This window comes from Cibotium barometz, chromosome 20 (genome assembly GCF_041138505.1).
Source record: "Cibotium barometz isolate CiBa-2024 chromosome 20, ASM4113850v1, whole genome shotgun sequence".
Lineage (NCBI taxonomy): Eukaryota > Viridiplantae > Streptophyta > Polypodiopsida > Cyatheales > Cibotiaceae > Cibotium > Cibotium barometz.
This window is the reverse complement of record NC_141065.1, coordinates 31,718,448-31,862,626: the sequence shown is the minus strand read 5'-3', so window position 1 is coordinate 31,862,626 and position 144,179 is coordinate 31,718,448. Positions and strand designations below refer to the sequence as shown.

The following is a 144,179-nucleotide window of genomic DNA, read 5'->3' as shown; positions in this document are numbered from 1 at the left end:
CACACCATTTAATGATTTTAACTTGAGTGTGCCAATATTAAATTTTATGAAAATTGGATAAGGTCCGATCCACCTCAGCTTAACCTTACCTAGATGTGGACCCATCCTTGAGTTGAGTAGTAAAACTAGATCACTCACCTCAAAAATCTTGAAATTTCTATTTAGATCCACAAAGAGCTATCGATGCATTTGGATGGCATCAACAATCCAGTTTCTCAAAAGCCTCTTTCCCCCCCTAGTGACAGAAATCAAGCTACTCAAAAGCCTCTTTTTCCCCAACACCAACAAACTGCTTCAGACAAGTGTGACCAATTCATCCAAAGAAAATCTATAGGTTAGTGTCACTCAAAATCTAGGAATAATGAATTCCATCAGCACTACTTCTTCCACACCATATACCAATGAAAAAAGGAGTGTCACCTTGTAAGCTATCCCAAAATGCCCATAGTGCTGAATATAAATTTTAATACCAATCTATCTGATTTCAATTAACAATATTTCGTAAGATTTTCAGTAGTACTGTTGCCACCTTGTAAGCTGTCCCAAAATGCCCAAAATGCTAAATATAACTTTTAATCCCAATCGATCTAATCTTGTAAGATACCTCTCATACCCTTCCTTCCTTCGTGGTAGAGAGGGATATCAATGGTAAGTAACACCACAAGATTTGTTATGAAGATCACCTAATGAGGAGCCAATTCTTGACTATCTGATATACGAATAAATTCATGGTCTTGGGAGTCTTGGAATATTAATTTATATTTTCTACTTTGGAAAGTACCCAACTAATTGGGTCAACCCTACCACCCACTTTTCAGATTTGGGATATGGTAAACTATGAGGTTTTTAATCTAAGCACATTTTTTGGTACAAATGCATCACATAACAAAATTCCTTAGTTTAATTCCCTTCACGGTTTCCTTTATCCCTTAATTCCAACAAATCATTTTAAAAACAATACATATATAATCATAAAATTGAATTACAACACAATCTGGAAAAAAAACATCCCTTGGTTCATTGAGTTACATACAATCATAGGCATTGCCACCATCTTTGGCGATAAATTATCACATATTAGTAAGGTGAAATGTCTCCTCATGCACCTACACTAACATGAAACCTATCAAGCTCAGGTCTACAATCATAGAAGGAAACCTCTCCCTGCTTTGTGGTGGGTTAACCATCATAAGTAGTTGCCTTAACTCTGTAAGTATTGAAGAGTTAGTTGCCATGGGTGGGGGAATACCCAATTTCCCCAAACTGACCACTTGGAAATGGTTATCCTGAAGAGAGCATGTCCCAAGGTTTATTTTACAACAAGTTTAGAATATGTTACCAGTCTTGTAGTAACCTTGCATCCACATTTCAAGTAGTAATCTATGTAACAAACATACTCACATGAGAGGAATAACCTTTTCTATTCTCTTAAAGAAATAATCCCTCGTTAAATGCATCAAAAAATCCATTTTTTGTAATCAAAACCTTCTAGGGCTGGTCCCACTTACATGACGAGGTGGAGGTCCAATATTTATAGTTTTGGGGAGAAGTGTTGGTTCTCCATTTCCTTGGGAAACAATTGGCTACCACTATTTGAGGTTCAATTGTATCGCCGGCACTCAACGGTCAACTACCCTTGGATGCACACGTCCTTTGCATTCTGCACATCCTCCATGAGCCATTATTCTTTATTGTGGTGGTTGAACCTTTACCTATTGCCAAGATGTAACTTACACGGCCTGGGAGTTGAGTGCAAACCCTCTCTTAGGTAGAGTATATATTGAGAACTTCTTGAAGATAGGTCATTCTTCCACCATTAGGCTTTATACATAATATACAACTAATAATTAAGTTGTAGCTATTTTCTTTATCTTAATAGAGAAAAAATGGAGGGAATAGATAAGTTAATTGATTGAATAAGAGCAAGAGATATGGGACCAGGAGAGAGAGAAAGAAGTGGAAATAGTTGGAGAGGAGACCGGGAGAGAGAGAGAGAGAGAGAAGGACTAGAGATTGAGAGAGAGTATGAAGGAGGCTAAGATAGAGAATCTCGAAGCAAGAAGGAAGTATGTAAGTGGTGAGGGGGGTTGGTTAGTGAGGGGTTTGTTAGCAAGAGAGTGTAAGAGCAGTGGGGCGAGGATCAAGAGAGAGGGGTGAGTACTAGCAAGGGTGGTACTTAAGGGTCTATGCATGAGCAAAGCAATGAGAGTGAGGGTTTGATTACTAACGAATGAGTACGAAAGGCCTCTGAGGGAGTGAAGGTGAGGGTGGTGAGAGTGGTGATGAGTAGAGAGAATGAGGGAATTGAAAGGGGAATTTGTGGAGTAGATAGGGAGAGCACATAGGAGCCCGCCGACTTGGGGGTCACTAGAGGGGAGGGAGAGGCTACAAGAGTTGGAGAGGATAGATAGTCGCGCGAGTGATGGTGCAAGGGTGGTTGGGCGCGAGGGGATCATGAGATGGTGCAAGGGTGGTTGGGCGAGGGGATCATGTCTTCTCTTAGAAAAAAAAAAAGTGGCTAGGGCAAACGAGTGGTGACGGGGGTGGCACACTACCAAAAGGTGGCGAAGGGGTACACTAGGCAATGGAGAGGGTGAGAAGAGGGAGTGAGGAGGCTGCTTACTAGAGCGAGTGAATGGAGAGATCTACGAGCGACGAAGTGAAGGGAATGAGAGGGAGTCCCTACCACTAGCGAGACTGGGCACCGAGACCACATAAGAGAAAAAGTCAATACTAATACTAGGCGGGGAGAAGGCGGTGAAAGAATAACAAGAAGGTCTATGTAGCAAATCATCTAGTCATGAGTAGAGCGGAAAACGGAGAGAAAAAGAATAGATTAAAGAAGGTCCACCATTTTGAGAGTCCAAAAAGAGAGAGAGAGAGAGAGAGAGACTAAGGAGGGGGGGCACTCCATAATGCACTGATGAGAAGAACATTGGGGGGGAGGTCAGCGCCATCTCCTTTCTTTTAAAAAAATTAGAATTTAAAAACTAAGCATTTTTTAATAGAATTTTTATCCTTCCCCCTTAAATAAATTGGGATGTCCTCATCTCAAAAGTAGGTATGAAAAATCATGATACACTGCTTAAGCTCATCTTCCCATGGGAAGTCTTTCCATTGAACTAAATGTTCCCTAATGACTCTATTTCTGAGAGTGCTTTCTCTAGAGCTAAGGATTCTATCTAGTTGAATCTCTAAAGTGCTTTGGGATGGCATAAAAATTTTCTCATCATCTAGGATATGGTCAACACTAGATACATAGTCTTTCAAAAGGCTTACATCATGGAATACATTATGGACTTTAGATGACGGAGTAGCAATAGCTCAAAGGATTGATCATTGATTCTTTTGGTGATGACGTAAGGTCCACATTACCAAGGGCTCAACTTTTTATACTTTCCTAAAATGATATAGATCTTCTTTTTGGACGTACCCTTAGGAAGACCATATCCCCTTCTTTGAATAATCGTTGAGTTCTTTTAGCATTAGCATAACACTTTTGTCTTATCATGGTAGCCTTGATCTCCTTTTAGACATCTTTAATTTGTTGATCCATGTCATTTAGCATTTGTTTAGAGGCTTCTACTCTATCCATTGGATCAAACCAATTCAATGGTGTTATACAATGTTGACCATTTAAAGCCTTGAAAGGGGACATACCTATACTCCTATGATGGGATGAATTATAGGCAAATTCTACCAATGGTAGGTAATAAAGCCATAACTTTGGTGCACGATTGCAATAGGCCCTACGTATGTATTCAATGACTTGATTTACCCTTTTGATCTGACCATCTGATTTTGGATGATAGGCTGTGTTGAAGTTTAATTGGAATCCCCTCAAAAAGAGCGGTCCAAAACCAAGAAGTAAAATTTATATCCCTATCAAGTGCTAACAATTCTTCTTTAGCAAACCATGTAGTTTAAATATCTCTTTGCACTGAATATTCTTGCAATGTTCTTTGCCTTGAGGTCTTTTTGACATGAATTTAGTAGGTTACTTTCACCAGCTAGCCTGCCCACCACCATGATTGAGTCATAACCCCCTTGTACATAAGGAAGACATGACAAAATCCATACTGATACATTCCCACTTCATTTGAGGAATGTCTAGTGGGTGCAACTAGGCCTGGCATTTTTACCCTTTCAATCTTGTTTCTGTGAGACAAGCTAAGCAGCGTGTATTATACCTGAGTACATCCTTCTTTAATCTTGGCTAAAAGAAAATCCTTTGTAAAGAATTCAACATCTTCACACATCCTGGCTGTCTAGAAGATTGCGCATCATGACGTAGGATTCAAACTTTCAACTCCTTAATGTTTGGTATGCACATCCTTAGTTGATAGAATAAGCATCCATCATGACGTAGGATTCAAACTTTCAACTCCTTAATGTTTGGTATGCACATCCTTAGTTGATAGAATAAGCATTCATCACTAAGAGTGTAATCTATGATTATCCTACTTTCTATCTTAGAGTTATTTTTTTGGTCCATGAGTTGTAAAATATGCCAAAGTACTCATCCAAGGGTACTTTGTCCTTTACTTCTATAAGTAAAGGGTTACCTGGCATAGAGATTGCAACCACAAAGGACTTCCTACTCAATGCATCTGCGTAAAGGGTTACCTGGCATAGACATTGCAGTCACAAAGGACTTCCTACTAATTTCATCTACAACTCCATTATATTTTTCATGTCTCTATTTGATTTCAAAGTCAAATTTGATAAGATCTCTATCTAGCGCCATTGTCTCATGTTGAGATCTTACTGAGTAAAAATGTACTTTAAGCTCTTATGATCTGTATTAAGCATGAACTTTCTACCTCTATTAGGTAGTGTCGTCCATAACTTAAGAGAGAATGAATTACAACCAAAAGTTCTAGATCATGAGTGGGATAGTTTCCCTCATAATCTTTGAGTTTCCTTGAAGTGTAAGATATTGGTTTCCCTTCTTGTGTGACTACTCCATGGATAGCCAATCCACTAGCATTAGTGACCACTTCAAAATCTCTCTCAAAATTTGGCAAATTAAGGATAGGTGTAGCTTCATATCAATCTTTTTGAAGACTTGGGCTCTATGAAGTTGATCTAGAAGTTGATTACTCCTAGGAATTGGATACTTATTCCTCACGGCCTCTGTAGTCAATGCATAAGAATTAGGTTCCATCCTTCTTCTTTTGTAATAGGACCGGGGCTCCCCAAGGTGATACACTTGGCCTGATGAATCCTTGCTCTAACATCAATCAGAGTTGTTCCTTGATTTCTACCGATTCTGGGAGTAACATTTATATGCCCGTTTTGCCATCAATTGTGCTCCATGAATAAGCTCAATCTCGTGGGTCGATTTCCCTTTTGCAGAGGCATTTGGGTAAGTTCGTCTGGGACGAGATATTTGTAGTCCTATAGCCAATCAAGTTCACTCTCTATAGCCTCTTTCTCTACCTTGTTGAGTTTTACTATAATTACCTTTTGAGTTTTCATGAGACCCTTCAGTAACTTACTACCCTTTGGGTCTACCAGTCCTCCTTGAAGCTATGAATTCTTCGTTTTTGGCATCCTTGAATAAGATTTACCCAGTCTCACAATGGATAGTGTCCTTTTTTTCTTTTAGCCAATCCATTCCAAGAGTACCATCGTAAATTCCCAGGTCTGCACACATGGAAGTGGTTTACAATCGAGATCAAACTCTAGATCCCCTATGGTATGATGGGAAATTACTTCCTTGCCACTAGCTAGCTCAATGACCATTTTCTTGGATGGTCATTCTGTAGGCTCTCTGTGCAAGGTAAGAGTGGTTGTGAATTTTGACCACCACTGATCGGATGATTAAAGGGTAATCTAGAGGGTTGCCCTCAATTGGATGATTTGGGGTAAGGTGTCTTCGTGAAGTTCCTAGTTTTATTTTTTAGTTCTTCTAAAGGTTTAGCTTGAAAAACTCCATCCTAAAGGCTAGTCGGGCGCATGGATTCTAGCAGATGATTGAGGGGAGGGTTTACGCCTTGCACAAATCAGCTAATGGATTGAGCGAAGGTCATAGTTGGAGCATAAGTTTCTTGAGTTTAACAAACTGGGAGTAGTAGGCATCCATTGATGAATTATTTTGGGTCAAGCTATAGAACTCATTCATATTTAGGTTTCAATATCTATAGCCACATCTTTTCCTTCTCTTGAGAAGGAAGAAGGTTGCATTTACTTAAGCAAGAATTTCCTTTCAGCTTCGTCATCCTATTGGTGTGAAGAGAGAGAACACGCTTTAATGCTAATTTAAGGAATCCCAAAGAGGTGAAAAACACAATATTCACTTTTTATTACATTTTGTGAACAAGGTTATGTGTTTATTTACAATACTTTCCTAAAGGTTATTTATCCCTAGGACAAACTTGGGAGGTTGTTGGTAAGATCCACGGCATAGATTTTTGTGGAATTGGTGATCCATAAAAATCTTGGTTGAAATCTACCACAACAATAAACTCTACTCTTAGGGATTAATTGAGTGATCTGATTGTAGATGCGCTGGGATGCGTAATTAGTCTCCCCATTTGCAATGGCAATTTAATATGGAAAAAGAATCCCAAAGAATACGAAGTATTTTAGTACTCTAAGCTTCTCTAAAATCTGAAGGATACATAGCTCAGCATCATCTATAAGTTTGAATATACATTCACAAGTAGAGGGAAACCATAGAAACTTCATTCTCAATGCGTTTGGTTGATAGAAGTCTAAAAAGTGACTTGCCCAAGCTCTCCGTTTGTCAATTACTTTCATCACTAAGTGGTCGAATGTCAATTTATGTATTTCTACTATTCGATCAATTCTCATATAGGATCGTACCTAGAATTCAATTTCCATAATTAAATTCTCTCTCTACTCTTATCATGGCTTTGATACCACCTATAAGATACCTTTCGTACCCTTCCTTCCTTCGTGGTAGAGAGGGATCTCACTGGTAGGTAACACCCCGAGGTTTGTTATGAAGATCGCCTAATCTTGGGAGCCAATTCTTAACTATCCGATATACGAATACATCCATGGTCTTGAGAATCTTACCTAATATTTACTTGTATTTTTTGCTTTAGAAAGTATCCAACTAATTGGGTCCAACCTACCACCCACTTTCCAAATTCAGGATACGGTCAACTATGAGGTTTTTAATTACTAATCATATTTGTTGGTACAGATGCATCACATAATAAATTTCTTAATTTAATTCCCTTCATGGGTTCCTTTATCCCTTAATGCCAACAAATCATTTTAAAAACAATACAACATAATCTTTAAAAAAAAACATCCCTCGGTGCACCAAGTTACATACAATCTAGGCATTGCAACCATCGTGGTGATAAATTATCACATATTAGTAAGGCTAAATGTCCCCTCACTCACGTTACTCACGTACACTAACATGAAACCTATTAAGATCGGGTCGATACTCCTGAAAGGAACCCTCACCCTCCTTTGTGATGATGGGTTAACTATCATAAGCAGTTGCCCCAACTCCATAAATACTCGAGTTAGTTGCCCTGGGTGGAGGAATACCCTATTGCCCCAGACCGATTACTTTAGAATATGTTACCAATCTTGTCATAATATTGCATCCACATTTCACATAGCAATACATGCAACAAACATACTCACATGAGAGGAATAACCTTTTCTATTTTCTTAAAGAAAAATTCCATAGTTATATGCATTAAGCAATCCCTTTTCTTAATAAGAAACTTCTAGGGTGGGTCCCACTTACACGACGAGGTGGAGGTTCGATATTTTTAGTTATGGGGAGATGAGTTGATCCTCCACTTCCTTCGGAAACATTTGCAGTTACCAGTATTTGAGGTTCATTTGTATCCTCATCATGGTCAACTACCCTTAGATGCCCACGTTCTCCGCATTCTACATGTCCCACGAGCCATTATTCTTTGTCATGGTTGAACCTTTAGTTATTTCCAAGAAGTAACTCACAGAGCTTGGGAGTCGAGTGGAAACCCTCTCTTAGGTAGAGTATATTGAGAAATTCTTGAAGATAGAACCTCTAATCTCTCAGTTCATTCTCCCACCATTAGGCTTTATGCATAATATACAACTAATAATTAAGTTATAGCTATTTTATCTATCTTAATAGAGAAAACAAATGAAAGGAATAGAGAAGGACACTGATTGAATGAGAGTGAGAGATATGGGAGTGGGAGAGCAAGAGAGGTGGAAATACTTGGAGAGGAGACCGGGAGAGGGAAAGAAGGACTAGAGGTTGAGAGAGAGTATGAAGGAGACTAAGATAGAAAATCCCAGAGGGAGAAGAAAGTATGTGAGTGGTGAGGGGGGCTAGTTGGTAAGGGGTTTTTTAGCAAGAGAGTGTGAGAACTAGCAAGGGTGGTGACGGACTACGCATGAGCGAAGCACAAGGAAAGTGAGAGTTTGATTACTAATGAATGAGTAGGGGAAGACTTTGAGGGAACAAAGGTGAGGGTGGCGAGAGTGGTGAGTAGAGGGATGAGGGAGTTAAAAGGGGATTGAGCATATGAGATAGGGAGAACAAGTGGGAGCTCGAATTGGAGATCACCAGAGGGGAGGGAGAGGCTACGAGAGTTGGAGAGGATAGAAAACTGCAAGGGGTGGTGTCTGGGCACGTAGGAGAAAAACTCAATAGTGATGGCACAAGAAGATGAGAATGCCAACTAGACTGGCTGATGGGGAGAAGCCAGTGGAAGAATAACAACAAGGTCTACGAGGCAGATCATCCAGCGTCGAGTAGAGGACATTGGAGAGAAAAAGAATACATTGAAGAAGATCCACCATGTTGAGAGTCCAACAAGAGAGAGAGAGAGAGAGAGAGAGAGTAATGAAGGGGGATCCCTGCATAATGCGCTTATATAAACATTGGGGGGGTCAACACTGGTTGCCACCTCCTTTCTTTTGTAAAAAAACAGAATTTAAAAACCAAACATTTTTTAATATAATTTTACAGATCTTGATGAAAAATATTTTCTAGAATACTTCATTTGTGGATTTAGCCTATCCATTCGACCTACTAATAATAAAATGTAGTCTTTTTATGATATTTTGTAAGACTTCTCATGATATTATATGGTAGTCTGTAAGACTCCTAATGACATCATTTAAGAAGTGTTCCACCTTGATCACTTATGAATTCATTTTGAGTTATCATATGATATTTTGTAATACTTTGGACAACATCATGTGAAAAGATCAAGCTTAATCACTAACCAATTTAATTGGACAACCAAATCTGGTCATTATCATCTCATACATGAATTTAGTTATTGAGGTAGCCTTATTTGTTTGTGAAAGCTTTGAATTCCACCCACTTTGTGCAGTAATCAATAGCCATCCGAATGTATTTCTTGCCAGTTCTTTGAGCTAGAGATTTGAAAGGACCCACAAAATCCAAACCCATTTTATACGGCATTATTTGAAATGGGTTTGGATTTTGTGGGTATTTGTTTACTTTTAGTGGCTAATCTCTCCTAGAGCTAATGAAGGAATTTCCTATCAAGTTCTTTTGTTGGAACATTACATGCAAAGTTGGGAATATAGTTAGATAATCTGATTAAGCATTAGATAGTCGAAAGTCCTCATTTCCTTAGGTACAAAGTCAATATATACACCCTATCCCAAATTTGGACTAATTCCATAAAATGCTAATATCTTTTACATATAAACTATATGACATTCCCACTTTGGACCTTAGATCTTTACATAATATAGAGCTTAGCTTGATTTTTTGAGAAAATTTTAAGCTATTTGTGTATTTTCTTTAAATATTTCAAGGTCTTAAAAATGTTATAATACTTGCTACTTTTGGTACACACAATAACTACCACTTAAAATGCTCAATCTTGTAGATCAAAAGAGTGATAGATAGTGAGACATTAGTAGAATGTGGTGGTTAGTCAAAATTGCAAATCCAATGGTTAGATTTTTAATAATCTCTTTTTCTAAAAAAATTCGAGGCTATCAAAAGGCCTGCAAATATTAATAATCTTTTTAGTAAAATTATATTTTTGATGTAAATCATCTAAAACCTATAGGGGCTAGTCTATTTGTAATGGTGCATTTATAGAAAAAAAAATGGATCACTATAATTATGGAAAGATCATTATGTATCATTTCATCAAATTTTTGATTAATTAGACTAATTTATATTAATTTAAGTTATATTTGGCTAATTTGAGTGCATGTGTATTTACTATTAGGTTCTTGATCTCATTTGAAGTATGAGGATGAGAATTTAGAGTATGAACCTTTGAGAATTTAGTTTCTCTCACATAAGTTAATAGGATGAGAATTTAGAGTATGAACCTTTGATTAAGATTGGGTATTTTTATTTATAGGGTAGTTATTAATTAGTTTTTAGAAGGCCCAATTTAGCACCTTGAGTAGACTTTTGCCAAGTTTGGCCCCTCTCTAATTTGGATATTTTTGGGCTATTTCCTAATTAAAACTCAGATCCCATCTGCTTTTGGTGGATTTGGGGATTCATTCTCATGATTTTGTGTGGATTTTCTCTCTCTCTCCATTGGCTGAAAAAATATGCCTATTATAGGGTGATTATGGACCTTAACTACCAACATTAATGGTTTCACTTGGCTTATCTATTATATTGATTCAACCTCATTTATATTATAAAGGCTTATGATTATACACAACTACTGATTCCATTAGTGAGTATTAGTGAGATTTATTCACCCTTCAAGAAGGGGGAGTGCTACAGTTTATGACCTACAATTTTTGCATTCTATTGGAGCTTGGAGAGTGCTATTGCCTTCATCAATTGGAGCTTGGAGAGTGCTATTGCCTTCATCAATTGGAGTGGTGAATTGATTGAAGCAAGGAAGAGAGTGTGCTGATGAAGATTTGTCTTCTACCAAGTTGTTGTAAATCAAGGAATTATCTCTCAAATCATTGGTATTATTAATCTCTATCCCTATTGCTTCCTAGTTGGAATTTTTTTTGTCTTTTGATTGTTCTCTATTCCTAAAATTTAGTGGTTGGTCATATGAAATTTATCTATTGAAATTTAGTGGTTAGGATTATTTTTAATAATAATTTTAAGATGTGGTAATTAGGAGTTAATAATCCTAAATTGACTAGGTTATGTGTGATGATAATTTTATCTTGCAAACTTTATGAAATTGTCTACTTTCTTATGGTGATGGAGCTTAATTCTTATCAATTGAATGAGCCGCATAATCCTAAAATGCCTTAGGAGACCAACCCACAACCTAAAGGTGTACCAACAATTCGAGTAAATGCACTGGGTCACTTCTTTGAAAGTGATGACACCAATCCAGCCCTACCCCTATCCTACAAGGACATGAAATCAAGGCCATCTTGGATGGTGGAGCCGGGGTAAGCATGATCACTAGGGCATGTTGGGAAAAATGGGGAAAACCACTGGTGATCAGGCTAGCAGACGAGACAACCACAAAGCCCTTTGGGCTATTGAAGGACCTCCCAATTAAAGTCCTTGACATGGGCTTCAAGCATACATTTGTGGTTATGCACTTTACTCAACAACCAAGTGCTTATAACGGCATCTTGGGAAGGCCCTTTATGAGGATGACAAGAATGGTCTATGACTGGGACACATATAATGATTACCTCCAAAAATGGGACCAAACGCTCAAAGTGAATATCTATACAAGGAAGGCACATCCAATGAAGAAAGGTCCATTTGTGGAAGATTTTGTGACCATAACCAAGTCTACAAAACTCCTTGTCTACCAAGCTTGTTACAAAATCCTTGAGGAAGAGCGGGAGTGTTTGGCCGGTGTCATTCTCGGTCAAAGGCAAGACATCATTCTGTGGTGACAGACCTGTCAAGCAATGCCATGGGAAGCATGAAGCCACCCGCCAAAGTATCTGGGGTGAAACACCATCGAGGCCAGTGTGTTATGCTAAGAGTTTGTTGTGAGGTGAAAAGAAGAAAGAAAACCCTGCCTCTACAGCTCTTCCACCTCGCAAACTTGGAATCACACACACGAACGGGGGCACCACCAGCCACCGGCTGGAACACTTTCACACTTCACCACCCAACCCACGCCAGACAGACAGCAAAAACAGGGGCACCATAGACAAAGCAAAGACCCAGCAATATATATTTCCAGTTAACACACCATACAAGCTTCTCCCGACACAGAAGCTTTACTCACACAATTTACAAACACTCACTCAGGCCAGTCTCTGCCGAGGATACACCACATCCCCAATCACCACACGATCCACTCGCCTGCCTGCTGTACCAATCACATCAGAATGAACCCGGCCACTCACTTCAGAAGGCGCCCACACCAGCTAACCCTCAACTCTCTGTAGCCCATCACTTCCGCATGTGTCGTCAGCAGCAGTAGCTCGACCATCTCTCTCTCTCTGTGCTGATCCTCTGCCAGCCTCACAACAAACCCAAGCAGCTTATCTGCCCTACTACCGGCCCACCACCAAGCAGCAACACTTTATCTCACTCGGCACCCTCTCTGCCTCGCTGTTCCCTTCACCTATCTTCAGCATCCTCTTGTGCTTCCATATCCAGCTTTACCTAGCGGCCCACACGTCGGCACTCTTCTCTTCTCACGGGAGGCCCCACCACCTCTGCTCCTTCGGCTTCGCCCTTCGTTGCTTACACCAGCTACCACATCGCTCCAGCCTCTGCGCTGTCAGCCACTCTGACGGGTCCCTTGCCTTCACGCCACGTTACCACCACAAGGCGGCCTCCTCACACATGCTTGCGGCTGCACCCTTCGCACTTGCAGCCCATCAACCAGTCGACCAGCCTATCCTGCACACCTTGACGCCTCCAGTCACAGCTGCGCCCTCTGCTCTCTCTTCTTTTGTGCAGTCGACACTCACGTCCAGCAGTCCATGAGCCCTACCAGTTCCCTTAGGCGGCCTCTGTGCAAGTCGCCAGCTGCTACCCGCTGTTGTGCCAACACCTCAAAGGTGGCCAGTACCTCTGCGCCAACCGTGGCACTCTTCACGCCAGCCCACGGGCCACTGCTTTCGCACCTGCAGAGCAGCCAGGCCACCAACTTCAAGGTAGCCTCCCTGTGGTTTCTCTCTTCAGCTGCGCTAGAGAGTCCCTCTGATCGACCCAAGGCGCCACACCTGCTCCGTTCGCCCTCCCACTCACAAGAGTCTACCCCTTCTATCGCCTCTGCGCCAGCTCGTCTCTTCACGTGCCTTCTGGAGAGAACCCGCTGGCAGCAGCGTTGGCATCAAAAAAAAAAAGCCAAGTGGCCTCCCCATTTTTTTTATTTCTTAAAACTTCAATGATGGCCACCCTCAAGCCTTCATTTCACACCATTTCTCTTATGACCTTGGCCCCATAATTGTTAATTGCTCATGCACCTCTTCAAATGCAATCTTTAATTGCCCCGATGCTTTCACACTCATGTCCTGCTACCTTGGCCACATCAATGGTTGCTTTCCACGCTTTCCACATCTTCAAATGCCACTTAGTGTCCATTGTATTTTGACGTGCCCACACATATCAAGCGGCCGAACAGCTTAAATCAACCCAGCAAACCTCTCACCTGACAGGCCTGCAACCAGTCCAAAACCAAAAGCATCCATCCTGAGCATCCGGCAAGGCATTCCACGGCAAGTTTTCATTCACAACATGCACACGTATGTACACAAGCCAAAAAGACCACTCAAAAAAACGCCTGACATACTTTGCCACCCCCCCATCTGCTAGAGCATTCATGCTCAGCAGCAAAAAGCATCTACACTCATCGCACAATATGTACAACCTTATGTACAAAACTCCAAATCGCTGTCAAAAAACTCAGCCACCTGGATCAAAAGGAAACTGCTTCAATCCATCATCCACCTTCATAACATTCTTCCAAAAAAGTGGCATCAAAGCACACCACACGTCAACCACATGTGCTCCAAAATCATTTTCATCCATCTCTTCATAAGCGTCCATAGTCTCTCTCAATACATCCTCATCCATAGGCGCCTGCTCTCGAGACAGACCTTGATATAGCATTTCTCCTACAATATACATTTTAGTTCTCAACACTCGTGGCATCACAACAGCTAACATCCAATTCAACAACATTTGAGAGGCCCAAGTCTCAATCTTTACATTTTCACACACAAGCATATCATCATTCTCCACCACAGGAGCATCCAAAGGTGCCTCAGTGCTCTGCAAGATAGGCATCACAACATCATCCTCCAATTCAATCTTTTCAGCATCTTTTTCAACCATGGTCTTTGTCTTCAACATCTCAGCCACATGCATAGAAGCCTTTGATACACTCACAACCATGTTTGCATCCATACAGGGAATTCCAAGCTCGCAAGCTAATTGCTCCACAGTTTCATCAACCTTCAAACTCCCAGAACACCCACTCACTTGCTTAGCTTCCAATTCCCCCAAGCATACCAGGTCTTGAAGTAGACCATCTAGGACAGCATCGAGCTTCGCATCATCATCGATCGAACTCACATCTTCACGCTCTTCTAGCTGATAGCCTTCTACGGCATTGTCAACCCCCCAGGTGTCACTGCTGTCCAAAGACTCCTCTTCACATGAAGCATCCCATGACAGAACATCCACCTTTTCCATCACAGGTACTGGATCATCATTCAATTGCCCAAGAAAATCAATGATAACAAGGTCGTCCTCCCTGTTTTGAACATCCACATCACTAACATTCTCAATAACAATCTCACTAGCAATCTCTACCCCATCCTCCTCCCTGCTAGAGTTATCTTCAGGACTTTTTGTGTCCGGCTCATCTTCCCGCTCATCATCTACAAATTCCAAAGTATCATCCAAGTCTTCACTTTCATGTACCTGCATACTATCACTCTCAACACTTGAAGGATCGCCAACCAAGCTTTCCACATCGCTACCTTTCGTAGCCATGACATCCATTACCAAAGGAGAGTCCCTTAACAACTCTTCACCTGCAAAATACTCAGCCTGTGATCCTAAATCTTCATTCGGCTTCCCAACATGCATATCTTTCCTTTCAATAAACCTATCAACATGCGAAACCTGGAATACATCCACATCATGCCCTAAGCATACGTTCTCACTTGGCTTTTCAACTGGCTTCTCATCCACCTGCACATGCTTTAAAGACTTTGGAAAAAAGTCAGAAGGCATATAAAACATCCCCCTTTGCACCTGTATAGGCCTTTGAGGCTCCTGTCTGATCAAACTTTGCATAGAACTCTTATCCACCTCAACCAAATTCACATGCATATCCCTTGCAGACACAACACCCTCATACGGATAAATACACATCTCCATCTGCTTCAAAACCTTGCCTTCCTTTTCCCTAGCAATGCTGACAGCATCATCAAATGACTTGGGACTCTTCAACTCAACCCTAACCTTGAAATGGGGTAGCAAACCATCAATAAACAAGCTTTTTTTCAAAAACATAGGAGGAATTTCCTGCTTCAATGTCACACACCACTTACTCCACAAACATGTAAATACCTTCACAAAATCATCCAGTGATTGCCCATGGACCTGCTTCAAGATGCTCAACTCCTGCCAAAGCACACTAGAATCCTCCGCTTGCTGCTGAAAATGCTCCAAAAGACCTTCTTTCAACCTGTCCAAGGTCAAAACACCAGCATCCTGTGCTTCAAAATCCTTCAGCCAGCTTCGGGCATCTCCCTTCAAAAAAATCTTTATCAACCTCAGAACCTGCCCTTCATCTGTGACATGATTGCTAATGCATGCCAACTCCATCTGCTCCAGAAAGTCAACCACATCTTCTCCCTTCCTACCATGAAACTCCGGATAAGACCACATCATGACAAACCTGTATCAATCCCTGAGCTCTCCTCAGTGGGACACACGCCCTTCTTGGCAAAGAACAATGCCAGAGCAACTCCTCAGTGGGGGCACCAGAAGGATGTGAGGTGAAAAGAAGAAAGAAAACCCTGCCTCTACAGCTCTTGGGTAGTGTTAACATATCTCATGATTCTCCTCACATCCCCAAATGAGGTTTCCTTGGACTCTACATAAACTGACTTACAAGTCCAACTGCATAGCACAAGTCATGTCTAGTAATGGTCAAGTAGATCAAACTTCTAACCATTTTCCTGTACATAGTCACATCATCTATCTCTTCACCCAGATCAACCCTGAGCTTTACATCCTGCTCCAATGGTATATTCATAGGCTTACATCCTATCATACCATACTTTGCAAGCACATCCAAGGCATATTGCCTTTGCACTAGCCATATACCATGTGATGTTCTAATCACTTCAATGCCAAGGAATAATCTCAACTCTCCCAAGTCCTTCATGTCAAACTAGTTGTTCAATGATGCTTCCACCTCGTGAATATCATCTCCTTGATCACCTGTGACTATCAAATCATCCACATAGATGACTATAACAAAAATGCCATTCTTTGCCTTCTTCACATACAATGAAGAATTTGAATTTCCCACATGAAATCCAATGCTCATTAGGTACCTTCTAATCCTGTCACTCCATGCTTGAGGTGCCTTCTTAAGCCCAGGCAAGGCTTTCTTCAATTTGCATACATATGTGGGAAAATATGGATGTACATACCCTTATGGTTTCTCCATAAACACTTCCTCTTGCAACTCACCATTCAAGAAAGCATTCTTGACATCCATTTGATGCAACTCCCATCCTTTAAGTGCAGCCATAGAAATCACGAATCTTACAGTATCCATCTTGGCCACTGGACTAAAATTCTCATCACATAATCAAGGCCATGAGCCTGTGCATAACCCTTTACGACCAGCCTTGCCTTATGTCTATCCACGGATCCATCCAATTGACCTTGTACACACATTTGCAACCTATAACATTCTTGTCTTTTGGTAAGACAAGCAAATCCCATGTATCATTGTTTGATAATGCATCCATTTCTTCGTCCACCATAGCATTGTCCCAAACCTCTTTGCCAATAGCCTCCTCAAAACAAGTAGGCTCAACCTGTTTAACCATAGAGGTCATGTATGCATAATGCATAGCATAGTTCCTATATGTCAACCTTTGAACATGATACTTGACCCTTTGTGACTTCCTCAATGGCTGAGGTTCACTCTATGAGCTTCATGAGCTCTCACGTGGTAGTACATGTTTGTCCTTCTTCACACCTGGAGTCATCACCACACTAGAATACCCAACTCATCATCAAGACTCTCACTTCTAGATGAATCATAACCTGCATTTCCAATTCCAATGTCATCTACCTTTTTCTTTGCCTTTGTCCAATGCACTACTCCAAGTGCTCACATCATGCCACATTTCCACTTGATGTCTCATGTGGTCCAGACATGCTAGTAGACTCCTCATGCATAGGCATGGTCACATCCAAGTTTTCATCAATGTCATCAACCATGACATCCTCACTATCTTTATACCAACTAGCCATCTCAGAAAAGATAACATCCCTGCTAATGTCCCTGCTAATGACCACTTGCTTGGTCATTAGATTATAACATTTATATGCTTTTATGTCATGTGCATACCCAATGAATATACATTTTTCATCCTTTGGATCTAACCTTCTCCTCTTCTCATCTGGCACGTGTACATATGCCACACAACCAAAGACTTTCAAATGACCAATGTCTGGCCTAAAACTTGTCATTCTCATCTCTGGAGTACTCTCATGAATGGCAGCTGTAGGTGTCTTGTTCAACAAGTACACCACAGTAGCACATGCTTCTGCCCAAAAATATTTTGGCATATTCTTCTCATTAAGCATGGCCCTTGCTATCTCACCAATAACTATGTTCTTCCTCTCAGGAACACCATTTTGCTTAGGTGTGTACCTGCAACAAGTAAGCTACCTCCTAATCCCATGTTCTAGTAAGAACACATCAAATGCATGTGAGGTATATTCCCCACCTCCATCTCTCCTTATGCATTTGATCCATTGACCATATTGCTTTTCAACCAAGACTTTGAAATCCATGAACTTTCCAAGTTCTTCACTCTTCTCTTTCAAGAAGTATATTCAGGTCATCTTGCTAAAGTCATCGCATAATACCTACTTCCATTAATAGATGGAGTCAGATCTGGACCCCATATATCACTATGTATGACCTCTAATGGTCTCCTGCTGATTTGACCATCCTTTGGAAATGGCAACCTTGCCTGCTTTTCCCAAACTGACATGCATCACACATGTGATTGCTTCCATTATACTTAAACCTGGGCAAACCACCAACTATTCCCTTAGTTTGCATAGCCTTCAGCTTTTCAATGTTCACATGACCAATCCTCTTATGCCAAATGTCAATGTCAGGCACAACACCTTGACTCTTTGTGAACATGGCAGACTTTAACTCTAGGATCCTTGCATTCAATGTAAACAATCTACCATATTTCTTTCCCTTAAGTCTGCAGCCATTCTTAAAGTCCTCAACAAAACATCCATGTTCATTAAACCTTACTTGCATCCCTTGCTCCACCATTTGACCCAACAGATGCAAGATTTTTTGTAATGGTTGGCACATACAATACATTAGACATTGTTTTGACTCTCCCATCATGCATTTTCAGCGGAAAATTACTAACATGAGTAATGGGATGCTATGTATCATCCCCTGTAGCCACATAACCATGTGTCTGTGTAGGCAACATCATGACTTGTCATGTGCTTTGATGCTCGAGAATCCATGTACCATGTATTATTATTCTCCTTATGTGGCATCATAGTACCCTTCATGGCAAACAAATGCTCCTCATTTCCAACATTGCTAGTTGATGCATAGTTACCACCAGGCTATACTCTACCATCTCGCACATCATTTTTCTTTTTGTAGCAATCTCTCTTCATACGTCCAAGTTTCCCACAATAGTGACAATCAGTGCCACCTCCATATTGTTGTTGGGATTGCTAACAACCTTTGCCACAGGTACAAATCTTCCTCTAGCACGAGGATTATATCCTCTACCACCACGTGCTCCAAATGATATTTGTAAATCCTATTGTTATTTTGGTTGTCTATCATGCCAACCACGTCCACCTATACCGACCTCTAGAAGCAATTCTCCCCCTGCCTCTAGCTCCTCGATGTGAATAAAATGCCTGGTCCCTTACATGCCCACTGCTACTAGATGTAGCTCCAAGTCCAAGTTTATGCTCCTCAACTATGCGTAATGAGACTAGCTCTTCAAAATCTGGGGCATCACCACCTCTAACCCTTACAGAGGTTTCAAAAGCTTTGTAGTCTTTCCCAAGACCATTCAATGTAATGGCAACCACATCATCATCATTCATGGGTGCCCCAATAGATGCAAGTGCATTCGCACATCCCTTTATGTCCGCACATATTCATTTATATTCATGTTGTTGCGAGTCAAGCTATGCATTCTCTGCTTCAATTGCATCTTCTTGGGCTGAGTATTTGCATCATACATCTTTACCAAAGTATCCCATGCTTCTTTGGGAGTTCCAGAATCCTGTATGTGGCATAGCATTGCATCTAACACGCATATACAGAAATAATGTAATACTTTAAATGCCCTCTCAGTCCATGTCTTGTGTGCAGTTCTTTGTGCGAGAGTCACATTCTCAGCTGGGAGTAATGGCTCCTCATCATCACCTGTGATTAAACACCAAAAACCTTTACCTTTCAGAAAGTTCGTCATTTTGTACTTCCAACCTTGGAAGTTGTTGCGGTCTAGCTTCTCACCACAACTATTTGAACGGAACCGTCACCCATTCTGACAAGTAAAATGTCACAAACCACAATCAAATATACCTGCTTAATGCTTAACCACACTTGGTATGCATCCACACATCAACCACCACTAATGAAATCCTTCACTGACAAACACTGCTTTTGGGCATTTGCAAAAAAATTGTAGGTTTCTTATTTTCTCCGAAAACTGCTCCTTTTGCATCAATCACATTCCCAGATGCATTAAATACATCATTGACATCCTATACATGAGTCATACATCAAAACCGTGCTCTCGGGGGGGCTGCTCCCATTTATATAGCTGGAGATAACCCAGATCGGAGTTGTGAGTGAAAAGTTATGATCAATCAAAGATAGGGCAGTTTAATACACAGCTTCTTCAAAGGCAAGCTGTTTGCAAGTCTACACCACAGGGGGGCAGCTACCCTCCTAACTGTGGTGTACAAAGTTTTGGCCAAAACTATTGGAGAAAGGTTGAGTCCCATTATTCTAGATGTGGTTTCCAAAAGACAACATGGGTTTATCAAGGGGAGGGAAATCTATGATAACATATATGCAGCCATGCTTGGGAGGAAGTAGCACAAAAATCTAATAGAAAATGTTTGAAAAAGCTTATGAAAGAGTACGTTGGTCACATTGCTAGGAAAAAATTAGGTTTTGGGATTAGAATAGCCACTACCATCTATTCTTTGTCATCTCGAGCTCACTCTCAATTGTTGATCAGCAAATAGAGTGGCAAGGGGTTTTCAAATACACAAGTGTGTAAGACAAGGGTGTTCTTTAGCATCCTTGCTCTTTGCCATTGCTACTCATGATTTGATCAAGTTTTTAGGAATAGAAGTAGAAGGGGGAGCAATAATCACTAGTGTGTGAAGCTAAAATATAGGGAGCAATCAGTGATACAATGTTTTGTTGATGATTCTTTGTTATTTCTACATGTTGAATGAGAATGCGAGGCATGCTTTGAGGGTTGTATAGTTGTTTGCTAAGGCCTCTAGTTCTAAGTGTAACATTCATAAATCTAGAATCATTAGCCTAACTGAAGAAGAGGATTTTGATTTGTCCATCTGGGGTTGTGAAGTCATTAATAGGGGACAAGTGGTAAGGCACCTTGGGACACCACTAGGGATGGATGTGACTAACAAAGAGTTGGTAGATTGGGTTATTAAGAGAATCATTGGGAAAATAAGAAGGTGTGAAGGGATGGGCTTGCCTCCTTTCAGGATAGAATTACCATTGTGAACTCAGACTTCCTCTAAACATATATCATGTATCTATTTCCAATCATTGACTTCAAAAAGTACGACTGGTCTAAACTACTAGATCCCATCAGAGGATTCCTGTGGAAAAAATATAGAAACACCAAAAGAGCTTATTCCTGGTTGTCCTAGGAGAAGGTATGTATGCCAAAAGAATTGGGAGGATTGAGGATTGTATACATGCCCCTACATGCTAAAGCCATACTGATATCTTTCTTGCCCAAATGTCTAAATAGAGGAGATGCGGTCCAAAATGGTAAGAGAGCTAGTGGAAAGACTAGAGGTAAAAGAAAAGGGAAAGTGGGCAAGCTTGAATTGGCAAGACAAACGCTTCTCATATGCACCATTGAAAGTGGTAGGTGCTCCCTTTTGTAGATTCCTTGTTCCTCTTGGAAAGAGACTTTGGGTTTACAAAAGTGGGAAGGCTGCCAAAGGTATACTAGGAATTCTATGCTAAGCCTTAGACTTTGGTGGACACATAGATTCACCCCCCCTCTAGCTTTACAAGATGTAGCTACAGCAAGAAGGCTAAACAACAAAAGGAACATTTTCATTTACGGACTTGTGGGACGTCTGAGAGGGGATGGAAAGAGGCACTACAAACTAGAAATATATTCAAGGTGCAAAGAAGGGACAGTTGTGGGACGTCTGAGAGGGGATGGAAAGAGGCACTACAAACTAGAAATATATTCAAGGTGCAAAGAAGGGACAGTTGGCTAATAGATAGGAGCCTTGACCTCTTAATAAACTACTATGTATTCATAGCCCTAGTAATAATCTATCTTGGCTCAAGGATTGGCAGTGGAATTATGTTGTCTTTATCTTTCTTTATAATTTAATGAAGGTTTTGTCTTTGTATTCATATTTCATATGTATTATTTATCTTGTTCACATTTTATGTGTACTTATAAATATATTTTTTTTTAATGGGGGGGGCTGAACAGCCCCCCCATTCTGCCCCCATTTTTTTACAAAGGTTTTTGCGTAGCTATTTGTGCGGCTATAAGCGCGGTTATATACATGGCTATAAGCGCGGTTCAGCCACTCATATAACCGCACTTATAGCCGCTCAAATAGCCACACAACCAGACCCGCGCATATAGCCACGTCAATAGCCGCGTCAGAAACTTTTGAACTCCCGCTTTTCCTTTTGTGGGGACGCGGTTATAAATGTGGCTATACCCTCGAACTGTTATAGTGCATTAGCACTATGCATTATGCATTATGCTTGGTTATGCATTAGCACTATATGCATAACTATGCATTAGCATTATGCATAGTTATGCATTAGCACTATGCATACATTATGCATTATGCATGTTTTCAATTCATGCTATGCATTGATGTGGAGTATAAGCCCCTAGGAATGCTTAGACTCTCATTATCCATAAGTATATATTAAAATGCTCTCATGGATAACCTTATGCATATTCCTGTGGCATAAACTTGTGCATATGCCATAAGGCTTAATTTGAGTACTATTCATGCAGGTTTACTTAACACTACATGAGCCTAAGAAGATTAGCTTTTTCATAATGAAAAGATAACCATGGTAGGCTCATGACATTGTAATGTTAAGTTAATGAATGAACTGTGTTTTGGAGTGATATTGACCTAGAGTGAAATGTAGGATGTGTAGAGCTCTATGCATAAAGCTTAATGGTTTAAGCTTTAAGTACCTGTGCTATCAGACGAGACGGAGCCCTCGATCTTTCCATTATGCATAATGCTTATGCACAGTACTTATGCATAATGCTTAGCTCGGGGGGTTCACTATGTATAAACCCTCTATATCAAGTGCGTTCAAGGCCTATTTGTAAAATCCCTTATTTATAACATGTTCATTAATAAAATGTACCCTTTTTCTATACAAATATGTAAAATTTTTCCAAATTTGTCTTAAAAACTCTCTTATGTAAATTAATTTTTATAAATTTTAGAAATTAAAAATATCCTTCTTTTGAACCCACGTGATAGTCACATATTTCTTAGTGAAGCCCCCGAGATGCTTAAGCCCTTATGCATTATGCATTTTATGTCTTTATGCTTTGTGCATTTTAGGGTTGCATTGACAAATGGCCAACATCAACCTTCAAAGAGATCTTACAAAAGAAGGAGGATTAAATATTATTGCGATCTTTGTAAGTAAATTGTCTCTAAATATATAATATGCTATAAGAATGACTACGCAAAACGAATATAATTTCACTTTACAGAGGGGTTTGGAAGCTCTTGCAAGAAGAAGGATGGATTTTAATAACGGTAGGCCCTGCTTGGCAAGCATAGCAAGTAAGTATATAATTCCTAAATTCGTAGGCTCTTTAGTATATTTATAAACCTGTTACATCTTATGCTTTTCAATTCTTCTTTTCACTTGTGCTAGTTTTATTACATTTTAGGCAAAAGTACCTGCAAAGGGAGTCCCAAGAAACAAAGGGCATGGCCAATACCTGCAAAGGGAGTCCCAAGAAACAAAGGGCATGGCCAGTCTGGAAACACTCGACATGTGAGGGCATGAGGAACCACTTTGGACTTTACAAGTCTTTCTTATATACTTGAACTTTGGACCTTGTGTTTTGAGGAGATATGTATATATATTTGAAATTAATCTTGTTCTAATGTATTTAAAATTTAGACCTTATGTAATATGTCTCTAATATAGTCGGTAAAACTATCAAAATAGACGTCTAAAAAAGCATCGAAAAACATTTAGTTGTGACATATTTTTAGACAACTATTCTGTCAATAATTTCGATGATTTTATTGACAAATTTTGCCATAGATTTTTCGACAATTTTTTGGACGCTATTTCAGATGAGCGTACCACAACGAAATGATACCGACACAAGTGTCGACATGAATATGGACGTTTGTGAATTTTTAATGCAATTCACTTTCATTGAAATAAATGACATAATATAGGTGACCTATAATGGTGAGAGCACACACAAAAGGGTGGTCCACAATTGAATCTCTTCTCATGGTGGCTGGCCATCAACTCTTGGGAACAATCTTCTTTTGTATGGGAAGATGAAGTCTGGGACACCATGTGTGGCATATCAAATGAGGGTTGACTTACTCTGTGTACTATAGTTGTAATATTTTCCTAAGTTTATATATATATATATATATATATATATATATATATATCCCAAAAAATAGAAGCTTCAAATTTAATCTTTAAGGGCTAAATTGAGCATTGCTCATTTGGTGATAAGTAGAAGAAGCATCCTTGTCTTCCTTTCATTCATCTCAGTGAATGCTCCTTTTTCCAACTCCTCTTGGAAAAAAATAGATTGGTCCATTTTGTCAAACCTTGGACATTGTATAGCAAACAATAAAAGTAAACATAGCTCTTTTATTAAATGGTTTCTCTTCCTTGGAGAAGAATAGTAAAGAAGTATTCATGAGACTTGATTAGGGCTATAAATACGTACATGTGATCTTACTAACCTATTCATTATAACCCCCTAATTCTAAAAAATTAAGTATTCTTTATTGTTATAAGACACCTAGATGACCAAATATCATTTAAAGGACAATTTCAACATATTATCATGTAGAGCGAGCCGATGCCTTGTTACAACCTCTTTTTTTGGGGCTGTCCCAAAAAAGTCATTGTAAATCATTAAATTGGGGTATTATGTTAAAATACATGGTGTTGTATAAAATCCAATCTTGGATTTGACGACGAGGTAGCACCCCATTTCACATTATTCCAAGCAAAAACGTCTTGGTATTCCTTGAGCAAGGATACCAGTTCTTCTTCCTGACTAGGGGTTAAGTCTTTTTCTATGAATATTGGCTTTGGTTCCTCCCCTGGTTTAGCAAGGTTTATTTCCTTGACCTCGACAGGACCATCATAAGAATTATAAGGTTCTCCGTTAGGTGTTCGTTGTGCTTTTTTGCTACAAATTAGCCTATCCCCAATGTTGTAGGACTTGAAATACCCTGGCACTTGTCTTAAATCTTCTTCATATGAGTCTGCAAGTTCCTTGAGCTTGGCTTCTTTTTCTGCTTCTACTTTAACTTTGTTCAGTTTCTGACGTGTAGAACGACAAAGTTTATCCTATTCCGGTTCTAGGAACTTTTCCTCTTCTTCTGGGACCTTTGCTTTGGTAGCTAAAGCGATCTTGTTTAGATCCGCTTCCCACTTTCGCGTGTAAGCTTCATGTGAACTTACAGCATCAACGTAGCATAACCATATTTCCTTGATTTCTTCCGTGGTTTTCTTTTCCTTCATGGGGGACGAGAACTAGTGATTAATGTAAAATCTGGTTCATCAGATGAGGAACCTTCTCTAGTTGTTTCACTTTCCATCCCTGGCTCAAAGTCATCAGATGCTCCTAGTAAGGATGTTGCACTGAGCATGTTTAGGGATGTGATCTCAGTCCCGTCTATCCGTGCAAATCTTGACCCCAACTTTTGTGGAAGGGTGTCCATTGTTGACAAAACGTGAATCCAATCTTCAGAGTCTTCAAGCTCTATGGAATAAATTCTTCCACGGGCTCTTTACCCTTTCCGATTTCAGTTGTTCCTTATCTGTAGGGATAGGAACTCGTCGTGGGTCGTGCATTTGATGCGGGTCCCTATTGATAAAATGGAAGAGATGGCTCTACTCCCATTGGCAATTGGCTGGCTCCAGATGGAGGGAACCATCTCGGCTGTGCTAAGGTCATACTCCTGCAGGTTGAGGGGGTCTTGAAGGGGCAATGTGAATGTAACCATTGGTGGTTGTGGAGTTGGCTGTGGTTGTGGTTGTGGTTGAGAGAGGCTGCTCGTGGGGGCAATGCCTCCTTGTACCATTCCTCCACCAAGCTCTCTGAAAAGTGTGGCTTCTGATAGTGTTGGCACTCGTTCGCTTTGTGTGAACCTGGAAGTTCCAGCTCCCATGCCTACACTAGCGCTCTTCCCAAAAATAGTGCGTGTAAAAGCTCTCTTTACAAAGTTTACAGCACTGTTCACTGAGTTTGTAGGGGTATTAAGTGCTAATTACACCCTTGCATTCTCAATTTCTGGTTGATCTACTACTCCTCCTTCTAGATCTGAGCTTGGGTGACTCATCTCGTATAACGATTCGTCACTGGAGGTGGACCCTAGTGATGATGATTGCCGTTTCAGAAGAAAGGCGCTTTGTTGGGTGCTAGTAGTAGTTTGTTGGGATCTAGTGCTTTGAGAATCGGATGTTGTGTGATTCGAAGCACTACACCCCTCCGGATTCTCGTATTCTAGGAATCGGAGGTGCATGAAGATGTGCGTTCAGTCGCTCTATGGTAGACTTCCCCCTACTTTTCTGGTTTATATTCCTAGTTTTGGTGTTTTGGTTTCTTTTGTAATTTTCTTGGTATTTTCTTTTCTCCTAATAAATACTCGGATACGAAATTTATACTAATTGAATTAATTATTAAATATATTTATTTAATAATAAATTTAGAGAAAAGGAATAGAAATTAGATTTATCAGAAAAAAGGAAGAATGTAAAATACGGAGTAAAAAGAAATAAGTTCAAATTGAAAGCAGGAGTAGAGGAAAAATAGAGGTTCAAGTGATGGACTATATTTTTTGAATACATGTCTGTGTGTGTGTGTGTGTGTGTGTGTGTGTGTGTGTGTGTGTGTGTGTGTGTGTATGTGTAAATTCAGTTTTTGATTTCAAAATTTTTTACTTTTTTATATTTTTATTAGGATTTTTAATATCAGTGTATTTTATTAAAAATCCTAATAAAAATATAAAAAAGTAATAATATTTAAAAATTAAAAATATCTAATTATATATTAATAGAAAATACTTATATATATATATGATACCAAATCGCTTTTCCTAGTGAATTTTCCTGGCCGGCCCTTTTCGACCTTTTCCGGGCCTCCGGATGCCTGTTTTCAACGCTCTCAATGTGTGTGTGTGTGTGTGTGTGTGTGTGTGTGTGTGTGTGTGTGTGTGTGTGTGTGTGTGTATAAATTCAGTTTTTGATTTCAAAATTTCTTACTTTTATTTATATATATTAGTAATAATATTTATTTTCAGTGTATTTTATAAAAAATTCTAATAATAATATAAAAACTTTTATTTATATATATTAGTAATAATATTTATTTTTAGTGTATTTTATAAAAAAATCCTAATAAGAATATAAAAAAGTAATAATATTTAAAAATTAAAAATATTTAATTATATATTAATAGAAAATACTTATATATATATGTTTATATAATTATCAAAATTTTTAAGTTTTAATATTTTTCTTATATTTTAGTAATTAATTATTATTTAATAAGATTTTCTTTAAAAAAGATTTAATTAATAAGGCGATTTTATATATATATATATATATATATATTTGTGGGGTTTTTAATTTAGATAATTAAATAATATTAATAATAATAATAATAATATAATAATTAAAATTATATATATTTTTGGGGTTTTTTAATAAATAGTTAAATATTACTAATAATAGTAGTAATGTTTAAATAATCATATATATATAAAGGATTGTGCGGAGCCTCGGGGATTGGAAGGTGGTCCCGTGCAAGGGCCACATCAAGGCAGAAGTGCTTCACCACAACCCGTCCCGGCCCATCTCGGTTCACCTATATCTTTCGCGGATGCTGTTTGTCACAACAGAAAACTGGTCGCCCTTTATCAAGTCATGTTCCTCTTTCAGTTCCCCTTATGAAGGATGTTAATCCAAAGGTCAATCTCTCCCATAACCCTGTCTTTGAAGAAGGGTTTTGTGATGGAGAGGTTGATGATGATGGTGCTGTCATCTATGATGATGATGAGCTAGCTGCATGGCAGGAACACCTGTCCTCACACATGCTTATCGCCCTCTGTCTTGGGGCTAGACCCCCTGTTTGACACATTAAAGTATTGGATCAAAGTTAACTGGGAACAGAGGGGTATAAGGGTTGCTTCAGTCCAACATCTACCTAATGCGTACTACATGTTTCATTTTGAGGATTCTGAAAGTGCCACCGCTGTCATCAACAGTGGACAATGGATTATAAGGAATACACCGTTGTCTTTTTTCAGATGGTTTGAAAGTTTTGACCCTAAGGGACCTAAGCCAACAAAAATCCCAGTGTGGGTTGAGTTAAGTGACATGCCGGCTAAGTTCTCCCTCTGGGCCAAAAGGATTGGAGGTGCTGTTGGTAAAGTGTTAGGGCAGAAGCCCTTCCAAGTGGTTAACCCTCAATGGGCTTACTAGATGCTCATTGAGGTGGATATGGCTAAACCTTTAAAGGAAAAAATTCCTCTTAAAAACAGGAAAGGGCAGGTCATATATGAACAGTGTTTAACTTATAAAAATTTGCCCAATGTGTGCTTTAATTGTAATAAACAAGGACACATGATTAGGGATTGCCCTGATCTACAAAAGCCCACTGATAATTCTAAGGCTTCAAACAAGGATGAGAACTTTGTGGTTCCCCAAAAAAAACACGTTTCTAAGAATAAAAATCACAAAGCAAATTGGCATATTCCTGCCAATAGATTTGCTCCTCTCTTGGAAGAAGTCCAAGATGTGTATGTTGGGAAAAGTGAAAGTCATACTTTGGATAATCCCAATCAAGACAAGGAGCCTCAAAATGTAGAAAAGGCAGCTCACTTAGGGGAGGAACAAGATTCTCCTGGAATGAATGCCCAAAAGGATAGAGTTTTCTACAGCCAAGAACAAGACTCTCCTATGGAATCAGATGTATGGAATCAAATGTATGGAATCAGATGTATGGAATCAGATGAGGACTTCATAGATAAAACTCAACACATTGATAATAATGAGATTAAATCTCAGTTTGGAAGCAGAAGATGTAGCAATGATGAAAAGAATGTTCCTTTCCCCGGCTAAACAACCTGAGGAGGGAGGTTTCTCTCCCCTTCCTTTGAGTGCTAAGATGAAGAGGAAAAAGGAAAAGGTCCAGGAGGCTTTGAGAACCTCTATGTCCACTGGAAAACCCTTCAAATCTAGTAAAAAATGAATCATATAAACCTGCTCTCTTTCAATTGTTGTAAGGGGCTCACTGACCCTGAAAGCGCAGTAGCCATTAACCGATGGATTAGGGACATGCCTCATGATTTTGACTTTTTGAATCTTCAAGAGATTAAATTCAGTTTTTGAATACGTGTGCGTGCGCGCGTGTGTGTGTGTGTGTGTGTGTGTGTGTGTGTAAATTCAGTTTTTGATTTCAAATTTTTTACTTTTTTATATTTTAAATCCTAATAAAATATAAAAAAATAATAATATTTAAAAATTAAAAATATCTAATTATATATTAATAAAAAATACTTAGATATATATATATGTTTATATAATTATCAAAATTTTTAAGTTTTAATATTTTTCTTATATTTTAGTAATTAATTATTATTTAATAAGATTTTCTTTAAAAAAGATTTAATTATTCAAGCGATTATATATATATATATATATATATATATATATATATATATATATATATATATATATATATATTTATGGGGTTTTTACTCTAAATAACTAAATAATATTAATAATATTATATAATAATAATAATTAAAATTATATATATTTTTGGGGTTTTTTAAATAAATAGTTAAATATTACTAATAATAATAGTAATATTTAAATAATCATATATATATATATATATATATATTTGGTTTTAATATAAGTAATTAATTATTAATAATTAATATATTTTCATATAAGTTTAGATAGATTTTTTGGTTATTTATTTGAAATCAAGAAAATAATAAGATTAATTATAAATTATAATTATATAAATTTTTAATTAGGTTTTAATAATAATAAATTTATTAAACCAAAATATTTTACTTAATTTTAATTACAAATATATAAAACAAAAAAGGAAAAATGAGCTAGCTAATTTTAAAAAAATGATTAACTATATATATATATACGTGGAGGCGGGTTTTACGTAGGTTGCAACGAGACGTTATTATATATATAGGTTAGTCATATGGGTGAGTAAGCTGCAGGAGCTTGCTTTCACAGTATCAAAGAGCCAACCTTGCAAAACCAACTTGCAGGAGCTTGCTTTCATAGTATCAAAGAGCCAACCTTGCAAAACCAACTTTTGCGAGACTAAGTCATCAAGCGAAAAAACCAGCACAGCGAGAAGACAACGCTCTCGTAGGTGACTGTTGCGATGGAGTGCTGCGCCTAAAAGCATTCGACCATCTCTCTCTCCTCTACGCCTGCTGCCCTGCCCAGAGGCTCGAAACCCTCTGTGTACCCTCTCTACTCTCCACAGCACCCCCCACCCTAAGGTGCATGGGCACCGAGTGGAGGGGAGCCCCTACTCTGCTCAGAGAACAGGGAACCTGCTATCAGAATACTAAGTCCTCTCAGCCTTCTAAGAACACACAAGCTGCTTTTCAACAGTTCCTACAATGGCCCCCGGCCATGGATGGCAACAGAGAAGCCATGCTGAAGTAGGAGTAGGTGTTAGAAGACTTCATGGACACCAAAAAACAGCTGGAAGATTCCAGAGCCCGAGTGGAAGAGCTAAATCTGATGTTGCTGTAGAAACAAGTCGAAGATAAGGTTTAAATCAACAAGCAAGCTCCAACAAAGGTAATGGACACATCAGGTAAACCCTCTTCCATTAATCCTATGGTTTGTCTTCCACCAGAACTAGTTCATTCATTGGAAACTGATTACACAGCCCGTTGTTTAGTTGGGTTAATGTTCGGGCCAAGACCACCAGTAGATTTCCTTAGGGGGTGTGTTAGAGACAACTGGATTTCCTTAGGGGGTGTGTTAGAGACAACTGGATTTCCTTAGGGGGTGTGTTAAAGACAACTGGATTTCCTTAGGGGGTGTGTTAGAGACAACTAGATTTCCATAGGTATCGAGGTAGAGATCATCCAAGCCCTCCCAAATGGGTACTACCTCTTTCTATTCAAGGACCCAAATATGGCTCTCAAGGTCCTAGGTTCAGAGCAATGGATGTACAGGAACATCCATTGCTCTCAAGGTCCTAGGTTTAGAGCAATGGATGTACAGGAACATCCCCTTCTGTTTCTTCAGTTGGTCCAAGAACTTTAACCCTCAAGGTCCAAAACCCTCAGCCTGCACTGTGTGGGTTGAGCTTCCTAACCTGCCCTTTTACTTGTACCCTTGGCTCAAAAAAATTGTTTCCCCTATAGGGAAAGTGCTAGGCATGAGACCGAAGAATGACTACAACCCGGCTTGGCATCCTCAGGTTCTTGTGGAAGTGGATCTAGATAGGCCCCTTATTGAGGAGATTGAAATCAATTGTGATGAGTATAACATCTAGCAAAGCATTCTATACAAACACCTGCCCAACGCATGCTTCAATTGTGGAAAGCAAGGGCATTTTATCAGAGAGTATCCTTCAAAATACCCCAATTTGAGTGCCACTAGTGCCCCTAATCTTCCATCAGCCACCAACAACCAAGCTCAGCCTACTTGAGTAAATAAGAATATGACCGTGCCTTCTCCCATTGTCCCCTCTACCTCAAAAGAAAAGGGAGAAAAGTTTATGGTACCCAATAGGAAGAAGACCTTTAGACAGAATAGGGCGAGAAACCAGAGGGCATTTGCCAACTCCTTTGCCTTACTAGATAGCATCTCGGACCCTGATGATTCGGTTGACTACCAAGAGATCAGTCAATCCATACCTTTGGATAGATCTAGAATTCTGGCTGAAACTAATCAAATAGACCATGACCAAGTGCTCCCGCCCCACGCAATGATGGTTGGCTTGTTGGGAGATGAGCAAGACACGACTGAGCAGTCTCTGTCTGATACAGAAAATGGTTTGCCCAAAGAAACGGAGATAGTCAAGGAATTGAAAAGAATGCATGCTCAAGTTAGATCCACCTCACCTCAAGCTGCATCCAAAGTGGGACCTAAAAAGGCCACTCCCAGAAAAAGGGCAAATGAGATGCACCACTTTGAATGTTAAGGGGTTGACCGACCTTTCAATAGTCCAACTAGTGAAACAATGGCTAAGAAAACAAGGAAGATTTGACTTCATAGCTCTAACTGAAGTCAAAGTTAGCAGGGATGAGCTTGAAAAAAGGTTGCTCAACATCTCTAAAGAGCACATATGGATCTACACATCCCACTGTCAGGGTTTTGGGGAGGAGTGGCTGTGGGTATGCATGTGGACCATCAGAATGAGCTGAAAGAAGTGAGGATTGATACGTTTTATCAATGGGCTACATTTGAAATTACTACCTTCTCTCTCATTGGTATTTATGCTGGAGTGCCTCAGGCGATCAGAACTAGAACCTGGGGTACCCTGAGAAGCGTCCCTAATCCTATCATTCTAATGGGAGACTTCAATATGGTGGAATCCAAAAATGAGAGATTAAGAGGGCTGGGACAAGTCATTAAAAGTCATTAAAGGAGCAGAGCCATAGACTGCCTAAAGGTGAGGAAAGCAAATGCATTGCACTCATAAGGCAGGCCAGGAAGCCAACCATACGTGACACGCTAAAGAGCTAGAAAACAATAATTCCAAAGAAGAGATTGGCAAGGCCATAGACTGCCTAAAGGTGAGGAAAAGCCCAGGTATAGATGGCATGCCCGCTGAATTTTGCAAGACGTTCAAGGATCTCTTGCCGGCTCCCTTACTGGCGGTGTGTTGGAGACCTATTACCATGTTAAACTATGCTTACAAAATATTTGCCAAGGCCCTAGTGCTAAGACTGTCCAGTCTTCTAAAGAATTGGATCAGACATGAGCAGAAGGGCTTCATCAAAGGAAGGTACATTCTGGATGCCATTATCACATTATTGTGGGAGGGAATGGAGTATGCAGAAGAATCTGAATAGGACTACATCTTCTTCAAAATTGACTTTGATAAAGCCTATGATAGGCTCGGTTGGCATTATGTTCTAGAATCCCTTAAACACATGGGTGCAAGTCAGCACTTCATCCAGATGGTGAGTACTCTTTTTGGGAATGCCACGGCTAGGGTGAACGTCAATGGTGTGCTCTCTGGCACTTTCTCCCTGACCAAATCTATCAGACAAGGCTGCCCTCTAGCACCCCTCCTCTATGCTATTGCTGTAGATGGTCTGAACTGGCTGATTAAAGATAGGATGGAAAAAGGGAAAATGAATGGTATATCTCTTCTTCCCAACAATAAATAGCTATGCACCCAAATGTTTGCTGATGATACTAATGCCGTGGTTGCCAATAATGAGCTAAGCATTAAGTGCTTTTGGGAGTGCTTGGACATTTACTGCAGGGCTTCTGGTTCAATCATTAACCACCATAAGAAAGTAGGTATCAGGACCTTTATTGACAAGCCTTCTGACTGGTTGATTCAAGCTGGCTGTAAAGTCCTGGAAGAGGGAGTGATTTTCATATTATTGGGAATTCCCATGGGATTCAAGGTCACCCTTAAGTAGAGATGGCTATGGATGCTGAACAAGGTGGAAGAGAAACTTACCAGATGATAGAAAATGCATCTAAACTTGGGGGGTAGAAAGATGGAAATCAACCACTTCATTATCCCTTCTATCATCTACTTTCTTAGTTGCTAGAGACCTCCAGACTCTGATCTATTGCAGTTCATAAGGCTATGCACGAACTATCTATGGGGAGGAGACTCCTGGATTAGGAAAATCCCTAAAGTCAGGTGGGAATGGTGCTACTTGGAAACAGGTAAAGGGGGCCTTGGAATCAAAGACGTGTCCAATCTGGCTAATAAAATGGCTGCCAAGTGGGTGCTGAGAAGCTTTCTCTACCCCTCTGAAGACTAGGCTTGGTTGATCACTAGAAATCTTGAACATTTCCAGCTCAAACAATTCCCCAAGTGGAAGTCGCTCCTCCCGCTCACAATTATGGCTAGCAAATACTTGGTAAAACCGGTTGGCAACCAATTGGTCTATTTGCTTTGGTCGGCTTGGAATGCTATCAAGACTAACCTTATCCTTTCTGAGAAGCCTAGTTACACATGGGGTATACATGGGAGAGACTCTATCTAGTGGCCAAGCATTCCCCTCCCCCCCAATTGATAATGATGTTGTAACCTGTCTCTTTCTAACCTCTTAATATAAGCTTTTTTAAGCCTTAGAGCATGGGCTTAAGGGGTAATTAGGGGTAGTTAGGTTTATAAGGAAAATTATATAAAATTAAGAGTATTTAGGATAAAGCATGGAAAATAGGATAAATTAGGAAAAAGAAAGATAATAGGATAATTTAGGAACTATATATATATATATATATATATATTAGTAAAGAAAATAGATTAGAAATAATAGGAGAAGGAGATAAAACAAGGAAAATTGAAGAGTAAAGGAAAGAAGGAAATAGAGAATAAAGGGGGGGTCTCCGTTGATTTTTGAATTTTTCTTTTTAGTTTTTTGCTCCAATAATTGAAGATTAGAAAAATATTATTAATTCATAGTAATAGATATATATAAAGGGTATATATTTTAATAAAAAAAAGTTGGATAATAGTTAAAATTAGAAAAATAGATAATTAGAAATTAAGAGAATTATCATTTACCAAGAAAATTTCAATGAAATAGTTGGAGATTTTTCCTTTTCTAGAAAATTTGGCTTTTTGGAGGGGTGGATTTTTAAAATTTATGCAATTGAGTAATCCCCTAATTGGTAATTTTCACTAATTGAGTTACCAATTAAAATTGAATTAATTGGCGACTAATTGGCCTCTTAATCACCAATTTTCAATCCATCATTAATCACAAATGGATAAGCCGTTTGTGGTGGATGATTAATGGATAGGATTAGCAATCTATTTGCTAATGATTGAGAGTAATTAGCTCACTCTTTTAAGGTCTCTAATTTTCCCCTAATTAGAAGAGGAAAACTTACCTCTTGCCTTAACTTGTCATGGGGATTTTGTCGAAGAGCCGCGGTTGTAGAAACTGCAACTCCCTCTTGTGGGTTGCTAGCCGCTCCTTCCTTCCCATTCCGTTGTCACACCGAAGCGCTCAATGCAAAGGAATGTAGAGAAGAGTATCACTTTTGCTATGATGGAAGCAAGGTGGGATTCTCTACGTTGCTAAACTCACACATAAGCTCACAAAGAAGAAGCTAATGCAATAAATCTATCTTAATCAAAACTCTAATCACATTATGCACTCCAACACACATAAAATGATCACAATAGCCAAATGCAAGAGAGTGAGAGCAAGAGAGAAGCTCACAAGAAAACTATTCCAAGGGGAAATGATGTGTTGCTTATTGAAAAATTGGTATTTATACAATAGGTTAGTGTTCACACTAAAGGCCATAACTTAAAAATAGTCCCGACTATCTCTAACTAGCCTAAGCAATGCTAAATCGAAGTCCGCGACTTCCCCTATCTTTCATTAAGCTTAAAGTAGGGTGCGCCTTTACAATTACAAATATCATCAAATCAAAAGTTGCATCTTAAAATGAAAAAGACATCTTTTCTATGAAAAATAACGTGGTGGTTACAAAAGTAGGCAGCATGCTGTACGTAAATAGGATGGTATAGGCCATGTTAATTGGAGTGGTTAACACCAAGCCAAACACGAGCCTCTGACTTGCCCAGCCAAGTTAAAATAAAGGGGGGGTTAATGAAATTTATAATCCTCACCTCCGACGACCTTGAGTAGCTAAAGAATCTAGCACCAAGGGGTGGTGTTGAGAAATGTGGTGCCATTGAGCACAAGGAATAGGAAGGGAGTGAGTTCTCAGAACATAACAAGAGAAAAATCAAAGGTGGAATGGTTCAAATGTTAGAATTTTTGGTGAAATGTAAAAGGGTAGTAGACAAAGTCAAAAGGATAGATTCCCCTGATGACATAGTTGATGATGTGTAAAGTGTGCCACTTGAGAGTGTGAAAGGGCAAATGACTCTTGGAAGGTGGAAAAGGTCAAGATAAACCTAGTCATTGTGGATGTATCTCTTGTGGCTATTTAAGAGCCAAGATCTAATGTAATTATGTGGTGTTTCTTGAGCTATATTAATCTTACTTAGTGTACTTAATCATTGTCTTAGCTTCTCTATCATATTAGATTTTAATCATGGAGTTAACGACTTACTATTGAGCCACCCTAGGTACCATGATTTAAACAAAACCACTGTAAGATCTTGTTGCAACCATCCACGTTCTTTCAGAATTCTCGATTTGCTTGACTCGTAATCCAAGTTCTCGATCCAGTTACATACGAACGGTTTTAAATGGGATATTCGTAACCCACAAATCCTTAGTCTCTTAAGGGTCAATTTCTCTAAAAGTTGACTAGCCCTTCTTGAAATTAAGGTTCCTCTATGAAAAATATTCTTCACGGACTTCTAAGGTTAAATTCCAACCTATCAACAAAGTATTCTCAACTCCTTTCTCTTTTGAACTCTCTAAGTCAAAAACCTCTAAAGACATATTTAAATCTAATCTAAGAGGGACTCTCTAATAAAATTACTAGCTTTCTCGTTAACATTGTTCATTTAAGAGGGTCCAAATCAGTCGGGACCTTAGAACTAATTGCTCCTTTATTCATCTAATCAAAAAGCTAGACTAGGATCAATTTTCTAGAATTTCAACCAATAGAATTTCTATCCAAGGATCTATAATCTGATCAGGATCATTCCTCCTTTTCTAGCAAAATTAGACACTTCATCTAAAGAATTTCCAAGGGTCTAAAAGTCAAGACCAATTCTTAATCATAGCGTAAGTAATTGAACTAAACGAAGTCAGAATTCCATCTTCTAAAAATTATCCAGTCCATTTGGACATCTTTAAGCTATTTCTATCGGCCTTAACTATCATAAAGAATTCTAAAGTCAAAAACCAAGATCTCTTCCGAGCCTTCGTATAATCTACACGTATAATCTATAGGAAAATATGATCCACATTACGTCTTCTAATCCTTCCCTTCCACAAGAAAGTGAATTCTCAAAAGATCAATCATCTTGCCTTAAGATTTTTCCCAACACTCTTGGGAAAAATTAACCTTATTCATCTCAATGTTGGTCTAGAGTAAATCTTACCAAATTGAGGTCTAAATTTCTTGTCTAATTGTTAACTTATCCTCAAAGGTTTATTCTATTAAAAACCTAATTCTTCTCTAGACAAGGTCTTCTAAAAACTTGGACCGTAATCTTTCTCTCTGTAAGCATAAATTTGAGATGGTAATTTACACATCCAAAAGGTGAAATCAAGGTTCGATCTCTAAGACATTTTACTTCAATTTATATCTAATTATTTACGTCCAAGATCCTTTATTTATCCACAAGAGGTCTAAACTCGACAAAAAAAGGAGATTTTCTTGGGAACTAGCACCATTTTCAACACACCTTGGTCACATTCTTAATAAAATCAAAACCTCGATCTTCTAAGGGCGTGGCACTCCAAAGTAAATCTATAACCCTAACCCTTGTCAGTATAATCTAGAGTATAGATTATTAAAATCAACTAGGCAAAAGCCCGTAAATCAACTAAACCCAATAATCATTCAAGAATATTCACTTGAAGAGAAACGAGAGATTCTTAAAAGATGGAATATTGACCTTATTAGTTCAATGACCTCCGCTTTGATAAGAGTTTATATAAATTGGTTTTCACCTTTAGACCCTTAGAAACTGCTATAGAAGAACTGTCCAATTGATAGAAAAGAATGATCCGATTAGAATATGAGTGAAGATCCTTGGACGGAAGTTTTAATGGCTGAATTTCTAGAAATTGATCCTGGTTATTTAGTCTAGCTTTTGATTAGAGGAATAGAAGAGTATTTTAATTCTAGTGTCCCAACCAATCTTGACCCTCCTGAATAAATAATGTTAACAAGAAAGTTAGTATTAAAAAGACCCTCTTTAGATTAGGGAGAGGCTTTGAGATTTAGGGAATTCGAAGAAATAAGGAGTTTTGAGAATAGTCTATTGATGATAGGTTGGAATTTGACCTTGGAATTTTGTCTAAAGTATACTTTGATTGAGAAACCCAAATTCCAAGAAGGGTTAGGCAACTTTTAGAGAAATTGACCTTTAAGACTAAGGATTTGTGGTGGGTTGTGATTATCCCATTGAAACCGTTTGTTACCCAATTGGATCGAGATCTTAGATTGCGAATCAAGCAGATCAAGAATTCTGGAAGAATGTGGATGGTTGCAACAAGAGCTTGCAATGGTTTACCGCCTATTTATAGGGGCATTGTATGACTGCTTGAAAAATTACACTTTGTGAATACCGTGTTGAGACATGTTTTTCCTTGTTTGGTTGTGGAAGGATCCACACATGTGTTGGTACTAGGCAAGCATCTAAGGGGTGGTTTCCCGAAGGTGTTCTTCCCATCTTGAAGACGAACATCCGAGACCTTGACCCATCTCGCTATTCATGGGGGGGTGTGCTTTGCTTCATCTCCTAGGATGGACAAGGGGCGGCTCTAACCATCAGTCCCTCTCCTCGAGTACTAATCCACCTTCAATGGGGATGGTATCTGCTTGGTTAGGATTAGTTGAGGTTGGGAGTGTTCATGCCTTGGTGACTAAACGAAGCCGCTCCCTGGAATCTTGGCATGATGCTAAAACCAGGAGAGAGGTTATTTGAGACTCCTCTTAGGACAGCTAGTGGGTTCTTTGAGTGCTCGGGCTCGCTAGTTATATGTTTCCCGCCCAAGGATCAAGAATGATGGACGGAGATATGTTTTTACTTCAATTTTTATAAAGTCATTGTATTGTTAAATTGAGTTGACATTAAGTTACCATCTTCTGTGAAAAGGATTGTATTGTTAAATTGAGTTGACATTAAGTTACCATCTTCTGTGAAAAGGATTGTATTCATTTGCATCGTTGAGGAGTGCGTGAGTAGTGAAAGGAATATCAATTACGAGTGTGTGAGTCATCTTCGTCAAATCCGTAAATTGGTGGTTGGGAAGGGCGGCTAGACCCATTGTGTTGAACGGGGCTAGGCCAACTTATGGATCTAACCTTCAATTAAAAGGAGAAATTAAATCAATCGGAAAGTAGTAGATGGGTGAGAGATGGGCGAACCATTTACATACGCTATCCATACACGAGACCAAATCTCCTTGTTAGAAGACAACTAAAAATGGGAAATTATTTGAGCATGTGATGTTTGTACTAGAGTCAGTACTACCTGGAATGGAGATTAGTCGGCTTTATGATCGAGGAGTAGGCTTGGTGTACCCCAAAAAGCCACCAGCAATCCTACTTTTTTTAGAATCATAAAGAGACTTGTTAATTCACTTAGTCGAGGGGTAAGCTATCATATTTCAGTAGACTTTACCTTTGAGAACTGAGGACTTAATTACTGGGAGGAATCATACCCTTAGCTCAATGTATGGAGTGTTCGTAGTACGACTGTATTAGGCAGACCGTCGATCAGCCAAAATATTGAGACTTCGCGTATGGAGCCCCAAAGTGAGGAATCTCTACCTTCCTGAGTGGGTCGGTATGTCTACGGGTATACCTTGCATGTGTTTAGGTAGGTGGGGGACCTCACATAAATGCTCCAAGGCTTGGGGATTTGAAAAAGTAGTGTTGCAACTCTTTAACCAGTGGTTAAAAGAGATGGTGCAACCAAAAACACAAGGGTTTTCTCCAACTTCTAGGCGTGGGCAAATATGAGAAGAAGGGGCTCCCTTTTATAAGTTTTTGTGCCCATATGGGGACTAGGAGAGAACAACCAAGTGTCACCTCTTTCCCACTTAGAACTTGCATGCTTGGGGGCTAATCTCTAGTTTGAAAGTGGGCTAATCACTTGCATGGAGAATCCATGGTTTTGCATGAGAGATTAAGGTCTAAAATTTCTAAATTGAACTAAATCTCTCAAAAGGATGGCGAGCCCGACCATGCAATTCACCTTCTAACTCTTACCACCTAATTACCCCTTGGCCCCCATGGTTTTGGGCAAAAAACTATTTTCTACATTTTACCTTAATCTCTAAGGTTTGAACTAACCCTTTTAATTTTTGTGAATAAACAATTTACCTAAGGTTTGAACCTTAGAAATTTATTCAAACTAATTTTTCTACTGACCCTCTTGTGCTTGACCAAAATGTAAGAAATAGTAGGTCCCGTTAACATCAATGGAGAGTTGGTACCAATGGATCAGGAAGCCCCAGGTGTAATGGACAACAAAGTCATAGACATCGAAGTGATTGATGAAGCTTCAACACATTAGAAATTTTTTCGACCCAAAAAGGGCCTCCTAAGGATTCTTAATTTTAAGGGATTAGAGCTTAAAAAGTTGGGCTTAAGGGAGACAAAGGCTATGATGACCCCTATTTTTTGCCTTGCCACATCAGCCATACCTCCCTAGTTTCACTTTTTAAAGGGAATATTCTCACTCTCTCTCTACTTTTTGACTTTTCTCATACTTTCTCTCTTACTTTTTGAATTTTTTATCTTCACTCTCTACAAATTGAATCTTTCTTGTCAGTTTGAAATCTCCTTTCTCATTAACTCCCACCATATCTCCCTTCCACATCAACAAAACATTCTCGTATTTAGGTGGGCCCCAAAAAGCGAAAAATTTTATTTTTTTATTTTTTTTTACATTTTGAGGTGGAAAAAACACCACCCAACCAATATATATGAATTTTTTATCTTCACTCTCTACAAATTGAATCTTTCTTGTCAGTTTGAAATCTCCTTTCTCATTAACTCCCACCATATCTCCCTTCCACATCAGCAAAACACTCGTATTGAGGTGGGCCCCAAAAAGTGAAAATTTTTTATTTTTTGTTTTTTTACATTTTGAGGTGGAAAAAACACCACCCAACCAATATGTATGAGAAAATAATTTTTTCCCTCCAAAAAGCTTGTAATTCAAGGGTCACGTCAGAAGCCTGTCAAGAGCCAGTACATCCATAACTAACTGTCAGGTCCCCACAACCCCATAAACATAACTAACTGTTAGGAACCACTACATCCATGAGATCCCGAAATTGTGGGTATCCCAAAAATTATTTTTTAAAAAAATTTTCTCATAAATGTAATTTATTGATGAGAAACTCCATGTTAGTATATTTGTATATCAAAAATATCATTTTCTACTTAGAAAAATGGATTTGTGTTAAACTTCCAACAACAAAGTTTTCACAGTCTCTCTCACTCTCTCACTCTCACTCTCTCTCTCTCTCTCTCTCTCTATCTATCTTCCTTTGAGGATCTCTCTGCTTTAGCTTCTTCCTCTGCTTAGCTATGGAGCCTTTGCAAGCTGTGTGTGTAGTCCCTTGTGAAGCTAGAAAACGGAAGGTTGATTTACACATTCGTATTCCTGAAGAGTATGGCAGCTCTAAAAAAACCCATCCTACTGATGCAGAATCTGTCCAAGCTCGTAGGATAGCTAAGGAGAAAAATGTAGATCTTTAGGTTGATGGGCATCTCTATCGAATTGACCCTCCACTAAGAGCAAACCCTCCTTTCCCCGCGATTTATCATCTTTTATGCAATTTGTTGGTGAAGGAGAGCTTGGCTTGTTAGGATACCGCAGCAGAAGATTGACTACAAGTGAAGCTTGGCAAACCCATATTCTCCAATCTCAATTGCAAGCATCACAATAAATCAAGAAATCAAGTTTTATCAGAGGAACACTAAGTTGCTGATAAGAAGAGCCCCTTTCGCTCGCATAGTGAAGGAGATTCTCCAACGATATAGAACAGAGTTCCGTGTGCAGGGGATTGCCCTTGAAGCATTGCAAGAAGCCTCCGAGTCTTACCTTGTTGGGCTTTTTGAAGACACCAACCTCCTTGCAATACATGCAAAGAGGATTACCATATCTGCCAAGAACATATAACTAGCTCGGCGCATTCGCGGTGAGCGAGACACGATCTAGAGATCTTAGATGTTAACCTTCTCTTTTTGAAGCAACTCTTTTGTTTCAAACCCCCCTTTGTAACAAGCCTATCTAGCTTTCATTTGTAACCTTCTGATAATTAAAATTTTAAGTTTCTTTTACAATATCTCGGTGTCATCATGTTTGTTTAACATGGAGTGTCTATCATGTGCCAGTTTGTCACCCAAGGCATCTGAAATGCTTCTGGAGGACTGAGAAAGCTGTGCCAAAACAGTACGAATTTGACCTCTGCAAAACGACGATGTAGGCTCAAAATTTGCACTATTCTGGCACTTCTCCCCTAGCCACTCAGGATCATTTCTGATGCATGAAGTTGAGCACACTAATTGTGAGAAACATTAGTTTACAAGATAAAAACACCTTTAATCATGTGTAAAAATACAGTGTTTATCATCCAATGCATCAAAATTGCTCCTCGAGGATTGGGAAAGCTATGCCGCCAGAACAGTGCGAATTTAGGCTCTGCAGTGGCGATGCAGGCTCAAAATTCGCACTATTCTGGCACTGCTCCCCTAGCCACTCAGGATCATTTCTGATGCATAATGAAGTTGAGTACACTAATTGTGAGAAACAATAGTTTATAAGATAAAAACAACTTTAATCATGTGTAAAATTACATTATTTATCATCCAATGCATCAGAATTACTCCTGGAGGACTGGGGAAGCTATGCCAAAACAGTGCGAATTTAGGCTCTATAGCGGCGCTGCAGGCTCAAAATTTACACTGTTCTCGCACTACTCGCCCAGCCACTCAGGATCATTTCTGATGCATTTATAATGAAGTTGAGTATATTAATTATGAAAAATAGTAATTTATAAGATAAAAATACCTTTAATCTTGTGTAAAAATATATTACTTGTCATCCAATGCATTAGAATTGCTCTTGGAGGGCTGGGGAAGCTATGCCAGAACAGTGCAAATTTGGGCTGCTCTACAGCAGCGGTGCAGGCTCAAAATTCGCACTATTCTGGCACTGCTCCCCCAGCCACTCAGAATCATTTCTGATGCATTTATAATGAAGTTGAGTACACTAATTGTGAGAAACAATGGTTTATAAGATGAAAACAGCTTTAATCATGTGTAAAATTACATTATTTGTCATCCAATGCATCAGAATTGCTCCTGGAGGACTGGGGAAGCTATGCCAAAATAGTGCAAATTTAGGCTCTGCGACGGTGCTGCACGCTCAAAATTCGCACTGTTCTGGCACTGCTCCTCCCCCAGCCACTTAGAATCATTTCTGATGCATTTATATAATGAAGTTAAGTACATTGATTATGAAAAATAGTAATTTACAAGATAAAAATACCTTTAATCATGTGTAAAAATACATTATTTGTCATCCAATGCATCAGAATTGCTCCTGAAGGGCTGAGGAAGTTGTGCCAAAACAGTGCGAATTTGGGCTCTATAGCAGCGGTGTAGGCTCAAAATTCACACTGTTATGGCACTCTCCCCTAGGCTCCCAGGGTCATTTTTTATGCATTCACAAAAACATTGATGGTACAAACTAGAAAAAACAATGATATACTTGATGAAAATAAGTTTGTAAAAACTGTATTGTATTCATAATAACAAGTGATACATCATCTTTACAAAAGCCTTCTTACAATATTAAGCTTCCTTCTCTTGTTATTGGGCAGAGTGGTGCTCAAGGAGTGATTGGGCTATTTCTTGAGGATCCTCTATGCCTATGCTTTTGGCTATACCTATACGAGCAAGAAGCTTATCCCTAAATCCAGAACCAAAAACATCAAAGGCAAGGGATTTTTTAATCAAAACTATACATTTGGTGCTCTGTGCCATCATAGAGGCTACACAGAGCACCTTAGAGAGGGCTTTCAAAAAGAAGAGAGTGAAGGCAGATTGAGGGCTGGTCCCTGTGGATAATGGCAATGCCATCCACAAGAAGCCGACCAAGATAGTGCACCAACGCAGCATCATGTCCATGGACCTTGGCCTGGTCTCTGCAGCCACTGCCTCTCCTTGCAAATGCATCAATTTCAACCACCCTCTTCAATCAAAGGAAAAATTAAAATATTTTCCTATACATAATTCCCATGGTTGTCCCCTCCATATGCTTCCGAATCTGTAAAAATATAAAAAGTGGCACAATAACCAGAAAGTGTAAGGGTTAATTCTAGACATGTAGTGGAATCAGATATACCTTTCTTCTCATCAACTTGAAACTTGACTCTTCCACATCGTCAAAGCCCATGATGCTAAAGTGTTGACGCAGGTCTGTTAGGCTCCAATGCTTGCTTGCTGCCACTCGCTCAATCCATCCATTTTGCATCATCACAGCTACCTCAATAAGCATAATTTCTTCTTCTGAGGCTTGAAGTGGGATCCATGTCCCGTGCTTTTCTATCCATCTTTGGTAGTGCATACGCATGTACAAAATAGAGCGTACCTTCAAGAACCTGCAAGACACTGTAGAATCTACTACATTGCACTTACTACATTGCACTTGTACACATCACCTTGATGTGACCCCTCATTAACCTCCCAACCCTCTCCTAGTAATCCTTGAATTTGTGTAAAGGAGCTACAACTCCATCAAGATTATAGCTTGTGAGGGTGGTTTTTATGAGCATCAGCTTACATAATCCAAAGAAGAACAATAGTAGCACCTTGCGTAGCTTTAGTTGCATGGGAGTGTCACACAAGAAATAGGATTGAGGAGAGAAAGAAAAAATGATTTGTACAGCTCTGTGAGAAGCGTTGTAATCAGAATATCGAGAAAAAATCATGCAACAGTGCACACTATCGAGCTATGTGCAAGTAGTCTTCTGCCTTGTCTCCCAAGTGCAGTGCCATTCTTGATCTCACCCATGTGGCCATAACACAAAGCTGAGCACCATCGTAGCTATTGTAGCACAAAGCACAAGTGCAAGCAACAACCAGCAAATAGTGAGATAGCAAGGGCACTGCACCTAGAGCAGAAAGAGAGAATGACTACCATTAGGAGAGAGAGAGAGAGAGAGAGAGAGAGAGAGAGAGAAGAGAGAGAGAGAGAGAGAGAGAGAGAGAGAGAGAGAGAGAGATCAATCACATTGATGGGGGCCATGTATAAGATATTTGAAAAGGTCTTGGCTAACTTGTTGCTTTGTTTTCTTCCTACTTTGATTCATCCAAGGCAATATGGATTTATTAAAGGTCGGAATATTTTGCATAATATATTGAATGTACAAATTGGAATTGATTATGCAAGGGCTTCGAGGCAAGAGGTGGTATGATTCTTGATATTGAAAAGGCTTATGATCATGTTAGTTGGTCTTTTCTTTCACAGCTTATGTAGGCTATGGAATTTGGCCCTCGTATGTCTTCTTTGATTTATACTATTAGCCAACATGCAGTGGCTAGGCTTATGATTAATGGTGGGGTGAATAAGCCCATTCATTTGACGTAAACATATCCCAATTAATTTTCCTTCTCTACAATTAATCCCAATATGAAACGTTGATAGGTACAAACACAACATATATTCACCACTTGTTTCACTATGATGAGAGTATCATTATACACATAATCTAGCATGGTGTGAGTTACCACTTGTTACACTCCAATGAGCATGGCACATCAGCTGCATAAACCACTTGTTTCACTTTGATTGTGTGTATTTGTTTAGCATAGTCCACTTGTTAAACTTTAACCACAATACAGTTGCCAAGCATGGCACTACTTGTTACATCTCAAAACAACATACACCCGTCAAGCATAGTCTCAAGCCATGCTAGTACCACTAGGTAACCAGTATTAATGTGGAGTCACCCACAATACCAATACACTTGTTAAACTTTAACCACATAGTCTCAAGCCGTGCCAGTACCACTAGGTAACCAGTATTAATGTGGAGTCACCCACAATACCAATTCACTAGGATGATACACTAGCGTCCGGGTGTCCTTGTATAACTAAAGGGTGGATATAATGTAACATCCCTCCTGCTTAGATAAGCAACTAACCTTAAATGCGTGTTTGCTTATTGCGAGCAAAGGAGATCAATTGCCATATACTGTATAAATTCAAGTATATTTTCAAATTATAACAAAATACATTATATCAAGGACTTCTAAGTGTAATAAATTCGAGTGTCCCATATCACCAGAAACTATTACACACACAAATATAGAGATAAGTATGCATCAGAATCCTTCACATAGGATTAATCTCGTATCTCATACCACAAGACTAATACATAGTTAAAAATTCATAAAGTATAGTTCAAGATGGAGGGGCCATTTCCTTCAAGAAGTTGTACTTTTAATGCATAAAAACTCTCCTTGAAATTTATCAAAAAGTGTTAAATAATCAAATTAAATAAGTATGCTACCTCAAGAGTTAGATTAGTCATCGTGGTAGTCTTGTTCTTCATCATCATCGATCATATTGCATCCTAGTGAAATAAACTTTGACATTTCTTTATGCATCTATTTATGCATAAAAATCAAATTTAATAAGAATAACACTTTTGTAATAAAAAAATTCCTTTATGCATCTTTCTATGCTACCTCCAAGCTTTATCTTCTCTTTATTTGCGATACGTCCAATCTCGTTACACCTATAACACTTCTTTGAATCATGTTTATTAGCTTTTTGTGAATCATCTATCTTAGTGTCAATACCTGTGTTATGGTCATTAAGAGATGTATCAATTGATTTTGGAGAGGGTTTAGGATTCAAAAATGTTGATGTTCGAGGTTTGGTGTGCCATTGGTTTCTTAAGAAAACCATTTTTCTTTTCACAATTTATGGCTAATGAAATAGCTGAGCTAAGAGAATGCGGTCGAAACATATTCACCTCTGATCGAATTGTAGGTTTCAAACCTGTTATGAACTTTCTTCTTTGATCCTTGGTGTGAACCTTCTCAATTACCTATATTTATAACAAAGTTTATCAAAACCTATCCACATAAGCCGAAATATTCTCTCTGTCAAGCTGTCTGAATATAGACCATTATTGTCGAGCCTTAGCTTTATATCGTGAAGGTAGGAAATTTTTCTTAATGAGTTTTTGAAATCTCTTCCAAGATTTTAGTTTATGCTTGCTAGTTCTAATGACATTCCACCATAATGTTGCATTGTCCACCTAGTAGCACATTTGATTTTGTCTTTCTCAGAGAATTTCTCCCCTAAAAAATAATCATCTAGTTGGCTGAGCCAAGCAAGTATGGTGAGAGTATCCTTTTTGCCATCAAAATTCTGAAAAGTAAAAGCTTTGCGGCTAATCTTATTTTCTTTTGTAGACTCTTGAGCTCTGAGAGTAGTTTGTAGGGTTCTTTGTATTGAAATTTGAAGATGTAGTACTGACATGTCTATGCCTCTTGTTACAGGATAACATGTCTTCTAAGTCCATCCTCAACTTCTTTTCAACAAGAATTTGATTTTAAAGTGACTGAAGTTGTTCTTGAGTGGTTGGGAGTAAAGGATAGGTTGCCATTGTAGAAGAATGAAGCAAAATAATATGAAAGTGCATAAATAAAATAGAAAAAGTAACAAACTTATCTGAGTATCATATATTCAAAAGAAGCCTTGTTGGAGCACTTGAATTTGATGGCATCCACGAAGAATAATAATCTAATAATGCCTTGATGTCGATAATAAATCCAAATAATAACTCATTGAGGAAGTCTTCAAAAGAGTGAAGAATGTCGAAGAAGGTAACCAAGATAATAATTTTTTGATGCCGAAATAAGGTCAATAATAACTTGTTAAAAAGGAATATTATATTTTGTAGAAGAACCTCCATCAAAGTTTTTATTCACTTGTTGAGAAATAACGTCGAAAATATTTATTGCAAAAGGCTTCCAAATCATATGAAGAAGTTCGTGTAATTTTCTACAATCCTGAAACTCTTGAATTTCCCCTTGAGTTGTGTCCCTAGTTTGCAATGCTTGAATCCCTTTGAAGTGAAGCTTTTATAGCTTGTGAAGCTTTTTAATATTAAGCCTTTAAGCTTGAAATTTTGAAGGCTTTTGATTGAATAGAAGCTTTAATTAAAGCTTCACTAAGCTTCGAACCAAAGCTATAAGCTTTGTAAAGAGCTTCAACGCCCACGGTTGTAAACGGCACACAAGGGAGAAAAATCCGCGCACACTGCCTGCGTTGCTGCCGCCGTGGAGAAAAAATCTTGAAGTCAGCTGCCATCGCCGAATTGGTGGGAAGAAAGGGAGAAATTAGCTAATTTAATTCTTCAATTTCTGAGAGAGAAGAAAAGCAATTTGATTTTTAAACCATAAATTGATTTGGGAGGCTCCCAGATCCGTCCATTATAGAAATCAGACACTTCCACTGGCTTAGCAATCTTGCTATAGCTCTATATGCTCCCTCCCGTGCTCTGTTTCGATCAGTATGGACGGATTATGAAGAGGATTAGTGAAATTAAAGATGGTTTTGTGGTTTTCACAAACCCACTAATGGTTTTTCACCTTGATTATCCTTTGGGCAATAGATTGAAGGAGATTTCTTATCCAATGGTTAACAACAAGCTTTCTTTCAACCATACATAATTATAAACTTATTCTTCTTCAAATTAAATTGAAAAATTACCAAAATCAACTCTCTTTCAACCATACATAACCATAAACTTATTCTTCTTCAAATTAAATTGAAAAATTACCAAAATCAACTCTACCTTTGTCTCTTTCACCTCTTTGTCCCCACAAGTCTTTGATCGACTTCAAGAAGATTAAATTAAACCCAAGCTATGAAACCACTGTCGCCGAACCTTTTGTACTTTTTGAAGAAATAATTAAAAACTCACAAATACATCAAAGATTAAAGCAAAGACTTGAATCAAATTGATATGAAAGAGCATAGCATAGCATAAAACAAGAGAAATAGAACAACATCACCATCAAGACTATAAGATTGGGTGCGATCTCCCTCCTCATGCGTGTAGCTCCACTTCCATGACATGAGTATTTTGAGAATTGTATTCAATAAATAGCCCAAGGAGCTATTAATAGTTGTGCATACAAAATTGGGCTTGCTTTTCCACTTTTACAAAAATAGCTTAAGCACTAGAGCTTTATTAACACACTAAGTGTAAATAATCAAAACTCTTCTAGCATATATGCTAGGAATATAGCAATGTCATGCATGAGCGTGCATAAATAATTTGTACAAACATTTGGCACGTGGCCAATAAAAAATAACTCATAAAATAACCTACACATTAAATCAAGCATATTTTTCTACGATCATTATGCATCAAAAATATGATAAAATATACACCTATAACAATCAAAGCACATTTGGTTGTAATGTGGGAGCCAAAGGCCCAATTAGAGATCTCTTTCAGGCTAGCCTTCTAGGTGCGATTGCAAGGTCGCAAATATTCATCCATTGGGGTGTGGCTACTACTAGGGTGAGTTCGACTCACTAGCAGCATCTGATCTTGTCATGCAGTTGAGCACTGTTGCATTGCATACGGCCTGGGCCTTCTTTGCACGGTGGCAACACGGCTTGGGGGCTACCCTCGTGCTCCAAGGAAGTTGGGTGGAACGTATAGTTCAACATCCAAGATGCTAAATTAATATTTGATCTTACATCTATTATTCATTTTTACTAATGTTTGCCAAGGAATAAAACAAGGCCACGTGCACGCGTGGCAAGATGATGTGACGAATGCCAAAATGTGACTGAACTCAGGCCCTGCGCAAAGAATCACATGACCATTCTCCTTGTCCTTTTTGACGTGCGCTGACCACATGTCTGCGGGGTTAGTCCCACGTCAGCCTTTTCCCGCTACAAACAGAGATATTCTCAATGGGCACTGCGCTGAATTCATCGCCGTAGCTTTGACCAAAGATGGGCCACATGCAGGTTAAGCTTTGATCGTGATCGGTTAGCGGCAGATTAGGCTTTCGCCATATATGGATTAGAGGCGGATTAAGGCTTGTTGAAGGTGGGGTTCAAGGGTGGGTTAAAGACAGATTATGATGAGAAAGAGGCAAATTAAACATTGTCAAGTAGGTTAGAGACAAATTAAGCTTTTATCAGAGACATACAAGCTTTATTATGCTTTCATCCTGCTGGGGTAGAGGCAGATTAAGCTTTCGGTTAGAGTTAGCTTGACATGGTGGAGCTGATGGAGAGGCGAGTCACAAGGAGCCTCTCAAACGAGCTTCAAAACAGAGGCCAAGCTCATCAAGTCCATCATCATCATCAAGCTCAACCTGAGCTTCAACTTCGGCATCCTCACGCTTGCCCGCAGGCCAACAGGGCAAACTCCAATGGTCTTCAGCCCAATAGAGGTGAGCCTGACAGCTTTACTTTCGAGCCATTGCGCACCACGAGCGAAGAGATCCTGATCCGGACCCTTGTGGATGGTGCCATTACACAATCCACCCCCAGTATGGATGGCTTGGGTCTCTCAAGCTTGCCTCTGGCCTCTAGGAGAAATAGTGAAGAGCTCTTCAGCACATGGCTCAACAATCAAGATGTAAGTCTGTTCCCCTTCTTGCTCTTACAGATTGTGTTTTCCCAGAAAACCTCATGGTGCTCCTTGAGAGTTCTAGAATCAACCCGGGATCTTCTCTTGTCAACTCAGCAGCAGATCGTGGATGATTTTCGTCCAAATCACACTCAAATTGGGCTATGGGTATAGCCCTGATTGTTGTATGCTTTTTTCATACTTAATAGAAGTCTCTTCTTTGAAAGAAAAAAATAAAAAATTGGGCCGTGGGTATGGGGGAACCCTCACCGGCTTCTGATATATGAGATGGAGATTCTGAAGGACCTGCAGAGTGGCACTTTGCTGTGGGAAATTTTGTTTCTTCAATGCCCTTAGTGTGTTTATATGCTCATTGAAGCTGCCTTCCTCAAAATCGACTACTGATGGCCGGTGCAATACATTGCCCTGTGATGAAATCGAAGCCCTTTTTACGAGCTCAAATGAGGCAAGCCGTCAGCCTACGGGACTTGCTGGATTGTTGGGCAGTATCGATTCCCACAGGCAGTGTTGCACTGATTGTCTAGAGTAGCAAAGCACTGGTTGCTCCATGCATGCCAGGCTGCTGCCAAGCCTCAAGGTTGGCACTGGGCCGACAGCCATAAGAAAAGGAAAATCTATCTATTGTTGTGTACACTCTCTTAAGGCATACCATGTGTTCCAATGGGCAGGGCACAACCTTGGTGGAAGACCCTAACCAGTGGGCAGCAGAAAGAGGATGATGGGCAGGTAGTCTTAAATGGCAGTGCCAATCCTCCACTTACATTCTATCAATTCCGTCATGACGCATGACTTCTCCCTTTGTATATCTGATAGACCGAGAGAAATGGAGGCTAGCGGTATCATCCTTGTACAAGAATCTGTGACTCTGAGAGTGAGCAAGAGGCTCTTCAAGCTGCTGAGGAGTACATACCTCCTTTTCTCTCTCCCTGCTTGTGTCTATGCTCCTGAAGCTCCTGTAAAACAGAGGGTCCCTGGTGACCTGCTTCATGTGCTGGTTTGGCGCTTGGCATAAGCTAGGTGACACACTCAGAAGGGAGCGAGCCGTTGTAAAGATCTACCATAGCAGGTATTTTTAGTCATAGTCATAGACCTTGACTCTACAATACAACACCAAATCGATAAGCTGTGAAAATTGATAGGGGGTTAAGCTTGATAAGCTGCACAAATAGCCTACCAGGGGCCAAGGGACGTATTGGTTAGCAACCACTGGTCCAGACGTTTGGGTGGGCATAAGGAGAGAGACTAGTGAGAAGTCAATCGACTACGGCAGCGGGGGCGCTCCCCTCACTAGCCAATTTGGAAATATCAAATTGACGTTGAGCCAAAGCCACCCGCTGGTGGAGAGGGGTTCAAGTCCCCTGAGAGGAGTGTCTAGCACCTGTTCTTGACTTATAGAGTGGCTGCACCAAAAGCTGCTAACCCTGGACATTTCCTTTGTGAATTTATGTGAGACCATGATTAAGATTGGATGCATGATTCTACCCTTTCAAGACATCACAGATGAAGTGATTTCCTTAACATCTTTCTAAGATCTGAAAAAAAAAAGTAATTGGGTGTGTGGATCTTAATATGTGGTATATTCATGTGCTTGCTCTGTCGTCGAGCTTTAAGTCATTTATGTTTTGATCGTCTGCAGGGGCCTAGTGCAACAACCTCAGCAAAGTGTACTCAACAAGCATTTGACAGGTAATGACTGCATCTTTTAAAGGAGACGATCATGCCTGTACTTTCAGTTTTCTCTCTCTTCTCTTCGTACGTGTCCTCCAAATCAATGGCTGCATTTCTCTGTTTGGATGTGTGAGGCTGAGGGTGTCTGGACTTGATCACTGTATTGGCAGCATCACTCCCGATTCCTTTGGATGTTGGGCCTGTATCAAAGAAGTTTTGTGCAGACATGGATAGTGTCATGAGGGATCCTGAGAGTAGTTCGTCGGTTAGGAGTGGGGTCTTCTTTGGTCCTCTTCCTGAAGCATTCTATTATATGGTAGAAAGAGGTCAGGAGTCTCTTTGGCTGGTCACCTATCTGTATTCCTCATCAAGTGATCCATGTGCTACTCATTTCAAGACTAGACTTCTCTGGTGTATATGTTGAATGGACTGCTACAAAAGTTTAAAACCCTCTTGGAAAAGGCAAGGGCACCCTCCCTTGAATCTCATAGTAGCCAGGGCACCTAAAAAGGTAATGCACGTGTCTCAATTCACCCCATTCACACAACTTGCAAATGTTATGGGCAGATTGTGTATCTCCAAACAAACATGTTTAGCATATTGGGTGATAATCTCCAAACAAACATGTTTCACGTTGTAGTATATGATCGATGGCAGTCCTCCTAAAATGGAACGTGCATAGACGGGAAAACAGTGGAAACACGGATTCTCTCAGGGCCAAAACATGCGTTCTAGTGTCACGGGCTTCATGCATCAGTCCTCAGATGCATGTGCCAAGACTCTAACTGTCACTCAATCAACCGCATCCCTTCATGAGGGCCCTCAAAAGGTCTAGTAAACCCTAACTGTCACATGCACATGCAGGGTAGTTGGACGTACATGCCAATGATGGGGGACAACTGTTGCGAGGAGGCAAATCAGCATGTGGAGATGGACAAGCCGGGAACTCTAGAAGACAGTTTGAGCTAGAACTGGGATGCTCTATACTGTGTGTGGAGATGTGTGTTGCTCATGGGGAAAGTCTGAAGTGATTTGAAACACAGGATTGGAAGAACCAAAGTAAAGACAAAAGAACCCAAAAAGCCAAAGAAGACCTGAAGTCTAAAGATTCGATCAAGCACTAGCGTGAAATGAAGAAAAGCAAGCATCCCACATATCAAACTAAGTGCTTTGCAGCCAATGGCATTGTAGCGTAGCGGTAGTGCGTTCACCTAAAAAGGGGGGATCCTGGGTTTGAACCCCCACTGTGGTGCCGTCATCGGCATCCAGTTTCACTCCGCGTAGAAGCGGGTCCCACACCGTCCTTGGGCAGGGAAATGTAATGATTTCTGAAGGATCTGCTGATGGAAAAAAACTACTGATGAAATGATTTCTGAAGGATCTACTGATGGGGGAAAAAAAAATGAAGTGGTTCGCAGTTGGAGGGAATTTTGGAGGTTGTGGAGGTGTCCTAGGCTACCCTGGAATAGCCCCTCAGAACCTAGATGGTCAGGGAAGAGCTGAGGGGTGAACACCCCTAATTAGGGGCCAAAAGGGGCGATTTCCCCCTTTTTCAACCCATGACCAGATGGCCGACTGGCCGACCAGCATGATGGTGGCCAAATTAGCCTATAAAAAAGAAAGCTGGGTCCCCACTTCATTATATCTGATTCTTGCCTCCCCTGTTCACAAGCAAACACAGCAGTAAAGTGCACACAGCAGTCTGGTGATGAACAAAAATCAACAGAGTTCTGAAGTAGCTGGATGGAAGCTGACGGAACGAGCGTATCGGGACTAGATGGAAGTAGACGGACAATGACATATGGAAGTGGCCAGATGGAACTTGAGTAACTAGATGGGATTCTTCAACAAGTTCTTGTTTTGTAATTGTGAGAGCACAAGTGAGGTATCAAGTGAACATTCAGTTTGTATCTCCTCTATATTAATAAGCAAACACTCTAGAGGGGGGGCGTGCTTGTGAGGCTTGGTTAAGTTGGGATTTCTATCCAGGAACGTTGGGGCTTTGGAGGTATGCCGGTGTGCGCCGAGCTTCATGCATCTATATAGGGATGAAGTGCAAAGGAGAGGCGTATCACGGACTCATACCTAGGCACACTTAGTAATTCACTCATGCACTGGGTAGGCACATTAGTGGGGGTCACAAGGTGCCGTGTGCGTGGGGATGCCCTCCCCACCTTGATTGCAAAGTGCCGATGCGGAAACAGGACCAACGGAAGGAAAATGGTGGAAACGGCGAAGCCATGATGGGACGGCAAGCTGTGTTGAGTTGATGGGCCGGTGAGGCTGGGACGGTGGGATCATGGAACCGAGATACCGAGCCTACCTTGGCTACGTGAGATGGGGGTGATGGGTCACCTTGCAGCAGCTGGATGTCCGGGAGTCACGTTTTGGGCCCGTGACACTTGGTATCAGACCAAAGTTCTTTGGGAAGCACACAGGAGGGGTGTGATGCCAAGATGCGGCTGGAAATAGGGAAAACGTCAAAAAACGACAAGAACGGTGATTCGAGTAGGATAGCCGAAGGGACGAAAGTAGCTGACAACTGAAAAACGCATTTTTGAGCATCAAGATGAAGGAATTATCCCATATCATGAGCATGTGGACGTAGGATACATGATGGTGTGTTTGGTTGGGCTTGCTGGGGACTCGGGCTGCAGATACACAAGCTTGAATAAGAAGGCAGCTCTGGACGGTGGCTTAAACGATGGAATTTGGGGACATGTTATATATGAAAAATGATTAGTTTTTCAAGTGGAATGCAACTATGCAGTCTGTTTTGTGAAAATCCAAAGTTGACTAGTAAGCTATTCGGCAAGTGGAATGATGGTTTGAATACAAGGGAAGGTGTCAGGGTGCACGTCCTAGTGAGTTGTTGGCAAGGGCCATTTTTCAAACAGAGGCCCAATGTTACACATGAGCTAATTTAGAAAGACATGGAACTTGGTCCTGATGGGGCTGACATCACTTCAAATAAGGACAATAGGCCATGAAGAAGCCACAATGGAAGGTGATGCCTTGAAGCAAACGGCAAAGGCAGACAATGAGGATAAAGTGGCACATTTACGGATCGACAGCATTTGACTTCGTGCTTGCGGGCTGGGAAGGCACAACAAGATCATGTAGACATTTATGTCATAGGCATTTATGTGTGTGAACACATTTAGGTGGCTGGGGCACTTTTTCCCTCACTAGGAGGTTTCTTCCCTCGTGCATGTGTACACTCTCTTATCCACTTATGAGGTGTACTTTATCTTCTGTACTTGGGCACATTTCCCCAGCATTCAATCTATATTGAGTTGTGTGCCTCTCACTCTCTCCTGAGACTGTCACTGTGTGTGTGCGCGCATGCTTTGCTATTGCAAACCCTAACCCTGAATTTGTAGGTCATCTAACATTTGGTATCAGAGTAGAGTTCTCCTCCATTGGAACTTGCCTCCTGATTGCTTGCTTGCAGTAGGGTTTGAGTTTTAGGGTCTCCTGCATTTTTTAGGGTTTTTGATTTTGCCTCAGTTTGCCCTCATTGCATCTTAGCTGGCTGCTCTCTCCATTTTCAGCTCATTTGCTGCACACAGTGCGCTACAGGCTGCATCCCATTTTTGCATTTTTAGCCTATTTTGTTGCCTTCCTTGGCTTTAAAGGAAGCCTACTAGGCTTCTTATAGGCCCCAACAAGGGTTTCCATTGAAAAACCCTAGTCTTGGTGCAGCCCAAGGTTGACTAACACTATTGGCAGCACTCAATTTTTGGAAGAAGATTTTAACCTGTTTTTGGGATTGCTCCGCAAAGCCACATAAACACAGCAGCTTGCCTAGCATCTAATTTGAGAACCCCCAAATCAAATTTTTGAGTTGGTGATTGCCGCCACCGTCGCCCGAATTTTGGTGGCTTAGCCAAATTCAGCCACCGGCGCCACTTGTGCATAGCCAGATTTTAGGATAAAAAAATTTCAAACTTTTTTACATCATAGTGTTCCTTGTAGCTTTTCCGAGTCTTCCAAGCCAAAGAACTTGCAAATGGGAGTTCGTTTGGCCTCCGAAAACCTCATGCAAATTTTTAGCTTTCCGAAAACAGAGCCAAACAAAGCTTGGGGGTACATTCAGGAATCTTCAGGCTACCTTCTCGTGGTGATGACATCGACATTCGACACCCTGATCACTCTCAAATTCGACATTCTTCCGTCAACAACTCTCATTTCGAATACTTTATGTACCCCTTTCTCTTGTGATTTCAGTATATTTGCAAGGCCTTGCATCAATGGTACGTTTTGCACCTTCCTCAACTGCCATTCATTGTACATGGGGTGTATCTATAGTACATTGGTGGTGTGACATTTGTGTGGGGTAGATAAGTGTGGAGAGACATGGTTGGGAATGATGTATTTGGGATGTTGTCAGTAGAGGACAAGTTGGATGGCACTAACTATCCTCGTTGGTCATATATGATGCGTCATGTATTGGTTGCGAAAGGACTATGGAATGTGGTTGTTGGCATTGAGGCACGCCCTGCCTCGCCAGTACACAGCAAAAACAGGTAGTTCAATATAGAGGACTCTAATGTCATAGCTCCACCTGCTCCTACTTCGGAGTAGGTTAGATGGGATGGTAGGGATGCACAGACGCATGCTTTGCTTGCTTTGTCTGTGAAGCGGGCCATTATTCCACACATTCGTTCATGTAGGATTGCCAAACAGGCTTGGTATGCGCTTGCAGCGCTTTTCCAGGTACGTAATGAGGCGCGCGTTGCCTATCAATGCAAGCAATTGGAGTCCGCGTTTCTTACAAGGATCAAAGATTTCAAAGCGCAACTTGCTAGCATTGATGAAATCTATCCTGACACTTCATCGGTTACTACAATTCTCAATGCATTTCCAGGTTCTTACCAGAGTTTTGCCTCTACCATTCGGCTTATGATGAAGGGTAATCCTAGTGCCCTCTCTTTTGATGAGCTAGTTTTTGTGCTCTTGCAAGAAGAGCAATCATGGTAAAACAAGTCCTATCTTGCGTGTTGGGGACCAGGCTTTTGTTGCTAGTCAAAAAGGCAAGGCAACGCTTTTTCACTGGGTGGCTACAAGCCAAAGTCAGATTCAGTCTAGTCTTCTAGCAAGGTTGCCAAGATAGGGGCAAGAAGCCAAAGAAGAAGGGTAAGTGCAACTATTTCTGCAAACTTCGGAATTGCATCAATGAATGCAGGAAGAGGCTGGAGAAGGAAAAGAAGAAAGATCCAGGCATGTCTTAGATTGGTGCATCATCACCTAGTGCTGAGAAGGAGTTAGCTAGTTATGCACATGATGAGATTGGGCTTTCAGTGTGCATTGTAAATATAATCCTTGTAAACATAATGTATGCTTATCAGTAAGAGATGTACATGTTTGGTACTTTCACATCGGTGCTAGTAAGCACATTACTTCTCAGTGTGGTTTGCTTGCCTCCCTTGAGTCTGCTCCTCATAAAGGTATAGTCACATGTGCAAACAACTCCTCATATCAGTGAAAGGAGTTGGAATGGTTATGCTCACTGCCGCAAATGGTGGGACAATCACTCTCTCAGAAGTCTTGTTTGTACTTGGCATTAAAAAGAACTTGTTGTCAGTCTCTGCCATTGCTAGCACAGGTCTAGTTGTCAAATTTGTAGATGACAGATGCACAGTTCATGATCTGAGTGATGGTGATACCGTCATTGCTTGGGTACATTATGTTATGACCTTTATAGGGTGGATGTATAATAGAGGTTGTCACATGACGCTTATTTAGTTTTTGCCACATGTACTGGGAGTGAATGACCACATGGAAATTGTCAATATACTACTTAGTTTTTGAAGTTGCTTGCATGCTAGTGTAAATCATTAATGAGCTTAACTTTATTGTAAATATTCCTAGGCAGCATGACGTCTTTAGTTAACCTTGGAATACGATTGTCTTAGGTCTAGGGTCAAACCATCTTAATGTTTGACACCTGGCCATGTGTGTGTTGACCTCTAGGACATAGCTATTACCCCTTTGTCGAAAGGATGCAAGACAAATTATAGTTCAGGAGCGAAGATCAAAAAGAAATAGATTAAAAAAAAAAAAGAAGCCTACAATAAATGGCAATACAAGTCTATGATGTGCTTTAATGTTGGCCTATCGCCTTATTGATACTTGGTAGGCGAGGAGTATTCTACTCCAGACCGATGCCTTGGTTGGTAGGGGGTAGCCTTGCCTAAAGTAAGCTAATAGATTCCTGGATAATGCCTTGTGTTAAACATGGTACCAGGATCGATGTTAGTTTTGCTTGTGGAAAACTCAGTTCAGCCCATGCTTTCATGCAAAAAGCAACAAGTTGTATGGTCACAGGATCTCTTTGATACCACTTACTAGATTGAACAAAATCTTTATTGAGATAATCTCGTAGTTGTGGAGTAATCTTGTCTTCCTCCTCGCTAGACGGATAAGGTCACCGGGAGACAAGAGTGCTCTCGGTCAATAGTTCAAGCCCATGATCAAGCCTCTTGGATGGCGGCCCATCTGGTAACTCGTTCGGAAATACATAACGAATCTCTTTTAAAATATCATCTAAAAATTTCAATACTTGAGATTGAGTTACATCACAGAGGTGGCGGCGGCTCTATTTTACAAGGAGGATGGCTCAAGTCTTGCCCTTCAACTCACACTTTTGGATTTTAGCGTGCCTTGTGGCCTCTATCTTGGTACCCTAGTGGACCACTAAGACACAGGTGAGCCAAGATGAGATAATCAATAGCATTGCAGTATAGTAACTCCTGACACACCAAATGCTAGTGAGGCTATCAACGTTGTTAGAAAATACAATGCCCAGGCTATGGAGGTTGGAACAGCTTGACCATGATGATGTGTGACGGAGAGAGATGAGACTTGATGGAGAAAGGAGATGGAGCTCAAGTATGAGAGAGTTGCACCAAACAAGAATGATTGTATTAAGTGATAATACTCCCGCCATGTACAATGCTTTTATAGGCACCAAGGCCTTATCTTCTGACCTAACACTTAATAAGGGGCATTCACATCTACGGGGGTGTTCACACCAAAACAACCTAGACATATCCCACACCATTGAGGCTCAGATAATTCCAACACCCCCTCTCGGAGCGAAGGTGGTGAGACTCGAACACAAAAGAAGAAACCAACCTCCAACACCATCACATCACCGTAGAGAGGTGACCTAGCCGTGTGCACCTCCCACGCCATAACTATTCCCTCAAATCAGCTTATGACCGAAGCTGAGATTATTGGTTAGCCACCCCTCCTGACTTACATCTTTGCCTTTTATAGCACTCAAGGTATTACAACAACTCCATAAAGATATCCAAAATTTCAGATTTTGGGGGACAACCCGGGCAGAGAACCCTCAACTCAACATAGAATAGAAACAAGATTAAAAGATGGGTTCCCTTGAACATATGTTGGTGAAGATCCTTTTTCGGCAACGTTTCCAAGATTCCGGCACTTGATGGTCAAGTGTGGAAAGAGTACTTGCAAAGAGCAGATGCTTCATGATGGTGCTTGCAGTACTGATGATTGAAATCCTTTTTGGCACGATGGTGGCCAAGGCAGAGGACCCGAGAAAATGGATAAGGTCATCCATGATATTTTAATATGATCACTAAGCACATGTGCAAGGTGTTGCACTGGTGAAACAGAGGCCGGTGGAAGTACAAAAGCACCAAGTACTAACAAAAGCTGTAGGGTTTTGATGTTCTTGTATCTCAGCGTGTATGACATGGATTTTATGCTCCCAGTATGCTTAAATATTAAGGTTTGAAACCTTAGAGGAAGTATGCCTAAATACTAAGGTTTGATGAGAAGGTAAATGGGCAGCGGCGGCAGGGAACGCAAGGAGGAGATGCTCACCAAAAAACGCAGCAAAAAATGGCTCACAAGAGAAAATGCAACGAGCTGAAAAAAACGCAAAGGCTTTGTTGGTACAGCGCAGGGGCTGAAGGCGAGCGAGGTGGCGGGAAAGGCCATGAGCATGAGGAGGAGAAGTGTTTGCAGGAGAAGGAGGCACCCCAACGGAGGGAGCAGAGTGAGGAGCAACAGAGTCGGGTGCTAGAAAAAAAAAAAAACGCAAAGTGGAGCTCGCTGGTGAGGCATGGGAGCAGTGGGCAGGCGTGGCAGTGGCGGCAAGATCACACAGGTGGGGGAGGGTGTGAACACCACAGTAAGAGGCTTGTAGATGGTGCTGATGCTGCTGTCGATGTGGATGAGACGGGCTGCTGGATGATCAGCAGAGAGGCGGCATCAACCCCTAGTGCTTCACGTGTTGTGGGCGGGGTGGTTGTAGAAGCCAAAATGCAGAAGCCCTGTTGTTGGTGGCAACATCAAAGAAACGCAAGCAGTATGATGATGGGGCAGAAAACGCAGGTGGTGTTCACACTGGCTGAAGATGGCAATGGTAACCTTCACATGCAGAAAACGTAGGATGGCGATGGCGATCGCAACCAAAGCTCTGACACCATGTTAGAAAATAAGGTGCCTAGGCTATGGAGGTTGGAACAGCTTCACCATGACGATGTGTGGTGAAGAGAGATGAGGCTTGAGGGAGAAAGGAGACGGAGCTCAAGTATGAGAGAGTTGCACCTTTTTTTTTTTGCTCGAGCATGGATTTGTGAGCTCTCCCTCCGGCCTGCGTATTTCCTCCTGCCTGTGCATCCCCCCTCCATCCCCCGCTTTGCCCTCCGTCCCCCCTGCGCTGCTTCTGCTGCGCCTGCCCGCCCCCCCCCCCCCCCCCTTCCCTTCCCCCATCTTCTCTTTCTCTCTTCTTCCGCCCCTCGCGCCCCCTCCCCCCCTCCCCCCCGTTCCGTGTCTCTTCCTTCCCTCCGCCTTAGCCTCTCCTCCATCTTCTTTTCCCCTCCGTCCTTTACAGGCAGTTTTCTCAGTTCTTGGGGCGTTCTCCATTCGGAAAGTCTCGGCATTTTCTGGTCTTCACCCTCGGGAGGACTCCATGGCAGTCGCTTCGTCAACCCCTACTGAGGCCACCGTACTTGCCTATCTTTCTTTGAAGTGGAGGTTTAGCTCCTCACTACGACTGTTGCATCATTAGAGGCCTCCACTCTTGTATGCAAGATTGTCGGTAGCCGTCCTATGCGCGGACAACTTAGAGATCTTTTGCAAGTGAGCCTTATCGGTGGGTCTGCAAAGATCATAGACATTCATTCTTTGGGGTGTGGCTACTACCATGTTGAGTTCAACTCGCCAACGGCATCGGATTGAGTCAAGTTGAGCCCCCTCTAGTCATGGTGTGGCCTCCGGTTTGGCGGCCGCTTCCCTGTCGAGATTCCTCCTCCGGCTTTCAGTTTCCAGTGAGGCCAGCTGGCACCACTAAGCCCCTACCAAGCCCCTCGTAGCAGCCTCCCTCTCCGATGGATCACTCCTAGCCGCTGTCATGTGCACACCTTAATCCGGTGCTATGTAGACATGATTATTTCTTACAGCCCCCTTAAGGGCAAAGTTAGAGGTCGTATATGGGCAGTTTGGAGCCAATTTGGTGCCCCTACAGATGCTCAGAGGTGCCCAGGACATGCACCAATGGTTGGGACATATTATGGGCACAATATGAACACATTTTATGACATTTTTGATGACCTTAAGGCCTGAAAAGTGAAAACCGACATGATTATGACTTGTTATCACTTTACTATATAAAGGCAGCTCATGGGCCATTCATAATCATTCAATGGCAGAGATTGCAGAGCCAAGACCAAGGACATGCAGTCTAACAGTTTGGATCAGCCAAGTACATCTCCAAATCAGCGTTTTTCATTAACACACAGTGGAGGACAGGAAACATAAGTTCATTCATAGCATTCATAGTCTAGATCTACATTGGATCTATGACAATCATTGTAATTACTCATTCATTCAGTAATATATAGTAAGAGTAGGTTAGGTAAAGAGTCTCTCTCTTCTCCTTCTCTCTACTTCGCTATGTCATGAGCATGCGATTAGCGTTAATCTTTATTGCTTTGCGTTAATTATCATTAAGCACGCTTCCGCATAGTAGTCATGTTGCATTGGTATTAGAGCATGTCTAGGTTGTTCCTAGGAAAAGCTTTCATCAATGCTAGGGTTTGCGTGTAAATCAGAAAATTAGGGTTTGCGTTTTTGCGTCAAATCACCCTTTTTGCATCAGCTTTTTGCTCATTGTCAGCATAGTATAGTACTAGAAAGCCTAGATTTCAGTCTAGCATTGTTCTAGGGTGTCTAGGATGCATGTAGAAGCCTAGGTTTTGGGTTTTGGGTTTTGGGGCTGATTATAGCAAAAAAAAAAAGCAAGCATTTCTTCATGGCAACCATAGAGGATATTTTCGCTTTGATGAAAAGGTAAAGTGAAGCTAGTTGTGCAATGTTGAAACGACAATCCTAGGGAAGGGAAAAGATTTAACAACAAGAATGTGAAGACCAAGATCGCGAAAGGAAACAACGTGAAGAAGAAGCAAGGCAAGACGGGGAACAACGTGAAGAAGAAGCAAGGCAAATAAGAAAAGATGACAAAAGACGTGAAGAAGAGTATTGGAAAGAAATAAAGAAGCTTTTTGCCATGATGAGTCAAAGTACTCCAGTGGAAGCAAGTGCGGAAAAGACTAAGGAAGAGGACAAGAGTACCACAGAAGAAGACCAAGGACAAAGGGATACCAAAGAGGCACTAGAAACTGTGTTGGATCCGTAGGTCGAGGTCAATCAAGAGGTACAATTGTTCGAACATGTAGAGCCAGAAACATTTCCAGATTCCATGTGAGGTTCCGAGATTATCATGGCCATCAAGGAGGTGACAGTTCGTGAGGTTTCCACAATTATCTCCGAATTCATTGACGAGGAGGAGAAGATAAGTACTTCAATTTCTGAGGTGTTCATGGACTCTACCATGCCAATAGAGCTTCCAAAGGCAAAGGGGCAACTTTCATTGCTCGCAGTTCTCGAGAAGATAGTGGTGGAGATACCATATGGGAGATCCAGTCTGCAGTCGAATCAACAGCATGGAGCAAAGGCACATCATGTGCACCCCAGCGCCAAGTTTAGTAGGAGGAAATGTCACGTGCACACCTTAATCTGGTGCCATGTAGACACGATTATTTCTTATAGCCGCCTTAAGGGCAAAGTTAGAGGTCGTATATGGACAGTTTGGAGCCAATTTGGTGCCCCTCTAGGTGCCCGGAGGTGCCCAGGACATGCACCAATGGTTGGGACATTATGGGCACAATATGAACACATTTTACGACATTTTTGATGACTTTTTATGGCCTGAAAAGTGAAAACGGACCTGATTACGACTTGTTATCACTTTACTATATAAAGGCAGTTCATGGGTCATTCAAAGGCAGAGATTGCAGAGCCAAGACCAAGGACATGCATTCTAACAGTGTGGATCAGCCAAGTACATCTTCAAATCAACGTTTTCCATTAATGCATAGTGGAGGACAATAAGCATAAGTTCATTCATAGCATTCATAGTCTAGATCTACATTGGATCTATGACAATCATTGTAATTACTCATTCATTCAGTAATATATAGGAGTAGGTTAGGTAAAGAGTCTCTCTCTTCTCCTTCTCTCTACTTCGCTATGTCATGAGCATGTGATTAGCATTAATCTTTATTGCTTTGCGTTAATCATCATGAAGCACGCTTCCGCATAGTAGTCATGTAATAGCTGCTCCCTTCTCCTTCCTCTCTGCACCCCCACCCCCACACCCACCCAACCCTCCTCCTCCCCCTCCCTCCTCCTCCTCCATCATCGCCTCCGACTCTTCCCGCAGTGTTCCCCTTGCCCCGTCCTCTTCCTTTGAGCCCGCACTCCCCCCTCCCTCCACCTCTTGAAAGCACTCTTGTTGCCCTCTAGTAGCACCCGCTGACCCGGAGCGGAGGCAGCTGACGAGTTCCGTTCACTGCTTGATTCATTGATTCTCAGAGCTCGTAGAGATGACCATCGCCACTTCCTCATTGGGGGCCCTATCGCTAGAGTCCCCAAGTGGGCCCCCCCTCCAAAGGATCTTGGGGTTGCCTGTGGATTATAGTTTCTTCCGATGTCTTCTGGCGGAAGGGACATATATTTTTGAGGAGACAGTAGCTCCCATTTGGATATGTGTGGTGTTACATCACTCTAGACCTTCTACGCTAGAGAGTGACGCAATGATCTTCTCTTTTCCTTTGAGTGCAGCCTCAGAGATGGAGTGGGTCTCGGAGTCGGTGGCTGCTGCCATCCAGGGGCAGGCAGCAGTTGAGCTTTCACACCATCTTCACGATCTTTGTATCACCGATGTACTCACCAACCTCTCGCCCTTGGGTAGGATGGAGCTTGGAGGCTCAAGCCATAGAGACCAAGACGGGGAAGTGGTGGCCTCCAGCCTTGAGGTGTTGCCCTTTGTGTTCCTGCATATCTCAGTTGCAGTACCCCTCTCCACTTGTTACAGATACCTCCATTGTGATCGATGGAGTTTGGAGTATGCCTACTTTTGCGCTGACGCCCCTATTAGCCTACATGTTCGATAGAGCTCTTTGTGAAGGATTTCCACCCTCTTGGTCCACCAACACCATCACCCCCATCCTCAAAGCCGGAGATCCACTTGATCCTAATAATTACAGGACGATCATGATTGGCCACACATTGGCCAAACTCCATGAATCAGTGCTAGAGGCGGAGCTCAGTTCATTTGTAGAGAGCCAGGGATGCAGAGCCTCAAGACAGGCTGGCTTTCGGAGGAGCTACTCTACCCTTGACCACATCCTCACCCTGCGTGCCATCATCGAGGAGGGTAGAGCACGACATCAGAGGATTTACTGCTGCTTTGTGGATTTCCGCAAAGCTTTTGATACTGTACCTGGAGCCCGCCTTCTACACCGTCTACAAGAGATAGGAGTCCCATCTGACATGGTTTGGAGCATCATCGCCCTCTATGAGTCCGTCACTAGACGAGTGAGAGCCCCAGGAGGTACATCACAGGAGATTTCCAGCACTATTGGGGTGAAACAGGGCTGCCCTCTGTCACCCACTCTTTTCGGCCTCTATATTGATGATATCTCGAGCTTCCTTGACAGATTGGACGGGGCTGGTCCCACACTGGCAGGCATATTGATCCCCATACTACTTTATGCAAATGACATCGTCCTCCTCTCAGACTCAGTTGAGGGGCTTCAGAGACAGTTGGATGCCTTACAGGACTTTTGCACTCAACGGGACCTCTCTATTAACCTTGGTAAAATGAAGGTAATGGTCTTCAATACCTCTCACCCCTTCACATCCAGATTGAGCTTCACATATAGAGGGGATCTTGTGGAGATTGTCTCATCCTATGTCTACCTTGGTGTCACTTTCAGTGGCCCACGCTTCACCATGCTTCCCGCAGCACATGCAAGAGTGACACGGGGTTATGCAGCCTTGAGCTTACTTGAGCGGCAGTGCTTCCAGGCACATTTCCAGGAGCCCAGGACGAAGGGCTGGCTTTTTGACACCCTTGTCACACCAGCCTTGATGTATGGAGTAGCCTTCTGGGGGCCAGATTTATCCGATGAGGATTGGCAACGAGTTGAGAGGCCCCAGGTCATGATGTTCTCCCATATGATCCGCAACAAACCATCAGTCCCACACCAGATTATCTAGGCAGAGTTTACTGCAGCCCCGATGGTAGTGGATGCACTCTTCCAGACAGTCATACCTCCATTGCATCAGTCACATGGATCCCCATAGGTACTTGAGCTTTCCCTGGAGTCTTGACGACAGCTAGCACTTGAGGGCCACTCTGGAGTATGGTATGCACTAGTTTCCACTTGGTTCTCAGTATATGGGCTCCGCATGGACCGCCTAGCCCCCCTTCAGTACAATTTGGACTCCCCTTTTCTCCGGCTCTCTCACGAGGATACCGACCGGGTTATCCAGTTAGATCTTCTCAACCTCTACACTCATTGCACATGGATCACACCTTCGGAGCTCCCCACGGAGATGCACTTCCACAGAGATCACTTCCTCACACTCACTGAGGATGGATTCATCCAGCAGCCGGGCTACTTGAGTGTTCACATGTCCCATGCCATGTGAATTGCGATTGGCCAAATACGGGTTTCATCCCATCACCTCAGAGTGGAGACAGGTAGAGTTGAGGGCATCTTCAGAGCCGACAAGCTCATACGCAGACCCAGAGAGGAAAGGATCTGCCGATTATGCCACACAAAGGTTGAGATGGAGGAGCATTACATATGCCGCTGCCTAGTATACTATGAGATCTGCGGGAGGTTTCATTGTCTATTTCGCAAGGGATTTGGTATACTCTCCAGGATCATTGACTTCCAGGACCAGCGTTGCCTAGGCCTCTTTCTACTTGAGCTCCGCAGACATAGGGACACCTTCTTGAGAGAGCTTTGGCCCTAGCCACCCCGCCTCCTGCCTCGCTAGCCAACCATCACCAGTTTCTTCTGGACCCAGGAGGTGGAGGACACCGATATAGTGGATCTTGTGGACCCTCCACGAGCTGCTCCGGACCTACCTCGCCCGAGAGGAGTTACCTCGGACCGAGCCTCCGCACTCCAGCGTGCCCGACGCCCCCGGGGCCCCCCCCCCCCCGTCGACCACGATCACCTCATCAGCTCCAGATCTAGGACATGCTCCACTGCCATCGAGCTACCTTTCCACGTGACATAGCTGAGGGAGACCTCTCGGCCATACTCATTAGCCCCATGCTTGATATTTTGGAGAGTGGTATACCACCCACATGGAGCTGATGCTGCTCTCATGTTTCTATGTTCTTAGTATTTCCATGATGAGTGTCCATGGACAGTTTTGTATCACCTAAGTGAGATAGCTATGTTTATGTTTTCTTTCTGTTTTATTTTCCATTCCATGATGAGATATGCCATGGACATTATTGTATCACTTTGGTCTCATAGGCCCATTGGGTCTTTAGTAGACGCTTAATATATCTTTCTTTCTTTTCTTTCTTTGTGTGTGTGTGTGTGTGTGTATCTCTCGGGATCTCTCTCTCACGCACATGCACCTTCAATTTTTAATTGTGTGAGAAGAGTTTCTTTGAATAATTGATCATCTGAATAATAATACCCTACTTAGGTTATGGGCAGGGATACCTAGGATAGTATCTAGGTTCGACAGTAGGTGTACACTTAGGTAATACTCTGTCCACACATCCCCCGCTGCAAGAAACTGGAGATTGGGAGTGTGACCAGGAGGAGAAAAAAGGATGTTGTTTAATGCTAGCTCACAGTCAAGTAATAACAAGAATGGCTACATGATTTGCACTCTCAAAGTTTTTGAATTAATTCCGGTCTTTGCATTTGCCATTTCCAGGGTTTCAAATGATATGAGCATGGCGATTCCTCAACAAGTCACAGGATCTCAACAGCATCTGAACAATCAGCAACAACATGGCTTGCAGACAAGCTTTTCTTCCTCGCATGTCATGTTTGCAGGCAAACCTTTAAGGACTGATGGGGGCAACATTCCTTCAACAACATTCGATCTCAATAGTTTGCAGGTGGATTCTGAGGTTACCACTAAAGTACATGAATTTTCTGAATCAAAACATGCCATTTATCATCGTCACATTTCATATTAGAAGCTATGGTGCATGGTAGAATGCTATGCAGCCTTTGTCACATGTGCATGCGGTGTTGTGAGCACTTCATACATTGCATTAAGAACTGAAGCTGGGCTGGCTCCTCCGTACGGTATTTAGCATTCTAGGATTTCAATACTTCTTAGTAAGGTAGCATAGTTGCATACATGAGAAATTACAAGAAACATTTGTGAGATTTTTAAACCTTAGGTTTTGAACTTTTTTCAATAAAGTCCCATGGGTGATGTCTTAAAGTTTGACCCATGTCTCGTAGTATTTCATGTACATTTATCCATATACATATATACATGTGCTCATTATATTCATATGCATACACACAAAATTATGTGGCCTACGACTGGTCCTAGATTTCATGTACATTTGTCTCGTAGTATTTCATGTACATTTATCCACATACATATATACATGTGCTCATTATATTCATATGCATACACACAAGATTTATGGGGCCTATGACTGGTCTTAGATTGCACTTTATTTCGATTGGGTTGCTGTGGCTTACGGATGATGAATTGGGTTGTTTGTGGTTTTCATTGTTCTGCATCATTTCCATAGCCGGGCATGTTCAACAACTTTATGGGACGGAAACTATGAACATATGTACCACTAGAGATAGATGATCTAAACCATAAAGGAATGCAACCTTCTACTCTAGGACTCCTGCAATTGCTTGAGTGTGGAGAGCCTGCAAATGTTGTTGAAGGATAACTAGGAGGTCCAGGTGCCAAGTGGTCTTGCCTAAAAGGCTTTGTTGTATTCTTCACGTTGTTAGGAGTTTTTTGAGTGTGGTTTTCTGGCATATGTACGTATAGATGCATGTTCATATAGTACTGGAATGCCCAATACCTCACCCACTGAGGATGACAAGAACCATTTTTTTGTACATAGATGGAAGGCATTCTGGGTTCTCCCACTTGTGTGTGGGAAGTGTTGAGCAAAATTTAGTGACATATAGTGCATGGGTTGAATTTATGGCAATGGTGCAGAAGGCACAGATAAAACTTTCGTCGATGATGATGACTAACCAGGGGGTGGACATGTGCCAAACCAATGGAGCAGTGATGGAGAGGAGTTGCTGGAACAAAAAATGTTGAGGATCAAGCCTTTTTAGCATGTGATGCAGATATGTTGGTTGGAAACGGTGCAAGCATCAATGGTATGATGTTTGGAACACATTGTGGAACACCACCAGAATGTGAGTTGTGTTGGGGTTGCGATCCCGTGAGCATATGTGGAAGAGCAGGAATAGATCAAATCTTTGTAGAGGGCGCACACGCAATCGGAGATGTTCATCACCAATATCAATCCAAAGGTGTGCATGGAACTAAAGGTCTTAATACATAGTGGCCTTAATGCATAAGGGCAATAATAAAAGCTAGGTAATATTCTTAAAAAGGTGGCGGAATTGAAAATGTCAAAACAAAGAAATATTCAAGCAAAGAATGGCGGGCATGGTGGTTGCCAAAAGCAGAACGAGGATTCAGAAATTGCCGATTTCGCCAGAGGAATTCTTCAACACTCACACAGTATAAAGGACTGCCGCTGGTAGCACAGAAGAGGGCATGTTTTCTTGTAGGGCGTGTTTTTTTCTTTGGTTGAGGATGCCGCCTCTGAGCAGAGTGGCGTGTTTCTTTGTTTGTATAGCTGACACAGAGCAGAGATATATGTTGTTCTTGCTAGTTTAGCTGCCGTGGGTTGTGAGCTGAGAGTGTGTTGTGTTTGGGTTTGTTGCGGCTGGTAGCACAGAGCTGCCGCAAGAGTGTGAAGTTTTTTTGTTCGTTTAGTCGCCTCTATGCGCAGGGCTCGTGTGTGTTTCATTCCTTTGGTTGGCTGCAGCCGGGTCCGAGCGCAAGGGCGTGTTTCTTTGTTTCTTTTTTGCCGCGTGTGGCTGGTCGCTCCAGGCATGCTTCTTTGTTTGTATCTGCTGCCGCAACTGGTGTTTGAGCCGAGGGGTGTGTGTTTTGTTGGTTTGCTGCCGCTGGTATCTAAGGCCAGCTCATGGGCTGAGGTGATGATGTTCTGAGAAGAGGTGAGAGAGGGATTAGTCATCATGTTTGTGGGCAGCTTGTAGCCAAAGGGTGTTTGGTCTTTTACTAGTATTGCTGCTGCTGATGGCGAGCAGAGGTGTGTTGCTTGTTGTATTGTTGCCACTGGTGTGAGAGAGCCATAGAGAGAGAGAGAGAGAGTGATGGTGAGCTGAAAAGTAGACTGCAGCTATTGATGGTGGCTATCCAGAGCGAGCACTTTTTTTTTTGTGGCTATCCAACTTGGGCACAAAGCATCATTGGTGGAGTCAAGATGAACTTTCAGAGTAGCAAGCTGTGCAGGCTGGCCATGTGAAGGCTGCTGTGGTGGCTTGTATAGCCATCCCTTGACAATGTTTTGAAGGGAAGCTATGGCGTGAGGCCATAAAGTGTACAAGGAGCTCAAGCATCATCGAGATACTAATTGTGATTCAAGCCTTGAAGATCGAGGAGTTGTGGCCTTCTAGTTTGTGCTATGGTGCTCGTGACTAGCCTCGAGGCCGTTCATCCGTTGGCTGATTTCCAAGGCACAAGTGGGCTTTTGAGGGCCATTCACGTGGTCACATCGAAGCTTGTCGGCTTGCATAGCCACTGAGGTATTTCTCATTTGGTTATTGGTATTCTGGAAGGGGAACTTCCCACCATATAATGCAGAACATCTTGGAATTGATGTGGGCAAAAGGTACCTTGGATACATGAGTGTGATGTGGGTGTGCTGTGAACATGTTCCTCATTGGGTTAGTCATGGTTGTGTGATACTAAAAATCGGTGTCATGGTGTAGAGTTTTGCCATGTTCCAAACTTTGTAACTACACTCTATGCCAAGGTGTGAGTAGCTTGGGTGTTTAAGGGGGAGACTATCTTCAACACTCTACTTCATATTAAATCAATGATGCAGAACATTCTGGAATTAATGTGTGTGAGCCCAAGGGGCCTTTGTGTTACAAGTTCTTTCGAAGTTGTGAGTGAGGTGGGAATGTAGATTTAGTGTGTGGATGTGTGTGTGTGTCTGTTGATGTGCCCAGACCCCCTTGTGTGCACAAGGATACCAATCACATGCTAATCTCTCCTTCTCTAATCTCTCCTTTCTTAATTGATTTATTGCTTATGGCTGTTGAGCCTATGTAATCAAGGTTTTTACCCGTATATATATCATCTACCAATGGAGTTGTGAGGTAGAGAAGTTGATGTACCCTTTTCCCTCTCTTCTCTTGGTGTGAATGTGTATTTTGGGCTGTGTTCTGTGTATCTGGATGGTTGGACGAGGGTAGAGAGTTGTTGAACTGCGGGTTGTGAGCATCTTGAGATTCAGTGTGTGAGTTTCCCTTTTCCAGCTTTAGTGAAAGCTGGTGGTGCCCCTTTTTTGTTCTTTGAGTGTGTTCCGGCATGTGTGGGTGGATGTTGCTATAGAGGACTGCCCTTTTCCTTTCGCCCCACAACGTCTAAAGCTCTAATGTGCAAAATCTAGTCCTGGTTTTCTTGCACTCAAAGAAACCGTTGAGCCTCCTACTACGAGTCCTCAGGAAGAGAGTTCCAAGTTTGCCAGAGGGATCTTTGTGGGACACTACTCCACAAAGACCATCATCACAGACACCCACCCTAGTGAAGAGTTTGTTAGCACCTCTATGATGTAGATGTTCATGCAGATAAGTAAGCCTAGTACCCACAAGACGAGTGATTGGAACGAAAGTATCATTGGACGCTTGAGCTAGAACGCATGAGATTGGAAATCAAGCCTGACTGGGATCGACAATGACAGGCTCAAGGTGCCGCAGAGGACCACCACAAAGCTAAGGAGACCGAGTCTAGTGGGTTATCTTTTTTTCTGAGAAAGAGACCCTTCTATTAGTTAAAAATAACAGCCCAAGGGCTAGATGTTCATGCTCAGAACCCTCACAGGAGGCAAATAACAAGCTGGGTACGGGGTATTTCCCTCCATGGCTGGATGTAAACTACCTCGTGCAGGTTTTTTTTTTTTTTTTTGAGGGGGGGGGAGGGGTGGGGAGCCAAACCGGCTGTAATGCCAAGTAATCTTGCTGGCCTGATCAATGAGAAAGGGACCCGTGCGCCATGTGCGCACGAAAGCCTCACACCCCATTGACCGCAGAGGGTATGAATGATGTCGGTCCAAATAGAGCAGATGGACTTTATTGGAGGGGTGAGAGTACCCTCGATGGCCTCATTGCAAATGTGCAACTATACTGTTGATAATCTCCCATTTCAGATTGGTGCCCGGAGACCAGGGCTCTGTCGATCTTTCGGGCATGGGAACTGTATCAATCCTGCAGTGCGAGTCAGAGAACCTGCTCACGTGCTGCCTCCTCGTAGGTAGAAAAGAGCTGGGACGGCCTCAGTAACCCAACAGGCTACTGCCCCCCATGTGTGAGTACACAGCGCGTGGACCGCACACCGACGTGTATAGGCGAAGGATCCTTTGCCAAACCTATCGCACTTTGGGACAATCCCAAAGGCAGTGCTGTGGGTGGCTGCATCACACCCACTGAGCTGGCCATCCTCCATTGGCCAACAAGTGTTGGCTGGTAAGCTTTTAGCTTATTTAAACATAATTAAAGAGCTTAATACTTAAATACATGAGTAAATATGAGGCCAAGAGTGGAAAGCTGTGTTGTTTTCATTGATACACAAGGCCTTCTTAAGTAGGGTCTCAAAAGGTACAAATAAAGAGGCACATCCCTAACAAAAGGGTGTGACTCTTGAAGCGCCCACACTCGGCCTGCAGAGTCCATCAGGAGCATCTGGCTTGACATCATTCATACCCTATGCGGCCGGCACGGGGAAGCTTCAGGGTGGTTTTGAACGTATGTGGAAGCATGGGAAGCCTTCCTGAGGCTCTGGCGACCTGGTCCTTTTCTTACAGATAGTGGTGGTGAGTCCACTTGGCACTACAGACCACCTGTGGGGTTATTCCCCCCCCACCCCTTGTATGAGATAGCCTTCTGATAGAGCAGCCAGCTGGAGGAGAAGTGCATCCTTCCCCCCTTTTATGTTCAATACATGGAGGCGAGTTTGTATCTAGCCTTTTGAGGCTGTTTTTTGTTAACTAATAGAAGGATCTTGTTTCCGAAAAAAATAAAATCCCGCTGCTCACAAAAGGCATGTAGTGCATCTAGGTGTCTCTAGAGGCCTTCCCTAGATTCTGAAATCAACACAATGTCATCAGCATAATTCTTTGAGAGAGAGAGAGAGAGAGAGAGAGAGAGAGAGAGAGAGAGAGAGAAATGAAATGATATATTAACGTCTCTAAGAGGCCATAGTGGCCTATGAGACCAGAACTGAGAGTGCATCTGAAGTTGGTGTCTCATCAAAGAGAACAACTAAATGAGACTAAAAAGTACAATAAACAGATTGAACTACAGTTATAAGAACATAACTATAAGACTCCGAGATGATACTGAGTAGAAAATACTGGAAAATACTGAAAAATGTATATCAGGTAGATCCATGTATGTTGATCAGCTGAAGTGTTGCCCTCTCCTTAGATCAAGTATCTTAGGACTAAAAAAGTCCTAAATAGCTATGAAAGGAAAATACTCCTACTGAGGTACAACAAAAGTGTATAATATCTACAACTAGCATAAGACTGGTGTAATCTGCTCATCTCAGTATCTCTCTCATGGGGTGCTGTAGTAAGATAGAGAAACTAAAGTGGCGGGGTAGTCATCTCCTGTGGTGGCGAGTGATGATGGCTCTAATCCACCGGTGATGAAGCGGCCGTGGATGAGGTCCTGGTAAGCGTGGGCGTCTCGCTCGACAAAGTGCTATGGCTATGTCAAGGTTGACTCCTCCTGAAGGACGTGTGGCTCGCCGAGGGGGTAGTGGAGGTCCTAGTCGTATTTGCCGGGGTGGTCCTGGCCCTGAAAAAATCACTCATGGCTCGCTGGCGGGGTGGATCCTGGTGTATTGACCTGGCTCGTAGGAGAGCCTCTCGATGGCGTTTGAGCTCCAACACAAACATCTCTGCTCCTTTGACTCCACTTCCTGGTGAGAGAGAGAGAGAGAGAGGAAGAGAGAGGAAGAGAGAGAAAGAAAGCTGTATTAACGTCTACTAGAGGTCGAACTCGACCTATGAGACAAATCAATGTACAACTGTCAATGTCTTCTGGATGTTCAGAAAAAAAAAAAGGACAAAATGAACATGAACTAAACTATGAAAGTATTGAGCTAGTAGGGGGGTGTGATGGACTACTCCTAGAGGCTCAGTATGCAATCTATATGCGTAGGGTCAAGAATGCAATGCAGATCTGTCTAGCTCCAACCAGTACCATAATGGGGGTGTAATATTGATACATAGGTGATGGCGAGGTAAAAATACCTCGGAGCATGATCTCCGAGTGTGAGTGTAAGTGAGCTAGCCGCTCCTGGATATGGTACTGATGTCGAGCCCGTATCTGTGTGATCTCCCTCTGATGCTCTCGGTCTCCGTCTGGCTCGGAGGTCCGCAGCGCGATGAAGTGTAACCCCCTCCTGTGTCAGGGTAGGCACTAGGATAGATCTCTGGAAGAAATCAGTGAGTTGGAGTTGTCGCCCACCTCTCCGTGTGGTATGAGTCCGTAGCAGTGTCTCTCTGTGGCGCTCTCTAGCAAGAACTGGCCAAATCTGTGTTGGTCTGCGGACTCCATGATCTGGCAGAGTGAGGGATGTCCACTGAAGATGGTGGTGTATCTCTCTCTAATGACACTACATGCTCTGCATCTGCATACATAATGTTCCTCACTCTCAACCTCCTCCTGGCATAGTCTGCATATCCTCTCTGCTCTGGGGATCCGTGTTGCCCTACCTACCTCAATTTCAAGCTGGTGCGATGACACTCTGAGCTGGCCAATCGCCACTCGGGCATTGTGAGGCATGTACACATCCATGTATCTAGGTCTCTGTATGAATCCATCCGCTGACATACGCATAAACTAATCTCTGTAGTATAGCATCTTCGGCGGTAGAGGCTCACTGGGTGTAATCCAAGTCTCTTGAGTGTATCGCTGCCATAAATCCTCCTGAAGGACTGTGTTCCTCTCACTGTGAGAGAGCTAGATGTGTGGTGTGTTGGAAATAAGTGCTCACTAGGAGTACTTTTAGTCTTGGTTCAGTGTATGCCACGTGGCACTCAGGGATTTATCTCATATGCACTCATGCTCTATCTTGTACTTCTCACCTATATATTGTAGGTGTCACATCAATGAAAGTATCAATCTTGTGTCTTGTCTACACTCATCTCAAGGTATGTTTAAGCTTTGTGTTTCTTTTTAGTCTTGCTCTCATTTCAGTTTCAGCTTTTAGCTTTGTCTCTCCCCCATTTTTCCAACATGGTATCAGAGCAGGTTTATCCTGGCTCCCTTCAACCCATCATAGCCTCAACTCATCGACTATCTACTTGCTGCTCTTGCTCTCCACAGTCCATGGCAGCTCAAGCTCTACCCATACTAACTCAGCCGTTGCCATTCCTATTCGCCCTGTTTCCTGTAAGCGACAGCCTGCAGTCGCTTGGTTCAGAACAGGCCGCCCTGCCTCTGCTGTTGGCTGCCCTGCCTCTGCTGTTGGCCGCCGCTTAGCTGGCCCTGCTTTTTGTAGTCGACCTGCTGCTGTTGCAGCCCGTCATATCAGTCAGCTGCGCCATCTTCTCCCGTCTCTGCTCGGCCTGTTGATTCTGCTCCAGCGTGCAACTCCAGATCTGCGCCAACAACTGCCCGTCTTCTCCTTCTTGCTGCTGCAGGGGTTCATCATGAAGCTGCCGCCTCTCTACTTGAGCTTACCGGCCTGTCCTCTAGTGCTGCACATACAGCAGCTACCCCCGCACTCTCTTCTTCATCAACATGTCTTCTCAAGTCGTGGACCTCCTGGATATTCAACTCATGCAACAACTCGTCATTTTTGGATCTTTGGTCTTCTCGACATCAGCTCGACACCTCCTTTTGTGAAGGTAAACTCCAATGCTGATTTTGGACTTGATTTGCAACATCTGTGCAAAAGGCATTTTCCCCTTTGTTATTTCCCATTTCCTCTTCATCTTCACATGTGGGTTAGCTGTCCATTGGACCAGCCAGACCTGCAGCAACAAATTTAAAGCAGAAATCAAGTGTTCTATTTTCAGTCTACTCTCTATCTCTAAAAAAAAAATAAACAAAAAAAAAATAAATAAATAAATAAAATCTCAATACTGAATTTCATTTACTTCTCTATCTTGTACGGGATTAGACACTGTCCTTGCATTTCAGCAAGTGGTAAGACCTTCCCTTCATCTATCTGTCTCTCATGTACGGGATTAGACACTGCCAAATATGGTAAGACCTTCCCATCTCTCTCATATTTGTCTATGCTTTCATGCTATCTACCACCATTGATCACCAATGATGTAGATCATGGGGTAATATCTATCTTTTTGTCTACATGGACTTATCTTTGTCCCTATCCAAGAGGCACCCCTGCATTACCCACTCTAGCAGGAGGATTGCCCTTGAGGAGGGATTATCAATCAAGGTCCATCTCTCTGTCTATCTACAATCAGTCAGTCTCTCTGTCTATGTGTCTATCCTGTGTGTCTATCTTGTCACATGTCTTTGACACTCTTATCTATCAGTCTATATGCCTCTCTTTTGTGGATTAGCTACCCACATTCTCTTGGCATTTTTTGTCTATGTCCCCATTTATCTTCTATTTGTCAGTCTCTCTCATGTCTATCTGAAAGTCTCTCTCTTTGTGGGCCCACTCTACTGGCTGATTGTCTCTCTCTCTGTCTGTCTATGATCCACTCTTGTCCCCTACCCTTGTGGACCCATATGAGGATATCACTTGAGGAGGGGTGTCTCAGGATCTTTTGTCTCTCATGTCTTGTCTCTCAGTGGATTAGTCTTTATGTCTGTCTTCTAGTCTTGTCCATCTTGTCTTCTAGCTTGTCTCTCAATCCTTGTCTAGTCTCTCTGTCTTGGTCTTATCTTTTGTCATGTCATAGTCTTGTCTTTTTGTCTTCCTCCTAGTGTCCACTTAAGGAGGGTGTTGGAAATAAGTGCTCACTAGGAGTACTTTTAGTCTTGGTCATCTCAGTGTATGCCACGTGGCACTCAGGGATTTATCCCATATGCACTCATGCTCTATCTTGTACTTCTCACCTATATATTGTAGGTGTCACATCAATGAAAGTATCAATCTTGTGTCTTGTCTACACTCATCTCAAGGTATGTTTAAGCTTTGTGTTTCTTTTTAGTCTTGCTCTCATTTCAGTTTCAGTTTTTAGCTTTGTCTCTCCCCCATTTTTCCAACATGGTGCATGTATATCATACTGGTGGAAAGGTGGCAGGTGATCCATGTCAAGACCATGTTGAGTGAGCCACTGGTGGAAAGGTGGCAGGTGATCCATGTCAAGACCATGCTGAGTGAGCCACTGTATCATGTGTGAATACCATGATCTCCTATCTGCACTCTCTACGAGAGAGAGAGAGAGAGAGAGAGAGAGAGAGAGAGAGAACTTGATGTGGATCATGGGATTATTAAATGAGTGCCAAGTACAAAAGATAAGGACACCCAATAAGTGGATAAGAGGTTGTTCACATGCACAGGAAAAGACCTCCTAAAGAGGGAAGAAGTGCCCCGGATTGTCTTAAGTGTGTTCACACACATCACTATCATATATATGGCTACAGTTTACAGGGAGTTCAGAGTTCCCTAATAGGTAGAAAGATCAACATCTTGATGACTGTTACTATTTACCAAATCCTTGTAGAAGGTCCTAAAGTGGAAAGCAACTCTAGAAAAGTTTGAAGCCTCTTACCTTAACCATGCACTTAGTCCCTGATATGTTGGAAGATGGTGGTTAACAAGGGAGCCCTGATATGCGGCAATTGTGATGATCCAGGACCACCAGAACTGCAGGCCATACCAGGAGATGTGGAAAGGTGTTTCCAAGGTGCAGTCACACTTCTTGCTTTGTAGGCTTTGGGTCTCTTGGCAATGCCCACTTACCCTGCACACCAACAGTCTCACAGAATTCTAGGTAGCCTCTGTTAGCAGCCATCTCCTATCTGGACACTATGTCAGGGCCTCTGTTGTGGGTGTGCCCGCCCAGTTTTGGTGTCCCCATTTTTCCTCACTTCCCATATTTGTTTCCCATTTTTTCCTTGGTGTGGAGGGCTGTCTGACTGCTCTGCTGCCCCCGGCTTTCCCGTGCATGCTGGCCGACATGAGTCTACTGCTGGCCGATTGGAGGGAGCTGGCCGACTGACCTTGTTTGCTGGTCATGGGCAGTAGAGGCTGTTGTCGGCTGTTTACAGCTGGCCGACCAGCAGCCTGGGGCCATATATAATGGCCCCTTGGCCCCCACATTGTTCATTGTACATTCCAGGATTTTCTTGTGTATGATAGTAGAGTTACACATCTCTCTCTCTCAGCCGTGCGTTTCCTTTCTGCTGTGCACTTGTCTTGTGTTGATTCAGTTCCAGTCTTCTTTTCCGCTGCATATTCTGACATGGTATCAGAGCCCTAGGATCTTGGAAGATCTTGGGAACTGTGTGAGCAAGAGGGGAGCAGTTTGAAGTACTGTTTGGGCTTTGAGGAAATAGGAGTGCAAGCGTTTGGCGGGCTGAGTGCTGGACAGCCACTTGTTATTTCTTATCTCATCCACCTCCTTTCACAAGACTTCAGGGCTGTTTTGGGTAGTGTCTCGGCTGTACGGGAAGAGAAGATGCAAGCAAAAGGCGGGCCTTGTTGCTGGACAGCCACTTGCAAGTTTAGTTCTTCATTTTTTTCCCACCCACCCTCCCTTTTCAGTTAAACCCTTGCAATGGCAGATTTGCTTGAGATGGCTGAGAAGCACACGAAGATTCCAACACTCCCCACGTTCCCGGTGGACCGCCAATTGGATGGGAACAACTACGGCATTTGGAAGGTAATGATGGAATCTGTTTTGGAGTCCTATGACTTGGTTGATTTCATTGTTGTTGGGGTTCCACGGCCGGAGTTAGAGGAAGGGAGTTACCCTCTATTCGGAAAGAACGGGAGGCACAAGCACAGATGGGATCGTGTCAATGCCAGAGTCTGTTCTTTCATCTTCCTCAATTGCACACCACAGGTGATCAACCACATAAAGCATATGACGCTGGCCAGAGGTATTTGGCAGCATTTGGCTTCTCTCTACAACAGGGTATCGCCCATGAAGAGAATCTCCTTGGAAGTTCAGATGCGGGTAATGAATCCTACAAAGTCATCGATGATGCGGGAGTACATCAACAAGCTGCAGGCTCTTCAGCAGGAAGTTCTCCAGGCAGGGAAAGAGATATCGCTCGAGGATATGGCCATAACGTTGCTGTCACATTTGCCCTCTCAGTACTTAGCCTTTTACTCTTCGTTGATTACCAGTGGCAGGCTCAGCACCATCACATGGGAGGAGCTTGTGCCCATGGTCTTGGACCAGGAAGAGCGATTCATGAACCCTCCAAAGGGCGGAGGTTCTGAGGCCTTAATTGGCCAACAGTCGAAATGCCCTAATAACAACAAGAGTAAAGGGAAGGCTTCCTCGGAGAAGTGTTTTGAAAAGAAGCCCGACTCAGACCGAGAGAAACTGAAGGCCGAGAGGACCTGTAATGATTGTGGCGAGAAAGATCACTATTGGAGGAAGTGTCCCAAACGGACTGGGAAGAGTGCTGATTCTTCAGCTTCAGCTGCAAAGACTCCAGCCTTTGTGCACTTGGAGATGTTGGACACGGATGCTTCATCTTCTTCGAGCGAAGAGGCAGTTGGCTTCACCTTAAAGGATACTCGGGAATGGATTCTTGATAGTGGTGCTTCCAGGCACATGACTCCTTCCCGTGACTTCTTTCTGGATTTGAAACGGCAGTCAGGTCGCATTTTCATTGACGACAATTCCACCATACCGATACATACCGATACATAGTGTGGGCCGGATGGAGATCATTCGTGATGGCAAAGGAGGGAAGCATTCCTCTCGTGTTCTTTACGTCCCAGCACTTGGTTTTCATTTGTTGTCAGTGCATGAGGTGTGCAAGACTGGCTTCCGGGTGGAGTTTGAGGAGCATTCTGTTGCTCAACAGGACCGCGAGACTGGCCAGGTTGTTAGGGAAGGCGGCGTGGATAATGGTATATACAAACTCTCCGCACTCTCCTCTTGACAGGTTCTCAGATTGGTGATTTGTGGCACTTTCGGTTTGGCCACTTGAATGTGGATGTGCTGCGGCGAGCTTTCCAAGACCAGATGGTGGTTGGCTAGATGTTGGTAGCAGGCAAGGACGTTGTAGTTCTTGCATTCATGGTAAGCAGCATAGGGAATCTTTTCCAAAGCAGGCTTCCAGCAGGCGGGCTTCGAAACCTTTGGAGTTGGTACACACTTGTGTGGACCTATGCAGACTACATCCTTGGGAGGTTCTTTGTACTTTATGCTGCTTGTTGATGATTGTTCCAGATTCACATGGGTTTATTTCCTTTCACAGAAGGACTAGGCTTTTGCTCGGTTCAAGGAGTGACATGTGATGGTGGAGAAAGAGTCTAGCTTGCAGGTGAAGACTCTTCGGGTTAACAAAGAAGGAGAATTTTCTTTAAATGCTTTCGTGAGATTTTGTGTGGAACATGTCATCAAGCGGGAGCTGGCCAATACAGGTTTGCCGTCAGAGAATGAGAAGAATAACACTTGGGAGTTGGTGCCAACTTCCAAGGCCGTCGAAACAGTCTGTCATTGGTGTCAAGTGGGTCTTTAAGACCAAGTATACGTCAGATGGGTCGGTGGACAAACACAAAGCCAGACTTGTGGCTAAGGGTTATGCTCAGCGGCCTGGCATCGACTATGAGGATACCTTTGCACCGACAGTGAGGATGACCACCACGATTCTGACTGTTCTTGCTCTTGCTTCTTCTTAGCGGTGGCCTTTATATCAGATGGATGTTAAATCTGCGTTCCTTAATGGTGACCTGCAGGAGGAGGTGTATGTTGAGCAGTCTCGATGCTTTGAGGTTCCAGGATCAAAGGGGATGATTATAGGTTACGGAAGGCCTTGTAAACAAGCTCCCAGGGCTTGGAATCAGAAGATTGATTCTTTGTTTCTACGGGCTGGATTTCAGAGATTGGTTGCAGATCCCAATCTATATCTCTTTCGGGAACGCGGCATGGTCACGTTGATCATCCTTTATGTGGATGACCTCAGTCTCACCGGCGGTCATATGGAGCACATTGCAGTTAATGCCTCTCTGTACCGGAAGCTAGTTGGTTCATTGATCTGGTTACTAAACACTAGATTGGACTAGAGCTTTCCCGTGGGGCTGTTGAGCTCATTCATGCAGACGCCGTTGAAGTCTCATTGGCACACAAGATTGCGGATCTTGCGGTATCTGCAGGGTATGAAGGATCTTGGACTCTTTTACACCATTGGAGGTGACACAAAGGAACGAGTTCGACTCCAAGGATGGAGTGAGACTCAGATTGGGGAGGAGATTCAGACACAAGGAGATTCACATCAGGCTACAGTTTTTCCCTCGGCTCAAGAGCGGTTTCATGGAGTAGCAAGAGGCAGCCAACTATTGCCTTGTCATCGACAGAGGCAGAGTACCGTGCTGCTTGTGGTGCTGCTTGCGAGGTTGTGTGGCTGGGGAGGTTGCTTGGCGAGATTGGGTTTCCACAGAAGTAGCCCATGGTCATCCAGTGCGATAACCAGAGCTGTATTGCTATTGCTCTCGTCGGAACCCGGTTTTCCATGCCCGGACCAAGCACATAGAGATACAATATCACTTTGTTCGTGAGAAGATCTTGGCTAGTGACATCTTGCTTCTTTACTGTTCGACGGAGGAAAATGCAGCGGACCTCTTCACGAAGTCTCTACCTCAGGCTATGCTCTGGCGGCACTCGAGCTCACTAGGGTTGGTTCCACATCCAGGAGCTGAGAGGGGGTGTTAGTAGTCATCTCCTTTCTGTACACTATGTCAAGGCCTTCGTTGTGGGTGTGCCCACCCAGTTTTGGTGTCCCCATTTTTCCTCGCTTCCACTTTTTCCTTGGTGTGGAGGGTGTCCAACTGCTCTGCTGCCCCCGGCTTTCCCCTGTATGCTGGCCGACATGAGTCTGCTGCTGGCCGACTGGAGGGAGCTGGCCAACTGACCCTGTTTGCTGGTCGTGGGCAGTAGAGGCTGCTGTCGGCTGTTTACAGCTGGCCGACCAGCAGCCTGGGGCCATATATAATGGCCCCTTTCCCCCCACATTGTTCATTGTACATTCCGGATCTTCTTGTGTATGATAGTAGAGTTACACAGCTCTCTCTCTCAGCTGTGCGTTTCCTTTCTGCTGTGCACTTGTCTTGTGTTGATTCAGTTCCAGTCTTCTTTTCCGCTGCATATTCTGACAGCCTCCTCCAAGACCCAGATATTGAAGTGTTGATTAAGGAGGAGATTGACTGCCACTAGTTCAGTTCTCAGATAGAGGCTGCCCACACCCCCCCCCCCTCCCCCTCTCACACACACACGTGGGGTCCATGAGCTCGTCACTGACTACTGCAAGACCTCCTTTATGGTTGATTTAGACTCAGAGAAGCAAGACCATGCCCGACAGGAGATTTGGCCGTACATTTATCCGGTGATCACTCCCGTCTGGAGGAGTATCTAGTGTCCCTTTTTACTGAGGGGGAGTTTGATCGTAGGACCTTTCTCAAGGGAAAGTGCCCTGGCGAGGACAGCCTATCAATGGTTTTCCTCAAGCAGTGTTGGAAGCTAATTTGGAAAAATATTTGGACAGATTCAATGACAGCACACAGAGGTATCATGCCAGAGAGTCTTTTTGAGGGTCTCGAGACCATCAAGAGATTGGATTTTTAAGAGAAGTCATATATATGTACGAATGTATGCATGTATGTGGGTAGGTCATGGATGTGTGTATGTGTGAGAAACGATGAAAGCAGCTGATTATAGACATTTATGATTTTCCATTATTGTATGTTATTTGGTGTTTCTACATAAGGATGCCACCTTAGAAGATAGAAACATCTGCAAAAATGGTGTTAAAGATCCATCTGGATTCCCTAAGCAGGTTTCTGAGTACCAAGTTTGACAATATTTTTATGTCAATATGGAATGCAAAAAGATAATAGATCTTACTACCAGATGATGTTCAGAAAACCAGGACATTGTCCTTGAGGTCAACAAATCCAGCCCTAGAATTTTTTTTCCAAAGACTTGCACATGCAAATTATATCATGCTAGCGATTTTCACTAAGAATGTCTTAACATAGCCACCATTGCCTGCCCTTTGTAATATTCTATGTTTGTACACAAGGTGAAACTATACTTTTGGGTACTTATTTCATTTCTTGCATACATTGAACAGGCTCTCCCATGGTTTCAGCAAGCTCAACCCATGACACGGAGCAGATCCGCTGAGCTGCGGTAACAAAACTTGCTGCGATTATGCTGCATACAGGACCTCTAGTGTGGCTATCAATTCTCTCTCTGTGTGCATGCACATGTGGGTGTGTTTGTGTGGGTTTGGGGGGGGGGGGGGGGGGGGGGGGGGGGGGGGGGGGCGGGGACGATTTTAAGCCCAAAACATTGGACAAATATAGATATAGTATAGTGCATGGTGCCTTTGACAATTTCTGCCTTTTGTTTACTTGGGCTGCAGACAAGTGTATGCAGCAATGCAGGGCTTTCCATCAGCAAACACAACTCATCGGCTTGCTACACAGGGTACTCATGGGCTTAATCAAGCAGTAGCATCCTTAGGTGCTTTTGTTCGAGGACTAGCGAATGGGCGAGTCCCACGAAGTCCTCAAGCTACCCAGTCTTCTAACACAGGGGCTGCTGTCAGACCTGGGAACTCAATTTCGAACATGGTCAGCATGCTTAGAGGCAGCTTGGAACGCAAGAAACTCATTGAGATGAACCACCAGAATTGGCCCACCATTGTAGCATTCCCTTCTTCTGGATTGGGTCCTGAACAGATGGATCCTCAGAGACCTGCTGCTCCATCTGGGAATATTTCAGCTGAAGTAGAGGCACAAAATGGAAGTCAACTGAGTATGGGAGGTAATAATGCCATCAGCCATCCAAAGTCAGTCACGTTAACAAGAGAAGTATCTCCATGTGAGTCTCCTGGTGGGGCACCGACCCTCTCTACAGGAGTGGCATTAAGTGATGGCCCATCAAATTCAGGGATGGTTCCAACACGAAGTATTACTTTGAAACGATCTTCCCATTTGGGTGGGGCAGTTGACCAGCCACTCAAAAAATTGAACAATGGGCATAGTCCAGGATCACTACAATCTGGTAATGGTTTTTAAAAGGATATCTTTTGATTTCTGCATGACAGTACTCAAATTGCAATGCAGCTCAATCATTCACAGGCATTTTTGTTTTATCACTTGTGCGTGGACTTGATGGATGACTCTCATGTGTGGTTATCAAAACTATTGTGTAAAAAACATAAGAACATCAGCAGGTTTTGAAGGGAGGTCCCATAGTATGCCACAGCTACTAGCATGCAAGCATTTGCATGTTTACACAAAGATGTGTAGGCATAGATCAGTAGCCTCACTGAAAATATTTGCCATGCCTGATGCACAAATACCATTGAGGGCACTTGCTGTCTCGTATGTCGAGGCAGTATCTGAGTGTTATATTAGTTGCTAGTTGAACTTTGAAGGTTTAGCTTAGCAATTATGTAGCTCATTGGCTGCTAATTAATTGAGTGAATAATCTATAAAATTAATGGCCCGACATTATCACAAGCTTTAAAGTGTTGAGCACCACAAGGATTTTCTCAGGTTTGGGCAATGAGATAGTTTTTTCATGAATGGCACGTAAGGTAACCTCTCTCTGAAATAGGCATCCATGTAGAAGACAGCATGCCCCATCCCATCCCATCCCTCACCTCACCTCACCTCCCCCTCCTTTCTTTACTAGTTTTGAGCTCATTTTGTGTTTTGTAACATATTCTGAAGATTATGCTGTTTTATATTTATGCTGAATCTTCTTCTCTCTGTATTCAGGTGATGGCTCCTTTGAGGGATTTCCCAAGGCTTCATCCCTAGACAAGGTAAGATTATGTCAATTAGTGAATCCAGAACTGAGAATCATGCCTAACCGAGCTTAAGACTATTATATGCATAATGCTTATGAATAATATTGCCATTACCACAAATTAGGGGATGTTAGAGCAAGGTTTCAGGATAGTTTTCATGTTTTACAGAAGCCAGGACAAGTCACACGTGTTGGATCTCTCATTTCCTCTGAAAGATCAGGTCTATTTCTGTCTTGAATTCCTCAATTTATGTAGCCGCTTGAATTTCCTTGTGTTTAGGGTGAGCTTTAGGATTAGATGTATTCAAGTACCTGCAATTGTCACTGTCTTCATGAGATTGGCCTAGGTTAATGGTAAGACAGTTCAAGACTCCCAATGCATTGCAGGTCTTGGACTGAACGGCACCAATCCTACTAAGATGCGTCGAGTGGAACGCCGTGAGAAGTATGTATTTTAATGCATTTTCCCTTTTTTTTCTGAGTTGTTAAGTTGAAGTTCAAGTAATAAACTTCTTGAAGCTCCATTTCTTCCTCTGTCTGTCATGGACTCTGCATGCCATCTGGAGAACTGAGAGATTGCTGAGGCACAGCAGAGATATCATGAGTAGATCATACTTGAATTGAGTGCTGGTATGAGCTCATTGTTAGGAAAAATGTGGTGGTGTAATGTGCATATAATATCACATAATATATATATTAGGGATAGTGCACACGCGCACATAAATAAGTGCTAGGGGCACATTAGGTGTTAGGATTAAATGATGGTTGTAGACCTTAGTCTAGCACATAGCTCTTATATTAGTATAGGTACACATAAGTATGCACACATGGCATGAGCGCATTTACTTGCTATATTATTTGTATACGTTTGTCATTGCTACTAAATGGGCCTAAGGCCATCACTTGTAATAAAAGGAGGTATTAACAATAATAGAACTCAAGCTTTTCCAAAACTTTATGACTCCTGTGTTTCCCTTAATCCCCTTCGTGCTGGTTGTCATCTTCCCTCTGTCTGTATGGGACCAACACCAACAGTGGTATCGAAGCCCAGCTGCTGTAGAACTAATCGCCGCCACAGCTGCCGGTTCAGAGCCTCTGCTGCCGCTTTAGAGCTCAGCACCGCCACCTTCTGCCCGCCAGTTTGGGCGGCCCTAGTGCAGAGGCTCTGCCATTGTGGGTGGACCACGGATTTCACTGCCAGCCGCCTGGGTGGCGCCAGTGGATGGGACCCGCCCATCTGAGCGGCGCCGCCCAATTCTGCCTGTCTCAGCCACGCTAGCTGCCGCCGCCTGGCTGTTTCTAGAGGGCGAATCTGCCAGCTATTACTCTGTCTGCTGGTCTGTTTTGAGTCACACCTGCTCAGCTGACTTGCCACATTTGGGGACTATAAAAGGCCGAGCGGCTACCACTGCTGGGAGATCATCCACATGCATAAGTTGCTGTCGATGTCCGGCCATTAGAGTTGCACACATTCAGTCTGAAGGCCTGAAGGACCGCTGTGCGTGTGTGTGCACGAACCATCTGTCAAATACGTGAAGACTAAGGGGCCACTGTGCATGTGTGTGAATGAGTCATCTGTCAAATATACATGAAGACTTAAGGGGCCACTGTGTGTGTGTGTGTGTGTGGTGTGTGTGTGTGTGTGTGTGTGTGAGAGGTGTGTGTAGCTCCCCGTGAGAGAGAGAGTGTGTGAGTTGAGGACCTGCGTACAGCTTGCCTGCGACCTGTTCGCTTCTCGCCTGCGACCTGCTCGCTTCTCGCCTGCGACCTGCTCGCTTCTGGCCTGCGACCTGCGACCTTCTAGCTTCTCACCTGCGTACAATTTGCCTGCGTAAGCTTCCCGTGTGTGTGTCCTGATTTCAACGTGCGACCTGATTGCCTCTTCATCTACGACTTGCGACCTGCTCTCTGCATCTTCCATCTTCTTCCTTGCGACCCGTTTCTTAGCTTCCTGTGCTTTGCGTCTGCTTATTGTAACCAGTCGATTTCTGCCTTTTGTTTCTTCTCTCTGTACATCACCTTCTCAGTCTGTGTGTGTGTGTGTGTGAGTGTGTGTGTGAGAGAGAGAGAGAGAGAGAGAGAGAGAACATCATGGCTTCTCCTACAAAATATTATGCTCATAAAAAACAAAAGCAGGCTGTGGATCAGAATGACCCTGTGCATGAGACGCCCGAGGCTGGGCTGATTTATGAGGTAATGCATGAAGGATTTCAGGATACACGCAAGAATTGGAAAGATCCTGTTCCTATGGTGGGGCTTGCAGTGGATGTGGATGAAATCATAGATCCCATTCGAGAATATGCGAAGCATGTTGTGATTATCTTTTTTCCAGGCAGGATGCCCGTTGCTGCTGATGTCGGGAATTGGTTAACACGGACATTGGGTGGTTGTTTTGTTCGCAAAGTCCACTATGTGGCAAGAGGTTTCTTTGAGGTCGTTATGGTGGATGAGCACCATAAACAAACGCTTTTAGAGCACTCCCCTCTCTTCTATGGACAACAGATGGTTCATGTATTGCCATGGTCCCCCACCAGAGACTATCAGGCTTTGATTAAGCATCGCTGTCCTGTTTGGGTAGAAGTGGTGGACTTCCCCCAATGTTTGGCCTCCTTCTTACCTAAAATTGCAGCATCTCTAGGAAAGGTTGTATGCCCTCCTAGACCAAATGGCAACTCAAATCGATTCTGTATTTTATGGGACACAGATCAGCCCACTCTGGAATCTTATGCTGTTACCATAAATAACGTTTCCATGGGGAGTGCATTTTTCAGATTCAAATGGGGTCTTTTTGCAGGTGCATGCTTTGAGTGCAAAAAGTTTGGACATATGGCATCTCAATGCCCTCTGGTCCTCCATAAGATGCCGCCTGATGCCTTGCCCATCCCAATGCAAAATAAGGACACTCCTGGTCCTTCAGGGATTAAAAACAAAAGTATGAAGACTCCTGTTATGCCTCAAGAAAAAGGCAAAGTGCCAGTCTCTTCTGATATGAATGTAGCTGTGGCTAATCCCTCTACTTCTTCACCAAAAGGAAAAGAAAAGATACTTCAAGAAACCTCTCAGCCACCACGCAGGACAATTATCCCCAGGCGTCCTTTACCTTCTAGAACTTGGAATGGAGCCTCCTCCAGTGGGCATACCCCGGAAGAAAATTCTGGAATTGGCATCACCTGGGCTACTGTAACTGCAGGTCGTACTCTGTTTCCCGAAGAAGAGGCTGCTAGCTTGCTAGCCACCCGTCTCATAGATATTCCTCCTCCTGGTCGAGGTGCAGACCCTGTGGAGGAAATGCAAGCTTGAGCTACTTTTTTTGTTCATGCTGTACATACACTATAAATATGATGTCATATATCACAGTTTTGACTCTCAATGTACAGGGTTTGTGTGACCCTAAAAAGTGGAAGATGGTTTGGGCATATTTGAAGCATATGCAGCCAGATATCGTTGCTCTTCAGGAACACAATCAACATCACTATGCTGGACAGCAAGGCCATCATGCTGGTTATGATATTTTTTATGCAGGCCACCATGCCTTTTCCGGTGTACTTTTTCTTGTGAAACATCATTTGCAGCCAGTCATGGCATTTAATGACTTCCAAGGCAGATGGATGGTTATGCAGTGCTTTATTCAGGGTGAAATCTTTGAATTTGCATCGATATATGCACCTCAATCCTCTCAGGCTAGAGGACAGATATGGCAACAAATGAAATTGTACCCTTGGAGACAGAAAGCATTCATATGTGGAGATTTCAATAATGCCCCTCAACCTGGTGATAATACATCCGGTCGTACACATATGCTTGCTACTGAGAGGTCTTCGTGGGAAGATTTTGTAGCAACGCTTAATCTGATTGATATTTGGAAAGAATCTCAGCCTCTGATGCCTGGGTATACCTTCCAACATAATGCTCAATCCACTTACAAAGCTCGATTGGATCGATGGTATCAGCTTGATCCGTTTCATTATGATACTCTCACAACCAAATTGTGGCTAGATTATACATTTACATATTCAGATCATGTACCCTTATGGCTCAGAGTTCATCTGCATGACATGCCCGATGACAGATTGCCACTTCGAAGGTTGCTTATCATCAATAATAGTTACTTGGAGCATGATGCATTCAAAGCACTGATACTTGAGGCCTGTCAGCCACTCTTTCCTCAATCTTTCATTGACTTGGATTATGCATGGACAGCTTTTATTGCTCGCATGCAATCAGTCATCCGTGATTATGGTAAACAGTATCTGAAAGGTTGGAGACAGACTGTTGCTTATGCTAAGCAAACATGCCAATCATTAATTGAGCTTAGTCATCTTCGCTCTCTAACTTTGGCTGAAGCTACTTCTTTATGTCAAGCTCGTCACTGTATTCAGGTAAATGATCATCGAAAGCTTGTCAAATGGGAGATACGGGCACGACAACAGGCGCTTTTGGACAAAGGCTGCTCTTCCAAAAAAAATTTCAAGAGTTTACATTCCAGAAAACAAGCTGCATCTATATGTCGCACTTTAATTTCAGATGACACGTGGACCTCCACCTGAGCACAATTGGCTGCGACTTGTGTTGCCCATTTCTCCTCTCAATTTGATGAGGATGATTCTCACGCCATGGAAGTGTATGATGCACGTCATCAGTTATTACAGCATGTATCCCCCATCCTTTCTGCTACTCAAGCACAACAACTAGAAACAAAATTCTCTGAACAAGAACTGTCTGATGCAATCAGGTCTTGTGGCCGATGGAAAGCTCCAGGATGGGATGGCCTTACAGTTGAATTTTTTCTTGCATATTGGGACACCCTCAAATTACCTTTGCTGCGTATGGTAAACATTGCCTGGGAGACAAGGCAAATGCTAGCTTTCTGGAAAAAAGGATTAGTGAAGCTGTTGCCTAAAAAACACTTATGTCAGTCTTTGGCAGACTGGAGACCAATTACCCTTATGCCGGTGATATACAAGATTATCAGTAAAATGGTTGTCGATCGCATTAAGGGTTACTTGAATGATGGACTTCATTCTGCACAGTATGGATTTATTCCTCGCAGGCACATTACAGATAACATTGCAAATGCTTATATCGGCATTGAATATGCCAAATACACGCAGCAGGATGTCTTATTATTGCAAGTGGATATTGCTAAGGCTTTTGATACTATTAAATGGGGGTTCATTCAAGAAACCATGCGTGCTCTGGGATTTGGAGAAAAAATGCAGAATATCATTTACTGGCTTTATGCTGATAGTCAGGCGGCTTGTATATTGTCAGGAGATCTCTCAGAATCATGGACTTTGCATCGTTCAGTTAGGCAGGGATGCCCTTTAAGTGCTCTTTTGTATGCTATAGCGACGCATCCCATGCTTCTTTATATGGATCATTTGGTTGATACTGGCAGTCTTCATGGATTGGACATTCAAAATAGACGTCAGTTGGTTGCTCAAGCTTATGCTGACGATTCTTTTTTTCTTCCTCGCAATACACATCAGGATCTCTCTACTTTGATGCAGGCTCTTTCTTTGTTTGCACTTGCGGCTGGCCTACAAATCAATTTTCAGAAATCTAAATTGCTGCCTTTGCATTCAAAACAGTGGCATAATTTGCTATGGCCAGGGGAAATAGTTCACTCCACTCATTTGATTCGGCATTTGGGATATCCTTTGGGATGGACAGTCACTCGCCGTTAACAAACAGATTGGGTCTTGGCAAAGCTCAAGAAAAAGTTGAAATACTGGAAACTTGCAACATGGCCTTTGCATGTTCGTTTACGGATTCTCCAATCCATCTTGGTTGCCTATATTCAGTTCTACCTTCCTCTCATCAGGTTTTCTCAGGGGGAGTTGAAATTATTTATGTCCACCATCTTGGAGATATTCTGGAGATCGAAGCAGGGGAAAGAGAGTGTACGTTTGCTTTCGGCAAATCGTTTGTGTACCCCTAAAATGCATGGAGGCTTGAATATCCTTAATTTAAAGGTGCATATTCTTGCCCACAGAGGTAAACTAATGCTTCAATTTCTGGAAGGCACTCAGTCTTGGACAGCGATGATCCGTCATTTATTACTTCATCTGACGACTTCGGCTTTTGGCCATTGGCAACCTACTCATTGGGAATTTATTCTTGGTTACATTACTGGCAAAATTAAGGGCTGTCCTCTCATTTCTGGCTTACTTGCTGATTGGAAGCTTGTCCTTTCAAATTTAAAATGGAATGGTCGTGACTCCTTACAAGGCAACTCTCTCCGCGCTGAGAGCATCCATTGGTCCAAAGCATTTTCAGTTCCCCTGGCGGTGCAAGAACCCCGGCGTTCATATTTTCTCCACTCAAAGGGTGTTACCTCTGTGGGAGATGTCATCCATCCTGATGGCTCCCCTCTTTCTTTTCCACAGGCTGCTGCACATTATGGCTTGGGACCTCACTATCGTCGTCTTTGGCGTGATATAATTCAGATGCTTCAGCCTTTTTTGCCAATTCCACTGTTGGAAATTCGAGATCGCCTACAGGATTGGACTATCTTCTCTTTTGATTCTTCATGCCATCCCTTGAGGCTATCTGATATTACAGTTGCTGGTCTGTATAAACATTTGTTGCCATTGCCTTGGGTTTCTGAACGGGAAAATCTCTTCTGGCATATGCATCGGTCGTCTTTGTGGTGGAAAAGACGATTGCGATCTCTTTGGCATTCGAAGCTTCCTCTTCGACAACAGCTTTTTTTGTGGCGCGTTCTTTTGGCTGTTATTCCCTCAGGACAGTTTCTGGCACGCAGACATATATCCTCATCCACTTGCCATAGATGCTCTGCTTCCAGGGAGACAGCCATTCATATTTTCTGGAACTGTCCTTCTTCTCGTCAGTTTTTTCTTCCTATCATCCAGCTTCTGCGGGCTAGATTTCCAAATATGAAATTTGGAAAGTTTTTCTGGCTATTTGGTCTTCATTTGCCCAGACCAGAATTCACTCTTTTCTTCTCATGGGTGCGCTACTGGGCTTTATGGACACTATGGAAAGTTCGCAACCATGGAGATTTCGGTGATGCGGCTTTTTCTGCTTTTTCTTTCTTTCGGTACTCCCTGCATCAATCTTTCTTCGATTGCATGCAGGTTGACCAAATAGATCATGATGTATATTTGTCTTATATTGACATCTTCAGTTGATGTACTTTGAGACTATCTACTTTGGATAGTCATCTTGTAAATCTAATATACTTATGATTCCACAAAAAAAAAAAAAGTGTGTGTGTGTGTGTGTGCACGAGCCATCTGTCAAATACATGAAGTCTAAGTTATTGCGATTTGAAAAAGCAAGACTTGGAAAGTCAAAAGCTAAGGAGCACAAAGAACCCAAGCTTGCCGCTAGATATTATGGACCTTTTCATGTTACTAAGAAGATCAACGATGTATGTTATCGATTGGACCTTCCAGATCATTGGAGGATACATAATGCCTTCCATGTTAGTTTATTGAAGCCATATATAGGATTATCCCTAGAGCAGCCTGTATTGGAGGATCCACAAGAAGTGGAAGAACAAGAAGAAATCTTACAGCCGGAACATATTGTATTCCATTCTGTGAGAAAAAGAGGAAGGATAGTGGTTAGGAAATTCCTCTTGAAGTTTAAGAACTATTCGCCTATGGATGCAAAATGGATGCCGGAAGAGTACTTCAAGGACTACCCAGATATTCTTCGAGCTTATGAGGAAGGAGTTGGTCCAGATCTATTTGAAGTATAGGCTTGAAACGTCTTGTGATCAAGACAGATTTAAGAGGGAGGGATTGTACACCTAGCCCTCTTCATCGTATATATTTATACTGAAATGAAATTGATCATTATGTTGTATATCTAAAGGTTAATTGGACATGCTCTAGTTTGGGTGGCAGCGATGCCTGAAAGCCCAAGGAACAACTTTTGTATATGGGAGGCAACGATGCCAAAAGACCCATTGGACGGCAACGATGCCAGATATTTTGGACTTAGCAGTCGGGTGGTCATTGCGACCAGATGGCCAAGATGACTGTATTGGATTTCGCAGTCGGGTGGTCATTGCGACCAGATGGCCCATATGACTGTATTGGATTTCATAGTCGGGCGGACAATGCGACCAGATGGCCCAGATGACTATCGATGAACTCTCAGGCGGCGGTCCTAGTGACGAGATGGCCTTGAGGATAGTCTGAGCGGTTTCCCTCGGGAGCTAGATGGCTCAACGCGGTTTCGATGAAACCAGACAGGACAATCCATGAACAGGAGGATCATTACTTGTGCATTGCATACTGATGTATGTTTGAAATTCTTTGATTTTGTGTGCTGTTTTTGATGTGTGGACAATCCTTGGATTTATGGCATGTGATAGTCCACTGGGCTCTAGACTACCTGACCAATACCTGGAATACCTAGTAGATGCGAATGATGCATACTTGTTTGTTGACTACCTTGTGTCTAGTTTTTGCATAAGGTTGAGTGTGCATTTATTAAATCTAACACATGTGACAAGCTATGAAGAACATGTACCATCAAGAACAAGCACATTGGTCAAAGAAAGGCATAAAGATGCTGCCAGAGGAACAGAAGGCGCCTCCTCCTCCTTCCTGCGCCCCTTCCCCCCGTTTTCCTCCTTCTTTCCCTCTTCTTTGCTCAAAGAGCTCCCCCCTCCTCCTCCCCCCCCCTCTGTTCATGTTATAGTCTTGTCGCCCCCCCCTTCTTCCTTGGTCGCCGGCAACACCTTCAACTTCAGGGCTTGTTTCTATTATCGGCAAGTTTCGGCCTCTTCTGGTCTTCGCCCCCAGGAGGACTCCATGGTAGCCGCTTCGTCTCCCCCGACCGAGGCCGCCGTTACTTGCCTTTCGTTTTCTAAAGCGGACCTGCAGCCATAGCAGCCAGGTACGGGACGGGACGTATAATACGGCAAAGTATAATACGTGTATAATACGTCGTTTTTATCAAGCCAAAATAAAAAACGCCATTTTTTTAATAATAAAAAACGTGTATATATATATATATATATATATATATATATATATATATATATATATATATATAATGTATGTACATACACACACACACACACACATATATATATATACACACACACACACACACACACATACATACATACATACACATACATACATACATATATGTATGTATGTATGTATGTATATATATATATATGTGCGCGTGTGTGTGTACATACATATATGTACACACACACACACACACACACATATATATTGTATGTACACACACACACACACACACATATATATATATACACACACACACACACACATACATACATACATACATACATACATACACATACATACATACATATATGTATGTATGTATGTATGTATGTATATATATATATATATATATATATGTGCGCGTGTGTGTGTACATACATATATGTACACACACACACACATGTATATATACACGTGCATATACAAATATATGTACATATAGACATAGGTGTTAACATGCATACATACATGAAAAACATCAAAAAAGGTTTTATATATATATATATATATATATATACACGTGTATATACTCATATATGTACATATACATATAGGTGTTAACATGCATACATACATGAAAAGCATTAAAAAAGGTTTTTATTAATGTATGTATTAGAAAAAAAAAACATTCAACAAGTTTTTTATTAATGATAAAAAACTCGCGTTTTTTAAATAAAAAACGTTTTTTAAATAAAAAACGTTTTTTAAATAAAAAACGTTTTTTATTATTAAAAACGTTTTTTATTTTTTTAAAACGTTTTTTACGTTTTTTTCTGAAAAAAAATGAAAATTTTTTTTTTCACGTTTTTTATCAATTGGACGTTTTTTATTATAAAAAACGTCCCGTCGTGTCCAATATATAAAAAACGCGTTTTATAGCTGCTATGCCTGCAGCTTCTTGCTACGATTGTAGCAACCCTAGAGGCCTCCACTCTGGTATGCAAGATTGTCGGTAGCCACCCCGTGCATGGCCAACTTAGACATCTCCTTGAGGCCAGCCTCCTAGGTGTGCCTGAAAAGATCGTAGATATTCATACATTGGGGCGTGGCTACTACCAGGTTGAGTTCGATTCACCAGCGGCGTCTGATCTTGTCATGCAGCTGAGCCCGTTGCATTGCGTATGGCCCAGGCCTTCTTTGCACGGTGGCAACATGGCTTCGACCCGGCATTTGATCCTCTAGCGGGGGTTTCTGGCTTTCCCATGATAGTCTGCTTTCCAAGCCTCGGGAAGGAATACCTTCCTCTTCTCTCGGTGATTGGTGGTGCCATCAGAAGAGTGATGGAATCCCCCCCCACTGCAACCTCGGCCCTTGCACAAGCAACCGGGATTCCATCTCTTTGCATCTGTGTTGCCTCGTCGGATTCAGTGCCTCACATGATATCTATTCCCAGTCTTCGGGGCGACCCCATTATGTAGAGAGTGGAGTATTCTGGCCTTCTAGGCCAATGTTTCATTTGCAAGCAGATGGTCATTTGGCCAGAGCTTGCCCTCGGCGTCAATGTAGGAGATTGCCCCCGATGGTTTCCCTCCTCCTTCCTGCTCAAATCCGCACCAGGGGGCCGAGGGAGGAGCAAGTTCCCAGGCCGCGGAGCACCAGGTACCGACCATGGATGACCCATCAGCCGGAGAGTGGCGAACGGTTGGCCCCTGCCCAGGTCGTCGGCCAAGCACCACAGTTGAGGAGCGTTGCCGCCATGAGCACCAGGCTAGTAGCACGCTGGAGGATTCGGTTCTGTCAAATAACCGTTACGAGCACTTATCACAGCATTCACCTGTAGATGGCGGGTCCCCTCTAGTCACAGCGGGCCCCTCGGCCCCCTCGATTTGGCGGCCGATTCCTCGTCGCGAGTCCTCTTCCAGCCCTTAGTGCCCAGTGGGGCCGGTTGACCCCACCCTCACTCTGTTGAGCCTCCCCAGCAGCCTTCCTCTCCGTTGGATGCCTCTTTGCAGCATCCCTCTCCAGCCTCTCCGCCTTCCTGATCCGCCTCCTCCGCCTCCTCCCCCCCCTCCCCCACCCTCGCCTCCGACTCTACCAGCAGTCGCTCCATCTGCCCCTTCCTCTTCTTCTGTGCCCACCATCCCCCCCCTCTGCCTCTCCAGAGCATTCCCGTCGGCCCCCTGTGCAGCCCTGATCCAGAGAGGAGACAGTCGGTGAGCTCCGTTCGTTGGCTGATTCATCACTTCTCCGAGTCGGTGGAGATGACCATTGCAGCCTCACCGGTGAGGGCTCTCCCACCTTAGTCTCGAGGTGGGCCCCTAGGATCTTGGGGCAGCCTGTGGATTATAGTTTCTTCTTCCAGTGTCTTTCGACAGAAGGGACAGATAGGTTTGAGGAGACCATAGCACCTATTCGGATTTGTGTGGTCTTCCACCACTCCAGACCCTCTACGCCAGAGAATGGCGCGATGATTTTCTCTTTCCCCTTGAGCGTAGCCCGGGGACAGAGTGGGATCTAGAGTTGGTGGCCGCTACCATTTAGGGCCAAGCACTTTCGCATCATCTTCAGGATATCCGCATCATCGACGTTCTTACTCATCTATGGCCTCTGGCCAGGATGGAGCTTGGTGGATCAGCCCACAGAGACTAGGAAGGGGAGATGGTGACCTCCAGCCTGGAGGTGCTACTCTTTGTGTTCATGCATAATACCTATATCGTAGTACCTCTCCCCCCTTCTTACAGGTATCTTCATTGTGATCGATGGAGCACGAAGTATGCATACTCTCGCACTCAGAGAGAGTGGTAGTACATGGAGGGTAGGATCCATGCCCACTTGGGGTGACTTCGCACCAAGACATATTGTGACTATTCCCCATCTAAACCCGCGCCCAAGACTCTTTGAGTGGAGGGCAGTTCCGATAGTTCAGTCTCACACAGAGATTGATATGAGGATTGTCTCATGGAACATTCAGGGTTTAGGGTGGCCTCAGTGCTTTCATAGATGAGGTGTCCTTAGAGGAGAGCTTCATCGAGCTATGGTGGGGGGACCTATCGACATTCTTTTCCTCCAGGAGCATTACCTTACCGAGGGGTGTACCCGCCGCTGCAGGAAGATTTTTCCCGACAGGAGTCGTACTTTTTGGTCCCCATCCTCGGCCCTTTAGGGACATAGGGAGGAGTGTGTCTCTCTGTCAGTGAGCAGCTTTTGCCATCTGTGAGAGGATTAGCAGTCATACTTCCAGGATGTGCTCAGTGGGTTACCATTCTGATCGGTGAGGATAGCGTTGGCTTCCTCAACATTTATGCCCCGAATGTTGCTGCAAGTAGAGCTGTCTTTTGGAGCACTGTCCGATAGGCCCTACCCGAGGCTGATTTTTGGTGCATGGGCGGTGACTTTAATATGATAGAGGCAGCAGAGGACAGACTCGGAGGTGGCACAGCCACAGTCTCAAGAGCGGAGTACTCTGCCTGGGAGTAGGGGACAAGACCCTTGGCATCTCCCAGAGTTTGGGCGTAGCCCTAGGAGTCTTAGCTTCTCTCCATCGGATAGGTGGAGCACTGGCCCCAATTTCTCTCTGCTGGTGGACAGGTTTTACGTCGATGAGTGGGCTTGCAGTTGTGGAGGCATGGTTGGTATTCTGGCAGGCACTACTTTCTCAGATCATGCCCCAGTTATTTTGTCCCTAGAGGACCCATGGAGGCATGACAGGCATGCGAGCTCCAGGATTCCGGACAGCCTCATTCAGGACCCCGAGATCTAGAATCGGATCGAGTAGATATGGGTAGGACTGGACTTTTCCTCAGGCTCTGCAGCGTGCACTTTGGATGATGGCTTGGGGGAGATCAGTGTTTTCTTACTACAGGATGCAGCTCGAAGTAGATCGGAGGGATTTCGAGAGTAGTAGAGGAGCCTGAGGAGGGGCCTGGCCTCTTTACAACGTCTTTAGGAGAGTTTCCCAAACAGCCCGTGGATTGAGAGTCCGATTGTTGCCGCCCGCACAAAGATTCGGTCCATTGAGAAGAGGAGGGTGGAGTACAGATATCATGCCAGGGCTTTATTCTGGACTCAGGCTGGTGACGGAGTTACTTGAGATTTCTTTGAGATAGCTGGCCCCCACAAGAGGAGAGACGATATTCGCAGGTTGCACGGCTAGGCTGGAGCTATCGTTTCTGACCCCCCACATGTGAGAGCCATCGCCACGGATTTCTTTCACTGGTGCCCCTTTATACCCCCAGGTGATGGTCGTGCGCAAGAGAGTCTGGAGGCACACGAGAGGTGTGGTTCCTCCCTCCCTTCGGTCTTTCTTATTGACCCCTTTCACGGCAGAGGAGATAGTTGAGGCGGTGACGGCATTACCCAGGGGCAAATGCCCGGGGTGGATGGACTTCTTGTCTCTTTCTTTCTTTGGCATTGGGACCTCATGGAAGGTGGCCTTCGTGCTGCCTTCAATGAGATTATTCTCACAAGTGCCATGCCAGAGAGGCTCACAGAGGGCTTGATTCGTTTGATTCCTAAGGAGGGTGGTGACAGATTGGAGATCTGGCAATGGAGACCCATCACCCTTCTAGGGACGGCCTATAAGATTTTGGCCAAGGCCATCAACAGGTGACTTTAGCCTTCTCTCCCATACTTGATCCACGACACTTAGACTGGTTTTGTTCAGGATCGGAGCATTCTGGACAACATCTTTACCTTTTGGGAGCGGACAACTTTGGCCAAGATGCGGCAACAGGACCTCATTGTGCTACTCCTAGACTTTGAGAAAGCTTATGACAGGGTGGATTGGAGCTTTCTGGAGGGCGCTATGAGCCAGATGGGATTCCCCATGGAGTGGATTCGTGGAGTCTCTGGACTTTATTCAGCATCCTACAGCCAGGTTCTCGTTCAGGGAGCGTGAGGCGACAGATTTACCCTTTGCCGCTCGGTTCGACAGGGCTGTCCTTTGACACCACACCTCCATAAGTAGTTTTCTCTCCTCCCAGGAGACCGGACTTCAGGGATTGCGCCTTCCCCTCTGCACGCAAGAGGAGCTGATGGACTTGCAGATGACACAGCAACCTACCTTGCAGGAGACGTTGGAAATCTCCAGAGATTCGTGGAGGCTATCGAGATTTTTTGTTGTGCATCAGGAGGGTAGATCAACTGGCACAAGTCGTGTGGTTTTTGGGTGGGATCAGCACCCGCCCCCGACTTGGTGACCAGTAGAGGCTTTCCAATGGATCCTGAGGGGCACTCCAGTTCACTACCTCGATTGCCAAGTTGGCATAGATATCTCTCCCAAGCAGCAGCTCGCTCTGCTTCTTTTGAGTATTCGGAAGAAGCTTTTATAGTGGAGCTCGGCGAGGCTATCCTTAGCAGGCAGAGTGGTGGTGGCGAACGAGGTACTTATTGCCACCATGTGGTACATCACTTCGTGTTGGGCCTTTTCTCGGGCATGTATTGGCCAGGTACAACGTTTGATCTGGAACTTCTTGTGGGCCGGAGTGATGGGCAGCCAACCAGGGCCAAGGTGGCATGGAGAGTGATCATTTAGCCACGTAGCATAGGGGGGTTTGGCCTCATCGATCCTGCTATACAGAGCTGTGTCCTGTTGGGCAAGTTGATTGTCAAAGGACTCCTACCCGGTGGTGAGCCCTGGAAGGACTTCCTCTTGGCCTGGATTTCAGCTCACTTCCGAGCCTTGGGGACCCCATGGCCGCAAAGTACTACATGGATCTTCACAGAGATGCGAGCCCGTGGTTTTAGCCCAGCCTTTGAGAACAGATTCGCAGCCAGTCTACTTAGTGCTTGGGATCATCTCAGGCCACCCCTCCGACAGTGTGTTCGAGTTGCCTCAGAGGAGCAGCTTCAGCAGCCTTTGGTTTTGATCCGTTTACCTAGTGGCCACATGCTAGGGGTCCGACCACATATATCCTAGGGCACCTTGAGCATGGGACCAGCCAGGTCTCTCGGATATTGGATTGCACATAGGCAGTTACCTCAGGAGGAGTAGAAGAGAGTCATGACAAGGATCCGGGGTAGAGACAGGCTCAGCATCGACATAGACTTAGTTATTCCTCAGGAGTGGCTGACTCCTATTCCAGACCTGACCCCCCCGGTGTGGCTAGGTGTGTTTACCAGACACGATATTCTTGTGGCGGTCCATGGAGCATATGAGTACAATGGTTTGCTCACTTTCTCTATTGGATCCCATGGCAGACTAGAGAGGTCAGAGCACCGCTTGGATATCTCAGAGGCTGCACCTTGCAGAGGGTGAGGGTGATTAATTTTCGCGCATGGGAATGGCAAATAGATCTAGCACTGGCCAAGGTGGCCAGGGAGAGATTATGGTGGCTATGGATTTTGTTAGTATAATAATTACCCACGAATTATTGATGTGTTAAGTATAATAAAGAAAAATCTCGTAATTGTTGTTGGGATGTTAAGTATAATAATTACCCACTAATATTTTCTCACCAAACCCATCATAGTCCTATTTCATAGAAATATATATGTGAGCCTAGGTTATACAAAAAAATATGTGAGCCTAGATCATACAAAAGAAATGTGTGAGCCTATAGACATGAGTCTATAGATGATAGATGTGAGTCTAGATCATACAAAAGAAATGTGTGAGCCTGTAGACATGAGTCTATAGATGATAGATGTGAGCCTAGATCATTAGAAAATAATGTGTAAGCCTATAGACATGAGTCTATAGGTATACATGAGAGAGAGTGCCGACCTCTCACACGGCTACAGCGGGACCCGAGAGAGTGGGCCTAGCATGATCCCACAGATCAGGAGGAGACTCTGGATGCCCCTTTCTCTGCATATACAGCGTGGCTTGGCTGCAGGATCCAGATGCTTGAGATAGATGGCACTCCGGCAGCAGCAGCATGCTGGCAATCTTAGGGCCTATCACAACGCTTCCTTTCCGATTTCTGGAAGAGGCTTTGGGACAGCTTCCAGTCGAGAAAGATCACTCTCTTTCTTTGGCTGATGGGACAAAGGAATTTGGCGGTCGGTCAGTGGCTTGCCCGAGGTGCAGCCACCCCCATGAGTCTCAACGACATTGCCTTTGGGATTGTCGGAACACTTAGCAAGTTTGGCAACGGATTCTCTACATCTTTGCTATGGATAAGGCATTAACCCGGATCATCATTTGGGGTATTGTCGCTTGGGCCACCGAGGCTAGAGTGGTCAGGACTTCTGAGGAGGATGGGGGAGGACTAGCCAGTCTCCCAGCATCATGTTGCAGCAGTACCAGTCACAACCCCACCAGCAGGTGACTGGCGACTAAGCTCGTGCCAAAGATGGGAGATTTGTAGTAGCATGGCAGCCTGGTACATTTGGCGTGCTAGATGTAGCGAGGCCATCGAGGGTACCCACACTCCACCGGTTAAGGCCATCAGGAGCATATGGCTCGATATCATTCACACCCTCCGCGGTCAGTGGGGGAAGCTACAGGGAGGTTCTGACCACATGTAGAAGCGGCGGGAAGCCTTCTTGAGACTTAGGCCTGGCCCTTTCCTCACAGATAGAGGCGGTGACCCCATTTGGCATTATAGTCCACCTATGTGGTTGTTTCTCTCCCCCCCCCCCCAATGTATGAGATAGCCTTCTCCTCACAGAGCGGCTAGCCAGAGGAGAAGCATCTCTTCCCCTTTGATCACTTGTTTCCTGCCCTTTATATGAGGTGAGTTTGTATCTAGCCCATCATGGTTGTACTTAGCCCCTCGTGGCTGATTTTTCTTTAACTAGTTGAAGGATCTTTTTCCCAAAAAAAAAAGACCAGATGCATGAGCACCAGATGGGGCTAGTACCACGATCATATCGCATATTTGTATTCCACAGTTGAGGAGACAACTGTGATGTAAGAGGGAGGCAATGTAACTATTTGGTCCTCCAAGCTCTTTTCACATGATGGAACTCATGCCCGGACACTTGGATTGGTTGATGGACACATGGGAACAAGGATCCTTAGGTTGGCACAAGAAAAAGCACTGGTCAAAAAGCAGAAAAGCAAAAAGTCAAACTATGTTGACCAAAAGCAGAGGGCACCATTGGAAAGAGGACGTCAAGCTAGATCAAAAAGCTAAAAGCCTCTTTTTCAAAAAGCAACTCCAGGGTCAAAAAGCAAGGCCCTGAAGTTGTAAAAGCACAAATCAAGAACTTTGGCTATTATTAATATTTAATAAAGAAAAAACGAAGAGGCAAAGCAAAAGCAAGAAAAATAAAACAAAAGCAACGAGGCAAAGGAGATCAAGGCAAGGCAAAAGCATGGATCCCCCATCAAGTATATAAGAAGCCTGTACCCTCTTGGTGACGCATAGAAGTACTCGTGGAGATCTTGAAGAAAAGTGTGGAGATTCATCATCATCTTTCTCTCCATCCTTGCTAGCAGCCACCTCTAAAAGCGCCCATCTCTGCCATTACTCAGCCAGCTGCGCCACCCTGCAGCGCTCAGCCTGCCTTCCGCCACTTGTGCTCAGCCGTGTGAGGTAGCGCCGCCGATGCTACAACTCCCTCTGCAGCGCCTTGCTACGCCATCTCTGCCAGCGTGCGCCGCCTTAGCTGCTGTTGCCTCCAGTCGTTGCCACCAGCCTGTATGGCCCCTACATAGCCACCTCTGCCCTGATTCCACCACCCTGCACTTGTGCTGCGCCGACCTGTAGCTCTGCCCCCTTCAGCACTCAATTCTATTGCCTCTGCACTGCCCTTCCAAACGCTGCCTTGTACTGCTTGTGGCGCCTCCTCTTGCTCAGCCGCCACTAGCAGCACTACCCGCAGACAGCAACGCGGCCAACGCCTCTTTGTTAACCAGTCCGCCACCAGCAGCCGTCAAAAGTCGCCAACCTAGCCTAGCTGCCGGACTGCCACTGAACTGACAACATCCTCACCACCTTGTGCATTGGCTGTCTTCTAAAAGGAACCCGTGTCCCTCCTCCGACATCGTCACCCAGTTTTTGGACGGATTTGTTGGGGATTGTCCCTACACCAAAGTTTGATATCTTATCTTACATCAGAGCATTGAGAACTTCATTAGATACACACATCTATTGTGAGTCTTGTTTAGAAACTTGGAGACCTTTTGGTCTAGACTTGGGACATTGGATTTTGGTACTAGCCCGGTGTAAGACTCTTGTGAGTCATCCTCGTGGTGGTGAGCTCGGTATCAGATATCTTGTGCCTCGACATCGACTTCAACCCGACCTCGGCATCGGCACTCTTGTTTGATATTGTATTCATTTATTGTATTGATCCTGGCTTGGAAAAGCCTGTGGATCGTTCCTGAAATAAATTCCTGAAGAGGGGGCGGGGCCTGTTTCCTGCTCAGCGTGGTGTACTGTGTGAAACCCCTATACCCATCTTTCTCTCCCCTTTTCTCTCTCTAGATATATCTCTTGTACACGTGGTTGAATCCGTCACTGCACGCTCCGTTGGGCTTACATATACCTTGTTCCCTTCTTTAAATTTGACATCTCTTCTTGATTTGTTGGCTTGCTTGGTGTATGCTTCTTGTGCTTTGGCAAGGCGCTCTTTGATAGACTCAATGATTTCTGAAAATGTTTGTGGTCTTGTTGTTCTCCAAGGAAGGTGATACCATTCTTGTCAGAAGTGATGAGAAACGGCAATCAAATGCTTTCTCGTACGGAGTTCGACCAATGCTAGATGAATGAGTGTCATTGAGGATGGCTTGAACCAAAGGAAGATAATGCTCCCACTTTGACTACCTGTCATGGCTATCTGATTTAAGAACATCAAATGCAAGTTGATTGTATATTTATGTCTGGCCGTCTGTCTGCAGATGGAATGCACTAGATAGATGTAGCTTAGACCCAAAGTTATCAAACAATGCTCTCCAAAAATTTGAAGTAAACTTAGGATCTGCAGGGTGTGAGGGCACGGCTCGGCAGGGGGGTGGGGTGACGGCACTGTGTGGCACCGCAGAGGGGGGGGGGGGTGTGCGGGGGGGCTGCGACGGCACGCAGATAAGAGTTGACACAGTATTGGGTCCCAATCTACCCATTCAAGGGCGCACCCCCACCCCCCCCCCCTCGCCCCCCGCGCGCAAGCAGGAGTATTTGCTTATATTAATCTTTGGAGAACTTACAATGAGAATGAAGGATGATTCAGGACTGCCAAACGCAAGGACAATGTAGACCCAACGCAGGCTTATCCACCAGATGCTGTCGAAGCTCCTTTGAATGGCACTTCAATGACCACTATGCAAGCCCAAAGCTGAGGGATGCACAAATGCTGGTTGAATGCTGAAGTTAACCCTTCGCGGAGCTTTGGCAATGTGCGGAACTGATCCTGGCTTGCTGATTTTATGTTGAATACCTGAATGATTTAATGAGGAACTGAAGCTCATCTATTTATATGGTCCTAGGCTGTTGGTCGGCCAGTAGCACTTGGACAAACATTAGCGTTAAATGCTGAATAAAGGCTACACTTAACATTAAATGTTAGGGCTGATGCTGCCCGACTGGATCTGGTTGGTGATTACAGCTAGCTGACTGATGCTTAAAGGCTCTAAGACTGGCCGACTGCCATTGTGAGTGGTGTTTATCCTGGTTGACAGCCATTGTGAGGCTGTCGAAGCTCCTTTGAATGGCACTTCAATGACCACTATGCAACCCCAAAACTGAGGGATGCACAAGTGCTGGTTGAATGCTGAAGTTAACGCTTCGTGGAGCTTTGGCAATGTTTGGAACTGATTCTGGCTTCCTGATTCTATGCTGAATACCTGAATGATTTAATGAGGAACTGAAGTGCATCTATTTATATGGTCCTAGGCTGCTCGTCAGCCAGCAAATGCTGTTGGCCAGTAGCACTTGGACAAACATTAGCGTTAAATGCTGAATAAAGGCTGCACTTAACATTAAATGTTAGGGCTGATGTTGCCCGACTGGATCTGGTTGGTGATTACAGCTGGCTGACTGATGCTTACAGGCTCTAAGACTGGCCAACTGCCGTTGTGAGTGGTGTTTATGCTGACCGACAGCCATTGTGAGGCTGTTGAGTTGGCTGACAGCCACTGGGCCAATGTAGGGCAGCTGACTGGCTGCCCAAACCCTTCTATGGCTTGGAAGTGCCCTTTATGGGCTGACCATGCAAATGGCCTGGCCCAAGGCATCACTAAATGCTCCTAATGCAATCCTAATGCTAAGGCTGACACTATATGCACTATTTGGTACATTCTCCAAGTGGGTTAAGAGGACTGACACTTGACTGACCTCTAAGGTTCAGAAACCGACCTACATAGCTCGTGCTTGACTGTCCCTGGAGTGAGGGCTCACAATGGGGCCACGACATACGACAAAATATTGCTAATAAAGGTGATTCCTGTTGAAGAATGGTGCACTGATGTAGAGTCAGTTTGCTACATAGCACTCCAATGCAGGGTGCATGTGACATTCCCTTCTACTTAGCGTGGCGGTAGGTTCCAATCTAAGAGGGCACGCAGATAAGAGTCGACACAGTATTGGGTCCCAATCTACCCATTGAAGGACCACCACACCCCCCCCCCTTTCCCCCGCCCCCGCGAAAGCAGGAGTATTTGCTTATATTAATCTTTGGAGAACTTACAATGAGAATGAAGGATGATTGAGGATTGCTAAACACAAGGACAATGTAGACCCAATGCAGGCTAATCCAGATGCTGTCAAACCTCCTTTGAATGGCACTTCAATGACCACTATGCAACCCCAAAACTGAGGGATGCACAAATGCTGGTTGAATGCTGAAGTTAACCCTTCGTGGAGCTTTGGCAATGTTTGGAACTGGTCTTGGCTTGCTGATTTTATGCTGAATACCTGAATGATTTAATGAGGGACTGAAGCGCATCTATTTATATGGTCCTAGGCTGCTGGTCGGCCAGCAAATGCTCTTGGCCAGTAGCACTTAATAGCACTTGGACAAACATTAGCATTAAATGCTGAATAAAGGCTGACCATGCAAATGGCCCAGCCCAAGGCATCACTAAATGCTCCTAATGCAATCCTAATGCTAAGGCTGACACTATATGCACTATCTGATACATTCTCCAAGTGGGTTAAGAGGACTGACACTTGGCTGAGCTCTAAGGCTCAGAAACTTACCTACGTAGCTCGTGCTTGATTGTCCCTGGACTGAGGGCTCACAATGGGGCCACGACATACGACAAAATATTCCTAAAAGAGGTTATTCCTAGTGATGAATGATGCACTGATGTAGAGCTAGTTTGCCACATAGCACTCCAATGCAGGGTGCATGTGACATTCCCTCCTGCTTAGCGTGGCGGTAGGTTCCAATCTGAGAGGGCACGCAGATAAGAGTCGACACAGTATTGGGTCCCAATCTACCCATTGAAGGGCGCCCCCCCCCCTCCCGTGCGTAAGCAGGAGTATTTGCTTATATTAATCTTTGGAGAACTTACAATGAGAATGATGATTGAGGATTGTCAAACACAAGGACAATGTAGACCCAATGCAGGCTAATCCAAATGCTGTCGAACCTCCTTTGAATGGTTCTTCAATGACCACTATGCAACCCCAAAACTGAGGGATGCACAAATGCTGTTTAAATGCTGAAGTTAACCCTTCGTGGAGCTTTGGCAATGTTTGGAACTGGTCCTGGCTTGCTGATTTTATGCTGAATACCTGAATGATTTAATGAGGGATTGAAGCGCATCTATTTATATGGTCCTAGGCTGCTGGTCGGCAGCAAATGCTGTTGGCCAGTAGCACTTGGACAAACATTAGCGTTATATGTTGAATAAAGGCTGTGCTCAACATTAAATGTTAGGGTTGATGCTGCCCGACTGGATCTGGTTGGTGATCACAGTTGGCTGACTGTCCCTGGACTAAGGGCTCACAATGGGGCCACGACATACGACAAAATATTCCTAAAAAAGGTGATTTCTAGTGATGAATGGTGCACTGATGTAGAGCCAGTTTGCCACATAGCACTCCAATGCAGGGTGCATGCGACATTTTCTCCTGCTTAGCTTGGCGGCAGGTTCCAATCTAAGAGGGCACGCAGATAAGAGTCGACACAGTATTGCCCCACCCCCCCCCCCCCCCCCCCCCCCCGCGCGCGCGTGCAAGCAGGAGTATTTGCTTATATTAATCTTTGGAGAACTTACAATGAGAATGAAGGATGATTGAGGACTGCCAAACGCAAGGACAATGTAGACCCAATGCAGCCTGATCCAGATGCTGTCGAACCTCCTTTGAATGGCACTTCAATGACCACTATGCAACCCTAAAATGAGGGATGCACAAATGGTGGTTGAATGCTGAAGTTAACCCTTTGTGGAGCTTTGGCAATGTTTGGAACTGGTCTTGGCTTGCTGATTTTATGCTTAATACCTGAATGATTTAATTAGGGATTGAAGCGCATCTATTTATATGGTCCTAGGCTGCTGGTCGGCCAGTAGCACTTGGACAAACATTAGCATTAAATGCTGAAAAAAAGGCTGCGCTTAACATTAAATGTTAGGGCTGATGCTGCCCAACTAGATCTGGTTGGTGATTACAGCTGGCTGACTGATGCTTAAAGGCTCTGAGACTGGCTGACAGCCATTGTGAGGCTGTTGAGTTGGCTGACAGCCACTTGGCCAATGTAGGGCAGCTGACTGGCTGCCCAAACCCTTCTATGGCTTGGAAGATTCCCTTTATGGGCTGACCATGCAAATGGCCTAGCCCAAGGCATCACTAAATGCTCCTAATGCAATCCTAATGCTAAGGCTGACACTATGTGCACTATCTGATACATTCTCCAAGTGGGTTAAGAAGACTGACACTTGGCTGACCCCTAAGGCTCAGAAACTGACCTATGTAGCTCGTGCCTGACTGTCCCTGGACTGAGGGCTCACAACGGGGCCACGACATACGACAAAATATTCCTAAAACAGGTGATTCCTACTGATGAATGGTGCACTAATGTAGAGCCAGTTTGCCACATAGCACTCCAATGCAGGGTGCATGTGACATTCCCTCCTGCTTAGCTTGGCGGCAGGTTCCAATCTAAGAGGGCACGCAGATAAGAGTCGACACAGTATTGGGTCCCAATCTACCCATTGAAGGGCACACCCCCCTCCCCCGCGCAAGCAGGAGTATTTGCTTATATTAATCTTTGGAGAACTTACAATGAGAATGAAGGATGATTGAGGACTGCCAAACGCAAGGACAATGTAGACCCAATGTATCCTGATCCATCTGTTGTCGAACCTCCTTTGAATGGCACTTCAATGACCACTATGCAATCCCAAAACTGAGGGATGCACAAATGCTGGTTGAATGCTGAAGTTAACCCTTCGTGGAGCTTTGGCAATGTTTGGAACTGGTCCTGGCTTGCTGATTTTATGCTGAATACCTGAATGATTTAATGAGGGACTGAAGCGCATCTATTTATATGGTCCTAGGCTGTTGGTCGGCCAGCAAATGCTGTTGGCCAGTAGCACTTGGACAAACATTAGCATTAAATGCTGAATAAAGGCTGCGCTTAACATTAAATGTTAGGGCTGATGATGCCCGACTGGATCTGGTTGTACAGCTGGCTGACTGATGCTTAAAGGCTCTGAGACTGGCTGACAGCCATTGGGAGTGGTGTTTATGCTGGCCGACAGCCATTGTGAGGTTGTTGAGTTGGCTGACAGCCACTGGGCCAATGTAGGGCAGCTGACTGGCTGCCCAAACCCTTCTATGGCTAGGAAGATTCCCTTTATGGGCTGACCATGCAAATGGCCTAGCCCAAGGCATCACTAAATGCTCCTAATGCAATCCTAATGCTAAGGTTGACACTATATGCACCATCTGATACATTCTCCAAGTAGGTTAAGAGGACTGACACTTGGCTGACCTCTAAGGCTCATAAACTGACCTACGTAGCTCGTGCCTGACCCTCCCTAGACTGAGGGCTCACAATGGGGCCACGACATAACGACAAAATATTCCTAAAAAAGGTGATTCCTACTGATGAAGGGTGCACTGATGTAGAGGAAGTTGCCACATGGCACTCCAATGCAGGGTGCATGTGACATTCCCTCCTGCTTAGCTTGGCGGCAGGTTCCAATCTAAGAGGACACGTAGATAAGAGTCGACACAGTATTGGGTCCCAATCTACCCATTGAAGGGTGCCCCCCCCCTCCCCCGCGAAAGCAGGAGTGTTTGCTTATATTAATCTTTGGAGAACTTACAATGAGAATGAAGGATGTTTGAGGACTGCCAAACGCAAGGACAATGTAGACCCAATGCAGGCTGATCCAGATGCTGTCGAAGGTCCCACTATGCAACCCCAAAACTGAGGGATGCGCAAATGTAGGTTGAATTCCGAAGTTAACCCTTCGTGGAGCTTTGGCAATGTTTGGAACTGGTCCTGGCTTGCTGATTTTATGCTGAGTATCGAAATGATTTTAATGAGGGACTGAAGCGCATCTATTTATATGGTCCTAGGCTGCTAGTCAACCAGAAAATGCTGTTGGCTAGTAGCACTTGAACAAACATTAGCGTTAAATGCTGAAGAAAGGCTGCATTTAACATTAAATTTTAGGGCTGATGCTGCCCGACTAGATCTGGTTGGTGATTACAGCTGGCTGACTGATGCTTTAAGGCTCTGAGACTGGCTGACTTCCATTGTGAGTGGTGTTTATGCTGGCCGACAGCCATTGTGAGGCTGTTAAGTTGGCTGACTCCCACTGGGCCAATGTAGGACAGCTAACTGGCTGCCCAAACCCTTCTATGGCTTGGAAGATGCCCTTTATGGGCTGACCATGCAAATGGCCTGGCCCAAGGCATCACTAAATGCTCCTAATGCTAAGGCTGACACTATATGCACTATCTGATACATTCTCCAAGTGGGTTAAGAGGACTGACACTTGACTGACCTCTAAGGCTCAGAAACTGACCTACGTAGCTCGTGCTTGACTATCCCTGGACTGAGGGCTCACGATGGGGCCACGACATACGACCAAAAAGGTGATTCCTATTGATGAATGGTGCACTGATGTAGAGCCAATTTGTCACATAGCAGTCCAATGTAGGGTGCATGTGACATTCCCTCCTGCTTAGCTTGGCAGCAAGTTCATCGCTTCCAAGTAGACCACCACAAGCTGGGGGGGTACGCGGGGAGGAACTCTTTGTCGAGCCATACTGCTTCGTGGATACCTCGGTCTTGAAACTTCATGTAGAGTTGTCTTTATCTTCGACGGGATCCATGCTTCCACTTGTGGAGGAGAATGTGTTCAGGTTTAATCACTTCAGCTTCGTCTACCACGTCTTGTTGTTGCTCTTCTGTAATATCCTGCAAACCTGGACCAATATAGGGCTTCAACCAAGAAACATGGAAAATATTATGCATAGTCCAACTATCTGGAAGCTTAAGCTTCATAGAGACGTCATTGATCTTTTTAATGGTAGGAAAGGGTCCAAAGCTGTGGAAGGATAATTTTGGACAATGTTTGCTCACTTGTTTCAGTCTTTGCCTCATGATATACCCAGTCCCCTTCTTTAAAGTTGACATCTCTTCTTGATTTGTTGGCTTTTCCGGTGTATGCTTCTTGTGCTTTGGCAAGGCGCTCTTTGACAGACTCAATTATCTTTGAAAATATTTTTGTGGTCTTGTTGGCCTCCAAGGAAGGGGATATCATTCTTGTCAGAAGTGACGAGAAACGGCAACCGAATGCTGCCTCGTATGGAGTTCGACCAATGCTAGATGAATGAGAGTCGTTGAGGATGGCCTGAACTAAAGGAAGGTAGTGCTCCCACTTTGATTACCTGTCATGGCAATATGATTTGAGAACATCAAAAGCCAGCTGATTGTATATTTCTGTTTGGCCGTCTATTTGGGGATGGAATGCACTGGACATATGCAACTTGGTCTCAAAGTTATCGAACAATGCTCTCAAAAAATTTGAAGTAAACTTGGGATCCCTTTCTATTGTTATTGTCCTTGGCAAACCTCCGATGGGGTACCAATGGCGGATGAACAGGCGAGCGATGTCTTCAGTTGTGGCCGTTTGCTTGCATGCGATCAACATGTAGAATTTATTGAACCGGTCCACAATGGTCATGCACTGTGTGTTCTGAGATCCAAATGCCGCAAGAAGAGGTCCAATAAAGTCCATACTGTTATCTTGGAAAGGATCCTCTAGAACTGGCAAAGGTTGAAGTAACCCTGCCTGTTTCGTATGATGTACCTTCACTTTCTGGCCTATTTGACATGCTTGGACATATTAATAGACATCCCTTCTCATCTTTGGCCAATAGAATGATCGCTCAAGCTACTCCAATGTACTGTTAATACCACGATGCCCTCCAATGAGAGAATCAAGAGCATCATGTAGAAGGGCGTGTCGCTTTTCCCTGAGAATGTAGAGCCAGTTCTTGTAAAATAACCAGCCATCATGAATGGTGTAGTGACCCGGTTCTGACTGCAGGGCCAATCTAGATTGAATCCCAAATTCCAAAGAATCCTCGTATTGTGCCTTCATACTGTCAAGATCTTTTTCCTATATTTCAAGCACATTAGACTCCCACAAATTTTGAATTGTGCCTTTTCGACTGAGAGCATCGGCAACGGGGTTATTTGAGTCAGAAATGTATTCAATCATACCTCCAAATTGTTGGAAGATGTAACTCCATCTGACTTGTCTGTGACTCCATTGGGCACTAGGCATGGTCTGTAACCATTTCAGTGCTTGGTGATTTGTCTTAACGGTAAACTCTCTCCCATATAGGAATTGTTTCTAATGTTTAAGTGCTCTCATCACCCACAATAACTCCTTGTCATACACAGAATAATTCTTTTTTGCATCATCTAATTTCCGGTTGTAATAAGCCACTGGGCATCCTTCCTGCTGGAGGACCGCTCCTATCGCTAAATTGCTGGCATCGGTGATTACCTCGAAAGGATCATCCCATGAAGCCAATTTGAGAATTGGAGATTCCGAGGCCACTTTTTCATTGCATGAAATGCCTTGAGTGCTTTGCCTGTGACAAACACTTTTTGACAGCACGTCTTTACGCCCTTGAGAAGATCGGTGAGAGGAGCTGCAAGGTCGGAAAATTTGTCCATATGGGTATTGTATGCTTGGCAGAGATCCACAAAAGAGTGGATCTCTTGCACATTCTCGGGAATATCCCATTTGAGAATTGCCCTTACCTTTTCAGGGTCTAGGCTAATCCCGTATGAATTGATGACATATCCAAGATAATGGATTTCTTCTACCCCAAATTCGCTCTTTTTCGCATTAATGTAGAGCACATTGTCTCGCAAAAGTTGCAAGACCTTTTCGACATCCTGCACATGCTGCTCTGCAGTGGCAGAAAAATTGAGTATATCATCTAAAAAGATGAACATGCACTTTCCTATGAGCTCCACAAATACCCAAGACATCATCTTGTTAAACATCACAGGTGCATTGGTGAGACCGAATGGCATCACCACAAATTTGTAATGGCCACGTTCAATCCTGAAGGCTGTTTTTGGAATGTCAGCCATAAAGATCCTAACCTAATGATAGCCACTTTTGATATATATCTTGGAAAAGAACTTTGCACCGTTGAGTCGCTCAAGGATATACTCAATCCTGGGCATGGGAACCTATTCTTCACTGTGAGCTTGTTAAGAGCCCGGTAGTCCATGCATAATCGTGTGGACTTGTCTTTCTTCTACACAAACAAGATAGCTGTAGCAAAGGGCGAGGATGACGGCCGGATAAATCCAACGCAGAGGAGCTGGGAAAGTTGATGCTCTAGTTCGCTCTCCAGTACCTTAGAAAGGCGATAGGGGAACTTACTGGGTGGTTCTGTCCGAGGGACCAACTCAATGCGATGATCCTCAGGACGACTGGGTGGGAGTTGCAGTGGAAGATCATCCTTTAGCATGATGTCCTGAAAGTGTGCTAGGAGACCATCCAACTTTAGCGTTAATGGGGTTGCTGATTGAATAGCAGACTGCTGGCTACGGACATAAATCAATGCACACTCGGCTCCTTTTTTGATAGCTCGTTGGGCCTGGATGTGAGAAACTAGAGGAATACTTGGGATGCTTCTATCCCTGCGAATTAGGACAGGCTCAGGAGCACCATCAACAATCGTGAAAGTGTCATGCCTCCAATCAAGAATGGGTGCATACTCCCTGAATCATTGAATGCCAAGAATCATATCACACCCCAAAAGGGGTGAGACAATGAAGTCTCGCTGAAATGTGTCCTTTTGAACCATGAATGATAATTGCTGAGCCTTATGAGAGATGTGTGTGCGAAGACCGGGTGTGAACCAGTCTACGTCCAGATGATGGCGTACAAGAGTTCAACTCATCTTTTTAGGCAACTGAGGAGAAATGGCATCCTCAAAGCTGCCCATATCAAAGAGAAAAATGAACTGTTGTCCCTTTGTTGTGCCATAAGCACAAATGAGGGCTTTCTTTTGCTCCTCAACCTCACCCTCCTCCCTTTTGTTTAAGGCGGGCAAGAGTTAGATTGCATTGGTGGCTGATGCGGGAGGTATAGTTGTAGCTGTTGCGGTGGCTATTGTGGAGGTAGAGGCCTTGGCTGCTTGCGTAGACTGCCACTTGGTACAATCTTTCTTACCATGCCTGATGGTGTGGCAAAAGAAACATCTAATCTCCCCCTTATACCACGTTTGCTCTTCTCGTTGGAGATATCCACCAGTAATGCCCTCCTTGGCCTTTTCCTTTGGTGTTTTCTTTTGTGCAAAGGGTTTATCCTTCCTACCTTCTAAAGTGCTCTGGGATTCTTTCTTATTGTCTTTGCTACCCTAAGATGATGATTGTTGGGTTGTGGGGATGATTGTTGTTGGGGTTTGGAGCTAGTCTAGGGTTACTTGGGCTTACCTCCATTCAACATCATTTCCTGATTCTGAGCAAGAGTGAGAGCCCTTTTATAAGATTGTGGCTCAAAATTACGTACAGTAAACCTAATGTTTGTATCCACACCTCTAATGAATTGTTTCAATTTATCCTCCTTGGATATACCTAATTGTTGTGCTGACGCGATTACTTTATTAGAGTAAGTTAGCACGGATGAACCATTTTGGAAGAGTTTGTAAAACTCATCCTCAAGGTTGGTCATGTACTGTGGAGGGAGAAACCTTTTCTTTAGGTCAGACACAAAGGTGTCCCATACATACTGTGGAGCTCCTATGTATAGGTCTACATGTAGACTCGACCAAAGCTGTCACCAAGTGACCGCTTCGCTTGAGAGGTGAGGTGCCGCCAGGTGGACTCAATCTTGTGGATTTGAAAGCTTAGCCAAAGGAAAATATGCGACAAATTGATGAATGAATTGTAAAACTGCAACATGATCACACTTACTAAAGTTCGGTTGAGCTCGTATGACGGTGGTGGTTGGAGTGGTGGAGGAACTTGCACCTTGGTTCACCAGTGTAGGGAGAATAGACAAAACATTTGCTTGAATAACAGCTATCAACTGCTGATTTTGGAGTTGCATAGCCTCACGATGAAGTCTTTCACGGATAGCTTGGTCTGCCTTCCTCCTTGCATTTAGCATCCTCGGCTCTTCGTTCATCCTCACAGTGAGCTTCTTTGGCTAGCCATTCTTTGTGCCGTTGTTGCTTCATGAGAAGAAATAATTTTTCCAATTCTGAAAGCTTTTTGGGCTTTTCTGCTTCTTCAGCCTCTTGTTTAGATTTTTTTTCTTATGCCACTTCTTGTTCTTTGGCTTCAATTTGCTGCCTTAGCAACCTATTTTACTCCAAGAGCAATCTGATGAAACCTTCATTGCTTAGCAGAAGCATGTTTCTGTAGGTGGTGTGTCTTCCCTGTAGAACTCCTCTTCAATATCTTCCTTGTAGCTTGGTGAGGATGTCTCTCCTAACGTTGTGGAGGTCTGGGTGGTTTTTCCCGACCGCAATTTTACCATCCACGGAATGCTCTCACTTTCGGGTAACCAGGTTGGGTTACAATGTGCAGCTCTGATACCAATGTAGCATGCAAGAGATTGATCGTCGTCACACGCAACAAAGCCTTCTTTATACCCATGAGTTTGTGCAATTCCACTTAGAGAGAGAGAGAGTAGAAGAGAGAGAAATCAGATAAGAGTCAACACAGTATTGGGTCCCAATTTACCCACTGAAAGTGCCCCCCCCCCCCCCCCCCCTCCCCCCCCTCGCAAGCGGGAGCATTTGCTTATATTAATCTTTGGAGAACTTACAACGAGAATGAAGGATGATTGAGGACTACCAAACGCAAGGACGACGTAGACCCAATGCAGGCTGATCCAGATGCTATCCAAGCTCCTTTGAATGGCACTTCAATGACCACTATGCAACCCCAAAACTGAGGGATTCACATATGTTGGTTGAATGCTGAAGTTAACCTTTTGTGGAGCTTTGGCACTGCTTGGAACTGGTCCTGCAGGGCTTGTTGATTTTATGCTGAATACTTGAATGATTTAATGAGGGACTAAAGCGCATCTATTTATATGGTCCTAGGCTGCTGTTGGCCAGTAGCACTTGGACAAACATTAGCATGAAATGCTAAATAAAGGCTGCGCTTAACATTAAATGTTAGGGTAGATGTTGCCCGACTTGCTTGGGCTGCCCAACTGGATCTGCTTGATGATTATAGCTGGCCGACTGATGCTTAAAGGCTTTGAGACTGGCCGACTGCCATTATGAGTGGTGTTTATGCTGGCCGACAACCATTGCGAGGCTACTGAGTTGGCCGATAGCCACTGGGCCAATGTAGGGCAGCCGATTGGCTGCCCAAACCCTTCTATGGCTTGGAAGATGCCCTTTATGGGCTGACCATGCAAATGGCTTGGCCCAAGGCATCACTAAATGCTCCTAACTCAACCCTAATGCTAAGGCTGACACTATGTACAAGAAAAATGAGTTAGTGATCTGCTAAATTTTGCATTTCCAGTTCAAGCACAACAATTGAGTGACCACCTTCTCAGCCAGTCGAATTGTACACCATATGAGGATTTTGAGTGTGCACGAGGGACAAAAAAGCCATTTTTCTTCATGCACCATCTAATACATTCTCCAAGTGGGTTAACAGAACTAACAGTTGATTGACCTCTAAGGCTTAGAGACTGACCTACGTAGCTCGTGCTTGACTATCCCTGGACTGAGGGCTCACAATGGGGCCACGGCATACGACCAAAAATTCCTAAAAAAGTGATTCCTACTGATGAATGGTGCACTGATGTAGAGCCAGTTTGTTGCATAGCACTCTAGTGCAGGGCGCATGTGACAGGTGGGGTACCAATGGCGGATGAACAAGTGAGCAATGTCTTCAGTTGTGGCCGTTTGCTTGCATGGGATCTACATGCAAAATTTACTGAATCGGTCCACAATGCACTGTGTGTTCCGAGATCCAAATGCAGCAGGAAGAGGTCCAACAAAGTCCATCCTGATATCCTAGAAAGGACCGTTTGGAACTGGTAAAGGTTGAAGTAACCCTGCTTGTTTCGTATAAGGTACATTCACTTTTTGGCATATTTGACATGCTTGGATATATTGATAGACATCTCGTCTCATCATTGGCCAATAGAATGACTGCTCAAGTTTCTCCAGTGTACTGTTGATACTACGATGCTCTCCAACGAGAGAATCATGAGCATCATGGAGAAGTGCCTGTCACTTTTCCTTGAGAATGCAAGTGGTTCTTGTAAAATAACCAGCCATCATGAATGGTGTAGTGACCCGGTTCTCATGGCAGGGCCAATCGAAATGGAGTCCCGAATTTCAACGAATGCTCGTATTGTGCTTTCATATTGTCGAGATATTTTTCCTCTATTTCAAGCACAATGCACTCCTGCAAATTTTGAATTTTGCCTTTTCAACTGAGAGCATCAACAACAGGGTTATTTGATCCAGGTATGTATTCAATCATACCTCCAAATTGTTGGAAGATCTGACTCCATCTGGCTTGTCTATCACTCCATTGGGTACTAGGCATGGTCTGTAACCATTTCAGTGCGCCTGGTGATTTGTCTTAACGGTCAACTCTCTCCCATCAAGGAAGTGTTTCCAATGTTTAAGCGATGTCATCACCAGCAATAACTCTATCATACACCTAATAATTATTTTCTAAATCATTTAATTTCCGGCTATAATAAGCCACTGGGCACCCTTCCTGTTGGAGGATAACTCCTATCGCTAGATTGCTGGCATCGATGATTACCTTGAAAGGATCATCCCAGGAGTCAATTTAAGAACCAGAGACTCAAAAGCCACTTTTTTCATTGCATGAAATGCCTGGAGTGCTTTACTCGTGTGACAGACACCTTCTGACGACGCGTCTTCACGCCCTTGCTCAGATCGGTGAGAGATGCTGCAAGGTCGGAAAATTTGTCCATATGGGTACTGTATGCTTGGCACAGACCCACAAAAGAGCGGATCTCTTGAGCATTCATGGGAACATCCCATTCGAGAACTGCCCTTACCTTTTCAGGGTCAAGGCTAATCCCGTCTGAGCTGATAATTTATCCCAAGTAATGGATTGCTTCTACCCCAAATTCGCTCTTCTTAGCATTGATGTAGAGCTCATTGTCTCGCAAAAGTTGCAAGACCTTTTCGATATCTTGCACATGTTGTTCTGTAGTTGGGGAAAAAATGAGTATATCATCTAGAAAGATGAACATGCACTTTCCTATGAGCTTCACAAATACCCGAGACATCATCTTGTTAAATGTCGTAGGTGCATTGGTTAGACTGAATGGCATCACCACAAACACGTAATGGCCACGTTCAGTCCTGAAGGTTGTTTTGGGAATGTCACGCGTAAAGATCTAAACTTGATGATAGCCACTTTTGAGATCTATCTTCGAAAAGAACTTTGCACCATTGAGTCGCTCAAGGATATACTCCAACCCTGGGCATTGGAAACCTATTCTTCACTGTGAGCTTGTTAAGAGCCCTGTAGTGCACGCATAATCGTGCGGACTTGTCTTCTTCTGCACAAACAAGATAGGTGCAACAAAGGGCGAGGATGATGGTCAGATAAATCCAGCGTGGACTAGCTGGGAAAGCTGTTGCTCCAGTTCACTCCCCAGTGCCTTACAAAGGCGATAGGGGAACTTACTGGGCGGTTCTATCCCAGGGACCAACTCAATGTGATGACGACTGGGTGGGAGCTGCGGTGGAAGATCATCCTTTAGCATGATGTCTTGAAACTATGCTAGGAGACGATCCAACTTTAGCTTTAATGAGGTTGTTGAACTGAACAATAGACTGTTGGCTACGGAGATATATCAGTGCACACTCCGCTTCTTTTTTGATAGCTCATTGGGTATGGATGTGCGAGATTAGGGGAATACCTGGAATGCTTCCATCCTCGCGAATTAGGACAAGCTCACGAACACCAACAATCGTGAAAGTGTCCTGCCTCCAATTAGGAATGGGTGCATACTCCCTAAACCACTAGATGTCGAGAATCAAATTACACCCCAAAAGAGGTGAGACAATAAAGTCTCCTTGAGTCCAGATATGGGGTACAAGTCTACAACTCATCTTTTTAGCCAATTGAGGAGAAATGGCATCCTCTGAGCTGTCCCAACACTGCAAGTATGAACCTCTCTAAAGTGTGAAAGTTGTACATTATTTAGGAAAGTTGTAGCTTCACAATAAGCATTGTAAACATCGAAAGTATGAACCCATTTAAAGCATGAAATCACATTGATTGCGGGAAGAGAAACTTCAAGGGGTGTCAAACCCTCAAGTTCTATCAATCCAATTGCTTGGACTCCTCGCAATCCAATCTCACAAGAGAGGAAAAAGCTAGAAAGCTTTCTCTCCACCTACATTATCTCTCTCTCTCAATCTCTCTCCACAACTAGCTAATTATAAGACAAGAATCATATCAAAGAGAACAATGAAGTTGTTATGACCCTGTGTTTTTCCCTCTTGACAACAAGCAGGTGGGCACGGGCACAGGACGCACAGTGTGGACAGGCATCAGTTGAATGTGAAAAGGAAACTCATAAGTGTGGCCAGCCCAAGTGTGAAAGGGGACAAAAGGGATTTTGAGGTTATAAGGTTTTTAAAACCTTTGATGATAAAAATAATAATATTATTTGAAGGCATGCGTTTTTGCTAAGTTGCTTTTGGCGTTTTTGAGAAAAAGCGCATCGTTTTCTTTATAAAGGGTCGCGAGCTGAAGAGGAAGGTGGCCGTGTGGAGGTCGCCAGATGGCTTATGCTGGGTGCTGCTGTTGCGCGTGGGGTGGTGTTGCTGGCGCAGGAGCTAGAAGCTGCTGCTGCTGCTGTTACCGTCAAGAGCTGCCGCCGCTGCCGCCGTCGCCAAGAGCTGCTGCCACCGCCGGAAGCTGCCGCTGCTATTGGGCGCTGCTGCCGCTATGTGCAACCAGGCTGCTGCGCAAGGGCTGGCTGGAGGGGCTGCTGCTAGTCGAACTACCAGGCTGTTGCGCAAGGGCTGGCTGTAGGGGTTGCTGCTTGTCGGGCTACCAGGCGTCTACCAGACAGGTGACCAGGCGGCTATCATACGTGGTGTGTGCACGAGCTGCGCAACAGGTGCCAGGCGGGCTTCAAGCAGGGAGGCTGCACGTGTGGGTGGCGCCTCGACTGGGCTGCTGTAGAGCACGCTTCCGTACTGTTTTCAGTCGTGTGTGCTCTCCATCTCCCTCTTTCGCTTGATTCGCAGAGGACTGGACTGCACGTTTACGAGAGGGCTGGTTGGGGAGTTTATGGGCAACCTTCTGCAACGTGGAACATGCATACCAATGGCGGCTGCATGTGTGGAAGCAGCCAAGCAGGCGAACTTTGGTATCGTGGATTGCAGGCCTTGTTTACGAGATTGGGATACAGAGGATGTTGGGGTAAAGACGCTATGCCCACCCTTATAGTGTGTACAAGCCCATAAGTTATAGTACATAGTGCACTTAGTACATTAAAATCTCCTGTAAGAAGTGAACGGGCATCAAGTGAAGACGTAAATAGGAGATGGTCATGGTATGCACTCATGGATCATTGATTCAGGTGCCTCCTTTCATGTCACAGGTTGCAGAGACTTGTTTGTCAGGTATACTGCTGGCAATGAAGGAGTAGTTTATTTGGGTGATAACCATGCATGCAAGATTCTTGGCAGAGGTGATGTGAGGCTTGTGTTTTCAGATGGCTCACAGCTTATGCTCCATGATGTCAGGCATGTGCCTGAGATCAAGAAGAACCTGCTTTCTACTAGACAGCTTGATGATGCTGATTATGTTACCACATTTGGTCGTGGAAAGTGGAAAATTAGTAAGGGCTCACTGGTTGTTGCCAGAGGCTCTAAGGTGGACACTCTTTACTTTATGCATGCAGGTGTTTGTCACCATGCTAATGTAAATGCAACCGAGCTGCCGGAAATCTCTATGTGGCATAGCCGGTTGGGACACATGAGTGTCAAAGGAATGGAGCAACTGTCTCGTTTGGGTTACTTGCCGTCTCTAAAGTTTTCAAGTTTTCAGTTTTGTGAGCATTGTATATATGGCAGGCAACTCCAGTGCCCCCACAAGAAAGCTCTTGGACAGAAAGATGCTCAGTTAGAGCTTGTGCATACAGATGTATGTGAGATGCCTCAGCTTTCTTTGGGAGGGGCAAAATATTTTGTGTCCTTTATTGATGATGCCACACGTAAGGTGTGGGTTTATCCTCTTCGTTTGAAGAGTGATACATTCTCAGTGTTTGAGAAGTTTGTTGCTCTTGTTGAGAATCAAACTGGCAAAACACTGAAGGCTTTGCGTTCCGACAATGGTGGAGAGTATATGTCCAAACAGTTTCAGGACTTTTGTGATGCTAAAGGCATCAAGAGGGAGCTCTCTACTCCTTATGATCCTCCACAAAACGGGACAGCAGAGAGGATGAACAGGACCATTCAGGAGAAGGTCCGTTCTATGTTGTCACATGCTGCATTACCTCATGGTTTTTGGGCTGAAGCTGTTATGACAGCCGTTCATCTTATAAACAGGTCACCTAACACGAGGCTTGGTGGGAAAGTGCCAGAGGAAGTATGGACAGGGAAGCCTCCGTCATACAAGCACTTGAGAGTGTTTGGTTGCGTTGCGTACGTGTACATACGCAGGGAAATGCGCACCAAACTTGATCCTAAGTCTCACAAATGCATATTCCTAGGATATGGTGACAAAGGTGAAATGGGGTATAGACTTTGGGATCCCGTGAATAGAAAGATTATACGCAGCAATGATGTCATTTTTGATGAAACATGCATGTATAAGGAGCCTGCAAGGCAACAGGAGCCTGGCAGAGTCATCTTTGATGATGATGGACATCATGGACAACAACCAAGGGCTGTAAATCAGCCATTACAGCAGCAAAACCAGCCCTTAAATGGTGCTGAAAATGGTCCAAATGGACAGCCAGAGATGGCAGAAGATATCCCTATGGATATACCACAGTTAGAGGAGATACCGGGCATGATTTTTCAGCCTTATGGCATGGAACAGGAGCCACCAATAGGTGATATGCAGGCTGGACAGCAACCTGCAAATGATGGTCATTGGGTACGGAGGTCCACAAGACCCTCCAAAGCCCCTGACAGGTTTGTTCCAGGGGTTGACTACTTGATGCTCACTGACAGTGGGGAGCCCTCATGTTACAAGGAGGCTTTACAGAGGGCAGACAAGGCTCTTTGGGAGCGTGCCATGAAGTCAGAGATGGATTCTCTGCACAAAAATGGAACATGGAAGTTGGTGCATTTGCCTACAGGCAAGAAGGTTTTGCCATGCAAATGGGTTTACAGGCTCAAAGTTGCACCAGATGCAAAGCCAAGATACAAAGCCAGGTTAGTGGCTAAGGGCTTCAAGCAGGAATATGGTGTGGACTTTGAGGAGATCTTCTCTCCAGTGGTCAAAATGACCACACTTAGAGCTGTGTGGTCAAAATGACCACACTTAGAGCTGTGTTAGCTTTGGTTGCGCATGATGATCTGGACTTGATTCAAATGGATGTGAAGACTGCTTTTCTTCACGGTGATCTCCATGAGGAGATATATATGCAACAGCCAGAGGGTTATGCAGTGAGTGGAAAGGAGAAGCTTGTATGCAAGCTGAAAAAGAGTCTTTATGGGCTCAAACAGGCACCAAGGGAATGGTATCATAAATTTGATACATTCATGAAAACTATAACTTATGGGCTTGTACACACTATAAGGGTGGGCATAGTGCCTTTACCCCAACAGAGGATCAAGGTGCATATGCACAGGTTGAGATGTGTTGTTGCTCTTCGACTTGGACTTATGTGTATTTAGGGATTGCTTGACACGTCCCTTATCTTTCTCTCTCTAGGTTTTGGCAACCGTGATCTGATGGTTTATCTGTCATGGAAACAGGACATTGGTCTTTCGAGAAGAAACAGGACTTTGGTATCGAGGATACAGGACAGGTCTATGGTTTATCAGATACAGGTCTTTGGTTTCATGAGGAAAGCATGTCTCTGGATTCATGTGAACAGGTTATAGTTTTTTCTCGAGGTTACACGCAAGCTGTGACTATAGGAAGGACATATGGTTTGGTACAACCCTACTGCTGTCTGGGAAAGGGCTCGTGAGATCCATGGTTGAGATGGAGAAGACCTTTTCAAGCAGGGAGGTGTCATACAGGTGTGCCTTCTCTATAGAATGCTTTGCTGTACTAAGCGAGAGTTCTTATTTGGAAAATCCTGGGTGAAAATCTAAAAGGGATCCTATTGGTAAAGGATTCGACAAGTTGTACTATGTACTCATTTTTGATCAAGTAAAGAAATACCGCAAGGAGCGCCACTGCGTTTTGGGGCCAATCGGTGTCCTTGTACTATTTGCACAGGACCCCTATTTGTTTTCCTTTTTCAGGTTATCATGGGTGATGAAATGTTTTGTGTGCCGAGTATTTGCTCCACCGCCCGTTAGATTTCTGAAGGCCGGTTTCAGAAGTGTTGTCCCTCTGCTATGCCATAAGTACGAATGAGGGCTTTCTTTTGCTCTTCAACTGCGCCCTTCTGTTTATTGTCAAATATCACTGTGGGTACAACGTTTAAGGTAGACAACAGTTGGATTGCATTGGCGGCCATACAACAGGTGTAGTTGTAGCTTTTGCGGTGGCTAATGTGGAGGCAGAGGCTTTGGCGGTTTGTGCAGGCTGCCACTTGGTACAATCTTTCTTAACATGCCCCACTGTGTGGCAGAAGAAACATCTGTTCCTCCCCTTTTACCGCGTTTGCTCTTCTGGTTGGAGATATCCACTAGTGATGCCCTCCTTGGTCTTTTCCTCACGTGTTTTCTTAGGCGCGAAGGTTTTATCCTTCTTGCCTCTTGAAGTGCTTTGGGATTCTTTCTTATTATCTTTGCTATTCTGAACCCCCTTCCCCCCCTGAGATGATAATTGTTGGGTTGTGGATGATTGTTGTTGGGGTTTGGAGCTAGTCTGGGGTTGCTTGGGCTTACCTCCGTTCAGCATCATTTCCTGATTCTGAGCAAGAGTGAGAGCCCTTTCATAAGACTGTGGCTCAAAATTACGTACAGTAAACCTAATGTTAGTATCCAGACCTCTAATGAATTGTTTCAAATTCCTCGGATATATCGACGCGATTACTTTATTAGAGGAAGTTAGCACAGGTGACCCATTTTGGGAGAGTTTGTAGAACTCATCCACAAGGTTGGTCATGTACTGTGGAGGGAGAAACCTTTTCTTTAGGTCGGACACAAAGGTGTCCCATACATACTGTGGAGCCCCTATGAATGGGTCTACATGTAGACTCAACCGTTACTACCACCAAGTGACCTCTTAGCCAGAAAGGTGAGGTGCCGTCAGGTAGACTCGATCTTGTGGATCTGGAATCTTAGCAAATGGAAAATATGCGACAAATTGATGAATGAATTTTAATATTGCATCATGATCACACTTACCATCATACTTACTGAAACTCGTTTGAGCTCGTATGACGGTGGTGGTTGGGGTGGTGGAGGAACTTGCTCCTTGGTTTGCCAGTGTAGGGAGAAGAGATAACACATTCGCCTACATAGCAGCTATCAACTGCTGATTTAGGAGTTGCATAGCCTCACGATCAAGCCTTTCTCAAGTAGCTTGATCTTTCCGCTTTTGGTCTTCTTCAATCCTGCGTTTAGCGTCCTCAGCTCTTCGTTCATCCTCACATGAGTTTCTTTGGCTTGTCATTCTTTGTGCCGTTGCTGCTTCATGAGAAGGAATAATTTTTCCAATTCTGACAGCTCTTTTGGCTTTTTCAGCCTCTTCTTTAGCTTTTTTTTCTTGTGCAGCTTCTTCTTCTTTGGCTTCAATTTGTTGCCTTAGAAACCTGTTTTGCTCCAAGAGTAATCTGATGAAGTCTTTATTGCTCGGCACAAGTGTTTCTGTAGGAGTTGTATCTTCCCTGTAGAACTCTTCTTCAATATCTTGCTTGTAACTTGGTGACGATATCTCTCCTAACATTGTGGAGGCGTGGGTGGTTTTTCCTGACCACAGTTTTACCATCCACGGAATGTTCTCACTTTAGGGTAGCCAAGTTGGGTTACAACCTGCAGCTCGGATACCAATGTAGCATGCAATAGGTTGATCGTCGTAACGTGCAACAAAGCCTTCTTTATACTTGTGAGTCTGTGCAATTCCACTTAGAGAGAGAATAGAAGATAGAGAGAAAGTAGATAAGAGTCAACACAGTATTGGGTCCCGGTTTACCCACTGAAAGCCCCCTTGCAAGAAGGTGTATTTGCTTATATTTCTTTGGAGAACTTACAATGAAACTGAATGATGATTGAGGACTACCAAATGCAAGGACAATGTCGACCAAACAAAGGCTGATCCCGATGCTGTCCAAGCTCCATTGAATTGCTCTTCAATGACCACTATGCAATCCCAAAACTGAGGGATGCATGTATGCTGGCTGAATGCTGAAGATGCTCTTTGTGGAGGACTTGGGAATGCTGGAACTGCTTGGGACTGATGCTGAACTTTTCTGATGATGAATGATTAAATGAGGAAATAAGCGCTGCTTTTATGTGCCCCTAGGCTGCTGGTCGGCCAGTAGCAACTTGGACAAACAATAGCATTAAATGCTATTAAAAATGCTGCACATGGGAAAAAATACCTTTTTTATGCTGGCCGACTGCATGCCACGGCCTGTCTTCATGCAAACTTATTGCTATGGCTTGACTTCTACATGCACTAGCTGATGATATCTCCAAGTGGGTAAGAGGACTGACACATGCAGACTCTCTATGGCTGTGGAGACTGACGTATGTAGCTTGTGCTTGACATGTCCCGGATTGGGGCTGACAATGGGGCCACGGCATATGACAAAATATTCCTAAGAAGGTAAATCCTACTGATGAATGATGCTCTGATGTAAAGCCATTGTGTCACATCATGGGGCACCGATTGCACAATCAAGGTTGTGAAGATAGAAGTTGTAGTTGGGCTTGTGTGGCAAGGGCCAGCCCGAAAGCTGGCTGGCTTGATCTCCTGTGGGTCCTGAAAGATTCAGAGAAAAAATGAAGACATGAATGCAAGAACTCAAGATATTGCCGAAACAAAGATACAACAGGTGGAACAATTTCTACTCAATAGGTCTCTACCCTAGCCACATGATTTTTCAACCCTTGTTTGTATAGATGCCAGGATGTGTACCTTGCAAGCTAAGAGTGGCAGCTTATGCTACTGTCATACAATTTGCAGGATGCTGGAGGCAAAAGGAAGGCCAGTTCTACCATCAGACTTGCAGGTTGCACTGAAGCGTTGTGATGCTCTTGAGAAGGAAGTTCGGTCTCTGAAGCTGACCGTGTCATTCATGAATAGGTACATGTTCCATGCTCTCTTGCAAAATGAAAATCTTTGGCATGAACACTTACTTATATGCATGCATGTATACATACATATACACAGACCTGTGCATGCTTGTGCCCGCGTGCTTGTGCCATTAATGATAGGTACATGTTCTTGCAAAATGAAAATATTTGGCATGAACAATTTAGCCCTTCATCTCATAATTAATCAGGTTGTTTTGGAGTGTATTTGTAGTTTGTTTTGGAAATGAGGTGTCTGTTATTTTATCTTGTTTGGGTGCCTAGAGCCTACTTATTTCTCCATGCTTTTTGATATTTGTCTTGATCTTTCAATAGGAAGGATTCTGAGCAAACCAAAAGAATAGAAGAGTTAGAAAAAGAGAATCAAGAGTTGCAGCATGAGAAAGAACGGCTCTTAGAAGAGGTAGAGCGACTTGCTTCTGGCCATCATTTTTGATGGTCCCATGCTCCACCCTTGTGAGTTCACACATACCATCGTATATGTAAGTGAGTATTGTAATGGATTTTTCTAATGTTAGTCAATTTGAAAGTATGCAGTGTAATGAAAGCAAAAAAAATTTAATAGCATTGCATACTTGACCAACCCAAGTTATTGTATGTATATATCTATGCCTTGTTTTGATTCAAGGTACTGGTGCTTATCATAGATGCATACATCATTTTGCATGGCCAGCAGACCTGCTTTAGCTAAAACTTGCTACTTGCAAGTGCTACCATAAGCCATTGAATTGCAGAGGATTTGACTGAGGTAACATTGAATGCCAGAGGATTTGAACGAGGTAACATGCAGTTGTTTAGTTAAGACTATGAAAAAGACACTGAAAAAACATTCTTTCAAGATAGCAACATTGTCTCTGTGTTAATCAACTACATAATCATTTGCTTGAAGGTGATGCATAGTGAAAATTGAAACATGTCTATTTATAATATTTGCTTACTCAAGCATTGATTAAATCACCCATGTTAATAAGAGCTTTCATTAATTCACATGGCTTTGCACCGCTTGCTTTGAGCAGTCATGCAGGCAACTAAGGAAAGGTAGTCACCTCCTCAAAGACGGTCGTTTCTCCTCTAGAAGTATTTGGGGAGTTGGTAGTTCGTAAACAGATATGGGCAAAAGACAGATAATCCTTGGGGAGTCATGGCTTTTTGGAGAGTCATGGCTTTTGGAGAGTCCAAGGGACAAATAGACCTTTTCACAATGCTATATTTTAGCATTTCTAATGCAAGAATTATGTGTGTTGATCATACCATTAATCTTTTTGTTTAAGCTTTAGTTATTCCTATCGTGTCTCTCATCTATTTCTACACATCGTTATTCATCTCAACTTAATTTCTAAGTTGGTATCTTCCTTTTTATCTCCATTATCCTCAGATCATCAAGATAGCTAGGTAGGATTAAGCCTAATATGATTCAAGGAGGAGACATCATCTCTTTAAGAAAGTACATTTCTGCAGAAGTTTCTGGTAAGAGAGGTTTGGGTTTTTTGAGCAATTGGGCCTTTACATCCACCATTGGGGAGTTGTTAAACTTTTGTCTATCATCAATTCCCTTCACCAATATCATTTGGTGGCTAAAATCTTTAATCCAAATCAAGGCAGTTTCAGCTTTTGCTAAATTTGGAGATTTTGGGTTTTAACATTAATTGGGCTTAATCACATCGATAATTGCTTAAATCATTGTTTTCAAAGACTTTTTTACATTGCATCATGGCATTCAGGATGGTGGTGAGAACTTTATGGAAGATGGGTCCCATATATAGCAAGTTAAAATCAAGTACTTGCTAATATGAGAATCCTTAAGCCCACATCAGGGATTGATTCAAATCCATGGCAAATTCGAGAAGAGAAGGCATTAGCAATCATTGCATTAGCACTTGGAGATGCATTCATCCATCATGTAACTCCAAAGATAAAATCTGAGGATGCATGGGATAAGTTGGATACATGGTTTGGGGTAAAGGGTAAAAATTGCAAGATTAGCCTAAAGATCTAATTCTTTGGGTTAGAAATGATGTCTAATGAGTCTCTTGTAGCTTACATTAACAAGATGAAGCGCATAATGAAGCAGCTTGCTAGCATTATTGTTGTTCTCAAGAGTATGCCAAGTGAAGACTATGAGACTCTTTTGTCCACTTTGAAGAAATTCTTGGAATTGACACTTACAAAGAATCAAGCAAAAGGTAGATCGACTTCAACCGCAAGAGAGACTACCTTCTACACCAATAAAGGACCTAGGCCGAGAGTTAGATGTAACCATTGTGGCAAAATGGAACATCTAGCCAAAGATTATTGGCATGAGAGTCAAGTCAAACTACATGGCTAAGGATGAAGAGAAGATGGGCAGTGTGTTAACCACTCCATTGGTTGCAATGCTTGTTCACCAAATCCAGCAATGCTCGATAAAGAAAATAAATTTAGTAGTAAGTAGATAATGCATGTACTACATATACCATGGCTAACCCTATCTTTCAGTCGTGGTGTAGTTGTGTTCAGTGTCATTAAGTTGACAACTAGCAAAGGTCATTGGGAATTCCATCAGGATGGATATGCTTTGCTAATGCCTTCTTCAATGTCTCATATGTCTATGGGCATTCGCATGTCCATTGAAAGACAATAGCTTATATATAGGTCTATATGGCATATAAGAAGATAATACCCTATGTGTCCCATGAATCTCTGCACTCCTTTGTAGTTGACAAGTGTGGTAACTCTAAGAACACACAGATCTTGTTGTCATCCATGGAGATGTCGTTCTTGGAGACGATCTGTCCAAGGATGACACCATGTTTATTAGAGGAAAACCACCCATAAAATAAGTGCAAAGTAATAATTAACATAGCATAGAATAAAATTTGCACATAACACAAGATTGGATCCAATTTGCTCACACAAGAGCGAGTCCATGTGTCCTCTTGCTGTATTTCAATCATATTTCTTGAAATAGCTTGTGGGGCTCAAAATAGTGTCCACTTTTATAAAGATGTCGACTTTAATAAAATTAGCTTGCTTTACTGAATGTGCAAGACAAACTACTCAAAAATAGGTGTAAATCTTAAAGCATATAAATGTGTATCTCTTGTAAAATTAAATATACATAAAGGAGAATTCACGTCCTAATAAATATATCTATTGATAATAAATATCGATATTGTTCAAAATGGAATAAATGACTTGCGTGTTGTCACAAAATCAAATAGTATTTTGTTGACACCCAAAGTCAAGTGTTTTAAAATCTTCCTGATATCGCCAACTCGCTCCATTATCCAATCCAAAGACTTGTACTTATATCAATTATGCTAATTAACTAATAAATTAATTGATTAAAAATACAAATAACCATATGAAACTCATAAAATCAAGACAATGCAATCCATACTCTGATGCATGTATGAAATCACCCATATACATGTAAAGTAAGTTACGATCGTCTCGATTTGAAAAGACATCCCAATCTAAACCTGTCTAGGAGAACTAATGAATAATGAGAATGTGGAAATATAAAATTCCATGAATTTAAAAAAGTCGTTTGAGCATGACCTCTAGCTTCCCCTTCCCTCCCTTTGCTGCTTGTTGCGTCTCTGTCTCCTTCGCATTTTGCGCCCCGTCCCTTCTTCCTGCTGCTCTCACTCCCCCACTTTTCTCTCCGCACAGTCGCCTAGCCAGCGGCTCTCCTTGGCTCCCCCCGTGTGCGTCCTTATTCCTTCGCAAGCTCCTTCACCTCCCGCTCGACCCCCTTCTGTCTCTTCGCCTGATCTCACCCTCCCTCCTCTCCTTGTTGTCCTCTTCACCTACTCTCTCCTCCTCCGCCTGCTCCTCCCTCTGTCCCATCCCCTTTGTGCTAGCTTCCCGGCAGATCAATCCGTTGCTTGATTCACCCCCCTCCCCTCTGCCTCTCCATAGCACTCTCGTCACCCCCCGACAGCTCCTGGCCCGCAACGGGACAGATCAATCCGTTGCTTGATTCACTGATTTTTCGAGCCAGTAGAGATGACCATTGCCACCTTCCCGATGAGGGTGCTCCCGCAAGAGTCTCCAATATTTTCTTCTGGTGTTTGCCGACAACAACAGAAGGGACCGACATGTTTGAGGAGACAGTAGCCTTTGTGTGTTTTTTCACCACTCGAGGCTCTCTATGCCAAATAATGGTGTGATGATCTTCTCGTTCCTCTTCAGTGGAGTTTCCCGAGGACAGAGTGGGATCCTGAGTTGGTGGCAGCTCATCTAGAGTCAGGTAGTTGTCTTACCAATGGTCCAGCTGAGGTTAAGGAGGTTGATATTGCAGAGCCAAGGAAGGACACCAAACCTTTCTATATTGCTAAAGACTTTACTTAGGCTGAAGAAGAAGAGCTTATTACTCTCTTAAAAGAGTTCAAGGATTGTTTTACTTTTGGAAATACACAAAAATGAAGGGTGTACCACCCAAGGTGGTTCAACACACTATCCTGATCATGGAAGGATTGAGATCATCCAGACAAAAATCGTACCAGATGAATCCAAAATATGTAGCAATTGTAAAGGAGGAAATTGATAAACTCATTGCTATGGATTTCATCTATGAAATCGAGCACACTGATTGGTTTTCACCAATCATAATTATGCCAAAGAAAAATGGAAAATTGAGGTTCTATGTTGATCTCGAAGAGGTCAATGCAGCCACTAGAAAAGACCACTACTCATCACTGCCATAGACGGACCATGTATTAAAAAGGGTAGCAGATGAACAAGCCTACAGCTTCTTAAATGGGTTTTCAAGTTATAATCAGGTGTCCATAGCACGAGGAGACCAGTACAAGACAACTTTCAATACAATGTGGGGAACATATGCTTATAAGATTATGCCTTTTCGCCTCACCAATGCCCCAGAAACTTTCCAACGACGACTGATGTGCACGGCCTTTACCTACTTGGAAAAGTGGCTGAAGGTATTCATTGATGATTTGTGTGCACACACATGCTAGACTGAACACTTGGCTTGCTTGAGAAAGGTGTTTGAGAGATGTCAATTATATCGTATATCCTTAAACCCTTTAAAGTGTCCATTTTGGGTTAAACACGATGTAATCTTAGGGCACATTGTGTCTAAAAATGGTATTTCCACTGATGAGAGCAAAGTAAAATTGAGCTTGAAATTATGCCTACCAACCAATTACAAAGATGTATAGTGGTTTATGGGCCATGTTGGGTATCATCGACTCTTCATCATATTCTATGCTAAAATTGCGAGGCCATTGTGTAGACTACTCATTGTCTTTAAATGGACTGAAGAATGCCAAGAGGCATATGATAAGTTGAAGGAAGCATTACCTAGTACACCAATCCTAAGACCACCCAACTGGGATCTTATATTCCACGTGCACATCGATGCGTCAAACTTCGCTATAGGATGCGTATTGGTGCAACCTAAGGAATTCAAATTGGATTACCCAGTTTGCTTTGCTAGTCTCGTCAACTCAAGGATAAACTACACCACCACTAAGTATTCAAAGGATTGACCATGGTTTATAATGTGAAGAAATATTGACATTACTTACTGGCCAACAAATTTGTATTCTTTGTGGACCATCAGGCACTATTATATCTAGTGAACAAGCCTTGCACCACAGGAAGGATCACATGCTGTATTCTTTATGGACTATCAGGCACTATTATATCTAGTGAACAAGCCTTGCACCATAGGAAGAATTACATGTTGATTGCTTCTACTTCTGGAATTCAATTTTATGGTCACGGTTAGAAAAGGAACACAACATGTTTTGGCGGACCATTTGTCTAGAATTTCAAAACAGGGAACCTGCCAACCGGCATTGTCGGATGACCTCCCAGATGCTTTTCTATTCAAACTCGACATGGTGCCTGAGTGGAGTGAGGAAATATCTAGCTCATGGTTTTTTGCAAGATCGACCTTGTTTTAAGAGTCCTTTAGAAGACCACGCTCTCCCTGCGGGATAGAACTAGGTCCTACCTACAAATTGTATCCCTGCATCTTTATATGGTCAAGGTATTGACGAGTAGGAAATTTTCTTTATCCTTCGAATAAAACTCTTGGACTCATGATGTGAGTTATGGGAGAAATTAAACGATTCTCAATTAAAGAGATGTTTCATGATGGGCTTAAATAATAATAGCTTACACAACTTGATCATTATGTCCAACCCAAAAACATTCGATTAATGTTGTAAAGAAGTAGTACGTTTGGATGATCATGCTACGAGATGTTCCTCATCTAAACCAAGTGAAGCAATGGCTAAAGAACAATCGATCTCGAAATTGTCATTCCCCGAATTCTATGCAGCCTTGCTTAAAAGCTTTCAATCGACATCTCTAAGAGAAGATGAGCTCCTTCAAAACCAACCATCCTTAATGCCTCTACAAGTGAGGAGATAAATGCCTTGTGTTGTGCAATCCCAATCCCCATTGTGCATACAAGGCACCTGCTTTTCTATCCCCATTGTGCATACAAGGCACCTGTTTTTCTATACTGCATATATTGTAAATCCTTTTATCATGATAATACAGAGTGTCCCAATTCATCAATAATTGACTCAAAACCTCCGTCTCCCATGCACCAAACACAGACAGTCCAAAGTGTAGAAACTTCTCAGTTAATCGAACACTTCAGTGTTTCTATTTTCGTGGACCTCACAAAGTGGCAGACTGCACAGTTTGGAATACTTCCATGCCCATAGTCACTGACACTTTGCAACCCATGTGTGAACGATGTGGCATTGATCATATATTCCAAGATTGCCCAAGACGAGTTAATTCAATGCAGCTTGTCTCACAAAATATAACTCAACACATCCTAAGTGTACAAATGAGAAATTGTCCACGGTACCCTTGAATGTGCTTACACGCTTACAAGCCAAGGCACAAGAGAGTGTAAAAAAGAATACAAAAGATAACACTTTGAAATGGGTAGAAGAACGTGCCTTAAAGTAGAAACCAGAAGAGAAAAAACCTTCTAAAGCCAAGAAAAAGAAGGGACAACAAATCCACCTCAAAGGCCACCACACAAACAACAAAACCCATATGTGTGACACAGAATACAAAAACCCAAAAGAGAATTCGATCTCGTCTCACATGGGCAAACATGCAAAAAATCTGACGATCTAAAGAAAGTCAAAAGATGAAACAAGTTCTAGTATGTCACTTAGTGATGATGAAACAAGCTCTAACTCTTCACTCAGTGCACCTCACATACCAATCAAGAAACTAGAACCTGCCCAACCACCCCAAATTGAAAATCATGATCATATGACATATGCGGAATGCAAAAATCAAGCTCAAGGGAGCATGCTTAGCATGGTTGAGTGTCTTACCAGGATCACTGGTTGTGATTGAACCTCACATAATGCCAATCCTAAAAAACATCCAAAATACAAAACCCAGAGAAGTATCGCTTCGCCTTTCAAGAGGAAGACATACTCCCTACAGAAGAGTCATTAGAGAGAGAGATTGCACAAATTATACGGTTGAGAAAGCACGTGAAGAATTTGACGAATCCCTTACAAAATTAAAGTAATTTCTCAAAAACTCATTTGGAGGGATGCTCTTCTCCCATGGTGAAGCCAACATAACATTAGCACTTGCACCTTTAAGAGCTCAACATAAGTTATACCAAGACATAAAGAGCTCCATACAATGAGACTATGAGGATTCGCAAGTTTCCAAACAGACCTCATTTATAATTATCAGAGGACCAAGTGTGCCATTGTACACGTTGGGTACTCTTGAAAAAGTTGAGAGCCAAAAAGAGGATGAAAGTAAAGGGAAGTGCAATTATAAATGAGGTCCTCTGTACAATACCCATGAACTCGTCTCAAACCTGCAACCTCAGCGGCGACAAGTTCACCAAGACAACCAAAATCAAGGTATCTTAATGGTATCAAAATGTGGGTGGGTGAAGACGCATCTACTTGTTGCTCAAGGCTACTACGAAGGTGCCAATCAAATTTGGGTGCCTCAACAGTCAAAGCCTCTTCCTCAATGCAGCACTCAAAGGCCAAGGAAAAAGAAAAGTGCTCCACAACACCGTCCACAAAAACCTATGTGAGTTCCTCAAAGAACTCCATCAAGTCAACAAGTGTGGGTACCAAAGAGATTACTACAAGCACAAGGGTACTGCAAAGAAAATACCAACACTTGGATTTCTAAGTGCATCACAAAGTCCCCTAAGCTTGCACAAAGAAGGAAACCTCAGCACCAAACGCATCAGCCACCAATTTATAATGTTAATCAAAGATGGGTGCCTGTGGAGCATGTGCTTCAACAACAAGGATACTATCCCATCATATGGTTGCCAAAATCGAACAACGTGAAGAAAGCCTCACCAACCACTGACTTCAACCCCAACAGCTTCACTTAAAGTTCGACAAAAATGGAAGCCCAAGCAACACCAAGCAAGTCACTCAAACACTCTCGTACATTCAACACCTACATAAGAGCTTGTGTGTTCAAGAAACCCCAATGGCAACCAACTAGCAGTTGTACCTACCGCCTCGACAACATTTGAGCCAAAAATTCAAGAATAAGTTTTTTCATGTCTGCAAAATGGAGACTTATGAGCGCATTAAAGACAAACTCACAATGCTCTTTTCACCCCTCTGGATGTGAAACGTAAGTGAAGAGGCTACGTGGCAGACATGGGAACCTATTCTCTTAAAAAGAAGAGTAGCCACAAGAACCCGTTGTTTGCAAGGTGGTAGCCAAAAAAAAAACACACACATGCACACACACACACTGTAAGATTCCTCTCTCTAGCTTTTGATGATGTAAAGATGTAAGAACCTCCCCTTCAGCCTCTTGTAATTCTCCCCCCTTTCAAAATGGAAAAAGATCTTGTTTAACCCTATTTTGGTCTAGAGAGAGATAATACAGTTTTAAAATATTTTGGATAAGTATTTTCTTCCAGTCAATAGGAAGTGATCCCCTGAAAAAACAGAATTTTAATCAGAAATTCCTAAGTTACATTAGATTTGGTCGGTGGGTGAACCAAGGAGTCCCCTAGTTCAAAGTTCAAGCCTTATTAAACTCTTTTGAATTTAAAAATGTGATACCCTTATTCATTAAGGTTGGAAAATAAGAATTAAAGAAAATTAGAAATTTTTAAAATTATCCACAAAATAAATAATAAAGAAACGCTCACATAAGGTGAAGGTTCCATAATTATGAGTTTCAAATATTTAAAGGAGACTTTGGAGAGGCCTTGTGACACCTCAGGGGGGGGGAGGAAAGAGGCCATCAAGGAGGCGCCTAGAAAATCACATCAAAGGGGTATTTTTTAATTTGAAAATAACATAAAGTGGCTAGATATTTCATCTCTCATCTCTCATCTCTTCCAAACTAGATCAAAAAGTGGGAAAAACTAGTCTAAAACTTGTCCAAATTGGATCAAACTAAAGCTGGAAGCCTCTAGATCACAGTTGGGCTTGGTTGGTGGCCTCCCTCACCTATAAATAAAGCTCTGCTCCTTTGTATTTTCATCTTAGAGTAATTCCATGCTAGTGTAATTTTTATTTTAGTGTAATTCCTTTATCTCTCTTCCTTGCCTCTCCATTGTAAAGCTTTGGTGCTTCACTAAACCTCTTCTTCTCTTGAAGATTACCCTCCTCTTGGTGGCCAAGCCTCTTCCTTAAGGGCTACACAATTCTTGCAATTTACGTCAAGAATGCTAGGGAAGCATTTTGACTATCTTATGGAAAGAGGTCGTGGACCTAAGTGAAAAATGTTGCAACAGCTAGACGGGAGAGTCAAAGAAGGACGTCTCGCGTGGGGCAAGGTTGGCCGAGGTCTTGGGACCAGTCTCAGTTCGGTTAAAATGGTGAGCTTCCGGGTCGATAAATGAGGGGCCAAGGAAGCAGCCTATGAGTGAAGCGCTAGGTAACCTATGAAGGAGCCTAGAGAGTGCTGACCATATGGTGCTCAAGCTCTGGGTCGGGCTCTGGGTCGCCCAAGATACCCACGCGTGCGTTGAGGAAGAAAATGAGATGGAGTTATTTTCTGAACACAGGCATGGATTTGGTTGATTGGCTTTGCTGGTCTTCAACGGATGAGTTCATGGCTCTTTTGATAAATGAATCTTGTTGGTTGATCTAGATGATCTTCAACGGAGAGTCCATATGGATTTTATAAAAAAATCATGATTACACTCATGGGTACTATGAGCTAGGAACTATTAAAAAGGTCCCTGAGTGAAGTACTAAGTGAGCCTAGAGGGACTGACCAGGTGGTGAGCCTAGAGGGGCTGACCAGGTGGTGAGCGTTCTGGTTGCCGATGATGCCATAGGTACACTGAGGAAGGAATGAATCGAATTGGATTTCATGATTGGAAATCCGGCTGACCAATTGGTGAGCGTTCTGGTTGCCGATAATGCCATAAGTACACTGAGGAAGGAATGAATGGAATTGGATTTCATGATTGAAAATTGGAAAAGTTGGAACTTGGACCCTGGAGGTGGAATACTGAGGATTACGATGGAAACACTGTGGTTTTGTTGTTGTAATGCTGTTTTGAAAATAGTTGAATCTAAGAAAAGGTAATTTCATATTGGGTATGTAAGTGATGTGTCTATTTAATTTTTACATGAGTGCCGGCTAGGGGGCGTGGGAATTCTTTTCCCTGGTACACCTGGGACAAAACATAACCAAATTTTTATAATGGATCCTATCATACAGTGGTTGGGCGGTTGGCTAACCCATGGGATTGGATGGGGTTAGGCTGGATCGATGGATCCCTATAATAAAATTCAATTATGTTCAAGTTACGATATTTGAAGTAAGTCACAGGATAATCCTTGTTCTATGGAAAAGAATCAACGGCTATGCGTCTTTTGATGGGGGAAAAAGTGTTGCTCTCTATGAACCAAGTGCAAGTTCCTCCTTTGATTCAGCCATGTGACCCGTGGGGAGGCGAGGGAAGTTTTTTCGGGTTCGGTTTTTGAAGAGCCGCCGGATTAGTCTCTTGTCCAGACATTTGTGGGCGAGGCTCCAAGTGGGAAGCTTTGCCCTGCGTGTGAGGTTTCTACTTCCGCTGTCAGCACTCCAGAGTTCGGTGCACAGAGAGGGCAGGGGTCTCACATCTGGTATCAGAGCCTTTGGTTGAAGTTGATAAACCAAGAAGCAAGAAATGTTAAAATTTATGAATTACCAGTGAAAGATTGTAATTGTGTGTTGAAATTCATATGAGTTGATATTCAGAATAAAAATTTATAAATTGAAATTGGGTTTTTAGATGGAAGTACCGCATTTGTGTGGAATGCTTGACTTTGCTTGAGGCCTAGATATGAGGGCATTTGCCTTATAGCACCAAGGGCCATGAAGACCCGTATATACCCTGGGTATAACTACAGCTCTATACTGACAATATATGCGAGTAAATCTAAGACCTTGAAGTTATGAGCAGAAATGCTCTGTCTAGATGATGAATTGATTTTTTCAAATGCTGGTTAATATGATTTTAGAATTCTGGTTAAAAATTGATGAATTGATTTGGATTCTGATTGAAGGATGATGATTTTTTTGAATTCCAGTTGAAAGTAGATGAGTAGAATAAGTCATAATGATAATGAATGGAGAGAATTCTAGTGATGATGTTAGTAACTTGGAAGACAATCAAGACTTTCAGCAGATCACTATAAGATTAGTGGATTGTGCACTGACAGATTGTTCGTATAGCAGCTTGACCTTTGCCCAGTGGACCAAAGTGTGGAATGACGAATCGAGAACCTGTATAATTGAAATTCCCATGGGGAATGTTCAAATGTTAATTGGAAATTACTGGTCTGATGGACCATTATTGTGTTAAGGATATGAATGATCTATCTTCTGATAATGAGTTCTGTATGCTTCTTCCTATAGAAAGGATCTTATCCTAGGATTCTGAGAAGGTTGACCAAACTTTAAGGAACCCTAGAATCAGTTGGATCTAAAGTTTAACTCCTTTTGGATTCAAATTATAAATAAAGTGGTCTTTTCCCCTGAGCATCTTGGTTAAGTTGGAAAAAGGGACTTGACAAAGAAATTTCGTATTGACAGGATCATGGATCAAGATATCCCAAGGGTAGCTTTCATGCAGGATATTCTCAAAGAATACTTGGATGATTTTACTCTTGTCTTCTTCGATGACATTCTGTCGTAGATTGGCCAGAGCCCAAGATAGTGAAAGAAGTCAGAGGATTCTTAGGATTAACTGGGTGGTATCGAAACCTTATACCCAGGTATGCTCAGATATCTCCTTGACCAACCTTCTTAGGATTAACTGGGTGGTATCGAAACCTTATACCCAGGTATGCTCAGATATCTCCTTGACCAACCTTCTCAAGAAGAATGTTCCGTTTCAGCGGGCTACTTCATGTCAAAGTGCTTTTGATAAGCTGAAGGCTGCCTTAATAACTGAATCGATGTCTGAAAGTAAGTTATGTTTTCTCAGGACATATGTCATGGATCTATAGTAGAACGATTACCTTGTTTGAAGGAATTATTTCTGAATTAAATCTTGGAACGAAGTCAAATAGAAAATTTAACGATGTATCGTTTTGGCAGAATCATGAGACGTGCGCATCGTGGTAGACAGCCAGATTGTCAAGTGGATGAGGATGAGCTTGAACCTGACATTCATAAAGCTCTACACAAATCTCAACCAAGTCCTTTCAAGGGTGAAGGGGAACACTTAGGTGAGACCGTAGAAAAGTGGATCGAAGCTATGGAGGAGTACTTTGATGTCATAGGTTACAACGAAAAAAGTAAGGTGGCTCTTTCCAGGCTGGAGATCGTAGAGACAACCAGAGTAGCGTGGAGGAACCACTGCGAGACAAACCGCTTGGATCGGAACACCCAGACGTGGGATGATCTCAAAGCATACCTCAGAAAGAGATTTTGTCCCCTCCAAGCTTCTTGGAAACAAAGATGAACGAGTTCCTGGAGCTAACCCAAGGGAGCCGAACCATGGACAAGGGAGGAATATCACCAGGCGTTCGCTCTCCTCCTCAAATACTCGCACCCTGAATGAAGAACAGCTGATGACCAAGTTCATTCGGGGAATGAACGAACCCTTGGATACCTTGGTGAAAAATGCTAAGCCAATTTCTATGGCCGAAGCAGTGCGGATGGCAAAGGATTTCGCCAAGGTCTTTGTTGTCAAGGTCTTGCCAAAGCTAGTACCCTCGTCTTTTAAAAGATTCCAAACCCTGGAAAGTGATTCCAACTTTCTGCCTACTACTAAGAGACAGCAAGGTCCTAATCAAACCCAGGATACCGGAAGTTTCAGAATGGAAGGAAAGCCTTTTCCTCGGGACACATTCTCTGGAAATCCGGCTCTTAGAAATGAGAACTGATATTTTGGTTGTCAAGGTTTTGGGCACCAGCTCAAGGACTGCCCAACTCCTTCTATGTTAGTGGGCCAGGGAAGCCAAGGTCCTAGAGTGCTGAGACCGATCCCTTCATATCAGTCTAATCAAGGTCCCTCTCGCAAAAGTCAGGGCGCAAAAGTCAGGGCAACCCTAGAAGAATGCCAGCTCAGCCTCCTACAGCCTCAGTTTAGAATAGTATGAGGTCCCCCTCCTAGAATTGGGGAAGTCAAAGAGGAAGGTTCCCAAACCAGCCATCTACTTCCAAAGTAGTAATGCTGGAAGTAATAGAAGAAGAAGAAAGAGATTATCCTCCAGCTTGCGAGATGAGGACATGTCGTGTTTTTTAAGTGGGATAGAATGTAAGGTTTCTCCCTTCAACTTTTGATGATGTAAAGATGTAAGAACCTCCCCTTCATCCTCTTGTAATTATCTCCCTTTTCAAAATGGAAAAAGATCTTGTTTAACCCTGTTTTGGTCTAGAGAGAGAAAATATTCTAGAAAGAAGTAATACAGTTTTGAAATATTTTTGGATAAGTATTTTCTTCCAGCCAATAGGAAGTGATCCCTTGAAACAAAATTTTAATCAAAAATTCCTAAGTTGCATTAGATTTGGATGGTGGGTGAACCAAGGAGTCCCCTAGTTCAAAGTTCTAAGCCTTATTAAATTCTTTTAAATTTAAAAATGTGATACCCTTATTAATTAAGGTTGGAAAATAAGAATTAAAGAAAAATGAAAAATTTTAGAATTATCCACAAAAAAATAATAAAGAAAGGCACACATAAGGTGAAGATTCCATAATTATGAGTTTCATATATTTAAAGGAGACTTTGGGGAGGCCTTGTGACACCTCAAGGGGGAGGAAAGAGGCCATCAAGGAGGAACCTAGAAATTACATCAAAGGGGTATTTTTTAATTCAAAAATATCATAAAGTGGCTAGATATTTCTGTTGGTTAAATGTAATCTCAACTCCTTAGTCCAATTTAATGTGTGGTGCTAGGCTGGTGGTTAGTGGTTGGTGTAAAGCCTACAAACGGTTGGTGCATATGGTTCATGCAACTCATGCAACTAAAAATAGGGTAGAGGGGTCTCTAAATAAGGTACAAGTCGTGATCAAGTGATTATGTAAGTTTGGTTCATGCCTAATCATAATTAGAGTCTTTTTGTATTAATCTCAAAGCAATTTTTGCATATACTAATTTTTGTCCCTCATGTTCATGATGTTTTGTACAAGCTTTGATCTACCTTGAGTATGTTTTGATCAATATTCATAGTTGAATTATCATATCCAACATTTGGACATGATCCAATTAGGTTTAGTTTATTAGCAAAAACCCTAATCTCTCTCTTAATCACCATAGTCTGTTTTTTCCCTGTTTGGACAACATGCTGTAGATTGCCTCCATGCTTGCATCTGAGGAGATTATACTTCAATATTTTGATATAGGCCTCTTGCTTTGATCCCACGCAAGTCCTAAAACGAAGCTCGAAAGGCGGATTTGGTTGTTTCTTCACGAAATCATCGTCGCCATCAAAACAGGCAGCGTTCTGCTAATCGCGTTCATTCGGCAACGTCTCTATGAATTTGCCTAATTTCTCTTAGGTGCTTCAAGTCTATAATGTAAAGATTCAGCATACCAAATCTTGTAGTAATTGGTCCACAGGAGCTGCTATACGGAGCCTTTTTTCAGTCGCCTGTTTTCAGCCTCTCTTGCTCCAACAACATGGTGCTTATTATTTTGATCTATATTGATGATATTATTATTATTTGGACTTAAATCATCTATATGAGCAAGTTATCAACATCAAGCATCATATTGCATCATCATGAGCTCTAAATTTCCCGACAAATTCAACGGAACTGGGTTTTATACCTGGCAAATCAAGGTGAAGGGCTACCTCATGAAGAAAAATCTGTGGAGTACGGTCAAGCCACTTCCTGAAGATGAAGCAGGTATTTCTGCTGCAGTTACAAGAGCTACAACGGCTGCACTTCAAGCAAAAGATGAGCAAGCACTTGGTATTATCATTACTTCTTTAGAAGATGATTTTATTCATTATATTGATAATGTTGAGTCAGCTATGGAAGCTTGGGAATTACTAGAGCGTACTTTTAGTGCAAAGGCAAAGCATTCCAAGATCAGTTTGAAGATGCAACTCTTTGATCTAACCATGGGGAGTAATGAAAATTTAACAGCTTTGATTAACAGGTTGAAGAGCTTAATGACACAATTGGTTTATGTTAAGTCTCCTGTTCCTAAAGAGGATGCTATTGCTATCTTGCTTAAAAGCTTACCTTCGAGCTTTAGGCAAATTGTGACGGTACTTAAAGAGAAGGAGCCAGTCCCTTCCTTGGAAAGTATCATAAATTCTTTGCAGGAAGAAGACAAGAAGATTACAAAGGATGTGATAGATCCTTATTCACATGCATATACTACTACTTCGACATCGGCAAAGAAGAAGTGTACTATTTGTGGTCGTACAAATCATCTTACTAAGGATTGTTTCTCCAAACATCCTTGTGAGTATTGTGGAAAGACGAATCATCCATCTGCAAAGTGCTACCAAAGAGATCAAAAGCTAGCAAAGGCACATGTGGTTGAAGAAGTCAACCAAGTGGAAGAAACAAATCTTTGTTCTAGTCTTAGTATAAAAGATGTAGATGATGATTATGCTTTTTAAATTATGTCATGTATGTGGTTGAGTCAAGACTTATGTTGTTCCAACTTGTAGAGGAGAGTACACCACCCTATGTTGTTGTTAAGGGGGGACTCTTACTCATTGTGTCAAGGAGGTATGTTAGACTTGTTCATGTTCTTGTAAGAAGTTGGTCTGAAGGGGGGATTATTGGATAAATGTAATCCCAACTCCTTAGTCCAATTTAATGTGTGGTGGCTAGGCTAGTGGTCAGTGGTTGGTGTAAAGCCTACAAATGGTTAGTGCATATGGTTCATGCAACTCATGCAACTAAAAATAGGGTAGAGGAGTCTCTAAATAAGGTATAAGTCGTGATCAAGTGATTATGTAAGTTTGGTTCATGCCTAATCATAATTAGAACATATTATGAATGTAATTCATTTATATAAAAATGAATTAGTATGTGTGCATAAATGTTTTATGCTGAAAGAGAAATTATGGGTATAATTAATTTTATAAATCCCATAAGGATATATGCATAAATCTTTTATTCAAAAAGAGGAATATTGAGCATATTTTATTTTGAAAAAATTGAGAAAAGAATGTGAAAATATTCATAGAAATGCATCGAGAAAAGATGGATAAATTTTTAATCAGAAAGAGGAATCACGAACATATTTAACTTTTGGAATTATGAAGTTTACGTCTAGACTCTCGAGAAATAGAATCTTAAGTAATCTGAATGGAAAAAGGATTTTCCAGAAAAAGACCAGAAACATGCTTAGTTGGATTAATGTAAATACTTGTGAGACTGACTCCAAGATTCCCTGGAAAAGGATTCTGGAATTCTTGAAAGGATCGAGGATCCAAAAGTGAACGGGAACTTAGACTTAATTGAATTGAGTTGAGAAAAGTTGTTTTTAACTAAGCCAAGTAATGGACGAGACTTAGAAAGTTCTATCAGTATGAAAAGTAGAGTAACTGTACTTTTAACCTCGTTGATTGTGGAACAAAAATTCTGATAACTAGATCAAGGAAAGTTAACAGTTAAAACTGGTTTGCTCAAATCGAAAAGAGACCCTCTTGTTTGTAGAAATTGGAATGATGTGAAGTGATGTGGTTGATATGGATTGATATGTGGATTGATGTGGATTGATGAGGATTGATGTGGATTAATGTATGGAATGATATGGATTGATGTGGATTGATGTGTGGAATGATATGGATTGATGTGGATTAATGTAGATTAATGAGTGGAATGATGAGGATTGATGTGGATTGATGTGTGGAATGATATGGATTGATGTGGATTGATGTGTGGAATGATATGTATTGAAGTGGATTAATGTAGATTGATGAGGATTGATGTGGATTGATGTGGAATGATGTGAAATGACATGGAATGATGAGAAGTGATGTGGAATGATGATAAGTGATAATGGAATGATGAGAAATGATATGGAAAGATGAGAATTTTACTTGGAAACTGTATTGCATATGAAACCTATTTTTTAAAGATTGTTTTACGTCAAGAATACTGGGAAAGCATTTTGACTATCTTATTGAAAGAGGTCGTGGACCTAAGTGAAAAATGTTGCAATAACCAAATGGAGAGTCAAAGAAGGACGTCTTGCGTGGCAAGGTCGGCTTGACGAGCCCCGGCTCGGTTAAAATGGTGAGCTTTTGGCACGGTGGATGAGGGGCCAAGGAAACGGCCTATGAGTGAAGCGCTAGGTCGGAGCCTAGAGGGTGCTGACTATATGGTGCTCGGGCTCTGGGTCGCCCAGCATACAGGCTCACCCCACACAGAGAGAGAAACTCTCATTTTTCAAAACAACATCTGATTGATGGGAGAGATGTATATCGGGCAACCATTATTAGAAATGCATGTAATCAATGCATGCAGAAGGCTACTGTGTATGGCGCTTCCTCTTATCTGACGACACACAACCGAGGCTCATCCCACACACAGAGAAGAGAGAAACCATAATTAGAAACAACATCTGATTGATGGGAGAGATGTATATCGGGCAACCATTATTAGAAATACATGCAGAAGGCTACTATGTATGGTGCTTCCTCTCGTTCGATGACACATAACCGGAGGCTCACCCCACACACAGAGAAGAGAGCTTCCTCTCGGTCGATGACACATAACCGGAGGCTCACCCCACACACAGAGAAGAGAGCTTCCTCTCGGTCGATGACACATAACCGGAGGCTCATTCCACACACAGAGAAGAGAGAAACCATAAATACAAATGTATGTTAATTAGAAATGCATGTAATCAATGCATGCAGAAGGCTACTGTGTATGGCGCTTCCTCTCGTTCGATGACACAACCGGAGGCTTCTCTTCTACAAGCTCACCCCACACACAGAGAGAAACTCTCATTTTTAATCAATGCATGCAGAGGTGTAGAGAGAGAGAGAGAGAGCGAGAGAGAGAGAGAAGTGTACCACTGCAAGTGCGAGGCGCCTCTTGTCCGACACAACCTGTGGTTCAAATTCTACAGGCTCACCCCATATATATATATATATAGAGAGAGAGAAGTGCACTACAGCAGTAACAACGTTCGAATGGTAGAGGAGACGCGTGAATTTGAATCGAGGAGGGCGGAGGCTTCAATTCTCTGCAACACCTCCTGCAAAACAACAAATTCTTTTACAACGCCTCTCTACATCTGACGTTCTCAACTTCTCTGAGGGCAGCGGCTTCAAATTCTTCTCCAACGACGTTCTCTGAAGGCGGCGGTTACCAGACGCTGCATGGCCGCAACGTCAAGGCGTCTAAAAAAATGGACATGTGGCAGGTTGATGGTAGCTCGGTTATATAGAGGTAGATGAGCGGTGTTGCTTCTACACAGTAACACTGGAGGTACATTAGAGTGTGTGTACGTGGCACTCTCTCCATTGTTCTGCACACTCTGCACAACAACTCGCAGCTTTTTGTCAAATTTGGTTTT

The 144,179-nt window shown here is 42.9% G+C and overlaps 1 protein-coding gene across 3 annotated transcripts; it reads left to right on the top strand.

Moving 5' to 3' along the window:
* Nucleotides 1–49,326: 49,326 nt before the first annotated feature.
* Nucleotides 49,327–126,515, top strand: LOC147627792 (protein CYCLOPS-like). Of its 3 annotated transcripts, none has more exons than XM_086814764.1 (11): nt 49,327–50,190; nt 51,839–51,888; nt 67,174–67,360; nt 82,809–82,867; nt 83,103–83,746; nt 84,469–84,515; nt 84,669–84,720; nt 84,887–84,944; nt 125,101–125,220; nt 125,544–125,684; nt 126,245–126,515. In XM_086814764.1, exons 1-10 carry the CDS (start codon nt 49,825–49,827, stop codon nt 125,662–125,664), a joined length of 1,704 nt encoding a protein of 567 aa, XP_086670890.1. In that variant the 5' UTR covers nt 49,327–49,824; the 3' UTR covers nt 125,665–125,684; nt 126,245–126,515. The 3 variants fall into 3 exon arrangements, with proteins under 3 accessions (XP_086670890.1, XP_086670891.1, XP_086670889.1); XM_086814765.1 differs by having other exon boundaries at nt 49,334–50,190; nt 125,544–125,710; XM_086814763.1 differs by lacking the exon at nt 126,245–126,515 and having other exon boundaries at nt 49,334–50,190; nt 125,544–126,072.
* Nucleotides 126,516–144,179: the final 17,664 nt, after the last annotated feature.

Coding starts and splice junctions, on each gene's coding strand:
- LOC147627792 (XM_086814764.1), top strand. CDS start 49,825: ATGGTGGAGCTGATGGAGAGGCGAGTCACAAGGAGCCTCTCAAACGAG. Junction 84,721..84,886: donor CATTTCCTCTGAAAGATCAG/GTCTATTTCTGT, acceptor AATGCATTGCAG/GTCTTGGACTGAACGGCACC. Junction 84,945..125,100: donor CGAGTGGAACGCCGTGAGAA/GTATGTATTTTA, acceptor TACAATTTGCAG/GATGCTGGAGGCAAAAGGAA.